General features: G+C 34.1%; 10 protein-coding genes and 1 pseudogene across 12 annotated transcripts; 6 read left to right on the plus strand and 5 right to left on the minus strand.

Annotated features, from left to right (window-relative positions):
- The first annotated feature begins 3,404 nt into the window (after positions 1-3,404).
- On the plus strand, positions 3,405-12,633 carry LOC132556450 (uncharacterized). The gene is made up of 8 exons (XM_060220860.1): positions 3,405-3,428; positions 4,766-4,914; positions 6,381-6,474; positions 9,158-9,279; positions 9,647-9,737; positions 10,230-10,312; positions 11,770-11,896; positions 12,574-12,633. The coding sequence occupies exons 1-8, from the start codon at positions 3,405-3,407 to the stop codon at positions 12,631-12,633; spliced, it is 750 nt and encodes a 249-aa protein (XP_060076843.1).
- A 6,599-nt stretch (positions 12,634-19,232) lies between these two features.
- On the plus strand, positions 19,233-27,107 carry LOC132556418 (aldo-keto reductase family 1 member A1-like). Its single transcript, XM_060220831.1, has 10 exons — positions 19,233-19,307; positions 21,615-21,782; positions 22,167-22,283; positions 23,758-23,841; positions 24,050-24,166; positions 24,402-24,517; positions 25,126-25,213; positions 25,866-25,949; positions 26,282-26,364; positions 27,065-27,107. The coding sequence occupies exons 1-10, from the start codon at positions 19,233-19,235 to the stop codon at positions 27,105-27,107; spliced, it is 975 nt and encodes a 324-aa protein (XP_060076814.1).
- A 1,171-nt stretch (positions 27,108-28,278) lies between these two features.
- Positions 28,279-29,775, minus strand: LOC132556419 (von Willebrand factor C domain-containing protein 2-like). Its single transcript, XM_060220832.1, has 3 exons — positions 29,511-29,775; positions 28,720-29,019; positions 28,279-28,454 (listed from the first exon to the last, which is right to left on the minus strand). Exons 1-3 carry the CDS (start codon positions 29,773-29,775, stop codon positions 28,279-28,281), a joined length of 741 nt encoding a protein of 246 aa, XP_060076815.1.
- A 2,937-nt stretch (positions 29,776-32,712) lies between these two features.
- LOC132556393 (hypoxanthine-guanine phosphoribosyltransferase-like) lies at positions 32,713-51,193 on the plus strand. The gene is made up of 8 exons (XM_060220800.1): positions 32,713-32,845; positions 34,290-34,396; positions 35,222-35,405; positions 35,869-35,934; positions 36,154-36,254; positions 37,882-37,937; positions 41,707-41,783; positions 47,499-51,193. Exons 1-8 carry the CDS (start codon positions 32,786-32,788, stop codon positions 47,550-47,552), a joined length of 705 nt encoding a protein of 234 aa, XP_060076783.1. The 5' UTR covers positions 32,713-32,785; the 3' UTR covers positions 47,553-51,193.
- A 1,411-nt stretch (positions 51,194-52,604) lies between these two features.
- LOC132556401 (insulin-induced gene 2 protein-like) lies at positions 52,605-61,325 on the minus strand. 3 transcript variants are annotated; one of them, XM_060220811.1, is made up of 6 exons: positions 61,276-61,325; positions 59,687-59,932; positions 58,075-58,199; positions 57,588-57,754; positions 56,805-56,904; positions 52,605-56,334 (listed from the first exon to the last, which is right to left on the minus strand). In XM_060220811.1, exons 2-6 carry the CDS (start codon positions 59,871-59,873, stop codon positions 56,290-56,292), a joined length of 624 nt encoding a protein of 207 aa, XP_060076794.1. In that variant the 5' UTR covers positions 59,874-59,932; positions 61,276-61,325; the 3' UTR covers positions 52,605-56,289. The 3 variants fall into 3 exon arrangements, with proteins under 3 accessions (XP_060076794.1, XP_060076795.1, XP_060076796.1); XM_060220812.1 differs by lacking the exon at positions 61,276-61,325 and adding an exon at positions 61,214-61,264; XM_060220813.1 differs by lacking the exon at positions 61,276-61,325 and adding an exon at positions 61,047-61,075.
- Positions 61,326-61,559: 234 nt separating this feature from the next.
- Positions 61,560-88,893, plus strand: LOC132556436 (coiled-coil domain-containing protein 93-like). The gene is made up of 22 exons (XM_060220847.1): positions 61,560-61,652; positions 62,171-62,284; positions 63,016-63,110; positions 63,660-63,771; positions 64,383-64,481; positions 67,597-67,653; positions 68,462-68,559; positions 68,862-68,898; positions 69,204-69,299; positions 69,902-69,952; positions 75,782-75,868; positions 77,447-77,563; positions 78,021-78,083; positions 78,486-78,559; positions 79,113-79,269; positions 82,874-82,945; positions 83,621-83,729; positions 84,320-84,402; positions 84,612-84,649; positions 85,497-85,581; positions 86,407-86,520; positions 88,603-88,893. The coding sequence occupies exons 1-22, from the start codon at positions 61,560-61,562 to the stop codon at positions 88,645-88,647; spliced, it is 1,896 nt and encodes a 631-aa protein (XP_060076830.1). The 3' UTR covers positions 88,648-88,893.
- A 1,442-nt stretch (positions 88,894-90,335) lies between these two features.
- On the minus strand, positions 90,336-91,193 carry LOC132556421 (uncharacterized). The gene has a single exon (XM_060220833.1). The coding sequence runs from the start codon at positions 91,191-91,193 to the stop codon at positions 90,336-90,338; it is 858 nt and encodes a 285-aa protein (XP_060076816.1).
- Positions 91,194-95,653: 4,460 nt separating this feature from the next.
- LOC132556422 (uncharacterized) lies at positions 95,654-96,561 on the plus strand (annotated as a pseudogene).
- A 1,710-nt stretch (positions 96,562-98,271) lies between these two features.
- LOC132556423 (cerebellin-1-like) lies at positions 98,272-99,427 on the plus strand. Its single transcript, XM_060220834.1, is given in 3 exon segments — positions 98,272-98,545; positions 98,947-99,315; positions 99,318-99,427. Coding segments are annotated over 3 exon segments (753 nt in total).
- Positions 99,428-102,634: 3,207 nt separating this feature from the next.
- LOC132556394 (uncharacterized) lies at positions 102,635-111,608 on the minus strand. Its single transcript, XM_060220801.1, has 10 exons — positions 111,521-111,608; positions 110,866-110,925; positions 106,959-107,144; positions 105,748-105,966; positions 105,102-105,389; positions 104,556-104,690; positions 103,752-104,140; positions 103,454-103,574; positions 102,945-103,027; positions 102,635-102,691 (listed from the first exon to the last, which is right to left on the minus strand). Exons 1-10 carry the CDS (start codon positions 111,606-111,608, stop codon positions 102,635-102,637), a joined length of 1,626 nt encoding a protein of 541 aa, XP_060076784.1.
- A 13,071-nt stretch (positions 111,609-124,679) lies between these two features.
- On the minus strand, positions 124,680-127,124 carry LOC132556451 (RING finger protein nhl-1-like). Its single transcript, XM_060220861.1, has one exon. The coding sequence runs from the start codon at positions 127,120-127,122 to the stop codon at positions 124,846-124,848; it is 2,277 nt and encodes a 758-aa protein (XP_060076844.1). The 5' UTR covers positions 127,123-127,124; the 3' UTR covers positions 124,680-124,845.
- Between the last annotated feature and the right edge of the window lie 10,343 nt (positions 127,125-137,467).

Below are 137,467 nucleotides of genomic sequence, written 5' to 3' on the forward strand. Positions count from 1 at the left end.
ACGAGTTGTTTGACCTTCTTTTCTTCTGGGGGGAAAAGTCGCTGGTTGCTTTCTTTTTTATCGGAATGGGGGAGAATGACTGATAATTCCATAATTTCTGATAACTGCTATATTTCATATCAACTATCTTGTAGTATTTTATTTATCAACAAACAAGTCATTTCTTTCTTTCTTTTTTTTATTTTCCTTCTGTGTTTGGCTTATTGGGTCTCTTGTCAAAGATACTCAGTGTGAAACATACAGTGTATCTCAAGCCAAGTTGATGGGTACCGAAATGTTCTTTACTATTGAAAGAAGTGGAAAGGGATTATTCAGTTTGATAATTCAACCCCTTTTATCGTGATGGTGATGCTCGTTTTTTTTTTCATGTGCTGCATGCTAATACACAAACTGTTCCTAACTGTAACTGTGCTTTATTATATACTGTAGGTTTGTTTAACCTTTTTGCAACTTTCTTGTCATTGTCTTTCTCATGAGTCATTGGTTTGTATTATAACATTTTTTTCAGCATTTACTGTTGAACCAGTTTTTCGCCACACTATCAATCAGCATTTAAATGTTCAATGACTACTATCAATAACTAAACTCAAAGCTGTTACAGCAAGCTGAATTGTGACTATGACCCGAATCTCATGAATATTCATAACGATCATCTCATGAATATTCATAACGATCGGATAAAAAAATATGTACTGACTGTACTTCTCTGTGAGTGATACATAATTGACCAGATTAATCTAGGACTACAGACTTGATTCAATGATTCATTGCAATACTGATGTAATTATGGAATGGAAATTATTAAAATGATAGTATACTGTAGTAGTCAGTAAATAACTTCAGGGGTTCTAGATATGCAGGTGAAATTCTTTTGATTGTGATTTTTTTAGAACATGAAAATAAATATTTTTGTATCGAGAATTATTTATTTTGCTTGTTTGTCTATAGAGGTTTTGGGCTTACTGCTGTGTTTACATTGGACATTGACACTGCAAAATGAAGTTATGTTTATACTTCTCTTATCTTCCATAGTCACGTTTTATTTTATCAGTACGATGATACATGTAAAGCCAGACAGCCGGTTATGGTCGTCTGCTGAAAGGCCGAAAGTCTGTAATAGTGGATATTCATTAATTATCAGAGGCCGATAATATGTTTACGCAAGGACAATCGGATGTGTGGAACCGAATGTGTAAAATCGTGCCGGTGGTAAAAATACGGAAGCCTCTTCGAGCAGTGAGTTTTCCCCTACAAGACGCAACGCTAGAAACTAGATTGTAATAGACAAAACTGCCAGATTTTGGAAATAATTTTTCCTCTATATTTTTACCAGAGTTCACTGTGGACCTGAATTACTCACGGCTTCGCCTGTCCACTTTACATTTGTTTGTTGCTCTTGTGACGAAGGTCTGATCGAAAAGTAAAAATTCACCGGAAAAGCAATACTCTATATCCTAGATCACTCCGCTAAGATTTATGATAATAAAAAAACATTAATTGGATAGTTCTCTGCAGAATTCCAACAATATGAAATATGTTTATTCATCTTGGTAGATAAAATGTTTTGAGCTGGAATATGATTAAATATGTATTCGCTGTACATTTTTTCAAGTAGACCCATACATTTACGAATATTCAAATATTAATTTGTAAATGACGTGCTCTTTCGTGGAAAGAAGAGCCCCTTACTTTGAATATTGCGATGACCTACCTCTATACGAGAAAAAAGTGTTATGTTATTTTGTAATTAGAGATGTAATCATTTGCCACTAGGTGAAACAAATACAGAGGAGACAGAATCAAGTACAATGCTAATTATTTAATATTGTTTTTGAACCGTTTCTGTGGATGACGGTGAAAGTGTCGTTTGAACGATTGAAAAGCAAAGATTAAATGAGGGTCTCCGTATATACACCCAACTGATATGACAGAAGTATGGGGAAAAAATGAAAAAGAAAACATTGTCTCCTTAAATAAATATATATATACAACTTATAGAACGACCCGAGAAATTTCAAAGCTGATGAACTTTCAGACCCCGAGGTTTGCAGTAACCTAGAACAGTATGTCAGGGATTTGAATAATGGCAGGATGTAGACGTAACGCAACAAGTGGTTGTTGTACTAGTCATTTCTTTGTATACCGATAGTTGTTGTTTCAAAAGTTGTAAAGTTCAGTCTATTTTTGCTTTACCTCCTATTAACAGCCAAGGTCATTTAATGACGTGCCAGGTTCGGGTAAAAGAAAATCGGAATTCCTAGAGTAAAACCACCTACCTGCGGTCAGTACCTAGGGACTACCACACGATTCCAGCGACCCAGAAGTGGAGAGAAAGTGATAAAGACAGTCATCAGACGCCTTAACCCCTATTTTTTCTCTCTCTCTTTCAAAGCTATAAAACACGTCCGTTTTTGTAAGTTTTCGAAAATTACTACCTCGAGTGAAATAAATTTCATTGAACAACAACCACGAGTTTGTGTGACCTGTCTCGAGCACTAACACGCATGTTTGACATAATAATATGACTTGAAATGAAATGCCGCTATTTCCATTCTTAAAACTGGATATTTCAGAAATAGGAAATATTACGATTTATTAGAAATCCTAACAAGTAAGCAACGGGTTTATTATCTTCAAAACGATGAACATCAAAATCAAATTTGAAGCAAGTGTGAAGCGCTTTGCGATATTCCGCGAAATTCCGCGAGCACGTGAAGCGACCACCGTGTCAGCGAATCAAAACGGCTTTGCAATTTATTCCACGGATGGTATGAATGTTTCTTTATACAACAGTTGCAATGATAAAGAATTTAATCACTCCATCCTGCTTTTCTTGACATATGTAATTGACTTTCAGTCCTTGTGAATTTATCCGATACTTTGAAAAAAAAATAGGGGGAAAATGTAATGAATTGTGGGGCTAGACCCTCGATAATCCATAGTTACATTCACTTTCACTCTCTGCACCCCTGGAACATGTCATGGCAAAATTGAAGGCTCAGGCGAAGTAATTTGATTGGTTCAAGGAGAAAGCAACTGACCAACCACAGGCCGATACGCTCCTTTTGAAGATTACATCCAACGTCAAAGCCATTACAATATACCGTTATGCGACCTCGAGATTCGTTTGATGTACATCAAAGGATCGAACTAGTCTTTTCGTCTTGTCCACAAGGTGTCGCAAATGGAACCTTCAATTTTGTCATGACAAATTCCAGGGAAGGAGAGAGCAAAAGTGATTGTAACCCCTGAAGTACCGAGGGAGATGGGACTGTTGCACATCACCATCTAGTTTTTTACGTTTCTTTTGACCCATTTTGATTTTCCTCTGTCACCCCTAAATTTCTTTAGAATCACGGAGAAAATCTAGAAGGACAGAACAAATGATGATGTTACAGTTCAAAATGTTCAGCTCTGCTGTATCTATTGTTTTGTACCGAAACGTTCTGCATCTTGTGCTTTCTTTAATCAATCGTTACGATAGAAAAGGGTCAAGAGTGGATTAAATGCAAACAGTTAATGGAGGAACACAAGGACATTCGTCAATAGCGCAAACGTTAAAGGGGTCCATACATGAGTTTAATCAATCTTATATGAAACGGAGACAAATGTAAGATTCTGTTTATAACATAACTTGTATACTAAAGAAATTAATTATGAAAATATCATTTGCTAAGTCTGACTCGAAATCTAAACTAGCGACATCATCACGCTATGTCTTTCTGTGGTGACACCACAATGCATGTTACGTTATGAAGCTATGAGGAAGAATTACACGGAGACGCTATAACGACAGGTTATTGGGTATGTCTGTCCATTTATGTAATATGTAGGAGTTTGTTTACCTGATATAGGACAGCTGCTCTGCGGATAGTGGAAATTTTCCTACTTATTTCTATAACTTAAGGATGTATACCTTTCGGACATGCACAACATTATTTTTCATATCAATTATATCGAGCGCTTGACATTGAAATACTATTGTGCATGTCCTAAATGTACCACCGTATTTAACTAAAGATGTACCGGGATATATTAACTATTGAACGTATCTAGGAATATAAGCATGAAAGACTTGATTCTTATGTAACGTACGGTACTTTAAGTTCTAAATTGGGCTAGTAACTTTTTTCAGTGAATATAACTTTTCTTCCCCACGAACAAGTAAGTAATATATGACAGATATCCAAAGGCGAACAGCCCTGATATCGCTAATCTGTTGATATCATTTAACTTGACCGATAGTAGCTAGGTCAATGTTGCAAAGTGATAAATCTTCAACCCATATCTTTTCATATCATCAATATATTAAGTTTTGACATTTGTCATGTCTGCAAGTAGAAAAGTGAAATTTAAAAAATCAATTATTTGTGGGAGGGGGGATATATATTCCCATGGCAATCTAGAATGGATTGTTTATTTGTTTACCTATATCTATATACATGTACCAGCATCTTGTTGTATTGTGACTTATTACCATTTAGACATATTGATATCAAACGGGAAATAATACCTTGTAGCATTTAAATTAGAGATCCAAAATTATAATAAAATCAAATTTAACATGTGATGGAATTTGTTAATAATTTCTTAAACAAACTATTTAAAATGGGTTTCATCGCACATACTAAGCTAACCAATCTTGGTACATCTTATCCAGAGACTTCGGACTAGATAGTTGTATGTTACTATATATAGTCACATGACGGGATGAAAGTTACTACGATAGATGTCAAATCTGTTGACAATGGAATGTAGACGTCAGGTTTCAACCTTGGCAGTTCTTTGTCTTTTCGTCTTGGGAGCTGTAGCACAGAAGCCTACATGTAAAAAGCTGTCGAGTTGTTCCTGCAGAGATGACACAGGATTAGTAATAGATCTAACACCCCTAGCAAACACGGATACGACACCAAGGTACGTATTATACCGGTCAGGTAACATTAAGTCTTAGATACCAATGTGGATCCAAGGTCCATAAACGGTTTCAGACACTCATTTAACGATTGATTCCTTTGCAATTTCTCTAATCTGCTATTAAGTTCTGTTTATGACATTGACCTTTTACGTGGAAAATGTTTGAACGAATAAGACGTGCGTCTATTTGTGGCGTCTCAGCGTATTTTATGGCAATCTACCTCAGTATCATTATACGTGTTAAGGTGAATGAATAGCTCAACCGAAATACGTTTTGTATGAACATTTTAACGTTTCTTATCTTAAAACATATCTGAATGTGTGTTTTACTGTGTATTTGTATGTATTTATCAATTGTATTTGAAAGTTTAAAATACAAATTTAGAACCAAATACAGTAGAACTGTGTAATGAATTATACTGCATCATACAGCTGTTTTGTCGTTCTATAACTCGTCAGTGATAATAAGGGCATACATATAAAAATCTAGACGGTGACTGAGAGGGAAATAAAAAAGTGATAAAACAAAATGTCAAAATCTAAGTGGATAAGTTCACTTGTCCAATAATTTCAATAAAATCCGTTATTTTGTGTTTGTGATAATTTTTAAATGAAAGGTAAATGTGGATATTTCTATTCAAATTCGAATTAAAACGTGGCATGCTTTACCAATTAAGGAACTGTCAACAGCGGAGGGATATTAATACGGAATAGGGATAAATGTGATTAAGCGTTCCATGCTGATTTTATCCATTTGGCATTCATAATGCCCGTACATGCTAACTAAAACAGATGAATTCTGATAACTAGCAATTTCAATTTCTATCTTGTGATTCTGAAGGGGAGGCAACTAGGGTTATTAGTTCATGAATGAATACAGTTTATATGTTCATGTTGTTATTAGTAAGAACTGCATCTGTGTTTGTGTGTATATGTATTCGAATATTTACTCGAATTTATATTTCTATGTGTGTTGTTTTGTAAATGTCAGTCTGTTTCTAAAATAAGCTTGCTTACTTATTTTACATATTCATTCACTCAGTTACAAGCGATTTCATACTTGTTGATAACGTATGCCATATGTTGTCTATGACAACATGCTATATACGTTTTCAGCTTCGGAAGTGTACTTTGAAAAAGCTTTGAAAATTTTGTATAAAATGTTCATAACATCCTGTAAACTTTGAACTGAGATATAGAAATTAGTGTTCTGGATTATTCTATCTTATTATTTAGTTGCATTGATCATTGGATACATAACATAACATAACTTAAGGTATTCGGAAATACGCATGTACTTGTTTTATAGGACGAGTCTCACCATCCTTGCAAAGGGACAGATTAGCACTGAGAATGAATGACTTGCTACTACATATAGAACCAGACAAAAGTGACATACAAACGTTGATATAATTGATAAATAACACTTTTTACAATCTTGCATACAACGCATGTGTAAATTCCAGATTCCAAGATGTCCCAGACTCGAAGGGGAAGACAGATGTCTATTCCTGGAATCCGTGTGAGCAGTTTACAGAAGGCACCTGTGTGAATGAAGCAGTAAGGATATGATATATGCCGGACACAAAACTTCAGAACCCTGATCACAGTTCTGTGTAAATCATACTCAATTTGTCTAATAGGTGACGCCCTTAAATCTGAGAATGCCGGAAGTGCTGACACAAAAGCCAGTGTGATTTACCTTTTGTAAAATGTTTTGGTAATAACTGTGTTAGAGAAATTATTTTCGTTTCTCGAAATTTCAGTATTTGATATTCCTATTGGAATAATCATGAAAAACACAATATTATGCATCGATATGCAGTTCTCTGTAAACATTAACTGTAGGTACACACATTTGTCACTATGTCGTCTTATACCAATTAGACAGATCTATTGTTTTGTGTTCGATTTGGTTTCAGACATGCAGCTGAATTGTATTCACCGTGTCGTCTCTATATTCTTCCGTGATCTTAAAATCAGTGCTAGTATCTCGCGACAATTTCCCTTACAAGACTAACTTAATTGTCACTAACCTATTTCATGAGAATTCGTTATTCCAATTTAGAAATTTCTTGATGATGTTGATTTGCCGTTTTCGCAATGTATAAGGTATCTTTTTGTACCTAGACAAGATGTACCAAATTTTACATCTTGGAAACGAGCCATGATTAATGCACAAGGGATAGAGCCACGCTGATTTGATATCTTATTGATGGTTAACGATTCGTAATTGCTTTGTCTTGAAAGTTAAGGAAGACTGAATGAGTGATAATTATATGGTATGGTATCTTGAAACATTCACGAAGGACGGTGTTCTGAGAAAAGTCTTTCAGCAGTTTATTTGTATCAAATTAGTATAGTTTAAACAACATTAGCACTCATGGAGTAAATTTACTTTGATTTCATTAATACACATTTTCACGAATTCATATTTCCGCGGTATGACTAACAGTTGAAACTGACAGGTGTACTCTTTATCATCGAACGTACGTAACAAAGAAAAAGTACTTAAAAGTACACAAAAGTTTTTATCACGAACAATGTTGGTATCTGTAAGGTTTGGTCAACGTTAGAAGTTCTAGAAATGCAAATTCGTCAGTTTCCAATAACTCTGATATTACTATATGTAATCATATAACTGATACATGCCGCCATTACCAACTACTTTGAACTTCATATATTCTTAGTACATGATCTATTTTACATGTTTTGTTGAATTGAGTGATAGAAGGTCTCATAAATGTAAATGATTTTAACGTTAAGACTGAATGGACTGGATAAGTCTAACACCACAGATCACCACATTATTTACATGCAATTTTGGTAGATCTAATAGGTATGTTATGTTTCCTACGTATCTTTATCTGTATCTGTCTCGGATGTCATATTTTATGATTCTCCACAATCACGGTATCAATCTGTTGAATTGTGTTTTGTTTAATCTTCATTAAATTTTGTAAACATTACTACCGATGAAGGGAAGGTGTGAACGACACACTTACTATAGTATTGAACAAAGTATTGATACTATTGTATTGAAGTATTCAAATAATCGAGTACAACGACCTCTGTGATTGGATAGACAACCTGAATAGTTGATTGACACCCAATTTGTTCCGGTAGGCGGAGTTAATGTACACTACCAGTTACATAACAATTACTAAGTAATTGGAAAAATGTCCGACGACGGCAACAGTAGCAAAAACGAAATTATGTCCGATACGAACATCCTGTTTTTGTACAAGGCGATGTGGTTGTGATGGATAATTGTGGATTCCATCACCATAGACAGGGAGAGCGCATTTTAAGAAATATGCTGAAAGAATATGGCGTGTCCCTGGTTTTTTAGCCGCCTCATTCCCCGTAATACAACGTAACTGAATATGTATTCAATGTCATGAGACAGAGGCTTCGGGCAAATACCCGACTTGTGTCAGAATTTCTGGAACTTGCAGTAGTAAATGCTCTAGATATTCCGCCCAACCAACTTCAAAGTTTTTTCACATGTTGCGGATATGTATAATTTTCGATGGAAAGATAAAAAATAAAATAAAAAATATATGGGACCACAGAATTCCTTTATCTTTTAATGCAGTATGAATTATCGGCATATATCAGGAGGTCCCAGGTAATTCGTAATTCTTTGTTACATATAATAGAGCTTGGGCTTAAACCGAAATATTTTGAGCCAACCCCCCCCCCCCCCCCCCCCCCCCCATTTCAAAAAAATAAATAAATAAAACTAGTACAGAATGACTATATGACTATATTCACTGTTAAGATGTTATGAATTCTCCGGTCCCAGTGATCTAACCTGTTGATATATTTTGTACGTAAATTAGTTTAGTACTGAGTAACTTTCGTTTTCTCGTGGTACCATCGATGGAAAAGCAAGGTATCATTGGGTGTAGAACGAAACAAATGGGGCAACCCAATTAGGTCTGATCTGAAGCCACCAGTGACTTGGACTCTTCCAATTAACCTCTCGCGACAGTCGAGTGTTTGTAAAATGCCGATGTCTGCACAGTATTTTTTCACCTGGCTCCACCCACAATCGATCTAGACTTGGCTCTGCCAATCAGAGAGCTTGTTGCATAAATTTAAGGAATTCGATTGGTGAAGTACTTCAGTACAATACTATCAATACTTTGTTCAGTATTACAGTACTTGAAACGTTCACACCTTCCCTTCATCGGTAGTAAAACAATGTTGACTAACAGACAAGTCTCTCTTTATGTAGGCTTGTAAAGTGAGCCCGTCCGGAATGATAACTCAGTACTTGGGCATTGGTACACAGGATTCAGCCACATTTTCATACGATGACAATGGATTGCTCACCCTACAGTACACTGATAGCAATGTGTAAGTTAACTCCATTCAGTTACCATTGGAAACAGATCACGAAAATAGCTAACGAAGAACAAATGCAAGAAACATATATAGACTTTACTTAATTTACAACAATTGCGAGCAAGTTATTTCAATTTATACTCATCACTCATGTTAGCCCAGATTTAAGTGCGCGAGTGGTGCAAACCGGAGAACCCGGAGACAACCTACGTAGTCGGACAAGTGACCCCTTACCTTTTCACGTCCTTTCAGTGAATTAAACCGCGGGCGGTAAGGTGATAGGCAGATTCATCGCCACTGCGCTACCCAACTACCCAATAACATTGATAAAACAACATTATTGAGCAGTATTAAACCTAATTGTTGTGTCTGTTGACAGAACCACTGCAGTTAACATTATCTGCTCGGAGGATGACGAAGGGTCAGTGACAGCCTATGGGCTTGATGAGGAGGGTGGACAAAAAGAATACGTAAGAGTCATGACTGTCTTTCTTCTATCATTCTATATACGTCATTAGAAAGGTGCCATAATCCATTAAAATCATTATTTTATAATCTCCCTGCTCAAATATGACAATATTATTTGATTAATGGTTCATGGTTGTAGATCAGCTGTCATATATGACGACTTCTGATCGACTTTTGTGAATTCACAGTAAACAATATACAAAGTCATATTATAATTAATAATTTAAATAAACCTTATTTAATTGTTAATTTAAAGTTTACATGTCATTTCAACAATGTCGGTCATTAAAATGATACCTGAACACTGAAATTATTTACTTTTAGTGTTTTGGTTACTTAGGTATCGATACATGTTTAAAGGTTCTTTTAGGTGTGAATATTATATGATCTTTTCTAGTCTAACTGATGGCTGGTTATGCATGTACAATGACCTTCTTAATGATAATTATCCAATGACAATTACATGTATTGTAACAATTTCCCTTCTTTTACAGCATTTTGAATTGAAAACTCAATATGCCTGCCCTCCGAAAATTTCTGGAAATCATTTATCAATCGGGACATTCATTTGTATAGGGTAGGTAAAATATATATCAACTGGTACACCACTGTATATAAGGTAGGTAAATATATGTCAACTTGGACACCACTGTATATAGGGTAGGTAAATATATGTCAACTGGGACATCACTGTATATAGGGTAGGTAAATATATGTCAACTGGGACACCACTGTATAAAGGGTAGGTAAAATATATGTCAACTGGGACACCACTGTATATAGGGTAGGTAAATATAAGGCAGGTAAATATATGTCAACTGGTACACCACTGTATATAGGGTAGGTAAATATACGGCAGGTAAATATATGTCAACTGGTACACCACTGTATATAGGGTAGGTAAATATATATCAACTGGGACACCACTGTATATAGGGTAGGTAAATATATATCAACTGGGACACCACTGTATATGGGGTAGGTAAATATATGTCAACTGGGACATCACTGTATATAGGGTAGGTAAATATATGTCAACTGGGACATCACTGTATATAGGGTAGGTAAATATATGTCAACTGGGACATCACTGTATATAAGGCAGGACACTCCTGTGTATAGGGTTGGTGAAATATAAATCTACCGGGACATTCCTGTGTATAGGGTAGGTGAAACATAAATCTACCGGGACATTCCTGTGTATAGGGTAGGTGAAACATAAATCTACCGGGACACTCCTGTGAGTAGGGTAGGTGAAATATAAATCTACCGGGACACTCCTGTGAATAGTTTTGGTCAAATATAAATCTACTGGGACACTCCTGTGAGTAGGGTTGGTCAAATATAAATCTACCGGGACACTCCTGTGAATTAGGTATCTACAATATATACCATATGGGACATTCCTTTGTATAGAGCAGGTACAACACTAACCTTAGTGGCAAGTGATGGTCTTAAAAACCTGCGAACATTTACTGTGATATAATTATGGATAGTCATAGAATCTTATATCCTTTCTATTTTTACAGACAGTTTATACAGTTAATTATAAATAATGTATTTGATGATGGCTTTCACCTCAATCAGGAGTCTTATTAAACAAATGTATATTTTCAGAGAGGATATGAGTATAGTTATGTTCAAAATATATCATTTATTTACATTGCCGGTGTTTATTCTCTGTTTGGCCTTGCAAATGAAATTGATGCTTACACTTCAGATAAACGCTCCGCTAAAATAGAATTAACTATTTCGTTATTTTTCATGAGTGCGTATAACGTCCAATGAATGAGTTATCTTTATTAAGTAGCATGAAAAATAACTGTCAAGATACATAATACTTTTTATACTGGCGTGTAATCTGCATTTTGTTTACAGATAATTCAACGCACGTCATTCAAAATATCTGCAAATATGCAGTTTACACATCGTGTAAAAACAAAAAAGTGTTTCCAGGTGAATAAAAATCTTAGCTAAATAAATTTCACCAGTCCATTAATTATAGATTATATCATGTTTCTCGTTTTTTTTTAGATTTGGAGCACTCCTTCTTGTGTATTCAGTCGCAGGAGTTTTATTTCAAAGTTTTGTGAGGAAAGAGACTGGAAAGCATAGAATTCCCAACTTAGTCTTATGGTTGGCAATTCCGGCATTAATCAGGGTAAGACATTTAGGATATCACTAACCTTATCATTTCAGCTCGTTCTGACTTAATAGAATGTACAGAAATCATATGTGGTAGACGCTGCTGGTGGACATTTATTCTCCGAGGTTTGTTGTATTATGTATGCCACGTTTTAATTAATTCGAATAGTGACACGATTCACAATACATATGTACTTGATGTTCTTTTGACAATTACGAAATGAATTAGATTTTGGAATACGTTTCTCTCTATATTTGTATATTGACATTTATTCAATCGAGTCTCACAAAGACGAAATAGCTATATGACGTTCAGTTACTTCATTATTGGGTTACACTATGTCTAATTCCAAATGTATTGAAAGGTGCCATATTTAAATGAGTGTTTGGAATGCATTTTATTTACTAAGATATAACAATATGATGATTTAGGATCATTTTAAGGAAATTGCACACATAATTATTGAGAAGCTTATCTAAAGCTATTAGTAGATAATTTATTTTATTAGTTATAACGTTATTCACTAAAGCTACAATGATACGAAAAAATGCCTTCTTATCTTCTCCATATTTACCATTATCGTGTACATTAAGCCATTTGAAAAACAAATATAGAACTGCATGGAAATCAAGAAAAGATAATCTTCAGAGTTGATGATGATATAATTGTTATAAACAATTTAATTGTTTCAGGACGGCGTGATGTTTGTCGTGACGAGAGGGAAAAGAAAGGTGGCGTATGACAAGATATAGGCTTCCATCTAACGGTAACCTGAACATAGGCCAGTGTTTGCTGTTAAAATCATTATGTCTTCGATAACTATCATGGCATTATTGCTTCTAAAGGTCAATTTGGAATGATTTTCAGTGCATGTCATAGTTTGAACTTCAGTTCTGTGAAGAACGTTGGTGCATTCAAATTTCAGCGCAATATCGAATTTTAACAAAAAAATAATTTGTGCCTTTACAACAAAAATTATAGTTGGCGGAATCATATTTTGATGCGTACGTTTATAGTATATATAACGGTTTCGTATTACCTTGGTCTGAACCTTTTCTGATGATTTTTAACATTATATTGTAATAGGACCACAATGTTTCTGTTTACCCGATGTATAATTACTGACACTTTCTTTGTCATAACAATGTTCAAAACTATGCTTTGCCAGTTCGATATCACATAAAATTTAAAATGGATTACCTATAGCTCGTTAGTTTTCTAAGATTTGATTGGAGATTTTAAAAATTATTAGATATTATAATATTTGTTATTTGATCATTTATCTGCCTTCAGTGACTCTATACGTCAACATCAAGTCAAACTCAATGTTATCAAACCCATAAAAAAACCCCTAAATGTAGACTTCTAAAAGAAGAGTGAAAATTCCTCCTCAAAGGTTTTTGAAATTTCATTAAATCTAAATTTATTTGCACAGAAAATAATGCTTTTGTATTCCGTCAAATGATATTGACCTGTTAATTAGACGCTACATATACCGGTACTTTTTTGTCTTTCTTTACTACTGTGGACATTACCTTGTCCTGCCCAAAATTTGTCAGTATATGACGGTTGTCGTCGATGAAGCAAACGACGCTTACCCCTCCGAAACACCTGGTTTTGTTCTACTTGCACCCTGTCATTTTCAAAAATATGGTTTTGTTCCTATTGCCTGGTGCTGCTAAACTTGTGCGGTGTCATATTCTAATTGATATTGACTTGTCCCGTTTGGTTTATGTCATATACATACGTTACATGTCAAATTTAAATTGTCTGATATCAAAGGTGGTTAAGAATACATGATATTCACTGTCGCAAGAAAAATGCTTACCTTTCCGGAATTCCAGGTCTTGTTCGCCTAATACCTCTGAATGGTTTTCATGTAAATTTATCTTTTGTTCAGGTTTAATCTCGTCAATCGATTTTGTATTCAGATTACCTTGTCGATATTTCCATGCTGTTTTCACAGGTAAAGTCAAAGGCAAAATACAAAATGTTTGTTTGAAATTCGCAGATAAATAGCAATAATTCATGCAACTAAATCTAGATAATATTGTCTCCTTTATCATATCTAATTCAAATTTATATTGAAAGAACATAAGTTCTATTGAAAGAACATAAGTTATATTGAAAGAAACATATTCTGTGATAACTCAATGATACTTATAATTTTAATGTAAATAAAAAAGTAGAACAACTTAGGTCATCATACACTTAAAATCGTGGTTTGTTGAAATGCCTACTGCAGATTTGTATTTAACTGAGTACTAAAGGTTCATCTTAATCTCTTTTTTAATGAATAATGGACGTTTATGTAATATTGTGTATGCATGTATTTTTTGTATTTGAATTTTAAACTACATCATATCATAATGGGATATTGCAATTAAATGTTATTAAGAATACTATCAGTGTATTTTTACATGTTTTTACATATCACATTATCGTATATGTCATATAACTTGTTTAATTAAGTATTCTGCTCAGCTGTAGTGTCAGGTAGAACTTATGAGACGTCACAACATCGGTTCATTTGTTAGCTCCTTCAAAACTTTTTGTTGACGACAGAGCTTGATTTAAAACATGCTTGGTCGAGGATTGTATTGTAGATAGATGCAGATTCGGTTGGGAAAATACCGATTTCAGTCTTTAAAAACCCTTCTCTGCCTTCACACTTATGCATTTTTATTTCCATATTTGATAAGCATCATTCTCTCAATAGTTTTCAAAATACCCATTGACTTGAAAGTTGAATTTAACCTGAACATCCTTGGTTTAAAACATAATAAATGGATAGTAATAAATTATAAACAGTTTATTGTTTTCAATGGGCGGTGGGTCAAACGGGGGAATAAGTGATAAAACCTTTCTTCTCCTTAAATTTAAAATACACTTCTATTCAAATATGTCTAACGAAAACTTTGAAGATCGCAATGTGAATTTGTTATTTGATTTTGATGTTTAAACGAGATTGGCAGGGAACTGACCACAAAATATTAGAGTGGTGGCAATGATGTTGGCAAAGGGGGTTGGAGGTGGGGGGGATTAATTTATATAACATCAACCCCCAACCCCCAGCCCCTCCCCATCGTATTTGCAGGTTATAAACTAATGTTCATAAGCATGATTTATGTATTGCCATGTCTTCATAATTAACACCCAGACGTAATATAACTGATTATTAATTTAGCAGAGTGTTTAAGGATAAAAAAAAATCGCATTACCAATTGTGAGCTGATGACATTTAATAAATCAACTACAAATCAATGGGGAAAGAGACGAGGACACTACAATGTGTACCTTTAAAGATTATATTTCTCAATAGGGATTTTTATTTTCAAGTATGCAAATATATATAAGACATTAGCTTCATTGAACAGAGGCATAAGAGTGTCAAGGAGCAGAGTGTCAGAAACATTTCTGCACGATCGAATGGTCGGGCTTTGTTTAACCATACAAAGGAACACTACTCACAAAGAAAACGTCCATTCCATTTGACTTATAATTATAACAATATGAGTTTATACAATTAGTGCAAAACATTCTTATGTCACGTGATAACTATTTGAGTCCTATATTACCATTCGTTCAAATGAAAATTAAAATAAAAGAAATAATTGAAAATACAGGGTGAAAAAATAACAAGAAAGGTTATTCATGGCTTCAGAAGTATCATAGAGTGCCCTAAAAGACTATTTATACGACGGTTGATTTTTCAATCTTTAGATGTGTCAACAATGGCATACACATGAATTTTATTCCTAAAATTCAGCTATGAGATTATGAAGAGAATGATTTATCCATAGATGAAAATAAATGTCTACAATGGTTTGAAAAGTTGTTTGCAGAAGAATTCGATACCCTGAACGTACTACACTACTTGTAGGTTATGAAGAGAATGATTTATACATGAAAATAAATGTGTACAAGGGCTTGAAGAGATGTCTATAGAATAATTCGATACCCTGAACGTGCTACACTACATGTAGATTATTGATATAAGTAAATAGACAATTCATTTGACCAGTCAACAACTAAATGTCAAACTAGCAACAAGTATTCTCCACCAAATCATTTGGTGTAAAAAATGTAATGATTGTGACAAGACTAATCGATCCAAGAAATCAAAGGAATGCAAAACGTGAGCATGTCCGAGTACATATAATTAATACTATTCACCCTAATTAGTATTGTTTCATTAAATTGATAAATATCCCGATTACTATTCATCTCGATTGATATTCTATACTATTATTCTGAATTGTATATTTCCGATCTAGAGCACCCTACACATAAATATGGACAATTCCATTGTGGAGAATTAAGAAACGTTTCAAAATCTGTCTAATAAAACGTCCAAAAGTATCACACGGGAAAACCGGAGAGGAATATGATCCTACTGTTTATTATGTTGAATGTGTATAGACTGGGAAACACAACATTCTTGAGAGCAAACTCGTTGTGCTTTATTACAATAACATTGTTGACATTCAAACAGTTCAAACACTTCTACCCGTTGTCGTCTTGTCAACATTTAGAGATTCAAAATGATATCCGATCGTCAATATTCTGAGCTTTTGTGTTCTGATCTCTACAGTCAATCAATAGGACCCTTCTAGTTGTTTCCATTATAAGTATTTTATTTCATATTTAGTGTTCTGACCTCTGGTTAAACTATCATACAACTGTGGGACAATTCTCGTTGTTTCGATAGCCTGCCTCTGTTTTATGTGCTGATCTCTAGTTAAACTATCATACAACTGAAAGCCAATTCTCGTTGTTTCGATAGCCTGCCTCTGTTTTATGTGCTGATCTCTAATTAGACTATCATACAACTGAAAGCCAATTCTCGTTGTTTCGATAGTCTGCTTCTATTTCGTGTTCTGATCTCTAGTACGATATAGCATACATACCAATCTCATTGTGCTTCTTGTCCTGATCCATTCCGCGTTTGTCCATCTGTAACAGAGTCTGCTGATGGTATTCCTAAGTTTATATTGATTCCCATTCATTCATATCATTCCACTCACTAAAGTGATTATCAAGTCAACTACCTGCTTATATAGTAAATTCTAGAAATAAAATTGACCATCTTGTAACTTTATGAAATTACCCATTTAATAAATATTTATATTTTCTTTTTTTAAATAATTCTGTTTTTTAATCGATACCCTAACGAATTTGGTTCGAAGTTGGTTTATATTCATCTCAGCATAATAATCTCCTACAATGAAAAATCTATTTGAACCCCAAGGCATCTCCCTCTTCCATGGAAGAATCACCTTCATCCTGCCGTAGAAAAATCTCAATGTCATTCAATAACAACTAGAGTTATACTTCTTTGGATGATGATCTATAAATGTTGATACAGACGTGACGTTTCCTATGGCATGTTTCTTCCCATGATACATCATTCAAGATTGACGACATCCATGACAACCATCTTGAATATTACATCTTACGGAAAATATAGGCCAGATAAAATCACATCTCTAGATACATTGATTAATATAGTTACAAATAAATTGTAACTTCGTGACAATATATATGTTATTATTTTGAGTGAATTGTGGTTCATTGACTGATCGCCTCTGCCAAAGTTAATGAAAAAGTTCTAATGATACAGGTGCATTCGTCCACTCAACACTGTGTGCCTTTACAGAAAATTAATGTCCTTCCCTTATGGCCAACACATAGATGACGGAAATTGATATGTTATTTACCAATCGTAGGAAACTACAACATAAAACATACAAAATATATTAACATAATGTAAATAACACTAACAAGACATTACGATTGTTGACCTCAAGGAATGAAAGGATTGCTAAGGGCAGTCACATCCACAAGAGTGAGTGGTCGAGTGGCACAGTGGTAACGCACTCGCCTTTCACCTATCCGTCCGGGGGTTCGATTACTAGAACGGACGTGAAAAGGTAAAAGGTCACCTGTCCGGCCACTTGGGTTTTCCACGGGTACTCCGGTTTCCTCCCACAATAAGACCCCTCGCACGCTTACATCCGAGCCAACAAGAGTGCTTATTATAAGTTGAAATAAGTTGTTTCGCAATTGTTGTAAAATAAATAAAAATTATATTATTGCATCTACAAGAGGAACCTTGTATAGTGATCACTATGTTACTTATGAGTTGGACTTGAATGATTCAGAATTTACACATAAACTACAAACCAACGAGTTATGGGAACACTGAAAAAGATAAAGACACTACAGGTTGTTTGTATATGATAAATTCACAGACACAACTAACTAGTCATAAATTTCATTGAGAAACAAAGATACGTACAACATTTATTTGACAATTATAAATAATCGGCATGTTATTTTTTCACATATTATTATAATGCTAAAAACAACCAATATTTCACTGTATTTACATTTCCGATTTGTATTTTCCATTTGGCCTAATCAGCAAAGTTGATGTTTCAACTTCTGTATACGTCAAATCTTTCCCGGCAAAAATGAAATTAGCTATTTTACAACTCCATCCATGAGTGCGTACAGCGTTTCTAGGTAGTGTAAATATCAAAAAGTTTCGAAATTTAAATATAAGATTTTTTTTTCATTAATGTTAATTTGTGTAAACGGCATTTCGTTAAGATATATTACAATATAATACGCTAACGAGAGTCATTCAAAATATCTGTAAAAAAGATGTGAATCGGAAGAGAAAAATATTTCTTAAATCAACACGAACGCTTCGAGCCAGAAATGAATGACACGTTGACAAATGATTCCATACCATAAGGTTGAACTGTTCCGATGATTAGGTCTGAATCATAAGATGTTTGATTAACTTGTTTACACATAGATGTCTTAACGTAAATCAATAATTCGTAGAAGCATATATATATATATATATAATGTATAAAGGAAAGTGACTTTACATCGTTAAAACCTCAAATTATCATTGCTTTATGAAAACTACTAACAAGTTTGGGCATATTACTAAATTGCACAGTAACCGCATGGTTGCATTTTCGGAGCAGACGACAATCTCTTTATTGAAGGTAAACCTTCTATGTATTATGGGTAAAACTAACAAAGAAATCCACAGATATTCAAGTACAGCAAGTAACTCTACACTGACACAGACGTGTATATCAACGTGGCAGTTTGCTGTGGTTTGACTACATGCACTATCTGTAAATTGAGGTAAAATTCGTGACTCAGGACGACAGACCGATCACAGAGCTTGGGATCAGGTATTTTCTTCTTTAATTTTCATGCAGTGTAAGTTCTACCGTGTATCATACCGCTTAAAAAGAAGCAATCTTTTACTTGTGTGTGTTTTGGTCAATCTTTGCAGAAGTGAATACGTTAAGCCCTGGTCATCATGTCGATTTCTACACAGAATATACCTCTGAACAATGGTATCAAAATGCCAGTGTTTGGCCTGGGAACATGGCAGGTACGTTTTCAAAATCAAAATATGTTGTAAATACCGTATATATATGAAAGACCAAAGGGGTCACAATTCAAACATTGCAACTCTGCTATAGCATTGCAAAATCCAAGTGGTTTCATTGAAGATCATCGTCATACTTTCATCAGATACCAATTACTTAGTAGTCAATCACAGTGAGACTGATAGTAGCGTACATCGTATGAGGGCATATGTCTAAAGCTGAATGTTACATGGTTGATTAGTGATTGTAAAAGTACTATAGCCATACCACTATTCATACCTACTTTCGCTTTGGTCGTGATTTCGAAACGTAATCGATGTCTCATAAAGCAACTTGAGGGCTAACTCTAGGGCCAGTGGTGACCTTTTGCCTTCAAAATGGATGTAGACCTGGGAACTAAACCCAGTTCATGGGTCCATGAGATCTCTTGTAAACTACGCTATCATGGACTCACTTAAACAGGAACATACCTACTCGTAAACGTTGTGATTACTATGTTTCGTCTTAGAGATATTAAAACAAAAATGTTGATCCTTTTATAGATAAATAGCTGGACGTGCAGGCTGTCCTAGAATCTCTAGATACTATGTACGACTAGAGCTTAGTCCCTATAATAGGAAACTGTAATATGTAGGACACCTTTTTTATCAAATGAAATATGACTGTGGTGTAATCTGTAAAATTGTGGTCAGACAAATCGGGTATTGATGTATCATAAAGTATGATGTAAAAAGTGGGTCGAAAGGGTCAGCGGTCTAGCCTCTTACTCTCCGAGACTACGACCAACGCCAATGTTTTCGATATGACGACCAAAATGAAAGTAGCCATATTTCAGGCCCTGATGCAAAAGGATGTTATGGCTTGCATACCCCCCATAGGTTACATGGTAAGCACACTGTATAGTATCGATACATTAAGATATGCGGTACTGTTATTTTTTGGGCCGTTGAAGACCATTGAAAACAACAGGCAAAACTAACCAATGAACTGTCCGTTTATGCTTTCTAACAGCGTTGTCTGTTAATGAGATAAATATAATATGAATCTAGCATAATGAGAGTCAAGGATGTCATGTTTCTAATTTCAGATATCCCGTATTGTAAAATATACTTACGAAACTCCTGTCCAAACTATCGAGTTTACAATATAATATTTTAACATAAGAATGTAATACAAGTTACAAAGCATTTTTTATTTTCGTTACTGCAACAACATTAATTATTTTAAACTCTAATCTGGATATATAGGCTTAATAAGCCTGCGTCCAATATATTATTATTATTCATTATCATTAACATAATTGCATTGTTGGAAGTTTGAGCGTATAACCTACGTTGTACACGTTGTCAAACACAAAACTATTGTAAATCAAGTCACATTTGCTTCATTGAAATATCACAATGTTACAATAATTTTGAGTATCGGGGTGCAATGTAACAAAACTTTCTTTAGTTGTAACAAACCAATGAGTTACAAGGATGTTGACCTCCTTTTGGCATTCAATATATATTCAGAGAATTGTATGATGCAATCAAATTGATTATTTGGCTCCAGTGTACCAATGTGTATTTGATTCCTTTTTTAATTATCTTTAGATTGTGTTATTCACTTGTGTGTAACTTTACAAGCTGTTACATAAATCTGATACGCATTTTCACGTCATTTTGCAGACGATATCAAAGAAAAACCGGTTATTAAGCTTTTGATTCCCTTAGCCTTATCCTTTCGTTTACCAACAAAACGACACTGAGGTCATCAAAGTGTTTTCATTCCGTAGAAATAGAACATACTTTATAAAACATGTTGCAGTAAATGTATCATAATTCCTTATTTAGTATGTTTTATGCATATCACTTTTTAAGGTCATTAGTTCTGTTTATAAATCCATACGTAAAATAACATGTTACAAATTGTTAGTTACAATGAATGATCTCTTTAATCAGACAATAGAGCAATCTGTTCAAAACTCATGAATAGATGTTAGGCGCAGAGGCGTTAGGTTTAACATGTAAAAGTATGTGTAAAAAAACGATAAACGATATTGGTCGCCAAAGACTGAGACTGATGCCGCGTAATCTGTGGTAGCATTGTGGGTAACCTTCAGTAAAGTCACATAATGAACGTAGATAAGGCCTTGTTATCAAAAGAACACACAGCTGATTATCTTTCTGATTAGAAACATTGTTAACGTGCTTAGAAGTAATTCCCTATGATGGTAAAACTTCTCTCATTTGCGTTTTGCAATCTTATTCGATCGCATAATATATATGTATCTGTCTTATTTGAGTTTATTTATCAACTTGTTACAGAGCAAATCCGAGGAGGTTAAAACGGCCGTCAGGACCGCCCTAGATGTTGGTTACCGTCTCATCGACACTGCATTCAACTACCAAAACGAGGATTTAATAGGGGAAGTCCTGGAGGAGTATCTGAAAACAGACAGAGTTAAGAGAGAGGACCTGTTTATAACAACTAAGGTACATAACATTATAATGTGTCTATGAACTGGTAACAGAAAGGTCAATTGGAAGTTGCTAAATAGTGGGGATGTCCCAAAAATACATTGAGGAAAGGGAATGCTTCATTGTTAATTGAGGCGGAAGTGAAGGTGTCTGTTACTAAGTAGTCGGCAGTGAGGGAATCTGTTGTGAAGGAAGTCGGAAGTGATGGGATCTGTTGTTAAGGAAGTCGGACGTGAGGGAATCTGTTGTTAAGTATGACGAAAATGAGAACGCTTGTTGTGTCACGAAGATGAGGATGAACATTAAGAACTTATTCAAGTTATATTACTTAAAGGAATTTCTTTATTCTATGATAAATCTTTGGTTAATCCAAATGATTTAAACGAATTATATTTGCAGTTAGGAAGCATCCTTACTCGACCGACAGATGTTGGATATTCCCTGTCGGAGAGCCTTCGAAAACTACGACTTTCCTACGTCGATTTGTTCCTTATACACATCCCTCTGGTGTTGAAGGTGAGTTATAACGTCATAATGAGCAGCAAATATTGTTCACATACCGATATATCTTCAGAGGTTTTCGTTTCCATATGCAGAGTTTGTTACATTCGTGGATCCAATTTTGTCTCCTAAAAATGATAGCACAAGTTATCACAATCAAATATCAATGCATGATCGTTTATTGGCAAATTTTCAACCAACAAGGATGAATTCGTGAATATATTAATTACTACATAAGCAGCACAGAGAGACTGCAATAAACACTTAAATAAGACTACCACTTAAATACATATGTTTACAGTATATAATCATGGATATGTCAACACACACTGGCGCTATGGCGTGAGAGGGCAGACCGAGGTTCGTCAGATCAGTTAAAACATGGATGTTCTTTGCATTAATGTAAATCATATTTTATTTTTGATAGAAGACAGTTCCATAAAATATGCCGCAAACTTAAACCCACCATTACACAATTAACCATTGTTCTCATTTGGAAACGTCCAACCAAATAAACGTTATCAATCACATTTAACTCAGCCAAAGGTACATACTATGAGGAAATGAGCAGAGCATGTTTTTGGCTTGCTTAGTTTACTTCTGTGACTGTATTTTTACTGTGTTCTCCAACAGTAAAGAAGTCCCTTCACTCTACATTTTTCAAATATTGGATAAGATAGTGTTGCAAGTGATGCTCCATAATATGTGTGGTTTAAAACGTGGCAAAAGGGATGCAATTCATTATTGCAAATCGGTGTTTTAAAACAATTGAAATTAAGAAATGTATAACTGTCATGAGGACAAAACAAGGATGATTAGATATGAGTTCATTGACTTAGATTAGAGAACAGAGTGATTTACCTTTATAACAATGTAAAAGCAATGTAAGAGTGTGCATGTATATGATTAATACTCTTTCAGATCGGATATGTCTCTTTCTCTACTCACACATTGAAATGACGAAATGTGCTCAATATGTGTAATAAACCATGGCATATTCTCAGTAACATCAGGATGTAGCTTAGTCATCTCCAAAACAGCTAAGGTGTTTCATAAAAAGGTTGGAAAATCTAAATTATAGACACTTGAGAAATCGCTCATGAACACTGACACCTTTTTAATAATGTGACAATCTTTCATTAAATGGGTAGGATTTTTGGGGTACGTTTTATATCAACTAGCACACTACACACTTTTCTGTTCTTGGATCCAACAAATTAATAATATTTTAGTTATGATCATCAAGTTTTATTTACCTGCTTTTTTTAAAACAAGGCTGTCTTGTTTTTTGTGGCCAGAACAGGTAAATAGAGAGATCCAACGATCTATGTTTACTTAGCCGCCCTATATTTGACTGTCCAATGAGATAGTCACATAAGACAGTCAGTTACAGTAACATATAAAACAGTTACACGTAACATGCTCAATTAAAGTACATCACGAACCATGGTTGACATCATTGTTATTCATTAGGTAATTCTTTTTAAAGAAAAATGACCCGGGAAATCTTTTTCCCATGAAAGATGGCCAGCTCGATCATGATGGAAATGTTGACTTCGAAGGGGTCTGGAAGGTAAGCAAATAATGTGTTTTTAATTCTTTTTACATATTAATGAGTAAAATAATTTTGTCGTTATAAGAAATAACAATATGTAATAACATTTACTATTGTATGGCTTTGATTACCTATGAATATATTTCACGAAACGTACACAGTCCATTAGTGCAAACAAATCCATCATTACATAACTTCATATTTTTATCCAATTACATGTTGACAGGAGATGGAAAACCTTGTTTTCGAAGGAAAAGCAAAAAGCATCGGCGTATCAAACTTCAATGCTTCTCAAGTAGAACGTATCTTGAAGGTTGCACGTGTTAAGCCAGTGGTAAATCAGGTACAGTTTTCATACCAAAGGAGATTCTCTGATATCTGGATACTTCCTACAATCCCCATCTTCATATCTAGTCCAGACTATCTAATTATGTCAAATGCAGACAGTGACATTTCCGCGTGATCTATTGTTTGTTTACATTTTTCTTAATAGCTTAGGTATATTGATTTATTTGATAGACATATGTATGCAATATTAGGAAAACAAGAGAAAACATGATGATATTGACTTTTAACAGGTTGAGTGTCACGCCTACCTTCAACAGAGAAAGCTAGAGAACGTTTTACAGAAGAATGGTATTGTAATAATGGCTTATGGTCCAATTGGATCCCCTGGTAGTTCAGCAATGCTCACGTGAGTTTGTCTATGATATAGCACAACAACAATAATAAGATGAGTTCCGGCATTAAGAGACAGTATTACGTTAATTGTTATACTTTCCATTTTCACGTCAACAAAACGAAAATCTTCGGTAATAATAAGAAAAAATACAAATTTAAACACGAATTAAGTCAGTCTCGAAACAGGTGGAATTTTATTACAAGTTGAATATTGCAAGCTTGTGAGTATACTGTAAATTGTTTATACATATTTAAAATGAATTCATTGGTTTTGTTTCTCATCAAAATAGTTTCATGTCCATTGTTTCAAATATGTTACAAGATATCATAAGATTTTCCGTAAAATCACATCTTCTGGTTCGAAATTGCTTTAAGACATCGGCAGTCTTAATGATGAACATGTATATATAAGTAATTGTAAAGTAATAGATACAACGAGAAAACAAAATGTCTTAACCTTATACATAAATTTCACACTCATTGAAATGTATTACTTGATTGATTATAATAATTTATATTATAAATAGCGAAAAACGACTAAAATGTTGAACAAATGGTTGATTTTGTCTCCATTGTTAGTGCCATCAATTATAAATGTTTCATGTTAATGGTAATGTACAGGGTACCAGGAGAGGCCCCGCCACCCGTACTATTAGAGGATCCTGTCATAGCAAACTTGGCAACAAAATACAACAAGAGCCCAGCCCAGGTAACGCATGACGTAGACTGAAAGATTGTCATCGTATCAAATTTTAGGACGAACGATGCAACGTTCAATGATTCATATATTAAAGTAGTACCAAATAGACAGAACATAACCATATGAATTTGACTCATATGTCACCCAAGGGAGAAAAGGGAAAAATAAGTTGTATGAAACAATACCTGAATGTTAAAGATGAAATTGAAATTAAGTAAATAGCAATACCTTAACAACTTGGAAATAAGGAATGTCTTATTTGTTATTAATACTAAGGAAATATTTATTTATTTATGAAGGAAACTATAGGCTTGCTTCAGGTTAGGCTTATATTTCTTTTAGGTCGGCTTGTTTCCTAGCTTATAGGGTATATGTCCGGTTGTGAATCCGATAATCAGTCATTGCAAATAAAACTATTTTATAAAAAAAATGACTTGTACGCTTAGATATTTGTGTGCCTGTTAGTTACCATAAATAAGCATGTATTTCTAAATCATGCTATGTACATTTATTTGTGAGAATTGTCTTAAAATTTGATGAAAGTAACGACATATTCATGGCAGATAAAATATCATTAATTAAAATGGATTAAAAGTATAGTCAATAAGAAATGTAAAAAAAATCAATGAAATTGACATTCATCTCTCAAATATCATTTCAGATTTTAATAAGGAATCTACTTCAAAGGAATTTGATAGTTATCCCAAAGAGTGTCACGCCCAGCAGAATACGGGAGAATGGAAACGTAAGGAAAACTGTGAATTTAATCAATTAATTACAGAAATGCCATTGCTTAACGAATATTGAAGAAGATTAAAGTTCTGGTTCATGTATGATTGTGATATGTTATATCATTTATGAATATTAAAATAGTCGACCGTCTATAGGACACATGAAATGACACAATGTTAAATATAATACTTTGTGTAGTTTTTTAATATAATATGAACAACAAACATCTTTATTTTTACGCAGATAATTGTTATCCTTTATGGTGTTCATTGAAACAACGAGCATCAACTTCTCTTTTCGTTATATCATCATGGTTGTTTTATATTAGAATAATACATATTTCAGGTGTTTGATTTCAATCTTTCACCAGAGGACATGCTCACCATTGAAAGAATTGACAAGGACTTGCGAATGTTCAAATTCCATATGTAAGAAGTCTATCAATATATATCAATTATTTTGCTGATATCAAATTTATATATGGCAGAATGACTTTTCTGTATTTCTTAAGACGATGAGCTTTTCTCAGGAGTTAATTCAAAGATGAATGTTTTCATATACTGTATCTTAGCTGTATAGTTATTCGCAAAATGTATGATATCCGTACTGCGGAATTGCTTGCCCATTGGTACCAAATGTAAATATATTCACCATAAGGTATTATCTTCGAACACTACTGTGAGATATAACATGTCAATACAATTGTTTTAAATAATATTTCTGTCCAATAAGGTGGTCTTTTCATGTCATTTTTTATCCTTGAACTAGCAGTGCATAACATTTTAGGTGTTGTTTTGATACCTTTATTTCTGTTCTATGATATCGAACAATCTAGGAGCGATAATTTCTTCAAATGAATTTCACTGATGTTGAAGGTATATGGCAAAAACGGAATTACTACCCCTACCCCCTTTTGTCACCTTGTTATTTATTTCACAAACACTATACAAAGATATAATAAATAAAAGGTGTTTTTATACTTAGTTCACAATTTGCTATTTTTATTTACAACGGTCGTTGTTTGAACAATGATTGATTCAGATTTTTATTTTTTTAATTCCCTTTTTATGACCCTGTAATATGATGCAGTGTTTTATCATACTAATTATTTTCATTTTTATTTTGCAGAATGATCAATGCTCCTGATTTTCCATTCAGTGATCCTGTATAGAAAATGAATTGTTTGATGTTTTACTATGGAATAAGTGATAGAACATTTAATATAACATAACGTTTATTTCGGGGTTATTCCTTGCAATATCGGGTGTGGTTACTTCGAGGTTTTCGGTGTGTATAGCGACAACAGTGAATCATCCGATCGAAGGACAACATAAAAAACGGGTTTTTTGTCAAGTGACCTTGGTAATGAGATCAAAATATATATATTTGTCATTAGATGTTTATAATAGATTTTAGACCGCTGTTTCCTTAACGTTTTCGACATATAGTAGAACATTTCTCGTGTATCGATATTAAGATCTTAAAAATAACAAGTACTCATGCTTTTATGACGTTCCCATTATTGTCTGGACATATTTTCATAAACATTGTCTGCTATGTATTTTGATTGAAATATCATAGATAATACAGAATATATCACTTTGCACATTAACGTGACATAACAGACACGGTCATCACAACAGAATCTAGTTCAGTATGTATGAATTAACAGAGTGTTCAGGTATATTTAAGTCTAACATGGTATCAATCAATCTATCTAACACAGGGGAACAATCTATATTATAATTTAACAAATACATCTAGATCTTTTTATGAATTTTTATCTTGAATTGTACACTCATAGTTTTCAACAACAATACAATCGTTTCTATCCCTTTTATGTAAACAAGACATAAAACACATAAACGTATGTATATATTGGATGTTCTCGTTGTTTGTTATTATTTTGTTTATTTCGTGTTATAATTAATGGACTTTTCCAATGGTTACAACCCCACCGAAAAAAAAAAAAAGAAAAAAAAAGGGAAATTAATCTTCGGGAATAGGATAGAAACGCGACTTGTGAACATCGTATACAATTGGTTTGTATTTCAAGTTGACTCACTTTTGTTAATTCATATTTGTTTGAAATCCCCACATGGAGTTTCTTAACAGATACCATTCAACTTATACATGCTTTTAATTTATTTTTTACATAATCAACTAGTTGAAGTTTTCGCAGAATGTTTATTCAATATCGAAAATTTGCAAATGATGCGTATTTCGAGGCTTTATGAATTAAAGTTAAAATATCTATTTTACAACAGTAAAAAAGGTCAAAATAAGGAAAGTACGCATTTCATTCACCATACCAAGATAGAAGTGTCGGCATTCTCCTATGATTATATAGCACCAGAATGTGGTGGCGCAGGACCAATTAGGCTGCAAACTGCCTGAGGACCACTACTACTGCCAAACAGTAGATTGTGATCTGGATCCGGACATCGACAGATTTGACTACCATCGTTGTAGTCCGTGCCTGCAGAAATTTTCTTGTTTCCAACAAAACAATTCGGCCCTGTAGAAAAAAGAATGTACCCTTCTTACATTAATTTTCTAATATCTAAACTTTACCAGTACTGTTATCAAAATAGAATACGTAATTGTAGTTCACTATAACTAAAATGATTCAGTATCAAAATTAAAGCAAGAATGATGACAGAAACTTTGCCATACATGTACTGGGTAAGCACTTCATAAAAAATGTCAAAGCAATCAGTTACTACATAATTATGGTGACATGAGTTAATATCAACTCCGATGTGGTGATACTGTTCACTCACCATTTGGACAGACATGACAACAGGTTCCTGGTTCAACGACGGCATCCACACACTCGAGTGGTTTTATTATGCAGTTGTTGAGAGAACAATTGCTGATATGTGTAAATACATTGCAATGACATTCCAAGCATGGTGATGGATGAAAGACCTCTTCAAAATACATCTTCCCCATATACGTACAGCCCAAAGGTTTGCATAGAGCAGGTTTCCCTCCTTCCAGACAGCTACACAGAGTTCTTTCGTCTACTCTGTACTGCTGACCAGCAGGAATAGTCACATTACCATATCCACAGTTTGCTCCTGTGGAGGTAGGGCATGATGTATAATTTAGCAAACGCCGGGAGATTATTATACATGTAACTGAAAATTGTGTTAAAACGATGATAGCCCAAGTTTTTACTTGCGAAAAGATCAACCTATAAATGAAAGTATCAGTTAAATTTTGTCATCCAACTTGAAATATCTATCGCGCGTCTTCATCTTCTAAATCTTCCTAATTGTTGAATGGAACATGATTCTGTCCATCGCATTTATTTCACCAATGTACATCGTAGGTTACGACTAGACATTCAAAAATATATTTAGAATCTTGAGCATTGGGCCAACACAGTAATGTGATATAGTGTGAGGAGTTAGATATGAAGAAAAGGCAACTGATCATCATAAATACAATTCTTTTTCATATCAGGGCATATTTGGCTAGTTGCCTTGACAATTAAGAGTACATCCACACATATTTGAATTAATCACCACGATGAAGTTTTGGAAACAGATATATTTTTAATCTTTACCATTAGGACAATGGGGACAGCCGCATTTGGGAGTAACCGGGTCAGCACAAGGAGGGGGCTCAAAAGAGCAGTCCGCATAAATACAAGAAATATGTCCCCTTTGGCATTCACACCGGGCAAAACAAGATTGGCTGAAATGTTCACCATCATGGTATTCTGTTCCGTTCCACCAACACGTCAGTTCAGGAGGTAAGGGAGTTGGTATGATATTAGACGTGGCAGTGTTTAAAACTGTAACTCCGAAGAAGAGTATGACGACGTCCATGTTTAGTACTGCCCAGGACAAGACATGTCCTTATCTCAGTTAAGCGCACGTGTTTTCTCCCACTGACCGTATCCGGGTTTCGTATTATAAAAATATCGAAAGCTGCTAGCGAACAGGTATTACATATCGCGGCAGGAAAGATATGTTCACGTTCTTTGCAAGGCGAATCACGAACTAGAACAATAATTATTTCATAATCTCTTCTGAGAAAAAAAACCAAATCATAGCAGTACAGAATGCATGACATTCAGGTGGTCAAATTGTCTAAGATCTAACTTTAGTATTAGGTATGATTTATCGGAAGCTTTTTTAAAAATAATTTTATATGCGATAGACTATTTTTAATAGGAAATAGCAAAAGTCTTGTTTCGTTAAAATTGTTTAAAGTGATACCAGGATAAGAAGGAAACAGTAACGTGAGAAACGCTAAAAATTTCCTAACACTGACGAGTTCTAAAAGAACGAAACAGCTGTATGATGCCGTTCATTTCATTGTTTGACTCTATGGTATCTAGTTCTAAATTTGTATCAAAAAGTGCTACTCATTTTCTTCGAAATTGCAGGTGGTAGACACCGCTGGTGAATGCGGCATGCCATGCTTTAATCTATTCGAATGATGGCAGATAGACTTAATTATAGTATAAAACTATCAAATATATTAATATGACGAAATTTATTGAATTATGGGCTAGTGCAACTTCTCCATCTAAATTTTTACTTGTCTTTCGATCACTTTGTATTATCCTCAGTAGCCTCCCAGGTTTCAACACGTAGGCCCTTAGTATCACTGACGAGTTCATGAAAGATGATACATCTTAGATGCAGTTTGATTCATCTTAACTGTACTGTATCTAACACAAAATTAGTATGTAACAGTGCTAATCTCTTGTGTCTTTTGAACAGTACTTGTATTGAAACTGCATACAAACCTAATACTTGACCACGTTCTAAAATTAGACTATTTCAGACTTGGTCATTACAAAAGAGGGGATCACCGTGCTTTGTCATTGCATCTTTAGATAAAAAATCCCTTCTCCAACATCTTTTAAGTATTTATCGATTAAAGAATGAATCTGGTATTTTGAACTGATTTCCTATTCTAGACTGTGTAAAGGGGAAAAGGTGTTTAATTCGTGTATGTTATCAGTCACTCATTTACAACTATCTCACAATTCATAGTACAGGATAACTATTCACAGTATCATTTAGCGCCTGATCTATTACAGTAAACTCATTCAGTGTTGAGAATACCTCATTATAATTCCACATCATCAGGTTTCGTGTTTTGACATTAGCCAATAACATCCCGTAGAAGAGGTCAATCGAAATCAGAAAGATCGATAATTTTGATAATTATAAGCAGGTTTAAATGTTTATTGAATTGAAGGGCGTCAGGTAATTAATAATCATTTGTTAAGGTAGCCTAAGAATCCATGGGTGGGGTCACAAGCATGTGGAGTCGGCAGTGGATGAGTGGGCGGGGTTAATTGTTGACAAACTGCTTGATAACCACTAAATCCATATGTAAGTGCGACCAGTCGATATATTCCTGGTTAAACGGAAGTATCTTGTTTCCAACAAAACAATTCTCACCTGTAGATAGAAAACAGATTCACACTCTATATAGGTTTTTATTACAAATACAGAAAAAAATTCGGACATACGTATTTAAACGTGATCACTTTAAATAAATATTATTCACAATACCCACAATATGAAATTTAATATATACACATTACATTTATAGCTAGAACGTGTCACAAAAATATACTAATTTTTCACTGTACATTAATATTACATCAACGACTCGGTGACGGGAACAAGAATCAGACCGAAAGTCAATTTGCATGGAATACAACAAACGCAATATGTCCATACATATTCACCCTCCTTCGCTGAATTGTTATGGATAACAAACAGACAGAAACCTTGTATTAAAGTTTGTTTTTGGAGGATTGGTCCGACAATACAAAAGAGATTATTTTTCAGTCAACATGTGCGCCACCTCTAACTCGAAATCCTCGATCCGCGCCTGCAAAGTAATTCCCAGTGGTCGGTTATGTAACAAATGAACTTTGTTTAGTCAATTACGACTAATATCGTTTGAGAAAGCCAAGATATTTGCTGTGAATGAACTCAAGTCAATGTGTCTGTCCCATTTCAAGTTAGATTGTAGTGTGACGCCAAAGTATTTTGCCAAATCTATGATTAAAAGTATATTACCATGAAGATAATGCGTGAAATTTGGGACGATTAGTAGAAATTTCAAAACCGTACATTTAGTAGGCCAGTATCTTTTTGATGCGACGCCAATGTCTCATTGGAGATTTAGTGCATCTTTCTTAGACGAAATTTGCTTGTAGATGATGCTGTCGTCAGCGGAGAGTCGGAAAGTGTTGTGCTAAATGTAGTCAGAGAGGTCGTTGATATATATCAAGAAGCGAATAGGTCCCTGCACGGCCCCCTGTGAGACACCAGATGTCACTGGGACCGTGCTGGACTTATACCACTGAGAGGGACCTTTGACCTAGGTTTGGAAAAATCCATTAACTTTGGCCATATATATTGCATTATAAGAGGTTTGGTTTTCATATTTGGCATGGATGTTCCTTGTCACGGACAAGAAATTTTCGGTGGTACAAACCTTTTAAAGATATATTTTTCAACTTTTTATCTGCGGTTGGATTTACACCAGAAATACATTCGCTACTAAATATCGACTTTATACACAACAGCATTAAAATTGGTAAATGTTGTTTTACATCCTGACATCAAGCGTCCTCCAGGTATTCGCTTCGTCTGGAATCTATATCTAATCCGTGTACAGTGATCATGTTGTGTGTGATTACAATTCCGTACCTTCGACCTATGTCTCATTTCGGTTTTAGTGTGTAAATGTCATTTCCGTTCAGCGATCACCACTCGTTACGCTAAGAAACCATGTGGTTACCCCAGTGAATTAGGCATATCAGTCAACGTAGTCTAAGGATATCAAGCAGTCAGACATTTTATGTTCAAAATGTCTAAGGAGAGAGAACAGGATGGCGAGAAAACACGGGATTGTATTGTGGTGAGTTATTAAAACACAATTAGACAAAGATTGACTTTCATTAATGTTCAACATATCTTCCTGGTAATTTCATCATGAGATGCATGGTGTGAATCCGTTTGGAATCGTACTGAGAAATCGGGGATTTCTACAAAGAAAATGAATAATTTTAACTTTAATCTTTTTCGTAGTGTCGCAAGCGCATCACTCTTGAGTCATAATTAAGTGTTAAAATATACTTTGAAAAATGATAAATTTTACGTGAACGAAGTTCAAGCTAACAATACTTGAATAATTGTATTTTCTCACAAGTAGAATGACCTGTGGGGTGATGAAGGAATCATGCTTTTCAGTTTATTAAATTCATTCATATAAATTCAATTTGTCATTTCAATTCAGCTTATATACATTATTAATTCTACATAAGCTCACCTCAGAGGTCATGCACTAATGTACATTCAGGTATTGCTGGGATCTTCTTGATAAGGAAGGTCATGGCCATCTTAGCAAGATAAACCAGTTCACTTGAAATCTCATAAGATAGTCAACATAGGTTAAGTTTGGAATTGTTGTGTAATTTGTGACAAAAATGCTAATTAACAGAGCAAATCAAACGTGAAATCTGAAAAGTATGTAACAGTAGTCTTAGTGAGTTATCATTTATATATATTCTATCCATGTAGGGTTTAAGAATTTCTTGGGGAATCTTACCTGGATTTAGATGAAACAATTGTCCCCCTCACATTAGCTAATCTATTTAGCAAGAGAGGAAGAAATATCTGTTGCATTGGTTGATTCACTTTCATGAGAGAAATTTAAACAAACTCTTCGAAAAAATTATTCTTTCCCTTGCCATGATAATCCTATGCATTGGTCCTTAACTTCATATATAAAGTTATTGGTCATATAAATACATGTTAAGAGTTACACCCCTTGCTTTCCAGACCAATACCTGTACTATAATTTGTATTTTATTACATGTATTGGTGCAAGTATGTTATAGTATATATAGGTATTTAGTTTTCTTGAAAATATAACATATATATATTTTCTTTCCAAAGCCAACATCATCAAAATGTAACCCAATGTTTACTAACTTGTAGTATACTGGTACAGTTCCTTTGTAGAAAGTAAAACAGTATAAGTTTCATAGTATTTGTTCAGGCAAGTACAGAATATCAGTTCCAGAATTTGACCAGTCCAATAATTATGATATATAGTGAGTTCTCAAAATTGGAGTAAGTATCACAGTTTAAGTATGAATATGGTGGTTCAATCTCCTCCATCGACCAACCTCCAGCTAACCAACCAAGGAATATTTCTCCCCAAATATGTTATTGTTTGAGAATTCTAATATTAAACCTGAAATCTAAAATCTTTAAAGATGTCTATATCAGTAATTATGAAACTTTTGAATGTCTGATCCTGATCACCTAAATTTGATAAAACACATTTCTGACTGCAGATTGAGGATGGGGCTAGTGGATATCCCCTCGACATGTTCTGTATCCCCAACCACTACCAAGGCACACTGGATCGTATTCTTATACCAGGAGGACTCATCAAGGACAGGTGAGTGTTCTTACTCTGTAAATTCTATTATTTTTTTTTATTTTGATATAGCCTTTTTCAAAGACGCAGCTGATGTGAATTTAGTCATTCGCAGTCACAGTACTAGTACAGATTTGAATTCACCTGTTAATCTTAGGGTGGATGTACAATGTAATGTGATTTCAGTATAAAAGTACATTTAAGGTCTGATGTGTTACATAAGAGTGCAGGTGATTGTTGATTACCTGTAAAAGTAAAGTTCAGGTAAGTCACAATGAGTTACAAATAGAAAAGTACAGGTGAGTGATCACTTTAATGTCAAATTTTGCAAGTTGTCAGCTGAGTTTAAATACTATGTATACCTGTTCAACGTCTAAAAGTGCAAGTGTGTGATAAATTTGTGTGAAAAATCTGGTTAATCTGTAAAGACTGTAAAAAAAGTGCATTTGAGTGATACATTGTTTAAAGTGCTGGCAAGTGATGAATAACATACAAGTTGAGTAATGGGGAAAAAGGGGAAGTTTTGGTCTATTTCGAGAAATTTCAGACAGCTCTTTTGGTCAGAATTCAGAGGAGCAATAGGTTAAAAACATATGACATACATGAAGGGTACATATTGAATAAAACATGACAATGTTGAGGTTATATTGACATTTCTTTTTCATAATGGCATGTTTCAAAAATATGTCATATATCTATATACTGATTAGTTCTGTCTGGGGATTTTTTTCCCTTTTTTAGGAAAATTTCTCCATGTTTTCAGTTTTTTTCTTGATATGGAATATGTTTATTTTCAGAGGGGTAAACCTTGACCTATATTTTGTCACGATAACTTTGACATTGCAGAATTGAACGATTAGCCCAAGATATTGTACGTGACTTTTCATCAGAAGGAATGGTGGCGCTGTGTGTGCTAAAAGGAGGCTACAAATTCTTCACAGACTTACTAGACAGAATAAAACAGATGAACAGCCATATGGAAAAACCTCTCCCTTTAGCTGTCGACTTTATACGCCTTCGGAGCTATGTAGTATGTGTGTTAATTATAAATCATAACTTGTTACAGAATCCAGCTGTGGAATCAGCTCACATCATATGATGTCCAGTTATTTCTTGTATGTATCTCGGGGGCAATTTGAGTCAATTTTAAATCAGACCTTTAGACTAATGTTTTTGGAAGGGATTTGACCACTTGAAAAGGCAATTTTTGGCAGTAGACTGTCCTTCAGGAATTGTGCATGAAAACAGAAAAAAGTTTGTAGAGAATTGAATGCTATCATTTATGCTAAGAAATATTACATCTTGTGGTTGTAATCTTAAGTTTTAGTGAAAACATTTGTGGTAATTAAATATCTGCAATATATTGTTTATACAACAATAGCTTCTCCTCTCTCTACCTAGGGGCTCAGTAACTAGACTAATTGATACCATTTAATTACTTTGATTATATAAGATTCCAGGACATGTTGGATTGTTGTTTGAAATATTATTAGGATGACCAGTCAAGTGGCAAAATAGAAGTGATAGGAGGAGACAGTTTGGAAAACCTCAAAGGAAAGGTACGTATGAATAGAAAATATAAAGTAAATGATCCAATTTACCCTGAAACTACTTACGTTGCAAATTAAACATACGGTATATTTACACGTCATGATTTTGTTTAACAAGAAAAACATCTGATTTAGATTTAATGCCATAAAATATGGATAGTGTTGAATACAACATGATTAAAAGATTAAATACCACTTGTTTTTAATTACATGTGTCTGTTTGTTCAGAATGTACTGATCGTAGAAGACATCGTAGACACAGGACGGACAATGGAACGTCTACTGGAACACCTCAAACAGTTTGAATGTAAAATGGTGAAAGTTGCTAGGTAAGGCTACACTATGATGATTATATATGGGTTTTTTTAGTGTTCAGTCCGATAATTACATTTCCTTAAATGTTGGTGTAACATTAAATTTGGCAATTTAGCTATAGATGGTATTATATCAAAGGTGGAGTGTACATCTATATTGACGCTAGATGGTATTATAACACAGGTGGAGTGTACATCTATATTGACTATAGATGGTATTATAACACAGGTGGAGTGTACATCTATATTGACTATAGATGGTATTATAACAAAGGTGGAGTGTACATCTATATTGACTATAGATGGTATTATAACACAGGTGGAGTGTACATCTATATTGACTATAGATGGTATTATAACACAGGTGGAGTGTACATCTATATTGATTATAGATGGTATTATAACACAGGTGGAGTGTACATCTATATTGACTATAGATGGTATTATAACACAGGTGGAGTGTACATCTATATTGACTATAGATGGTATTATAACACAGGTGGAGTGTACATCTATATTGATTATAGATGGTATTATAACACAGGTGGAGTGTACATCTATATTGACTATAGATGGTATTATAACACAGGTGGAGTGTACATCTATATTGACTCTAGATGGTATTATAACACAGGTGGAGTGTACATCTATATTGACTATAGATGGTATTATAACACAGGTGGAGTGTACATCTATATTGACGCTAGATGGTATTATAACACAGGTTGAGTGTACATCTATATTAACTATAGATGGTATTATAACACAGGTTGAGTGTACATCTATATTAACTATAGATGGTATTATAACAAAGGTGGAGTTTACATCTATTCACTTACTTTTGTATCATTCGTTTGTAAGAATAACATTAAAAAAATCTTGTGAGAATATGATGTGAGATTCTCACACAAACAAATGACATAACAAACAATAATGTAAAATCATTAATTTTTGTTAGGGTTTTATTTTTGCTGATTTCATGGACAATCCTAATCCACAAATTGATATCTCAACAAACAGTTAGATTAATATAAGTGGATTTTGAATTATATTTATCCATGTAATCAAGCGTTTACAAAAGATTCGATTTTTAAAAAAAAAAAGTACAAAAATTGAGCCCCATGAATATGTATGAATACGATTTTACAGAACATGCTAATAAGATCAGATAATTCTGCATTATGAAAAGAAAACCCCAAGAAATTACAAGTGCAAAAAGTTTGATAAAAACCAGATTGCTGACCATGATGACCACTTTATACTGGTCCCCTGGATAGTCACTTTACATTGGGCTGTATGATGTACGATACAAAGTTCAATCATAGTGTAATTTACTCAAATTTCGTATGTGGCATTAATGATCTAAATGTGAAATATTTATAAAAAAGCTAGATATGAATAGACTTTTAGATTTACATGTCAACAAGTTTGAAGCTATGGAATTTTCCTCGTTAAAATAATACAAAAAATTTCTTTGTTTGTCGGCACAGATTTCGATTGACAAAGCAGACAGGATATTTGGTAACATTTTTTGTATCCAAGGCTATATTCATAACTCGTTGACAGGAGTAGCATGTCTAAGTAAAAATCAGAAATCTATAAGTAGGATTTATTCCAGTACAAGTTCATTGTTTTGTTTCAGTCTTTGTGTGAAGAGAACTGCCAGACGATCAGCCATTATTGGTTACAGACCAGACTGTAAGTACCAATATGATGTATAACAAAATCAAAATTAGCACTTCTTACATATGGGCTGTTTGACATGAACAGCTGGTCTGATTATAACAAACACTTTGAATTTACCTGAATCTGAGTGTGGATTTATATTTCTACTGTGATATTAGATATAAATAAATCCGAACCCAATATGAGGCCAACTCTCAGTTTTGTCAACTTAACTGTGTCATTTCCCTTTAAACAACTTCTTCTGAATGACTAAGAAGCCCAGGGTCCAGATATTGAGTCTATAGCACACTGGGATGAAGGGCTACCAACTTGAATGAAGTAATGACCTTAATTCATTTAATTCACTTTCAAAGTCTCAGGGACAAATTTTCAAAATCTTGAAATGTCTTTTTTTCAATTAACAAGAGCCAAAGGGTTGTTATATAAGGTTAGTGGTCAGACTGAGATGGAGAACTAACAAGTTTGTTCACATAAATGATCTTTACCTACTTTGAAGGTCGCTGTGGTTAAGGGTGTCAAAATAACTTCTCAGCACCCAAGAGGCCAATTATTGAAGATGGAATTTGGCCAATAGCACATTGAGTGAAGATGTACCAAAGTTATTCAACTGCATGGACTTGTTCCATTTTTAAGGTCACAAGGGTCAGATGTGTTGAAATCTTTAAAAACATATTTATTACAAAGAGGTCCAAGGTCTTGATATTTATATTGTGCCAGTAGCGTTCTTGGATGGAGGTCTACCAGTTTGCTCAAATGGATCCACTGTCAAGGCCACATTGGTCCATTTTGCTAAAATTTTCAAGCAACCACTTCTCCATAACCAAGAGATTCAGAGTTTTGTTAGTTCATCTGTGACATAAACATGGTGTAAAGAAGGAATATGATGTTTTGAGATGAATCTAAAAGTTTTCAAAATAAACTCTCCCAATCAAGTTGCCTGTGTCTTTATAGATTTCTGATCAATAATACAGGTCCTTTGGGCCTTTTGTTATTGTAGAGATGTAGTTATACTTAAAAGACAGGATGATGAAGGGAATAATTTATTATTTTTTGCTGAGAAAATTACTATGAAAGGGGTTTCTAAACTAGCAGCATGAATTGATTTGGGCAGAAGGAGAAATCAATTTTGAACAACTTATAGTTATTATACAATTTACTTGATAAAAAGTATTAAAATATTCATTTTGGAAAAAATAAATCTAGATACATGTTAATTGAGAATCAGTAGCCCTAAGGCAGTAATGAACAGAATTATTCATTTATGCTGGACTATGAAAAGGGGTATCCCCTTTAATAACAGTTATGTGACCAAACAACGACATTGTAGAACATTTTCCCAGGATACTATGTAGTTGTTTATTATTTCCTGGGTATCAAGGTTTGGGCTAGTCCAGGGATATTAAATTTTTCATCGCAGATTTTTTTTTTGAGAATTTCATTCACTGTAGAATTGTAAGCTGGGTAATGAGTTTCATGCCATCTTTATAAATATAGCGAAATTTATTCCCTTGAAAATATTACCAAATACACAGTATAAAATCCAACATGTTAAGAGAAAAATATTCATAAATCCCTTTGTCAAATAACACTAGGCAAAGCCTTTCGTTGGTCCACTTAAGAATCTTACCCTTCAGGTTGCGATTGTTAGGTTGAGATTTCTCCCTCTGGTCCTCCTAGAGGATGAACGATTCTCTACAGCTATGTTGAGGGATAAAATGCAGGGGTAGGTTTTTGAGTGATTTGAAGAGACTAGAAGCAAGGAAATAATGGGATTTGATAGTGGATAAAGCTCATCACCAAAAGATGGAATCCAGCTGATATGCTGCTCTGTACAGTTATATGTTGAAGACTGAGTTAAACGTCCTGTTTATATATTTATGCTATAGGTGAGAACTTGTGTGCAGTTATTACAGTGACATTGAGTTTTCTTTTTTGTTTTGAGTTGTGTGATACCCTACCAGCATGTAGCTATTCAGAATATGATTACATGTTGTTTTGTTGTCTATTGCTAAACCATTAATTAATTTGTCCAGCAGTTCTACTTTAATCTAATTCTTATGAAATGCTTTACCAGATTTCAAGGTCAAGTGTGTTATGATATGTGGACAACTTCTTTTAATTAACTAAGTGGCATGTGGGCATGACATTTTGCAAGAAGCATGCAAGGATGAAGAGCTAGTAATTTTGTCCATATGAATGACCTTGATACACTTTCAAGGTCACATATGTTAAGTAGGTCAAAGTCTTTAAAGTCTTCAAAACAAGCAAGAGGCGGAAAGCCATAACATTTGGCCAGTTGTATGTGAATGACTGATTTACTTAGAATGAATGTTTTAATCAGCGCAAAATTTCAAGGTCAAATAGCTTGAGTATCAAAAACTTAGGAGTTTTTAAGGTTGGTTGTGATTTATTGGATTTTGATCAACAGGTATTGTGAAGGTGTCAGATTAAAACATGGGTCCAAATCCAGCTGTTTTGTTGTAGTTTTTGTGTTGACATTTGGTATTTAAGGAGATACCATATATTGAGTTTTGATTTGATGTAAAATTAATCTTGTTGACAGTGAACAATGGGATTGTAAAATTTCTATTTGGGTGCATCTCATATGGTTTTGCAGTAGAGCTACAATACAGAAATCTGTTGACTGGTGAGGTACATTTATGTCATTGATCAGTGAACAGCTTGGTGTACATGGATACCAGTGTCTGCTTCTACATGGTATAAATCAATATAGATCTTCCGTTACCATTAGTAATCTTAATTAATAAATGTTTATTACATTTATTGATTTTCTGAGGAAACCTGAGTAAATCAACATTAGTCTGTGCTTGTGAAGTAGTACTCAGTTTACACTTACAATCATCAGATGTCAGACATGACAAAAATGATGACAAAGTTTGAAGGTTTTTTTTTTCATTTATCTAAATTTTACCATATATAAGACTTACTGAAATAAGAATTTTAGGATTAAAGATATAGGATGGTTTTCATATCAGATCTAGTTTTACATTTAATTCTTTTGCTTTTAAAATATGTTTTAATGCTTTTTAATGATCAACAATGTTATTTATGTATTGTTTACTTTAGTAAGTGTTTTATCTCAGAGATTTGATTACAACATTAACATAATATATAGGTATATGTTGAATGTATTTTAAGAATATGCATCTGTGTGATTGACTGGATTTTTAAAAAATATTTGTAGCTGAATATAATTCCAACCTACCTCACCAACTTAAAACCTGCACACATCTCCTGATCTATTCAATTACATAATCTCTCCATATAAATATTAATTGATAGATGTCAGTGTGTTTCTGACTATGAAAGCACTCGCACATGGCCATTTGATTTTCCTAAACTTACACTAGTGTGGTATATCAAGTTAACACCATCCTCATCTTCATTTCTGTTTACAGCTCATTTTTTGTACAAGCTAAAGTAATGGGTTGTATTTTAATGTGTTTGATGTGCCTCTTGATAGAAAATTGAGAAGTTAATTGGAGGTACATCGCAATAACAGTCATAAATAAACAATTCATAAAAAAGGAAAATACATTTGGGATTTCAAATTTGAAATATGTCATTAAGACAAGAAATCAACATTACTGTGATAAAAAGATAACATCAATAGTTTATAGAGCCCACAAATATGTGTGTAACAAAGTTTTCATCCAGTAATACTACCACTGATATTATAAGTAAATTTTTTTCTGCAATGCTTACAACAGCATAGTAAAACTGTATTTTATGTGTTAACGTGCTTCTTGTTGCGTTACAGACACAGGATTTGAGATACCGGATGAATTTATAGTTGGATACGCAATAGACTACAACGAATATTTCCGTGATCTCAATGTGAGTACCATTTATGTGGCGTATCACAATACAAAGAATCATAATCTAAACAGTTTGGCTTTTGTTCTTCATTTCAGACACGGCGTTTGAACTTCCAGATGAATTCATTGTAGGGTATGCTTTGGACTACAATGAAATGTACCGAGACCTTAACGTGAGTAGAGTTATGGGCCCTTGTTTCAGTCTGGTGATTATTACAGACCAATGTCATCAATAACTATTTCTTATGACTTCTCTTTATAGCTATAGAATCTCATTCAGCATTAGATCAGATTTTGTATTGAGAATTTCAGAGTATTACACAAATGTCTGATCTGTTTTGGGAATTTTCCTTATCGGAACTTACTCTGAAATAAGACGTATCATGTCAGATATATGGGGATAGATTTATGTTGTTGAATCAACCTCTGAAATCTTTCAAGGGAGATAACAAGAATTCTTAGTTTTGTATACAAATATATACATTTGATAAGAAAGACGCAGGTATAATTATGTACACATTTAATGATTCAGCAAAATCTAAGATCATCGAATTTCAAAATTACATAGAAATGAAAAGAAAATTTTTTTGTAGAACAATACAACTATTGAATATTCATGAGATTCTAGTCTTGCAATAGAGAAGCTACAAGAAATAATAGGGTATGGTATTTTGGTTATAGTTTTGGTTATGTTAACGTCCAGCTCAGAGTCCCAAATCTCCTGCCTTAGAGCTCAGAAACCTTTATGTGGATTAGTAAATATATCCAATAAGTGTGTTGTATGAGTACTTTTTAAATCAGTTCAGAATATTGCTATGTAAACCTGGCTTAGCCCTTTAATTCACCGTTGGACCCTCTGTCAAAATTGGGATATCCCGGATGTCAAGACTGAAAAAGCCCCACCGGTATAATGCATATAAATGGTACCATCACATTTCTGTGCATATTCTCGACTGATATCAAATGACTAAAGAGAAGTTATACTACTGGTCCCTTAGCTACTTATGAGACAGCAAGGGCCCATTGTTTTTTGAGAGAGATTAATGATCTTAGACAAACACATTGTAGAGCATGGGCTTATCATGTATAAATATACCATTCATCACCGCAATGCTCAAATACACAGTAGAACATTAATGTTATATCCGGAACTCTCCAATTCTGTTTCCTGTTATAGACAGGGTTTTACCCATGTGAAATTGTCAAGTCTTGATTCAGCGTTCAACAGATCCATTATACCATTTCACAATGTGCACTGCGGTATATTATCAGTCATCCAGACTATTTATTTGTTTCTTTTCATTGGGGTTAAAGGGAACTTCTTACGGAAGTCAATGACTGTCTTAATTTATAAGCTGACTTCTTTGTCTTTTACAACTGAGTGTGTCCTATATCATAATAAAAAACAGCAAAATTCTGGAATTCAATTTGAGGGGTTTTTTTTAATGAGTTATTGATTTTTGCACCTCTTTGGTTTTTATAAGCATGTTTTGTTTATTGATAAGGATATTTATTTCTTGAACATTTTCAACAATTTTGTTGTTCAAATTTTCGTTTTTTCTGTGGTTTGAAAACCTCAAAAATGCATCCAAACTCAAACTATTTAAAGAAAAGTTGTTCATGATAACTTAAAGAGATGTAAGTATTGATGAAATATGCTTCACTTGATCCACAATTTTGTTGTGTTACGTGGGATATACACATCCATAAAATACAAACAAGTCTTGACTTTCCAAGAATGTTCCTGACCTGTTAATACGCAGGACAGAAAATAGATAATCTTGATTCAACTTTCACAATTTTTGACAGTGTTTAAAGTTTTAGGATAAACAAGGTTCTACTGTTGTATGTTACTGTCAGTGTGATCTGCGTTGTGACACTTAAATTTCACAGCACATTTTGATAGTTAGCTGAAAGTATAAATGTTGTCCATTGTCAATTGTGCACAATTTATGTAATCATATTAACCATATAAGATTTCTATGAGACAAAAGAAAACAAAACTGATGCTGGGAAACTTCAGTGCTTTAGCGCAGAATCTTACTGCAGCTGTTAAATACTGCTTAAGCATTAAATTTTGCTTGGTGATTGTATCAACTCATGAAGTTTTGTTTTTCATGGTTTCTAATTATTGCGAATATTTCAAAATGTTCAAGTTTATATTCTGGACAATTTGTTTACACCAAAGGTAGAGTGAGAGAGTAGAAATTGAAGAATCATGTGAAATATCAGTTTGAAAGAAATATTGGTAGCACCAGGTTTGCATGTATATTGTTAACTTTATGGTTAGTAAGTTCTTGCAATTTTTCACATCCATAAGTTAGAAGTAAATCCTGATTTTGAAATACATATGATTCAATATAAGTTACATGTATTTTGAACTTGGCGGAAAAAATCAAGTATTTTCAGTCTAACACATTGTGTCTTCATTGGAATTTTTGTATTTAAAAAGAATGTAAGAAAAAAAAATCATTATTTTGTGTTGAGAATATATATATTAAAGCAATATCAATTTTTTAACAAATAAACACAACGATAAATATGCACAATGACAATAATTGCTACTGTCAGTATATACAAAACTGCAATTGTTGGAAAGATATTTTTAGTGTGTTAGATGCTGAAAATACAGTAAGTCTTATAGTCCAATATTTCTAATACCATTCTGGCAGCAATATTATACTTATGTGTTTTAAATGTGTATGTAAATTCTGAGAACCCTTGGAAACAAAAACTGAATCATACTCTTACTCTTCAGGGAACTTTATTCCACTGGTTATCGCTACAGGAAAATTGCCTGATGAGATCTGAATTATCTGCTTAATATGCATTTCAGCAAAATCTGCACAATCATCACTGCTTAACTATAATCTGAATGATGAATGTTTCATTTCAGGATTGATATGTATAACACACTTTCATTTCAATATATCTATAAACCCTCACAATACATTAACAATTTCTAGGTCATCCGACACTTATAACCATTAAGTTTTGTCTGCCGTCCTGTATTTTGTGCTGTGCCATCTGCTGTGCGTAAACTTTTAACATTTAACCCTTCCCAGTTTCCACTGGTGAGATTCAGCACAAACTGAAATGTTTCTATGGTGGTTCTGATCAAGTGACTATTCTTGGGTCAGTATGAAATCAAATGTGGCTGCCAAATTTTAAACTTGGTTTTCTCAAGGTCTCCTGGTACCATGGAACTGAAATCTATGGGGATGTAAACTGACAAAGTGTTTGTTATTTTTTGGCCTCTTCAAAAGTTTTATAAGGCAGACACATTATTATATACTGAGCAACACTTAATTTAAACTTCTTATGTTCTGCCAGAAACTTTCTTTAAACAAACAAACGGTTTTACTTTTTGGGACGATTGAAAATATAATATGGCTGCCATCTTGAAAAACACATTATCACCTGTAGAAATCTATTTCTACTGTTGGCATTCAGCTAAAATTTGAGAGAACTAATTAAAAATCTGAAATTTATTGTTGAAGAGTGTTGTCGATGAAGCTGAAGATACTTACTCTTCGGGAACACCTGATCTTATTCTGGTATTTTTTCAGGAGTTTCCATGTAATTCTTGTTCATATTTTTACCCTGGATTTATTAAATTTGGATTATGATTATATTTGCATGTCAATCATTTAATAATTGTTTCCACTACCATCACTGCTTTTATATATGTAAGTAATAGGTTGATATAATCAGATGACTGCTAAAGCCCATTGACCTCTCAATATTAGAATAATGTTGCTATAATTGGTAAGTATATAAAGGTAGTTTAAAGAATATTTTTATTTTGTAGGTGCATTTGCATTGTTTTGATGTTGACTGATATTTGTTTGAAGAATATATATTCTGAAATCAGGCTGTCCATCTGTCTGTCTGTGAACAGAAAAATGCCAGTATACTTTCTCCTACAGATTTTTTTTTTAAATCATGTGAAACCATGCAGGTTGTCATCACATTTTAGTCTACTATGATCAGATGATTGTGACTGCATGGGATGGATAAATCTTTCTAAAAATTTGATATGTGACAAATGTTCCCAAGCTATCATCACTTGTTGTCAACCTTTATCAGTAAAACAGGATGTTGGAAGGATGGTCATCTTGTATTTTGATAACTGAAGTTTGCTGTACTTCTTGAAGGGTAGATGATGAATCATTTTCAGAATTCATTTACATTGTATGTTCCTCTTCATGTCATGTACTGCACTGTCAAGCTTAAGACTGATGAAAAAAGGCCAACAGGCAGTCGTCTTGTGTTTTGACAGTGATAGTTTGTTTTTCCTATTTATGTCAGAAGTACTGGACGGATCATTCTTGTGTTCTATTTTTAGATCCCACTTGGTTTTTAACCTTAGAGTGTATTTGGCAATTTTTGAACTATAATGATTAAAACAAAATGGCTGACAGGCAGCCATCATTGATTTGACAATTATCACTATTTCTCAAGAGGGATTTGCAAATTACGTATAATGAAGAAACAAATAAGAGGGAAAAAACATAATTTGAATGTATTTCTTTAATTTTGATGACCTTCACAGTGACCATTGACTATAAAAGTAGAATGGTATGATATATTTACAATGACGGTTCTAGTTTCTTTTGTCAAATTCTGAAAAAGTTGGAAGGATAAAAGGATGATAATTACCCTTTTGGTTCACTCCTTTACAGTTCAGAGTAGAATGAATTCATGTAGGTAAAATATGTTCTTAAAAGTAAGTAACACTTACAGTATATTACTCACTTAGTTATCACCATTTGATGGTGTCCAGGAACTGAATCCGACATTGTCACCATTTGATGGTGTCCAGGAACTGGATCGGACATTGTCACCATTTGATGGTGTCCAGGAACTGGATCGGACATTGTCACCATTTGATGGTGTCCAGGAACTGGATCGGACATTGTCACCATTTGATGGTGTCCAGGAACTGGATCGGACATTGTCACCATTTGATGGTGTCCAGGAACTGAATCCGACATTATCACCATTTGATGGTGTCCAGGAACTGAATTGGACATTACACATGGATAATCTGCAAAAAGATATAACAGATGTTTACATTGTTTTGATTAAATTTTAGAAATCCTTTTTACCTGTGAATGCTCATGGTTGCATGATTTTAAATCAGGTGAAAGATTCGGTATAGTTAGTAGTGGCCATCAAGGATTTTTAAGTACCTGTCTGACCTGGTTCTTATCCTCATCATTCAATAACTATACACATTCATTTAGATATTATGATAATAGTACAAGTGACTGCTGCAAATAGATACTGGTAAGCTTTCATATTATTTTTCACAACATTGCTGATCCAAGGACATTAATGTTTAGGCACAAAATTTTGATCAACATGTGTCACATTAAGGGTGTAACAGTGGTCATCATTGAACTTAGAGCAAGTTACCATATCTGTCCTGTAAATTAAATCCCAAGGGGTCAAAGTTATGGTTGTTCTTAGTTCAGAAATGCGTTGATTACAAGCTAAGGCTGTGAAATAATTTCATAACTTTATAAAATATATGGTTGTGATTATTACCAGGGCATGGGCTTATTAGAGGTAAATATTTCCTAAATTTTATGTGAGAAAATGACAGGAAAAATAGAAACCAAATACCATACACAGATGGAGGCCAAGATCCTTGTGAGATTTTTTCATTAAGCTAGTGATTGTTCAAAATAATAAATCTTACATCTTTTTATATTTTATTCTGTTTCAGCATGTATGTGTTGTAAATGAAGTAGGCAAGAAGAAATATGCAGTCCAAAAGTGATGTACTACGTAACATAACAACACTTCATACCTATGGAACTTACGATGCTCCTTAAAAACACATTTTGTCTGTGACTTTAATGTTCAGGAATAAATATTGGTGTCGTCCAGCTTATGATGACATGAACAATCAATGGCATTAGGACATGTTTAGAAAATATTGCGATTATTGACCAGCCATGAACCCTACGCAGAAACTTCCTGTTTTGTATCTGTACATAAAGAATTGTAGTGTGTTCATTGACCTTGAGTACCAAAGATATATGACCTTACAGTTGATTGCATGTTGACCTTGAAAGAAATTGATGGATTTTTGTTAAAAACCACAAGCAGAAGTGTGTGACATTGAGTTTTCACCAAAGGTGTGATTTATATGAACCAAATAGTGTAATTGCAAGGTCAAAATATCATAGAGAGTGTAAGTAAGGATGAGACAGTGTAAGGGGTCAAATGTTGTACATTGTTACTGTTTATAGTTTAACAATATGCCCTCATTTATAAATACAAATTATGGTTGTGTTCTTAAAATACTTTAATTTGATTGCTAGATCAGCTTCTCATAGCACAAACCTGTGACTACAATATGTCGGGCCAAGTAAAACTCTTAAGCCCTTGTCAACTTCTTACCTGTTAAGTTGTAACATCATGACTGGGTCAGACTAGCATGTACCAGGAATCATAACAACAAGCATTATCAATCCAAAATTGTTGTGGTTTGGTGATATAATCTGGTGATAAGGTGTTTTGATATATATGATAAAGGAATATCATAGGAAAATAAATGAAATTCTTTTGTATAATATTGAGTCACTTTGATAGATACATGGATGCCAATTCTCTTAAGAACAGAGTTGCGAAGTGATCTTTTAAGAAAAGTCAAATTTTGTGGGGAAAAAAAGTTGTATAGACAGTTGTTGGGTTTTACTGTGTTTAGAAATAAGTCAACAGAAAATGTGAAAAAAAACATGTTGTTTTTTTCAAATCTGTACTTCTTAGCTGGAGTATTATGAAAAACATTAGTCCCAATATTACAGATAAATCCCTGTCCTTACATAAACTAACTTAATATGTTTTAAGCTACATCCCAAAGCCAATTGCGAAGTGATATATTGTCGTGTCTATATAAAGGAAGATCTTTACAAGAAGTTTTACAATTTTTTTTATCAGAAGAGGTACAAATTTGAATTTGCCAATATTTTTTAGTGTAACAAAATCATCAAAAGTTATCAGGTGTATGCTGACCTATAATTATAGTGATTTTATTATTGAATTTGCCTTGATTATGAAAATACATTAAATGTGAAAGAAAAATGTTTACATTATGTCAAAAACATGATGTGGTGTAATTATTGGGAAACAAAATATTGGAAGGAAAATTAATTTATGTAATAAGAATTGGTTCCTTATCAGCATATTGTGTCTGTTAGTAAACAACAGTAATTAGGAAGATGATTCATTAGTAGAAATATTTCATTGACACTTATCGATAAAGTTGCTGGTAGTTTTTATTTTTTTGTTGAATTATTTTTGGTTTTTTTTTTTCCCATCAATTACTCCTAAATATATGTCAAAATGGACACAGGTAGGATTCAACCATTTGGATAGTTTTGAGAACACACACTTTGGGCATTAGAAAAATAAGTCTTTACTTATTGAGAGAGTACTTTAAGTAATAAGATTGTTTTGTTGTAAGAGTCTGAGTGAATAAGACAAAATGAAAAAAAAAAAAAACTGCATGATCATTCAAGCTGAGACATTTTTAAGCTTGCACATTTGTTAAATACTCTGACTTAATTCACAAATTATCATGCAGGAACTCTTGTAAAATTGTAAATGTTTTAATTTTGATGGTAGTGTATTAGGAAGAACGTTTTTTGATGTCTTAGTTTAAATGTAACTAAAAATTAGACATACTGTTCACTGTGTTGATGTTGAATCTGTTGTTACATGACGATAGAATGTACTTATTGTTGTTGTTGATCTGTCAAGATCAAGTTTTCCCATTATTCTACTTATTCGTTGTTTCTGGTGATTTTATGCATAACTTAAACAGCATATGCCAGTTTAAATCCTTGATGTATAAATCTATTGATTTTATTGTCAGACTCTGCATTGAATTAAAATTAATTTGTGGTATATGTCGTGTATAGTATTACAGGACTATGGTTATATCTGACATTTGATTTACAAAGTACATAAGCAATGTATTTTGCTCTTCTGAGTAAGCTATATTTTTCAGTTATATACATAACGTGTATATATAGAGGATGTTACTTGCATTTCCATTTCTCATAAGAATATTTAACGAGTCAGGTATCAGAACGTTTTTAGCCAGTCTCAGAAAACGTTTTTAGCCAGTCTCAGAAAAAAAAAATACAAATGCTCCAAATCAAAGGATTATAAATAGAATGAACTCCCTTATTTATGCTGAATGTTAAGAGGTACCGAATGTTGAGGTTTTTTCCCCCTTATATTCATGTTCCTGATGCAAACATTTACTTTATATTTTCTACAGATCTGACCAAGGTATACCTCATAGGAAGCTTGAAATGCTTTATGTGTCACCACCTCAGTGAAAGTGTTGATAGGAAAATAGAAATAGCAATGTACTTTTAACTCCACTCTAGAATCTTTAAATACAAATATTTTATATTTACATGTACATATAGCTATATTTATTACATTTGTCGCAGTGAAATATAAGATTTTATGGGGAAATTGTGAGTGATATCTTCAGTAAGTGAAAACATGTTTTTATATTTTCACTCGTTTTTGACCAATCAGATCACAGCATTTGCAGTAAAAAAACCAATCCTCCCAGAGGGCATTTTGTACTTCAGGAACAACAACTCTGGTGTAGATAGGCCTGTTGCTATTTTATTGATCCAGGTGAATTTGATTTTAATCATTAGATTGTTTTGTGTATTATATGATTTGAAGATCTTTGTCTACTAGATGTGAAGCTGCATATCAAGTACTGTATTCATCTTGCAATTTACCAGAAGATCAAGAATGATCCTGACACCAGAGTTTATTTTAAAGTTGACATCAGTTCAGCTACTTCTTTCTGGAGCGTTTTTTGCTAAAAAAGACCATGACATTTACTTCAGTGACACTGGAAATTTACTGTGAACATATCAATATTGCCTTTCCTGTTTACATGCAGTGTTTCTAAAACTAATTGACCAGTCATTTACAGTAAAACATCTTATCAGTGTAAAATACAAAAGAAATCTGAAAATGTGAATGACATGTTATATATATAGTTTTAATATGGTGTCCTCGAGTTGGGAGTTTACTTTTAAAACTGAATATCCTGTAATTGTATAATAAAAAGTGATCGATGTGTTATGTGGAAGGAAATGGCTGGAGTTCTGTACAATATCTCTAGCTGAGTTAAGCTAGCAAGTGGTGTCTATGAAGAGGTAACAGGTAAAATTGTATTGTAAAATATTGAGAGAATGTGAACCAAGCAAGCACATCAGACCACCTATTACACAACTGTGTTCTTTTTATTTGTAAATTTTGTATTGCATTTTCTTGACCTTTCAAATTTACTTATAAATAACTGGCAATGGAATTACAACCTAAGAATGGGAAACTGGCCCCCATTTCTTTAAAATAAATTCACTGAAAGTTTTAGTTGAGTTTGTGATTATTTTGTAGCGAAATATTTAAGCCTGCTGATCCTCAACTGGGACTTTCTTTTGGGTTATTGTCTGTTCTAATGGCCAATCATAAATTTTTTATTGTGTGTGATCTACTTAATGGATCACATTGAAACTCGTTACAATTTGTTACTACGTTGTATAACTGTTTGTCCTGTTCTGATATATATATGCTTGCCACATTTTTAATTTGTGGTCCTATCCTGAAATTATGAGTACCAGTACTATTTTTCAGGCAGCCAATTTTATCAGTAAACACTATGGTCCCTGGTAGCAACGAAATTTTGAAGTGGGACTACTGTGTAAGCCATGTGCTAATTGCATGCAAACTTTGTGAAACACTTACCAGGATATGACTTCTTTGGGTAATGATTTTTTTTCACTTTCAAATGCTGGTCAAAGGTCATGGTTAAGGCCACATGCTCACAAATTTAGGTACCACCAGAGAATTCATGTCATAAGGAGCACACATGCCAAATATGGAAGCCCCACCTCTTACGATGTAATAGTTATGGACAAGGTTAAAGTTGACAGAGTACATGAACAATGCGTCCCTGATCTTTTGATCCAGGGGCATAAAAATCAACCTTGTTAACAATCAATGAAAATTAGTGCTGCTTGGCCACAAGATTATCCTCAGACATTGTGTAGCATAAATTCTCCCTTCAGAACAAATAATTAAAGGTTCAATGAAGTTGTGTGAAGTATCTACATATTCAAACTCGGTTCCATAACATTGTAAGCATTAAAGGAAGAGAAATCTTTGAGTCTAATATGATAGTATTTGTCAAAGTCTTGTAAATAAAAAATAGAGCATTACAATTTATTGCATTAATTACTTGCTAGAAATTAATTTAGTGATATTTTAACTGTAGTTAATTTTTTATATGATTTTTGTCTCTATGTAAAAGTAAACAAGAGTTCCTTGGAACTATATGTGTAGCCTGCATAAAGTGTCATGGTCACCAAGAAATCGAACTGGATATCAAAACTAATCTATACACTTCCAACAAGAAGCCGCATACCAAATTTCATTTCTATAACTCAAAGCATAACCAAAAAAAGTCCAGAAAACAATATTCCCAGAGAATATTCTACGTTCAAAGGGGCATAACTCTGCCAAGAAGGTTTACAGACAGCCAGGAATCGAACTTCATCTGTACCCTTCCAACAAGAAGCCATATACTAAATTTCATTTTGATAACTCAAAGTATAAGCGAAAAAAGTCTGGAAAACTTTCGTACGGACGCCAACGGACAAAGCGATCCCTAAGTGTCCACCAGCTCTGCAGACGACACAACAATATGTAATGAAAAGTACACTTGATCAACAATCATATATACGTTTAACAACAGAAGGAAAAAGCTTAAGTTTATTTCGTTTCACTTTTTTATTGGTCTTTATTTCTGTTTTTTTTTTTTTAATGTTTCTTTTACACCTTAAGATCAGGTGCAACAATATTTGTACACAAAACACAGTATGAAGTTTATATGGCATGTAAAGAGAGTCATAACTCTCATTCCTCATCACCAACATCAGTACCTATGATACAGGATGTGTACACATTCATAACTCTCATTCCTCATCACCGACATCAGTTACCTATGATACAGGATGTGTAAACATTCATAACTCTCATTCCTCATCACCAACATCAGTTACCTATGATACAGGATGTGTACACATTCAATAACTCTCATTCCTCATCACCAACATCAGTACCTATGATACAGGTTGTGTACACATTCATAACTCTCATTCCTCATCACCGACATCAGTTACCTATGATACAGGATGTGTAAACATTCATAACTCTCATTCCTCATCACCAACATCAGTTACCTATGATACAGGATGTGTACACATTCATAACTCTCATTCCTCATCACCAACATCAGTACCTATGATACAGGATGTGTACACATTCAAAACTCTCATTCCTCATTACCAACATCATTACCTATGATATAGGGTGTGTACACATAACTCTCATTCCTCATCACCAACATCAGTTCCTATGATAAGGACACATGTGAACATTCATAACTCATTCTTCACTATCAAAATCAGTTCAATAATGTAAAAGAGACCCTAATGTCACATTGATTCTGACAAATAAAAAATGTGTTTCTTGGATATAAATATATATCAGACTACATTCTCTGATCTGTAATCTTATGATATTGTGGGGATGCAGACTCAGTCTTGTATAAAATTATCACTAGATTAAAATCAAGCATTTGTGATCACAACCAAAAACTTTTTTTTTTCCAATATCAGTGTCATATTTAATGTGGAAAAATGTGAAGAAAAAAAGGTCCATATCACTTTCTACCAGAAGTATACATGATTGTAACACTGTTGCTATTAAGGAACATGATTCACGTAAACACACACACAAAACCAGCAACATTCCATAATAATACATGCCATATACTAGTACTAAGCATACACACATTTACACACAGGTTGTGTGTAAGTATACATTTCACTTTCATTCATATTCAGCATATTTTCTCTTTACACAAGCCTTGACACTTTTAACATTACACATATACACGTAAAATGAATCGCACATCCAACCAAACTCCTTCTGAATGTTTCTCATTCAACTCGCATAATATATTTTCACATAGATACGGTTTATTCCTTACATCTATGTACAATATATATATATATATGTTTGTGTGTGTCTCATATACCACACAAAAATAGCTACCATTCAACCATATCGATCAACTTTCATGATTAAATACTTTTGCCCATGGACTTTCTCATTCAAGGGAGAAAACTCTCCATCACAACAGTTTATCAATAACCATTTATCAATCACATACAACTATGTGCTCCTTTTTTGATACTATTAAGTATTTACCAGTGAGGTATGTAATATCTCTCAAACAAAACCTTCTGATGCAGTACTCAATTGTAACGTCTATAGAAATCAATAGTATTTTTGGTATACCTGCACATTAAAAAAAAAATTCCTGTGTAACACAGTAATTTAATCTACCCATCCATACAGTTCTATTGTCGCTGTTGACCAAGCAGTTATTTACAAAGTAAAAGTAAATAAAAGTTCAAGTAATAGTTTAGTGTCCCGATATTAAAGGAAGATAAAGAGGTTTTTTCTCAATATCAATTCTCTACATTAACCAGGTGTGTGAAATGCGAGACATTTAGCCTTATTGGCATCTATGTTATAAGACTAAAAAATTTTAACAAAAATAAAAAAATCTGAGCCAAAAGAAAAACAATGAATCACAAAACATGGCATTATCCCCTGCACTCAGCTGTTTATAAAGGTATAGCAATTGGTGATGTCACTCAATTATGTACCACTACAACCACCTGAAGAACACGTATACAGTGAAAGTAATAGTGCAAAGTGTAATGTCTTCTTTTGTCTATTATTATATCAATTATATTTCCTTGTATATCCTCAACTTGACCACATCATATATCAACCTTATAGTAAAAGTTTATAACTTGATGTAGGTCCTGTGTGTTTGGTATTGTCCATGAACAAATTTATGCAACACTATAAGTTCTGGAGTAACACAATAAGTCACAAGAAATCAAACATTTGATGGTAACAGATAAAAGATTAATGATATAATGTCCTCCATAACAAAAGTCACAATTAGTGCACTAACCTAATATCTACAGAAAGTTTTGTGGAATTGAGTGGCATGGTTCCAAAGTTGTAGCCCGCAAAGGAAAGACAACAATAATTTGTATTTTTTTTTACTTATGTTTGCTTGGTAGCAGAAAAAATATATGAAAAAAAGAAATGTTGTCAATAACAAAAGGCATAACTAGGGCACTAACTTAATTTACACAGCAAATTTTGAGAAGTTCAGTTGAATGGTTTGGAAGTTATAAGAGTGGAAAATCCCTCAGAACAACGGACGGGCGGACTGACATAGCCCAAATTAATATCCCCGCAAAATGTGTTTGGCAAGGGATAATTATCTCCCTTCGACACCACACTTTATTAAACAGATGAATCAGTATCAATTTTTTTTATATCGATGACAATCAAAGATGTTTAATTTGTGCAACAAGACAATATATTGATGGCACAATACCATGTATAATTACGAGTTGGCATGCACCTGGAATGCTTTTGTCCAATTCAACTTATTTACACCATTAAAAGAATGAGATATTCTTCAACAATTATTTTCATGTTTCAATCTACTTAAAGAAGTACCACCTTGATTCAAGATAAAAATATTTTGAAGAAGACTTTCTGAATTTGCAAATTTGGTGCATCAGGATACTTGGGTAAAAGATGTTTCTCTCATATCTTGTCACAGTTCCTAGTCAAAAATACACCAACTGTTTATCTTAATATTAGAGTAGATAAAATTTGCAATGATTTAATACTGGACATTTAAAAAGGCAAAATCAATGAATATGCAATATAGATTTTACCAAACAAAGTGAGAGGAAACAAATATATAACTGGAATATTTTGCCTGTAAATCAAGACTGAACATCTACAGAAATCTTATTCCTCATTATGCATTACTGTCATACACATATCGATTGAACAAGAGTTTGTACAGAACAATCACTATTGAAGATGGCTGTAATAATGTGCCTTCCCCAAAATGCTTACTCTTCCTGGTACTGGGAAACTGGACTAGTATTTCCAAAAGGAGAGACAAATGTCATTGCACTCTACGATGTACTAGTTCACCAAATGTACATGTCTTAAGACAAGTCACTAATTAGAATCACCAAGCTGTCTCCAGACAAGGTACCAATTAGAATCACTAAGCTGTCTCCAGGCAAGGATCCAATCAGCTGTTTCAAGACAAGGAACCAGTCTCCAAACAAGTAACCAAGGAGACCTTACCTTTCATACAGCCTTTGGTAAGTCAGTGGACCAGTCAGATCTATGCTTACAATCAGCAATTCTGCTGCAATAAAACTTCATTTAGCAGCTGTTGACTGATCAGCAGTGCATATGGCCAACTGTTGAACACAATATGGCAAATACAGTTTTGCTTTTCTTTCTTCTGAAATGTTTTCTTCCCTGCAAGGTTTTGTTGAAGGATTTCAGTCTTTCTTCAATTTGGAGTCGTCAGCTTCATGGCCATCATACTGAATGAAAAAGATAGGATAAAATAAAGCTAACTGGATATTATTCCAAAGAGTTAAATTTCATTCTTTTTTATAGAGGATATTATTTATCTACCAACTAATCTAAAGTCTACCATTTAACATTTCATCGATTAGGGTATAGACAGAGGTTACTTAACTAACCCAAACTGTTCTGTCCATGGCTTCTTAGAAAGTAATCGACATTGTTGCCAATCCTCATCAATTCTTGATACATGTAAATTATATCAAAATAAATGTGTATAACTTTTTTACAAATAGCAATGTATATGACAAATTTAATTATTATAAAAAAGTTACTTTAAAACATTGACATTGAAAGATCAGGTGGGATTAAAACCAAGGAAAAGTTCTCTAAGTCTCGATATTCACCAATAACAAATAGACAACAAGAAAATGTTTCAGCAATAAAAACAAGGAAACTGAATTGATCTGCACAAAATCCTACTTACAATAGCCAGTTGTCTGCCAATGTTTCCCATCGTTACTCCACCAGAAAAAACAATGCATGGCAGCCAGGACCGTACAAAGAGAAATTCTGCTTTGGTGTACCTGTGAAGATTGATGGACGTACATAATTCAAGGGATATTATGCTTGTTTTTATGCATATATGGGAGATAAGATCTTTGTCTAGTGCTAAAATGACAAGATTCATTAGGCACTAAACATTCACTAAACATTAGACAACGCCTTAATATTGTTAGAAAAAAAAATTAGGTTAAACTCTGAAAGACACAAACTACATCCCATTTCCCATCTACTGATGTTTGTCAGAATTAAAAACATAAAAGTTTCTTGTTGTTTGCTTTGCAATTACTTTGTTATACAGGATAGATCATTTTCTCAATTTTTTTCCTTTCTTGTAAATTCCAAGTCAATTTAAATCTCCCTATCAAAGTGTAACAAAAAAACCTACCAGTCACAGGTATTGGAGCTGTCATCTACTTTGTTTTTTTTTTTTTTAATTTTTTTTAAGATCCCACTTTTTTAAAAGGATGTCAATTGTGGGCATCTATGATTGCAAACAATTTCCAGGAGAATCCCCCTGAACCTTCATTGCTAGTTCTTTTCCTGGTTCATGCCTATGTCTGTTGAAAGATGGGCCTTAGGTTTATCACTGTGCATGCAGCGTTATTCGTTAACAGCTGACTGGCAGGGTGAATAACCAACTTTTAATCAAATCTCCTCCAGAAAACAATTTGTAACATGAAACCAGTACTGTTATCAAACTTACCTGTATACTCCATGGTAGACTAGAAGTTGTGTGATGAGGGTAGCAAGGACAGCAATACCAACACCAAGTCCAAATCCACTCTTGGAGCGGTCAAATAACCACCATAGACCAATAGACATGGCAGCCAAGGTTACAGATAGCTGCATATTGTTGGCAAAATCTATTTTCTAAATAAGAGTTAAGGATAATTTTTTTCTTCACTTCATTTAATACACATTTGAAAATGGCAAAAGAACAAAGGACATTTTAAACACTTACAGTAGATATTCCATTCTAAAACAATTTCTAAAGTAAACTATTTTCATATTGATAACAATTCTTGTTGTTTAAATAGTCAAATTTCAATATTTTTAAATGTGGAAGATGGGATTGGGCCAATTTTGATCACATTCTACCAGAGAAGACTGTAAAGGTACAAGTATTTGAAACAATTTAATAGATTAGAAGAATTCTGGCACAGCAACTTGATAATGTAAACAAAGGATACAGCACTGGCATGGTTGATCCCTACAAACACTGCCACACATCGCATGACACTGGACCACTCCCCCTTACACATGTTCGGCTCACCCAGACGCTTGTCCAGTAGTGGATACACCAGCCCTATAAATGCTGTCAACAAAAAGATTCATGTATAATAAATACAATTACAAAAATCATTAGCATTAACTATGGAATGGCCACCATCCCTACAATGAAGTATTTTTTTGTGACCAGTCCAAATCATGAAAAAAAAAAAAAAAAACAAAACTGATCTGAAACGTTGCCAGCTTTGAAAAATAATACAAAATCTGAAATCAGGTTAAATATAATGTTACATTCCCACTACATCACTCAAACCAAGTTTACCATTAAAAACCTTTTAACTGATGAAATAAATCACAAACTTTGATTAAATCTTTCATAAAATTAATGTTGCAAATGGGATATATACAACACTATTGTATTTATACAGATAATGAGATTGTCAATGTGCATCAAAATGTGTTTATTATCCTCATGTACAGATTAACTTTGTACATCTGAGATGTCCTACCTTTTGCATTCAGGTACATACACACTAACAAGATAACCTTATCACATGCCATACTACTCAAACAGGTGTTAGTTGTTGACATCAGACAATATCTTACATCAGTGTCTGACCATGTACATGTATACCTGTGTCATTAAGTAAATATTTGGCAGTGCATTTCGACATAAACAGGTATATCCACATTGATAACCTTCACAACAAAATAGATTTACAGCATGTATACTAACTAAAGTTGCTCAAGACAGGTGTATACTATTGAACTAGGAAACTAGGTTATCTACTTAGATAGGAATATCTAGATCACAAAACAAGCGTTTATATGCATAAATATGTTTGGTACAATATTCCATAATATATGACAATACATTGTTGTGTTTTTTTTCAATCTTACATGGCATGAAGAGCCTATCATGTCTTGCTGCTGTTGTTATATTTCATTCTTCAACTATATTTATTTTTCTGTGGTACTTTCTAAAATTCATTTGAGTCACTCCAGCAATAAATGTGCTGCTAAAGTCAGTCTTTGGCTTGGATATTCATTCTTGCTATGCTTACTAGATTGTATTTCTTAATCCATAATCATTGTTTGACTTTTTCTAAATCCATAATCACCGTTGGACTTTTCTTAATCCATTATCACTGTTTGACTTAAGTGTTAGACACAATTACTGCCGAGGTAATAAGCCAGGGCATTCAATATCTCCAAGCCTCCTTAATCAAGAGGTTTTTTTAACTTCCAAAAATTGGCTCTGACTCAAGTCTGATGCAGGGATGAATCTTTTTCACACCTATTTTGCCCTTTCATATACAGTAATTGTGATTTAATTTCTGATATAGTGAAATTTAGAGTCAACAAAATATTCTGTTACTACTACTGAGAATCAAAGGTGTGCATGCATACATTATACATACATATAAACATGTATTCCTATTTAGGTTCTCAGATGACCATCTGAAACGAACTAACTAATCACATAACAACCAACATATTAGTATGGGAGGAAGACATCTGTGCAGTGAGCAAAATGAAGTCATCCTCAAGTATTTCATTAATAGTAATTACCTGCTGCTAATCCACAACCTAATGGGACCCACCAAGCTGAGGCAAATAGTTGTAAAACTTCATCAGGGAAGGAATGGAGCTCTACTGATGACTCGCTCTGGATTTGCAGAAAGTTCAATACCAGCGCAAAGAACACACCAACAAAAAACAGCACTGACCCCCTTGTGAGCATTGTTGTTACAGCCATGGTTGATTTCTTTTGTATCAGAGACAGATTTCACATTCAAACAATTTCTTCTGTATATGCTGCAAATAAATGTAAACATAAATAGCAAGTTTCAAATTTAAATTTTGCACCAACTTAGTATCTTTGGTTACACGGTGGTGCATATTTACTATATATTCTATAACATGCATATGCAAGCTTATATAAACTACTTAATAACTAAGTTAGACTGTGCCATGATCCTATTCATTAATATCATACAGTGCATTTGGAAAGGGTTCTGACCACATTTGTTCCCATTACCTACGTAGGATTTTTTTGTGTGCCCAAAGTGCTTTAATATTTTGTCAATAATTTCTTCTTTCCCCTGGAATGCAACTTATAAAAAACAATCCAATGTCTGGAAACTCTTTTTTTTCACAAAACCATTTAAGATATCCTGCTGGAAATGGTTTGACTTTCTTTTCATTTGGTATACGATTCCCTATAATTTATGCCTTAAACTGTCACCAGATTTCAATGACAATTTTTCCAAAAATAAGTTTATCACACAGCCATGATCATAGTGGCAGTAAAATAAGAAACACATACCTCTTCATATGACATGTACGCCTTTCAAATATGTAACAGTGCTATTAAATCGTAGAACTCTTCATTAAAGAAAAGTTGTTTAATGCACTTGCCGATGTTGATTTAAATCCTAGAGTAGTAGCACAGACGTATATAACACATTATGTTATATACGTCTCTGGTAGTAGGTAGTATGAGCTACATCATTAAACTGACTCTTACCAAAATTTACTGATTCCTTGAATTACTAGTTCTATTCACCAGCTACCACTAGCCTAACCATTTTCAGATTCTTCCTTGAGACTCATTTATACTTGACGTTTGACAATGTCCGTCGTCTGATATAAAAGTCTCAATTGAAAGGTGTCCCAAAATGGATTAGAAGCTACCACCATAGCTGTGATTCCCACAAATTGTATACATGTAGACATACGTTTACTAAATGTTCACCTCCTTACGTTTCCTCGGGATAAGAAAACTACTTATAGAGTATACGTATGTTTGGGAATTACGTCGAATTATTTTTGGAATAAAGTCCAACTTTTGGTGGATGTGTAGATCCAAAATATCTGTGTAATAGTTTTATGACTTAATCCGTCGAAACATACAAATACTATTCCTTACCAGCAAACAGACGCCTGACTATGAAAACTCTTAAAAAGTTTGTAGTCCAGTTTCAATCAGCTGATTGCGTCTTATTTGTTTGCTACTCTAGGCTAGTTCAGTTAGAGATATGCGCATCTTTGTCGTTATTGTACCCTTAACGTGGATAAAACAAGCGAAAGACTTACCAGAGTAATATGATATCACAGTCCAGTGTTCGTCCCTTGTTATCACACAAATATATACTTACTCAATGCAGATTCACTTGTATTCTTCTGTTCATAATTTTATGGCATTCTATGTCGACTGATATCACACGATACCACACTGTCGGCTGACAAGAATCGACCAATCAAATTTCAGCATTTTCTTAAACTAAAAATAAACCACCAATCAATATATGGGCTGATGCTCCCGCCATTCATGTTAAAGGTCAAAGGTTGAATTCGCCGGCAGAAGAAAAACTTCCGGGTTATATTATCTAAAAATAATTTTCATCATGTGACTATTATTTCTCACAACTAGTGAATCAAAATGGCGGCGACTGGTGGGAGTGTGTTTGCAAGAGCTAGATCTGGTTCATCTAAATTGCAAACACAGTACGATGCAGATGGAAATGAGATAGAGGTAAAGATGTAAACTACAGATTAAACGAACTTTCTTTAAAAGTTACGAAACATATATTCCATGCCCGTTGTTATATACTGACATGATCTGGTCTGAGTGCTGTCATAACATACACATCCTGTACTTTGTACAGTAACTGTGAAATCTGATTAACTTTTTTAAAAATTTATTCTGGTATAAAGGTTATATAATCAATGTTTCTCTAACACATGGGTTAAGATTGACTTCTTATGTTTCTTCAGTTTAGTCATTACTGAACGTCAAGTTACCAACCTCTTGGTAAATACCTATAACATTTCAGTGTAATGTTTTTATATAGTATTTCACTTACCGGTCTAAATGGCCAGTTTGCAGTAACTATCAATAGTAGTGCCCATTAGTCTAGACCATTCAGATAGTATCTGTCTTCTAGATTTTGCATACTACTCCCGTTTAGAGCAAGTTAAGGACAGAGTATGGACATGTATACAAATAGACATGCCTGGCTTCAATGTAACACATTTGTATTATATTTGTAGTTTGACGTACGTGAAGATGAGGAACAGAATGTCAAACTTGGTCAAATCATTGACCTGTTATTGGCAGCTGGATATTTCCGCGCAAGGATCAAAGGGTTATCTCCCTTTGATAAGGTAAAAAATACCCTTTGTGGAAGTTTTTTTTATTATATATGATAATGGAATAAAATCACAAATGATATTAAGCTTGAAATCCAAATCATTCAAAAAACCTTCAGGTCTTTCCTTAACAATGTGAAAATGCAATCTGGCATGTCGCTTCAGTCTTCTGATAAAACTTGTGCACTTGAAAATATCCAATATCCAATTTGTATTCATAGTTCTGTTTATAGTTGTAGTGTAATGACAGACATATTACATAAGGACACTAAATAGATAGTTTGCGACAGGGTAAGGCAATGGAACCACAAATGATTATGTACATGTATATATACAATACATTAAAATGTACTTGTTGCAAAGGATGCAACAAAATCAGAATCTTTAAAAGAACACAAAACAGACTTTAAAATGTTATACAAAATGTACTTATAAATTGTATAGAATTGTATAGAATTATGAAAAATTTAGATATTAATTCAACAACTGACAATTATTGCTTTAAACATTAACTATATTAATTACTTTCCAATTTATGTTTTTTTCAAATATATGATTTTGTTATTGGTTAAAAATGTAGACAGAAGAGCATAGCTTTAATCTTAGTACAAATTGGAACCCAATAAAACAATGCGGATTAGTTGAACGTTATATATAGATTCTGAAACTGTTAAGTTACATATAGTTATAGTTAAACAATATGTATACAATAGACATAATATTATATATCTGTTGTGTAATTACAGGTTGTTGGTGGAATGACATGGTGTATAACAACATGCAGTATAGACATAGATATTGACCTGCTCTTTCAGGAGAACTCAACCATTGGTCAAAAAATGTATGATCATATCAAAGAAATTTCATAATCTGATAAAACAACAAAATAGCTTATCAGTGGATAAGTAATGATTTTCTTAAAAATTCTGTGTTAATGTGTATAAAATATTTGGTTTATGTTATGCCTGTTCACAGATTATATCAATCTCATATGGATATCTCAGTATATTGTGAAATAAAATAAATAGTACTTTTATCAGTCCTCTAAACATTTTACCATAATTAGAAACACATCAAAGTGTCTTATGTTTACTGTAATAGTAAATTATAACAAAAGCTTAATAAGCTTTAAAATGATTTATAATCGTAATTCATATTGATTTGCTGTTTTAAGTGTTGTTGATGGGTTATTGAACTTATAAAAGTTAGAATAATTGTGTACTTTGTTATAACATTAATGGGAAAATCCAAATGTGACAAAAGAAATATTGAATATTGAAGTTAAAGATATTGAAATGAGTATAAAGAATATTATAAAACTTGAACAGCAACAGCTATAATTGTTAACTGTTTACAATTTCGATCACTGATGTTGGTTTGTATCGGACAGAGAACTGACAGAGAAGATCGTTGCAGTCTTACCGAAGATGAGGTGTCCTCACCGAATTGAACCCCATCAGATCCAAGGTCTTGACTTCATACATATTTATCCTGTTGTACAGGTGAGGTTTTTTACTTACAAAGACTACCTTAGACAAGGTAACACTGTTATCATTGTTTTCACTCACCTGGCAATGCTGTTGTCATGGTTTCTACAGACTAGGCAATGCTGTCGTCATGGTTTCCACTGATTAGGCAATGCTGTTGTCATGGTTTCCACTGATTAGGCAATGCTGTTGTCATGGTTTCCACAGTCCAGGTAACAATATCATCTGGTTATCACAGACTTGGCAACACTTTTGTCATGGTTTCCACAGATTAGGCAAGGCTGTCGTCTTGGTTTCCACAGACCAAGCAATGTTGTTGTCATGGTTTCCAGACAGATACATTGTAAATGTGGTATTGTTTGTTAGTGTGTCTATTTTACTGTATAATACACCTGTCCCTATGGGGCTATGAACACACACCCATCTTTCTTCCTGTGGAGGAGGATAGGTGTCAATAAAATTATCTGCATCTGAACTCTTTGCCTCTCTTATATCTCACTCTTAAAGTAAGATCAGAGGATGAGATTATCACACACTGAAGAAATTCAATACACAATACATGATAGGAGTTTCTTGATGGTTTTGTTGTGGAGTTATTCTGCATTTGATTTAATCTTCTTTCTCAGTGGCTGGTGAAGAAGGCAATCGAGACTCGAGAGGAGATGGGTGATTATACCCGAGCCTTTTCTGTATCCCAATTCAACAAAAACCATAAAACACCAGAGGTTAGTATGAAAACTAGGTCAAAGGTCAAAAAGTAGAAAGTGATACCAAATCTTTAAAATAATACAAAATCTTGTTTGATGTATTGCAACTAGGTCTTAAAATGATGGTTTTCAGACTCAGATGTCAATAGAAAATCTCTAAGAACTGTCTGAGGTATCAAAAGTACATCACTGGCCTTAGAAGTTTCTGAAATACAACAAAAAACCCAGATATGAAAAAATTACAAAACTTCAAGAAAAGCAGCAGGAGACTGAAGCAAGTTTCATTGGATCATTTTCAAATTTGTTTGCTTGAATTCTTGTCAGACAGGAGTTTATTGGGTTTCCTGTCCTGACTGAATGATGTCACAGATATGTGGAAAATATACACTGATGTATGATATGTGTAAAAAACACAATCTGATATATGTGATATATGTGAGAAATGCAGACCGATGTGTGAGAAACACAGGCTGATGTGTGATATGTGTTATAAACACAGATTAATGTGTGATACATATTTTAAACACAGGATGATGTGTGATATGTGTTATAAACACAGATTAATGTTTGATATGTGTTATAAACGCTGATTAATATGTGATACATATTTTAAACACAGACTGATGTGTGATATGTGTTATAAACACAGATTAATGTGTGATATGTGTTATAAACACAGGCTGGTGTGTGATATGTGTTATAAACACAGGCTGGTGTGTGATACATATTATAAGCACAGATTAATATGTGATATTTGTTATAAATACAGTCTAATGTGTGCTATGTGTTAAACATGGGCTGATGTGAGATATTTAATTGAATAGGGAAGAAAAGTTTATCATACTCAACAGGAAATGAACATAAACCTACTAATTTGTAGTCGATTGATCTATTTCTCCACAGCAATGAATGTTAGAGTCATCTTTTCCAATCTACAGATGAAATGAACTAATTTTTTCAGCATGAAATACTGTATATCATGGTATAACTATATGTTTATACATGGTAATTTAAAATCATGCTTTGTCTTGTGAACAAAATATAGTGAATGCATCGTTTTGTCAAAATAAAATCTTATTATAACCTTCAACTTGACATTAAGTAAACAAGCAAAGGCAGCTATAACATAAACACATTTACATGTTTATGGTGAACACGGTGATATCATCTCTGAAAAATCTAAACAAGACAACACGTGTTTTGTGATCTCTTTAGCTTGTTATACCATTGTTTATCAGGTGAGAATTACGTCATTTAAATAAAAATGTTATATGAAGGTATGAAGTAGTCTACATTTTACAGCTGACAGAATTGTGTTACCTAATCTTACAGGTAATAAGTCATTTTTATCAGTGTACTATGTACCTGGAACTTTGATCTTGTCTGCGCACTGTTTGTACATATGACCAACATGTAAATATTTTTTTTTTAACATAAAAACATTAAATTAAAAATTTAATGATAAAATATTTTTTTAGACATTAAATGAAGATATGAAATAGTCTAGACTTCACAGCTGACAGAATCATGTTACACATTCACACTATCCGTAATACTTTGTACCTGATACTTTGATCTTGTCTGCCAGGTTAACCTATATATGAACTGCCTAGGAACACGTTTTTTCTGTTTGTAAAACAACCAGAAGAATGATTGACTTATATTTTTAATTTGAATTATGGTATGACAGATTAAGCTTCAGAATTCATAAATTTCTACATTCTAAATTTCATACAAGTCATGTTAACTACAAAACATTGTACTTATATTGAAATTGAAGCATTCTGACATTATGTGATCAGAAGTATTTTGTGATAAGTCAGTGCCTAAACAGATTTAGGGTGGGTAGTGGACAATAATATAGCTGGTATATAGCTGTAGCTTACTCCGGGTGTCACTCCCTTTCTGTATAAAGTAATCAGGGGGCCATCAGAGTAACCACAGTATTAGAATCATGATACTAGTATCATGATATTACTGTTAGCCATAAAAAAGGAAGTGTAATTAGCTAATTTCTTCACTGCTTTACTATAGTTTTTTTTATAGTGAAATGTAAATTTTTCAACATAATTTGTTCATTTTCCCTCAGAATTACTTCAAACTTGGTTAGTATTATTAGTATTAGCTGACAGTTTGATGAGATGTACATATTGACTTCGGCTTAACTCCAAAGGTTGATTGACATAGCCAAAAATGGGTCAAATTTACAGAATTTCAAAGCTGTTCTACTGTTCATGGATGGAAGAGTTTATATAGGAAAATTCACTTTTTGAGTGTAATTTCTTTTAATTCAAACTTGGTTAGAAGCCTTAACATGGAACGGCAATTAATGTTATGCACAATTCACATTTGCATTTTGTGTGCAATGTAATTAAAGTTACATTACGTTTTTTTTAACAAAATCATTTCTATGACATATTACAAGAATTATTGTAACTTGTGTGACCGTTAATGCCCTTGGGCCTCTTGTAAGTTTACATGTTACAGCCAAAATATGATTAACCCTAAAAAAATTTGTGGTTGACAGTTATAGTGATGCATACAAATGCACCATGCATTATATCTTGCACAAAACTGTACGATAGGATTGCATGTTTGGTGCAGTTTGGTGAAAATGGTTGACTGATATTACAGATTGAAAATTAAATGGAAAACTTCCGTAGTTATGTCTAAATAGTCATTATTGAATATTGATTTGTGATTATGAAGATCATTTCTAATTCAACAGTTTTTGAAATATCACTGGACCCTTCATTAATTATATATGTGTGATAAAACAGCACAACCTGTACACAGATGTGCGATATAGCTAATTTCATGTAGATTTCCTATGATCCCTACATTGTCTGTGCATCATATAATGTTGTGCGATCCAACATTGGTAAGTTGACTGACGAGAGGCTTTTCCTCAGGGAATAAATGTATTGTTTGCAAGCTTAAGAGAATAAATTTGTTAAGGGTTCATTTACTGTTCATATGATGTACATGTCCAAATATCTGTATGTAAGGTATATGTACGGATAAAAGTACAAAAATTAATCAGCTGATAGATGTAAACAGTTATCTAATTACAGAAGATTTCAAGTGGTCGTGTGAAATACATTTTTATGATAATTGGTTTATGTTGTTTTAGGATCTAGCTTTTGATTCCAACAAAGACAAAGCCGTAACAACTGTCGCTGGAGTAAAGGTCAGTTAAAGTTAAAGAGGTATGCTACCGCACTCCTCATATTTATCAGTCTGGAAAACAACAGAACTACACATTTTTACCAGTTAAATCTGTTTTAAATTATGCTAGCCCTTAATGCTGTTATATACATTTTAATATTTGTTAATAAATGTATCCCCTTTAACCCTTTCGGCGCCAAATATTTCCCACAATGTACAGCTCAGCGCCAAATATTTTCCAGAAAATATCCGAACACAATGACAAAAATTGTCGACTAAAGTCGCCTACGGCAGCCTGTCTGCATGTCGACTTTAGTCGCCTACGGTGCCAAAAGGGTTAAGAGAAACATTGATGGTGATATGATTCATATAAACCAGGGATTTCATAAACATGTATCTGATAAATAATGATTTGATCAATAGACTGAATATACCTTGTATTCTTATAGCTAAACTTAAACCTATTATGACTCCTTTTTGATTAGATAATGTGCCTTGTCTCTTTGTACAATATAGAGTCTGACGTGTTTGATATTTGTTGGCACACCTTGTGGTTTTGTTATAATTCTCTTTCTCATTGAAAATGTGACACTTAATTACATACATAAATTTGCCGAGATCTTCTGGCAGCGACATCAATGAAGCAGAGGAGGCATGCCATTCTTGAATATCATGTATGCTTGTCAAAAGTATTAACCATAATTTTGTTTGGAGTTTGCCCTTGACTCAATGATTTTGTTAACGTGTTGGTAAAAGACATTGTCTCATTCTTACATATACTTTACAGGGTTTACTTAAATTTATCAGCATTAATTTATTTTTTACCATAGGATGTTTACAAACCTCAGCGTCGATATAGACGTCAGGATGCAGGCAAGCTCAAAGATGAAGAATCTAGGGTTCATTCTACTTTGCTCGAATATGGGAGGTAACTCCTATTTTTATCATACTAGAATTTTGAAAATATTCAGTCATTTAGTGGTCTACCACAAAATCATTGTGTTATGATAGGTTATTTTGATATCTTTATTCTTTTCTTCAAAATGTATCTGTTGGTTTTTAAAGGTGGAATACTAGAGGTCTTAAAAATGTTTATCAAACAAATAATTGATCTTATAGTAAATTGCATGAATACTAGTTAAGATAAACAATAATTTTGGATAAAGATTAGTTTACAGCGTATACGGAGTTTAGTAGTGATTACCATAAGTGACTTATTTTTTGTTTCAGACGATATGGTATCAGTAAATCGGACCATGCTGAACAGGTATGCTCCACATTGGTCATTCGTCTGATGAAGGTGACCATGTAGTAATCGAAACGTCACACTCAAATCTTCTACTGGTTTTGTTATAAGAACTTCTGTTCTACTGACATTACCAACCTGAAGAAAATATTCTGTAGTATTGTAAAAACTGTGTTTAGAAACAGGAGAAGTTTTACATGGTGTTATGTAATAACATGCTAATTTTCTATTGTGCGATGTTTGTCAACAGCCAATTTAAATCATTTTGTAAATGTTTGTTTTGGATGGTTGTACAGGTTAAATTTTTTGTTTTTGATTCATTAAAGGAAGGGGACAAATCTGCCAAGAAAGCGGCAGCTGCTGCAAGCATTGGTGGGCAACAAGCAGAGCCCTCTGAGGAAGAGCTGCAAGAACAAGAGGAGGTAACTCTCTTTCACTCTAATCTTTTATTATCTACCCACCCAAGTAAAGTTTATGTAAGATAAAACAGCCTCATTCTACCAGTGAATTGAACTACCAGTTAATATGCTTCGTCAACATTGTACAAAGTTAACAAAGAAACTGTAGGACTCTCATCAATCTAAAAGCTATGGGCACTAGCTGTGGACCTAGAAGCATATAATGATACTAAATTTTGTTATTTAGTGTTCAATATTTTTCAGATTTTTAAAGCATTAAGTGGGGACTAAGTACTAATAATATAGATATTAATCTGGATGTTTATTTTTAGAACTGATGTAGTTATTTAATTACTGTTTAGGGGAGAGGTTTAGATTCCTGTTTTGAATGCAATGTAGTATGCATGGGTCAACCTCCGTGCTATATATCCTAGAAACATCTTTCTCCACGTACTTAGCTGGTTTCTTTCCAAATGAAGACTGTCTGGTCCATCAGGATAGATAGTTATCAGATAACTTAATTTATAGTTCCTGTAGAATGAATAGAACTAAATTTTGAGTAAATATTGCCTAGTATTTTAACTTTTAAGGAATGTTTCGTCATTGTATACCTTGATCTTTTTCAGAAGCGAATTCAGATGCTGATGTCAGGAATGTCTGCTATGGGAGTACAAGAGGTATGTCTGGTTGTTAGCAAATTTTATCTGATTATGGAAGATTTTAATAAAATGGTACATAGACATCTTTATGTTATGAAAAATATCTGAGTTGGATGTGCTTTCTCCTTCTGCACACAACATCTTTGTTTTTTACAAACAAATGCCATTGTGGAAATGGTACACTTGCACATATATATTTTAACAGAAATATTCATATATCTCTTACATTACATGGTGTTTGTGCACTATTCAAAATTTCAAATAAAAACATGAATACTGTGACATCATTGAATTTCATTAAGGTTTTATCTAAGTTGTTGAAATTTTGTTAAGCCTTACACCTTGACTTAAGTGGAATTTATCATGTATATCAATCAGTAAGTACAAGTGCCTACAAAATAGAGCCTTTTTTGTAACAACAAAAATATTTTACAGTTTTTTTTTTTTTTTTGCCATATATGGTATGAAGTTTTCGTGAAAGACTTAGTAGAGAATTTAGGAAAACATTTCTTCTTAAAGAATGTTTGGGTCTGTACCATATTTCACTGATGATAATATGTCCTGTTCTAACTGTTACACTCTGGAAATCTGATACATTTTCTGCTGTTATAACAAAAAATTTCAACATCAGGTTATTTATTCTAGACCAGACTTTATTTTCATTGCATCTAATGTTATAACAAAGAATTTCAACATCAGGTTATTGATGCTTGTAAAGTTACATGGACAGCAGTTAATATATAAAAATCTAAGTTAGTAACATTGCATTCAGTTCAAAATGGCACAAATTTAAGTTAATAACATTGAATTCAGTTTAAACTGGCACAACGTTAAGTTAATAGCATTGAATTTAGTTCAAACTGGCACAACTTTAAGTTAATATCATTGAATTTAGTTTAAACTTGCACAACTTTAAGTTAATAACATTTAATTTTGTTCAAACTGGCACTTAAAGTTAATAATGTTGAATTTAGCTAAAACTGGTACATTAGTTAATGTGAAACTTTAGCACAAAAAACTCTCAACTAAATTGTATGTATATGAGCAGATGTATAGAATATGACTGTATTATTACACTGTATTTGTATATTCAGTATTTAGGCTGGCATTTTTGTACAGAAAATATGTCATTAAGAAGCTGTCATATTGACTGTGGGGAACTTGAGCATTATGCATCTAATATTACCAACAAAAGAAATATTTGTTTTGAAGACGAATAAAAAGTAGATGTCACTTTGTATGATTTATGAAGACACTGACATATTGTATCACAGTCACTTAAACATAAATATACATATACATGTATACTACAAACTAAAGGACTGAAGTCGAGCTTCTGATTCTTAACTGCATGCTGTGACTGAAATTTGATGTGTGTTGGTGTTTTGTAGAAGGTTGTTGTTTATAATCATTAGATAAAGATGAATGGATTTAAATATTTCACATTTTGTTTTCTGAAAGCATGTTGAATGAACATAGTGGTTTTTTGTTTTTAATTACTGTGAATGTGTGATCATAAGGTTGTTCTATTAAGAGTAAAAATTTAGATACAAGAGCAATCGTATACTACATTATAAAATCAGTACTAGTTGGAGAAAGGTACCAAGCTTAGGATTATTGAAAAAAAGTGCACATACAGGATCAGATGTATTAAAAGGAAAGTGTGCAGATGTGTTTGAACTTCAGAATTCATGTCAAACCTCATGACAGTTCCTTGAAGTCTGAATATAGAGAGGTTGATTTGCAAATAACATAAAAATTGACTTTTATAAATGGTTAACAAAATACACATATAATTACCTGCTGAAGAGTATTCAAGTTCACAAGTATCAAATTTATTAAAACCTTTAAACAAATTCTGCTCATGAACAAATAGACATAGAAGCATGATATTTGGCTGGTATATATATATCAGATGAGTGCTGCAGGCCCATTGGACCTCTTGTTATAATATTTCTTTGTTTGCTGGATCTATCATCTCATCAACAATATTTTTAAGACAGTGACCTTGTACCAGGTGGCTACCACAATGAACAGCATTCAATAGGCCTGTTTTATATTGCTATTCAGAGCTATTTGGGTAAAAAATCTTGCATGAGGACAAAAAATTGACAGTATAGGATAGTCCATTTCTAAGCTTCATGAGGAACACCAACCACCCTGATTAGACATATACAATAAAACAGTATCAAATCTACGGAAATCAGAATTTTTTTTTTTCATTTTCACAAAAAAATAAGAAAATTGACCTCAAGTTCATGCTCTACTCATGGATATATCAGTGGTTCCTGAGATAGAAATAGTTGTGATCCCAACTCTGTGGACATTTATCAGATATATAATTACAGAAAATATGGATAAATACACACATTTACTAACAGGGCTGAAGAGATAAAAACACGTGTGTACTACCAGGACTGAAGAGATAAAAACACATGTGTACTACCAGGATTGAAGAGATAAAAACACATGTGTACTACTAAGACTGAAGAGATAAAAACACATGTGTGCTACCAAGATTGAAGAGATAAAAACACATGTGTGCTACCAGGATTGAAGATATTAATACACACGTTTTATCAGGATTGAAGATATAAATACACACATGTACTACCAGAATTGAAGATATAAATACACACATGTACTACCAGGATTGGTCCTTTGGAATAATCCACAGACCTCAGTATCAAACCATATCCTCTCTATAACTTATGCACTATAAACATACTTAATTTGATGCAATCAAATTCTAGTGTGTTATAACATTTTAGCAGATTAGGGTAATGATGAATTTATGCATCCACGTAACAACATACAGAAACTACAAGTAGTTGGCACAGCACGTCCAGTGCAAATAGGGAATACAATAGCTACATTTACTACATTGGTTTATTATGACTGTATATATAAATTTAGGTGAGTAGTCCTTCCTGGACTATTCTGAGGGGAAACAGGGTTACACATCACATTGTACATGTACATCTGAACTGACATGAGGTGCCAAACTGCCTGTGCTTTCACATGAACCAAACCCAGTTTTCCACACATTTGCTACATCAACCAAATCCATATCATTCCTGTAGTATCTTGCTTCATTAGTGAAACCTGTTCTGAGGAGATGGCCATCCTGTGGCACATGTGATTTTGTACGATAATAATGGATGATGGCATGTTGCTGAACCACGCTTGGGCTGTACTCACTCACTCGTGTCACAAATGTTGTCAACGGCGTCAGACATGTTCCATTTTCTTCCATTTTACAATTGAACTTGATATCCCCAAATATCAAGTTTGGAATTTCCCTTTCTTGAAATTCAAATTTGAAAATCATACTCATCTTGGATCCTGGAATAAAATTAGCGCAATTTGTTTCCAAAGTTACAGATTTTCTAACGTGGTCAACAGTATAACATTCTTTGACTTTTAGAGTTCTATTGGCATTTGTCTGCCATATAACCATCTTTGATTTAGTCGCCTCATCAAAATCAATCTTGAAAATCTCCTCTTTCTTCTCACGAACATCATATATGGTGATAAGTCGAATCCATCCAAGGCTATGCTGGTGTGGTATCAGACCATCTTCAAAGTTAATCAGTGGATGATGTAGGTACATGCTGACATTTTGGAAATATCTTTCATCATCAAATTTCCCTTCAAATATTGATTTTGGTACAGTAAATTGAATACCACCATCTTCTTTTCTCTCAAATTGTGTGAAGAAGAAAAGTGTGAGAGAACAGCAGAATACCAGAAGCAGTCCCAGGATGATTAAGATTCGGTATATAACATTCACACGGTTATTCCCCGTAGACTTCCTTATTTCTGTTAGACTCTCATTGTTACAGCACAAAACAAGGCAAAATGAAATTCGAATTATCACACCGATGATGATGACCGTGGCCTTGACCAATTGGAAATAGCTAAAGGCCTCTTCACGACAGACCATGATTCGTAAACTGACCACTAACTGTGGGATATCTTCTGCCCAGATACAGATAGCAGAGACAAGGTCAGGGTTGATCCAAGAATTTCGATTAAAAACTTCCTTTGCCAGATTCACAACCTCAAAGGTGAAAGTCAATGTACCAATCACAGAAAAGGTGAAAAGGGCATAGGTCAGTGACTGCGCGGGTGGGCCATATACTAGACCCTCTTTTATCGAGTATACATCACGAAACAGCAGCCAATCAGCGAACAGATCTGCCACATCCAACATAAAGACAAAAATAAGAAGAATTGTTCGGAAACACTTGTTATTTTGAACGGTGTCTGTACCATGAGCTGCTTCATTCTCATCCTTGTCAATCAAAATCATTTTCTCCAGCTTGGATTTTCTCCTGCCACTCATGTTTCACTCCTAAATTACAGAATTTCAATTTCAGTTGAATTTTTTCTGACTGCTTTATGTTATGATTTCATAACTTCCAAGCAAATCCGACTGAACTGAATCTTCATATATAGTTCAACAATTTGAATGGTTTGAACTCCTGAACTTAAGATTTGTTTTTTTGCAGTACGAATCTAAATTTAAGATTTGTGTAGTACAGCTTCCTGAAACAGTTTGAAAGATTATTAAATGGCCATTTTTGCTAGTCTGGTTTTAGATTTAAAACTGTTTACAATAGAAGACTGTTTATCATATCCACAGTGATGCTGTGCATGTTCTGTAAGCAAGGTTGCGACAGATTGTCTCACGTTATGTCAGGTCTGTTTATACCTGTGTGAATTGTGATAATAGCAGTCATAGCATTCATCTGGTGGTTTTAAAATTTGACAGATGGTGGTAAGCTGGCTTTTGTATTTATACTGTATCTCAGGTAATTTTTATTACATGTGATTACACATTGATTGTAGCAGAGTATTATATTCGAAAATGGAAATCACTTATGAAAGAATTTTTTTTTTTTTAAACATGGAATAAATGTTCTTAACTCTAAATTAAAAGTAATGAGATAATAAAAACAATGTCAAATTGAAGCTGAGCATTTAAAATGCAATACTTATTATTTTATTGCAGAATTTGCTCAGAATTTCAGCTACAAGTTTAATATTTTTTTTATTATGCTTTTAAATCTGATCCCAATGCATAGATGTCTTGGTCTAACTATTGACATACACATGATACAAGTCATCGCTCAGATGTACAAAGGAGGTTGTGATTTGCCTTGATCTTATTTCACATAAAATATCATATTTAAAGCGTTTGTGGATTAGTGTGTGATGTACACTTTCACTACATATGGGTTGTTGTGGATTGTATCAACAGTCCGCAATTAATTCAAACTTGATGAAATAAATTGAGTAGTCTGTAGCGACCACCATGGCCTTACTGCTATCAACAGTATGATATTCTTAAGGTATCTTAAATTGTTCTTTTTTAACATCGTTTTCTCCGGAAAAATGTTTTCCATACAATCTATACTTTACTTATATACTAGTAGATTGTCAAATTAAATACATAAGATTCTAATTCACTTAATGTTATTGTTAGGGAGTGTTGGCTGGAAGTGGTTGATATGAAGGGGATGTGTAAACTAGTTCTGATGCACCAGACATCTGTTGCTGTGCATAACATGAACAGTGTAGTTGTATTTCTTTAGTCTCTCTCCAGTGATCTGGTTTTTTTTTATTAGTTAACATTAGCTTATTATTGAGTTTGCTTTCTAAAAGCATGCATCGTTGTGTGATTTGTAACATTTCTGGTTGATGTCTTATTTCAGAGATAAAATAAAATCATTTCATTGCAATACCTATGTAGTAATAGATCTGTCATCTAAATCATCCATTTATCTCAAAGGTCATCTTCATCACTTGGATGTTTGAATGGAATGCTTTTGTTGTATTAAGGGCAAATTAACTGCGAGTGCGGTTGGTTCCATCGTTGGCATGCAGTCAGCAGAAATTCAGCAGATCGCGTCAGAGTATGCAGAAAAAGTAAGTTATGGGGGAAATAAAAAGAAACTATTTGATACAAAATTTTGATAGAAGACAACTTCAAGTTCAGCAGTTATAACAGGGTCTGTTTCAGAAATTTATGTTAAAAATACGGAAAAAATCATTTGACAGGATAAAGAAATAAAAAATAGAAACACGTTTTTATGTTTTATAGATTACCTATGTACATAACATTTAGTGTGTGATTCAGTTCACAACTTAATATTTTGTAAAATCCATTTTTCAATTTAGTGAATATACGTATATTACTCACAAATTCTTATACACTTGTTGTATCATTAGTATGAAAATAGCCCTTTTAGTCAAAGACCCTCATCCAGTTTAAGTTATCAAGGAACTGCTGTCACAGGAAACTAAATCTTTCTCTTGAAGGAAATGAATTGCTTTTATTGATTAGCAGAAAAGCTTTTAGAAGAGATTTTGTTGTATGAATAACAAGTATAAATTTTACCAACGTTGAGTTTATATGTATTGAATTTAAAGCATGGAACATTTGCTGGGTCATTCACATTTGCTTAATTTTATATTGGAATGTGTTGATTTATTTTCTTATTGTAGTTTATTTTTGTGCATGACTTGATTAATTGTCTTGTCCCCAGGAAAACAATGATTCAAAGGGAACAGGACAATCAGAATTTGTGTATTTCATCTTGTTACATACATGCATGGCATTGATTACCATACATGTATGGAGTTAAAGTGTTTGTTCTATATGTTAATGTGTTTATCTTACTGAGAGATACTTTGTTAACAGGAAATTTTCATCCTTTGCTTTGTACCTACCAGTATTGTACAGAATTCCTTACTGAAGGAGAAGCATTTTAACTTCTTGGTCAAATTGAACTATCTACTGTATGAAGTTGTATAATCAAAACATTTAATTGTATGAACGGTGTTCAATCAAATCTATCTATAAAGGCTTAACTCAAGTACACACAGGAAAGTGACCCTTATAGACAGGTGGCCTTTTTAAAATATGTTCATTTGTTATGAATTGTTTTACATTGGAAACCCAAACAAACAGTGGCCTTGTAATATACAGGTATTCTTTATAGACAGGTGGCCATTTGATATAGATGTGACTTTTATAGACAGGCGATGATTTGATATAAATGTGGTCTTTATAGACAGGTGGTAATTTAGACATAGATGTGACCTTTATAGACAGGTGGCCATTTAGACATAGATATGACCTTTATAGACAGGTGGCTATTTGATATTGATGTGACCTTTATAGACAAATGACCATTTGATATAGATATGGCCTTCATATACAGGTGGCCATTTGATATAGAGCTGGCCTAATATGAAGATGGTCTTTATGCTTCATTTTCAACTTCTACTTTAAGCTTTAATAAATTGAACCAAAGTAGTATGTCTTCAAAATGAACAATTTGAGAATTAAACAATTATTTAACATTAAAAGGCAGTAGCCATGAAATTGACCAATAAATCATTATACATTGTATAACTGATCAACTCATGATTGGAAGAACTTGGGTTCTACATGCTGCAAAACATGTCACTGGGTTTAAAACAAACACTACAATGTTTCAGCAAGCAGAGATAGAACAGATTGAGAAAACTGAAAGAGTGGGCGGGGCACAGCAACACAAACGGGTCACAGGTGCACTGACTAAACAGATACAGCAGCAGAAATCACGTATGGAGGAGGTGAGAAATGTGTATCAGATTATATTGTGACATTTAGGTTATAAATTGTGTACACTTGAAATAAATCTTGCACATTGAGGTGTTGATTGTCTTAATAAATTTTTCTTAACGCTTTGCATTTAAAACTTTTTAATGGTGTATTACTAAAATGACTTTGGAGACAAGTTCAGAAATTTTTAATATAGTAATGAAGTTAATGTTGAAAAATTCAAAAGAAGGAGAATACTCTTTCATTTCAAATTTTTGCGCAGATTTAATATGAATATAACCATAATCACTTGACATATACTTATATAATATAAAAAAGAATTTAATTCTGTGCAAAAAGCATCTGTTGGTAAAGTCCTGAAAACTGAGTCTAAACTTTTTGTATGGACATATGAAAAGGCTATAAACTGAATTCTACTATTGTGGTTCACAGTTGGTGAAGTTTCTGTTCTTTATGTGAACATTTTAGGTGATGGCTAAACATGCTGAGCTGCACAAGGTATACCTGGAAACACAGGAAAAGCTCAAACAGGTAAATATTGGATTATTTGTCTGGATTGAGGTAAATCTGTTTGTGATCTATAAGTTGTATGTATCAGAGAAAGGACAAATTTTTACTGGTTCTACTTTGGGCTGGTGAATATGAACTGGGCTATTCTTAGAGCTATTTTACTCCTGGATGACATGTTCATATCAACAAATATATGACAAATGTCTTGTAGACTTTATAAAAAAAAATCAATAAATCAATAAAAATCCTTTTTGTGATACTGATTAATTGTAGAAGATTTCCATTGACAAAGATCTGATTTGGTGGGAGGGCAGGGTGTTCAAACTTAAGTGTGTTAATCTCATTCATAATCCCTTGTTGAATCTTAATACCACATAGCATACAAAATAGCTGCATTTCTTAGCATATCTGTATTGTTACCAGGCCCAATCTCGCAGTGAGAAGATTGATACAGAAATGGAGAAACTCAACGAAACAGAAACAGATGAAAATCAAAGGTTTGTAATCAGTCTTTGCCTGTGTAATGCCCTAGAAACTTGTGTTCTGCTACAAACTGCTTCCAACAAAACACCATGATATATCTGTTGGTCTTTGATAAAATATTATTCTGTACTAACCTCACACTAAATCCAATTTATGAATCAGGCCAATTTATTTGAATGAATTTCTTTCTCTTCTATCTGACAAAACATAATTTGGCCATAAATTTAGGTTACCTCCCTTCTTACTACTACCAGTTATGATTTTCAAAATGTTGATTCTGCATCAAATTTACAGAAACATAAAAGCATTCAAGCATATCTCAAGGAATAAGTTACAGCTATCTTATCACTTCAGATTCACACTATGAGATCATATTTATTACTGTACTGTTTTTATCTTAAAATGTGATACCAATCAGTAACACAAACAATAGAAGTTCTTATTCTCCATCACCTATAATGTCTTTAAGAAGATCTCCGGTAATACTCTCCCATGTTAAGACAATTATGAAATATCAGAAGTGATATATGAGGAGCATTATTCAGAGTCTTTCCTCTGTGTTCTCAGTATTTTACAAAAGCTGAGGTCACTTGTAGCTTTAAATGAGAACCTGAAGAAACAGGAGCAGGATTTCAAGGCCCATTGTAAAGAGGAGATGACTCGTTTGAAAGGGCAGATTGAAGAGTTGAGAGAACAGACCTCGGAGGATGATAGCGGGGATAAGGTAACTAGTGAAAGAGTGCTGACATTGATATCTGACTTGAACATTGTCATGATTTATTTGAGGAGTACTGGATGAATTGTTCTCATATTTCATATATACACTCTCCATAGTGTTTAGTTTTGCATGATTAGTTTTGGAAACAATCAAAGTAACAGATTGGCCAACAGGTAGTCATATTAAATTTTGAAAATTGAAATTTTTTATGATGGATTTTTTTTGTTTTTTTGAAGTACTTGATGTTTATTAAATTTCATATATGAAGACTCATTTCAATCAGTCTCTAATTGGGAACTTTAAAGACAGCCATCTTGACATTTTGACATTTGCATACAATTATTGCTATATCTGTGTAGAAGTCTTGGATGGATCATTGATAGATTTGATAGGTCCTTAGTTGTCCATGTTTGATTTGTGGAAGGATGGGGCAGAGGAGAAAAACAGGCAAATGACCCAAGTGATAAAATGCCATGAATAAAATTTACACAATGGTGGATGCCATGATCCCTAAGAGATTCCTTGTTAATATGGAATTTACAGTTTCTATGGGGAATTTGTGACTATCACCTAGCCTTTTCTATACATTTGGATTTGATGATGTTTTATCTTTACAGGAGAAAGCCTTAACCTCTTATATTCAGTTAGATTTGATGATTTATCTTTACAGGAGAGAGCCAGCCTGATAGACAAGCCTTAACCTTTTGTATTCAGTTAGATTTGATGATTTATCTTTACAGGAGAGAGCCAGCCTGATAGACAAGCCTTAACCTTTTGTATTCAGTTAGATTTGATGATTTATCTTTACAGGAGAGAGCCAGCCTGATAGACAAGCCTTAACCTTTTGTATTCAGTTAGATTTGATGATTTATCTTTACAGGAGAGAGCCAGCCTGATAGACAAGCCTTAACCTTTTGTATTCAGTTAGATTTGATGATTTATCTTTACAGGAGAGAGCCAGCCTGATAGACAAGCCTTAACCTTTTGTATTCAGTTAGATTTGATGATTTATCTTTACAGGAGAGAGCCAGCCTGATAGACAAGCCTTAACCTTTTGTATTCAGTTAGATTTGATGATTTATCTTTACAGGAGAGAGCCAGCCTGATAGACAAGCCTTAACCTTTTGTATTCAGTTAGATTTGATGATTTATCTTTACAGGAGAGAGCCAGCCTGATAGACAAGCCTTAACCTTTTGTATTCAGTTAGATTTGATGATTTATCTTTACAGGAGAGAGCCAGCCTGATAGACAAGCCTTAACCTTTTGTATTCAGTTAGATTTGATGATTTATCTTTACAGGAGAGAGCCAGCCTGATAGACAAGCCTTAACCTTTTGTATTCAGTTAGATTTGATGATTTATCTTTACAGGAGAGAGCCAGCCTGATAGACAAGCCTTAACCTTTTGTATTCAGTTAGATTTGATGATTTATCTTTACAGGAGAGAGCCAGCCTGATAGACAAGCCTTAACCTTTTGTATTCAGTTAGATTTGATGATTTATCTTTACAGGAGAGAGCCAGCCTGATAGACAAGCCTTAACCTTTTGTATTCAGTTAGATTTGATGATTTATCTTTACAGGAGAGACCCAGCCTGATAGACAAGCCTTAACCTTTTGTATTCAGTTAGATTTGATGATTTATCTTTACAGGAGAGAGCCAGCCTGATAGACAAGCCTTAACCTTTTGTATTCTGTTAGATTTGATGATTTATCTTTACAGGAGAGAGCCAGCCTGATATACAAGCCTTAACCTTTTGTATTCAGTTAGATTTGATGATTTATCTTTACAGGAGAGACCCAGCCTGATAGACAAGCCTTAACCTTTTGTATTCAGATAGATTTGATGATTTATCTTTACAGGAGAGAGCCAGCCTGATAGACAAGCCTTAACCTTTTGTATTCAGATAGATTTGATGATTTATCTTTACAGGAGAGAGCCAGCCTGATAGACAAGCCTTAACCTTTTGTATTCAGTTAGATTTGATGATTTATCTTTACAGGAGAGACCCAGCCTGATAGACAAGCCTTAACCTTTTGTATTCAGATAGATTTGATGATTTATCTTTACAGGAGAGAGCCAGCCTGATAGACAAGCCTTAACCTTTTGTATTCAGATAGATTTGATGATTTATCTTTACAGGAGAGACCCAGCCTGATAGACAAGCCTTAACCTTTTGTATTCAGATAGATTTGATGATTTATCTTTACAGGAGAGAGCCAGCCTGATAGACAAGCCTTAACCTTTTGTATTCAGATAGATTTGATGATTTATCTTTACAGGAGAGAGCCAGCCTGATAGACAAGCCTTAACCTTTTGTATTCAGTTAGATTTGATGATTTATCTTTACAGGAGAGAGCCAGCCTGATAGACAAGCCTTAACCTTTTGTATTCTGTTAGATTTGATGATTTATCTTTACAGGAGAGAGCCAGCCTGATAGACAAGCCTTAACCTTTTGTATTCTGTTAGATTTGATGATTTATCTTTACAGGAGAGAGCCAGCCTGATAGACAAGCCTTAACCTTTTGTATTCAGTTAGATTTGATGATTTATCTTTACAGGAGAGAGCCAGCCTGATAGACAAGCCTTAACCTTTTGTATTCAGATAGATTTGATGATTTATCTTTACAGGAGAGAGCCAGCCTGATATACAAGCCTTAACCTTTTGTATTCAGTTAGATTTGATGATTTATCTTTACAGGAGAGACCCAGCCTGATAGACAAGCCTTAACCTTTTGTATTCAGTTAGATTTGATGATTTATCTTTACAGGAGAGAGCCAGCCTGATAGACAAGCCTTAACCTTTTGTATTCAGTTAGATTTGATGATTTATCTTTACAGGAGAGACCCAGCCTGATAGACAAGCCTTAACCTTTTGTATTCAGTTAGATTTGATGATTTATCTTTACAGGAGAGACCCAGCCTGATAGACAAGCCTTAACCTTTTGTATTCAGTTAGATTTGATGATTTATCTTTACAGGAGAGAGCCAGCCTGATAGACAAGCCTTAACCTTTTGTATTCAGTTAGATTTGATGATTTATCTTTACAGGAGAGAGCCAGCCTGATAGACAAGCCTTAACCTTTTGTATTCTGTTAGATTTGATGATTTATCTTTACAGGAGAGAGCCAGCCTGATATACAAGCCTTAACCTTTTGTATTCAGATAGATTTGATGATTTATCTTTACAGGAGAGACCCAGCCTGATAGACAAGCCTTAACCTTTTGTATTCAGATAGATTTGATGATTTATCTTTACAGGAGAGAGCCAGCCTGATATACAAGCCTTAACCTTTTGTATTCAGTTAGATTTGATGATTTATCTTTACAGGAGAGACCCAGCCTGATAGACAAGCCTTAACCTTTTGTATTCAGTTAGATTTGATGATATATCTTTACAGGAGAGAGCCAGCCTGATAGACAAGCCTTAACCTTTTGTATTCAGTTAGATTTGATGATTTATCTTTACAGGAGAGAGCCAGCCTGATAGACAAGCCTTAACCTTTTGTATTCTGTTAGATTTGATGATTTATCTTTACAGGAGAGAGCCAGCCTGATAGACAAGCCTTAACCTTTTGTATTCAGATAGATTTGATGATTTATCTTTACAGGAGAGAGCCAGCCTGATAGACAAACAGTACACAGCAGACAAAGAGAAACTTCACAAGATTCGACTTCTACTTGTATGTATTAAAGATACTGTATGATTTTACCTTCATATACTGCATCATTGGGTGGAAAACATTCAGTGATACATGATGCTGTATGATGACATAATATTGGTGTGATGGCATAATGCATTTATAGCATAATAAACAGTATCACTTCCCAGGTTCCATCACTTTCTTACTTTAACATCCCAACTTCAGTAAGAGGGGAGTACATTGTAAATAGTAATTGCTGATCTGAGCATCAATACAGGAGTGCATGCTTGGGTGAGTGTGTTTACGATAGCCTTGTGTACAAAATATCTCATGAACATCACAAGAGATTTGGTTCATATCAACACTACTGTATTATACCACTAAGGACTACACCCACTTAGACTGTGTTGGTCATTGATCAAGGTTAAAGGTCAAAAGTCATCCTTGACCAGTTTTGAAATTGAAAGCTTGCGTACAAGATATCTCATGAACCCTTGACAAATTTAGTTCAGATTCACAACATAGCATCTTAACACAAAGGTCTACACCTGGTCAGATTTTGGAGGTCATTGGTCAAGTAAGATTGAAGGTCAAAGGTCACCATCAACTACTTTGCAAAGTAGGGGTATATCTATGGCAGCTCCTGCTGACTTAAATTTGATTTCCGATGTGTCAATTTCGTTTGACACTAATGCTTGCAAGTCGTACTTTCAGGCAAGGAAGACCCGAGAGATTGCTGTGCTTCAGAGGAAGATTGATGAGGTGCCCTCTCGGGCAGAAATGAGTCAGTACCAGAGACGATTTGTCGAGCTTTATCATCAAAGTATGTCAGACTTCTTAATGTTACATTTCAGTATCTTAAAATATTCATATCATGCAAATATGTTAAATTTCAGCCCACTGTCGTTGGATGGTTGGCTGTCAGATCACCTTTCTTCTTTAGTTTGTCTGTCTTTTGTGTGTCCCTTGTATTGTGTGTCTGTCTTTAGTCCTGAAATAATTCTTGGTATGGCAATTTTCTGAACAGTTATTGATAAATCCTCAAATTGTATTAATTTGGTCTGTTTTAAATGTTCAGGCAGATCAGAAAAAGAACAAACAGTCATCACAGATGCTGAATATGAAAGTTTGGTATCACTATAGCTTTAAAATTTGTTTCTGGATCTTTCACAATTTTCGTATGAAGGTCCCCTTGGTCCCTTGTATTGCATTGCCAATTTTTAGTCTCTGAAAAAAAAGCTGGCCAATGGGCAGCCTCCTTGGAAATTGAAATCCTTTTCATGTCCAGTTATAAGAGATAACAATTATAGTTTCCTGCAATTTTTTATTTTTTTTTACAATTCTGTTAAAATTTCTACTATAGAAAGTTATAATTGAAGTCCCATGATATAATTTGTATACCCACTGTTTCAGTTTCCTCTACCCACAAGGAGACAAAACAGTTTTACACTCTGTACAATACACTGGATGATACAAAACTTTACCTCAATAAGGAGGTAAGTATATTCTTAGTTATTGATAATTCATTAGTCAATTAATGCTCCCTGCAGTCATGTTACACATGAGATATAACTAAAAACAGGAGTAATTATTACTCTAATGATATGGTGATTATGTGAAAAATCTATTTAACATGTTTCCTTACAGCTTCATCATATCTTGAATTAATGATTTTGCTCTCTGATTTTGTTTACTCCATTTTCAGGTGAATTTACTGAATTCAATTCATGATAGTTTTGCACAGTAAGTATAGTATGTTATTGTTTACTACACAGCCATGTATTTTGTAGCACAAATCTGTATTTTCTTTGTACATTAAACTTCCCCTTACCAGATCCCTTGATGTTATCCGGTAGGTTTGGTGTTACTGATATGCCAACAGAATGTTAATTCAAGCTCAAATGAACAAAAAAAGTATCATTGTACAGAAATGCCTTTCACTTTTTTCTTATTATAAACATGTACTAAATTTTCACATATGTACACTCTGTTTTAGTTAAATTGAATTAAAAGAAATTGTGAAAGAACATTTCAAAGCATGAAATGTGTTAATAATATATATATGTGTTGGTATTTCACAGCATGTCTAGCTTTGTTATGAATTTACATTTCGTTATTAATATTGAAATGGCAAATTTAAATTGAGAAAAATTAATGTAGTTTTTAGTTTTTGCTTTTCAATGGCAAATATGTGAGAGGTTTAGAGAAAAAGGTTTTCAAGTTTTCTTACAAAATTGTGAAATTGGTGCATGGTAAACCATGCTTTTTGTAATGAAGGTTAAAGACACTTTGCATCAATATTGGTCAGGATGTTCTACTTGTTCAAGTATGTTTCATTTCTAACAGAGTGTGCTTATCATATGTCAGGTCTGAGAGTGAGGAATTTAGTTGTCGCTGTTACATAAACCTACAGTTAAGATCAGCAGACAATACTTTTACCGGTTTAGTAAGTCAATGACAATTCAGTGATTGGCCTGTTTTCAAAACAGAAAATATTCAGGTTTCATTTACAGTTAACTACATGTGAATTGTGTCACACATTACACAATATGTAAGTTTGTTTAGAGAGTGATATTCCTGTCTTCTTTAGGGCTATGTCCTCTCCAGGGGCAAAGGAACAATTTCTGAAACAATTTGAGCAGATTGTTGATGGTGTTAAAGCAAACAAAGCAAAGGTGAGTTCAAGCCGTAAATGTTGAAAGTGAACATAAATTTTAAAAGGATCAGTACATACAAATATGACCTCACAAATTAACATATCCTTTAATGCCATTCATCAGACATAAGGACAACAATGAAAAGTTTTTGTATAGTGTATGGTAATGTATATTTAGTCCTTGTATCTTATTTATCATTTACATAAAGCAAAATCATTGTCAGGTAATGAAATCCCCATGAATGTTACTCTAACTCTATGACCTGCTTTTCATGTATCGCGGTAAAAGTTTGCAATAGGTTTTCTCATCAACATTTTTTAGATCAAAATTGTGAAGGATTTTCTCATCAACGTTTTATATATCAAAATTGTTAAGGATTTTCTCATCAACTTTTCATATATCAAAATTGTTAAGGATTTTCTCATCAACGTTTTATATATCAAAATTTTTAAGGATTTTCTCATCAACTTTTCATATATCAAAATTGTTAAGGATTTTCTCATCAACGTTTTATATATCAAAATTTTTAAGGATTTTCTCATCAACTTTTCATATATCAAAATTGTTAAGGATTTTCTCATCAACGATTTATATATCAAAATTTTTAAGGATTTTCTCATCAACTTTTAATAGATCAACATTGTAAAGGATTTTCATATCAACAGTTTATTGATCAACATTGGAAAGGATTTTCTCATCAACTTTTTATCAATCAACATTGATTCTACATAAATCTTTACAGAAAGCACAACATCTTGGCGACAGGCCTTAGGAATGGTTCTTTTTCGTTAATGTGTTACTGGATAATTAATTTCAATTGTGTTATTTTCCGTGTTATTTCAGGTAGAAAAACGTAAACAGGAAGAGAAAATGAAAAGAGACCGACTGAATGATTCCTACCTTGACTTGATAGAGAAACAGCGTTTATACTTCCAAACTGTCAAAGACTTTAAAGAGGTACCTAATGTTATCTATAGAACAGAAAACGAAATACTTTCGTGTTGTCCCTGAATGTAGTCTACTATGTTCGATATTTGATATCAGTCACAAGTCCACAGAGGTCTAACAATTTTTTATTTAGTTGCAACAATTGTCATTGCTTTGGTCAACACTAGCAAGCATAGGCTAGAAGAAAGCTATTTGCTTACACTTTGCCTGTAAAATATGTGAATTTATCAATTTAATAAAAAAAAAACTTAATCAGAGATGATATAACTTTTCCAGTAATGATAAAAGTTTGGTGGTGTTGACAAAATGTGTTTGCTAGTCAGTGATGATATAACTTTTCTAGTAATGATAAAAGTTTGGTGGTGTTGACAAAAGGTGTTTGCTAGTCAGTGATGATATAACTTTTCTAGTAATGATAAAAGTTTGGTGGTGTTGACAAAATGTGTTTGCTAGTCAGTGATGATATAACTTTTCTAGTAATGATAAAAGTTTGGTGGTGTTGACAAAATGTGTTTGCTAGTCAGTGATGATATAACTTTTCCTGTAATGATAAAAGTTTGGTGGTGTTGACAAAATGTGTTTGCTAGTCAGTGATGATATAACTTTTCCTGTAATGATAAAAGTTTGGTGGTGTTGACAAAAGGTGTTTGCTAGTCAGTGATGATATAACTTTTCCTGTAATGATAAAAGTTTGGTGGTGTTGACAAAATGTGTTTGCTAGTCAGTGATGATATAACTTTTCCTGTAATGATAAAAGTTTGGTGGTGTTGACAAAATGTGTTTGCTAGTCAGTGATGATATAACTTTTCCTGTAATGATAAAAGTTTGGTGGTGTTGACAAAAGGTGTTTGCTAGTCAGTGATGATATAATTTTCTAGTAATGATAAAAGTTTGGTGGTGTTGACAAAAGGTGTTTGCTAGTCAGTGATGATATAATTTTCTAGTAATGATAAAAGTTTGGTGGTGTTGACAAAAGGTGTTTGCTAGTCACCGGATTCAAATTTGTCAATTTTCGTATTTGGAAGCAAATGAAGCAAAGGTTGAATAAGTTGGTTTTCCAGCAAATTATTCCCATGTACACCTCTGGTTTGCTCTAAGTTGATATATAGGAATAGTATTATAGGTTATCAAACCAGATAACCACACACAGGCTTGTTGTCAGACATAATGTCCTACTATCTGACGTCAAAGATCGTGCCATTATTTCTGGAACTTTTTTTTAAAAACGGCCTTTTTATGTTTCGATTGACTTTCTATTTGTTTTTCCAATGAAAATGTTATAAAGATAAATTGAATGTTTTCTTCTTTAATGTATATCTTTCACTTATATTACAGAAATATATCTATATATTTCTCTCGTACTTCGCACCCGTGGAAAATATACATGTGGATACATTTTCATACTCATTAAACAAGAAACCATTAAATGTCCTCTAAAAATCTTGAGACAAAAATTATATTACGTCATTACTAGTAATGATATAATCATTTTTCCAGTGATGGTATAGTGAATACCAATGGTAATGGCGTTTTGTTGTCTCTGCACTGAAATTTGCCCAATTGAAAATCAAAGACATGATATACTTTTCTACATAATTTGCTTATCTTGATATTTTTCTACAACAAAACCAACATGTACAGCTTTCCACCGAGCTGTAGGATGAACATGATTATTTCAGTTTCCCTTTTGTGAATTTTCCATTTTTGGAAAGCAATAACCGTACATCCCGAACCTATAGTGTTAACATGTCACCGGTGAATCAATAATCTTTGTCCAGTGTGGAACTGGACATGTTTGATGCTCGTTAGTTTGCCTGTTGGTTCCATTGTTGTATTCTTTGTTCTCTTTTGGGAACATGACATTAATTCCATGTATTGACAGAGGTTTACATGGTGTTGATGAAGCAGAAGACGATTTTTCTTACGGAACACCTGGTCTAATTGTCCTTGTAAATCTTTCTTTTGTTCATGTTTTGCCTTTTTTGTATTGGATGATCATTATGTTATCATGTTGGTATTTCCTTTTTGTTTTATATACAAAAATGTTATGCTAATATTTTTGTAAAGATATAAAAATTCTTTCTCATACAGGAATGTCGCAGAAACGAAATGTTGTTAGCAAAGCAGAGGAAGTGACACAAAACCCTGTCTGGTTCAGTTGTATAGTGAGGGCTAGCTTGACGTTCGTCAAAATGAAGGAAGTGATACAAGACAGTGCCAGGTTTAGTTGTGCAATGAGGCTAGCTGGACGTTTATTGGAACGAAGGGAGAGACAAAAGACAATGTCTGGTTCAGTTTTGTTATGAAGATAACTGGACGTTTATCAACATATATCTATAGGAACTATTTACAAAATCAAAGAAATAAAACATCATAATTTGATTTTATTGTTTTTTATTTAAGACAAAAAGACACGTGATACAACAAAGTTATATACAAAACACAAATATATATACAATGTTTGTTTGGTATATGAAATGTGTCTGTAGTTATCAGTTCTACTGATAATGATGTAAGCTTTCATATGAAGATGCACATTATAATGCTCTCTGTTGAGTATAACAATCCTTTTTCAGTCAGCTTGAGTAATGGTACCAAGACAAGTGAATATTATCTCTAAATGTAAATTACGGTACAGTAAGATACAGTTTACATGCGCTATACAGCTGTTTAGCCTGACACCTCGTCAGTGTAGACGTGCGCCATACAGCAGTTTAGCCTGACACCTCGTCAGTGTATGCGTGCGCCATACAGCTGTTTAAACAGCCTGACACCTCGTCAGTGTATACGTGCGCCATACAGCAGTTTAGCCAGACACCTCGTCAGTGTATACATGCGTCATACAGTTGTTTAGTCCGACACCTCGTCAGTGTATACGTGCGCCATAACAGCAGTTTAGCCTGACACCTCGTCAGTGTATGCGTGCGCCATACAGCTGTTTAGCCTGACACCTCGTCAGTGTATACGTGCGCCATACAGCAGTTTAGCCTGACACCTCGTCAGTGTATGCGTGCGCCATACAGCTGTTTAGCCTGACACCTCGTCAGTGTATACTTAAAACAAATTAAACTATGATGTATATGTTATGTATGGTGAAATCCATATAAAGCATCATATTAAAAACAATCACATTATGTCTTTTAATGATTCCAATACTACTTGATTAACTTTCGTGAGAATGACGTGTAGAAAAATGTGATTGGAATTTCATCATACCATAATATTGATATTTACAGTGTAATATCTTTTCATCTGCTAAATGAAATTGCAAAGTATATCAATTTAACATTACAACTACTAACAAAATAAAGCAAACGCAGATCAATGAAAACATTGGTTAATGAAACTTTGTATGTAAATGTAAAACTAATTAACACTTATTTTAATTACACAACAATAAAATACACAACAATATTCCAAGCTACAAGTACAAATAGTAAAAACAGATACCTTCAAAATGAAAAACGGCGAAGAAAATTAAGGCTTAATCTATACTCATTGAAGCTACACGCTCTGGGTTTAGTTTAAAATAAATAGCACGAACACATCTGTTAATAGCTCAATGGTTATGTTAACAAATGAATGAATTTTCTTATTTTGTAAGTATAATAAAACAAAGCTGGAAAATCACTCATTGCCCATATCAAACATGGCAAACAAATTAGGAAATTACAAAACTGTTTCACGTAGCAATCTATATTTCAGATATACAGGCTCTAATTCACATAACTTTTTTTCCCTCTCCTTGGTCTCGCGACACAAGATCGACTTTCAATGATTGGTCAGGTATTCATCGCGTTCCTCCAAAAACTAGTTTTCTGTCATTATCGAGCATTCTTTTCCTCTCCGTGGTCTCGCGACACAAGCTCGGATTTCAATGATTGGATCTCGGTGAGGTATTCATCGCGTTCCTCCAAAAACTGTTTTCTGTCATTATCGATTGTTTCTTGAAGGATTCTAATCTCTTCATCCTTGACATATATTTTGCAATCAAAAGCGGAAATACTTGTTTCGATGACGTTTTCCATGCGTTTTCTTTCACTAATCATCATTTCAAAACCTTTTGTAAGATTTTTTACCTCGTCTATCAGTTTTTGTCTTTGTTGGAGAACCATCTCAACTTCAACCTTTGTTCGTTCACTGTCTATCTTCTCTCGTCGAACGTGTTCGTGAATTTCGATAAGACTTTCATTCATTTTCTTGTTGTCGCTAACAATTTTTAAAAAGGCTTCGTCATGTTTTTCTTGTATTTCTGTCTTTTCTTTTTCGGCCTGTTCAAGTCTGTTTTTCAGCACCAGAATTTCCATTTCCAGCTCACTCTTCTGCAATTCATTCGCGTCTTCCGTTTCTTTCGAAGCAATTTTCAACTTACCTGAAATCGCTGGAAAATGATCCTGTTTAGGTGCCACCAAGCTCTTCTGGGGCCTTTCAACTTCGACACAGGAGATGTTTTCTCTGTCAATGCCATTTTTATCTACACTTGATTCATCCTTTCCACGCTCAAGTTTGCATGTTTCTTTCCTTTCGATTTGACTTTGATCACATTGTACACCGACATCTCTGGTCTTTCGAACCTCGGTCCACAGTGACTGCATTACTTGGGGTTCTTGATGGCTTTCTCCTGTTTTCGCCAATACGAAGTCTTGTATATTTTCACACGTTGAATCGTCAGTGTTTGCCATTTTTCGATTGAAGTGTGATGTCGACTTAGTTATGCGGGACCGCGGTACGTCTGGAATTATCAGTTCTGTTTTTGTTTCGTGGAATTCAGACATGTTTTTTTTGTTACGTGTTCTTATCGCGCTTCCTGTGTTGTACCTGATGGGTGTTACGGGTTCATTCAACTCGGAAAACGCTTCATTAATCATCAGAGTACGCCTGTTGACTTCATTTATGCAACAACCGTATGCTGGATGGCTCATTTCAGAATCACCGTAAACCTCCCGATTGAACACGAACAAAATCTTTTTTCTTTCTGAAATGATAAAAGCATAAACATTTTCATACATTCCATCGAGTTGTATCGCCCTGATTTCACTCAATCTAATATCCCCAAATGTCGTATCTCTTTAACGTCAAAGTCAAATATACCAAATGTCACAGTCTGATATTCTCAATGTTGGAGACCCTTTAGTGTAGGAGTTAGGATGAAATATCGTGTATATCGCAATGTTTCAGATTGTGTCCTTATTGCGTCTCTCTACATAACGAGAATCTGTCGAGACATGTTAAACAGGGATATAGTCAAATTATTCTTTAGAGATGTCTTAAATTAATTTGTAAAATGACATTGACAGAACATTATCCGTAATTATTAAAAGACAAATAAGTTATCAAGGAAAACAAAGCCATAAAAATCAATAGCATCTGCTCATCACATATAACAAACTACTTCAGATTCACAGTAGAATTGATTAACTATTGCAGTTGTATTGATTAGCATTTTAAAAAAACACCAATAAGAAAATCAATCATCTATACTTTGATTTATATTGCAACAAAATTGAGTATTAATTTCAAATAAATGTTTTAATGAAAATTGAGCTCTGATGCACCGGGCAGTACATCTACATGTTGACGCTGAGCTGTCAAACTTACCACTACTGAGCACTGCGCAAAGGGACTGGATAATGGATATCAATAGTTGAGAGAATAAATGAGATAGAGGGGACAGACCAATCTTGCTGCGGTAGCGGCCACTGGGGCTACAGCCCAACCGGCACAGTTCCAGTGCCCAGCCACAGCAACTCCGGAGAAAGTAAGGTGTAGGAAGTTCGAGAAAGTAAGGTTTAGGAAGTTTGAGAATGTAAGGTTTAGAATATTCGAGAAAGTAACGTTTAGGAAGTTTGAGAAAGTAAGGTTTAGGAAGTTTGAGAAAGTAAGGTTTAGGAAGTTTGAGAAAGTAAGGTTTAGGGAGGTTGAGAAAGTAAGGTTTAGGAAGTTTGAGAAAGTAGGGTTTAGGAGGTTTGAGAAAGTAAGGTTTAGGAAGTTTGAGAAAGTAAGGTTTAGGAAGTTTGAGAAAGTAAGGTTTAGGGAGGTTGAGAAAGTAAGGTTTAGGAAGTTTGAGAAAGTAGGGTTTAGGAGGTTTGAGAAAGTAAGGTTTAGGGAGGTTGAGAAAGTAAGGTTTAAGAAGTTCGAGAAAGTAAGGTTTAGGAAGTTTGAGAAAGTAGGGTTTAGAAAGTTTGAGAAAGTAAGGTTTAGGAAGTTTGAGAAAGTAGGGTCTAGGAAGTTTGAAAAAGTAAGGTTTAGGAAGTATGAGAAAGTAAGGTTTAGGAAGTTTGAGAAAGTAAGGTAACAAACCTTGAAAGAGTGATTTCGCCGTGTTGATTAAGTAGGTTGACTGATGAAGTGGTCTGCTCTGATGCTATTTGTGAAAGTAAAGTAACATATATATAGGACTTGTGCGAATGAACATATCATTTGCAATTATCATCAAGTAAACGCTTAATTCAAGAGTAGATACTATCAATACTTTCATTTCTGAGAACAATCTAATTTAAGACGAGGAAATCCCCACGGGGTTTAAGGAGTGCTTTCATTTTAATATGCCTTATCGAAAATGAATGAAATATTTCAAAGTTACAATTTTATCCTATTTCAATTACACTAAATGTCTTCATCAAATTTCACGATTTATCAATATTCTTCATATCAGCTACATCTACGCTGACAGTACCATTGGATTGTTATAATATTAAGTCATTAAAGTACAGGCACTGCCAAACACTGTCCTTTCACACTTCTACTATTTCCTATGTGAACATTGTAAAAATTGAATATTTCCGTGAAATGACTATTACAAAATACGGAAATTTTTCCATGACATGTGAGTCTATAAATACACCCAACACACTTTGTGACTCTAAAACATTTTCACACTTTTAACACTGAAATACAACTAAAATGTGAAAGTTAACCAGTCTATCTACCACTGTAAGATGTATGTTGTATGTACCAATACTTGCCTGTTCGACGGGTCTTCTTAATGATGTCCAAAATAATAAATAATGCTATCACCCTTATACAGCTAAATACGTCTGTTGTCGAAGTAGTTCTAATAATAGAACCAGGTAACTCCGGGAAAAACCACGTATGTACACTGTATGTTTGTACTTCCTGTTTGACACTCGTATCAGCTACGAGGTCTGTTGGGCCTAGTTATTCGAGAACAACATAGACGTCGCCGTATCGGTGGGGATTGATACTCATTTATTACGAAATTCATTATATCGACGGAAACTGAAACTGGCTTGAACATTCAATTACCCAAAAGGTACATGTATACCACATCGTCTGCCGTCGCTATGGACGCTTTCATAAACTGTCATACTTAATTGTCACCAGGGAGTTAATTGAAGTTAATTTTAAATAGTATTTCCCTTAAAATAATTAGGTTGTATATGTATATATATATCTCATGATATGGAAAGGTAACACGTAGTTACTTGTCTAAAACTATCAATATATTGCACACAAAAAAAGGATCGATAATTTGAGATCACCGAGACGGATTATTTAAATCATTTCCATTCTGTTATGGCGTATATATAATACCTTTGAATACTACAAACATAAACAAGCCATGTACGGCCCTCCATAGGGTTTACAACAGTTATCGTTTGATACTGAAGGTACCGATTATGTATATTAATAGTATAATTGATAGTCTTGAATCACTCTACAATAACATTACAACTCTATATTCGTATATCTTTAGTAGTCGTGAAGTTCACAATCATTTTGGTGTACTTTAAACGATATTGTATTCAATACGAGACTTTATTCAGTCGCCCCATAAGGTAAATATGCTAATATATAATTTTAATGTAGTAGGATTGCACGTTACGCATGATTAAGGGATTCCTGTCAGTTCTTTTGATGATATAGAATTTCCTCCAATATGTTTACATCAAGTTAAACGATGTTTTTATTATTATTTAGAATCTTATTAATTGTAGTTCATATCTATGTAAATTAAAAAATGAATATAATGTATTATTCAAAATTGTACCATTTATTAAAACGTAAAAAACTCAAGATGCATAATAAATAATTTAATTTTGACTTGAATTTGAAAGTTTGTATTCGAAAATATATATATATATATATCATATATAACAGAAATACATACAATTGGTAGGTAGTACCACACAGAAATACATAAAATACAAACAATCGGTAGTTATGACTAAGTACCACACAGAAATACATACAATTGGTAGTTATGACTAAGTACCACACAGAAATACAAACAATCGGTAGTTATGACTAAGTACCACACAGAAATACATACAATTGGTAGGTATGACTAAGTACCACACAGAAATACATACAATTGGTAGGTATGACTATGTACCACACAGAAATACAAACAATCGGTAGTTATGACAAAATACCACACAGAAATACATACAATTGGTAGGTAAGACTATGTACCACACAGAAATACATACAATTGGTAGGTGTGACTATGTACCACACAGAATACATACAATTGGTAGTTATGACAAAGTACCACACAGAAATACATACAATTGGTAGGTATGACTATGTACCACACAGAAATACATACAATTGGTAGGTATGACTAAGTACCACACAGAAATACATACAATTGGTAGGTATGACTATGTACCACACAGAAATACATAGAACTAAGTATCACACAGAAATAACAATTGGTAGGTATGACTATGTACCACACAGAAATACAAACACACACACAGAAATACAAACAATTGGTAAATACCACACAGAAATACATACAATTGGTAGTTATGTACCACACACAAAATACCACACAGAAATACATACAATTGGTAGGTATGACTATGTACCACACAGAAATACATATCAATTGGTAGGTATGACTATGTACCACACAGAAATACATACAATTGGTAGGTATGACTATGTACCACACAGAAATACATACAATTGGTAGTTATGACTAAGTTAGTTCTCAGACTCATGAATCCGAAACATTAAGCGAGTACGTTCGATCAATAATGACATAGAAAATGTTGAATATAAAAGTGAGAAAAAATTATACAGCATTTATTAAACGTACGTATCTTTGTTAGTTTCAAACAACATGGTAACCAAATCTTTACTCGATGATTCATTTTGTTGCAGTGGTAAAATGGCGGCTTCACTGCATGAAAGTGATAAAGTTTTAGGATTCCTGGGAAATACCTCTTCACAGGAGAACCAAAAGGACGCTAAAAGTGTCAGGTCTAAACCTCTCAAAGCTGTATATAGTTTACAGTTCTCAACTAAGATTCCTTTCGACTTCCATCAAGGGATGTCCGAGGTTCAAAAAATTGTAGCTTTACCAGGTGATTCGGTGATAGCGCTGGATCGCGCCAACAGGAAACTGAAGCTTTTCAGTGCTGATTTGCAGTTTTTGCATTACATTGATGTCGGTGTTGCTCCGGCAGGTTTGACTGTGGTAAACAATTCTACAGTGGCGGTATCCTCTGGTGACATTAAAAACCACCTCACACTCTTTAAGGTATATGATGGTACCCTACACCAGGTCAAAGATATAGAATGGGAGAATGAGAACCATGCTGTTTGTGATATCACTTACATTGATGGTCATTTTGTATGTCTAACATCGAAATATGACACTACTGGAGTCAGCGAGATATCTGTAGAACGAATTGATATGGACGGTAAAAAATGTACCGTTTTCACGGAGAAAGGAAATGCTCACTTAGGCTACAACCTTATATCGGGAGATGGAAACCGCTTCTATGTATGTGTAAGAATAAAGTAAGATGTATGTCCAATGAAGGAAAAATATTGTGGGAAGTTACAACATCCAGAGGTCCTCTCGGAATAGCCTTGGTGAAGGGAAACATTTGCGTGTCATCATTTGCAGAAGGCTTGGTATGTCAGATATCCCTAGATGGACATTTACATAGCCGTCCCGTCATACAGGAGTTAACTAAACCTGGCAGTATATGTTATCAAAAAAAGCGTAAGAGACTTCTAGTGTCACGATCCGACACGGGTAATCCAATCAGGGTCTATAATATTGACTGATATGTTCCGGAATTTAGGATGATACTTAATTAAAAACAGAAGAAATGTGCAATAAATAGTCGATTGACAGTTTGTATGTTACTATTCTTTTATTGACCTTGCCTTTTATACAGGTCTCGTTAGCACAACGCGGTTATTGAAAATGTTACATAAAACAGATGTAGTATTATCAAGCATTGTCCTGTCTCCAGTTGGCAGTCATAGACATATAAAAGTCAACAGGAAAAGTGAAAATACTTTGTTGCATACTAGCTGCTGAATTTGCCTTTATGCAGATTGCATTTATAATGTCCAGGGTTGCCAACTAAAAACTGTTCAATAATTACATTTGTCATTTCCAAACTTTACGTTATAAGGGGAGGAAACTCTCAATATTCTTACGCCGTCAGCAGCTCATGTGCTGATAATACATCACTTTGGCAAAGTTGACAGCAACGTATCACAAGCAATCGCGTATTTCTGGAAACCGATCGACAAACATCACAATAAGTAGGTACATAGAATCATTTGGTGAAGACAAAATGTTTGAAGTTGTTTACTTGGAGCGCGAAACATTCTAGAAACCATCGGTTGCATAATTATCAACAGAAATTATAGCTTAAGATGGTATTTGTGATGGAATCAACTTTATTTGTTTTTGGTTGAAAAACTGCAAAATACAGAATAATACAATGTGTCAAAAATGTAAATATAAAAATGGAATTTAACATTTTATACTCATCACACTAATCACATCTATTAACTTGGAGTGGTTTCATATACATGCATATAAATATACTATGTAACCCCGTTACCGTAATCGGGGGCAAATAAATTTAGCATCTATGTCAAACTAATCTAAATTGTTAAACTAAATCCACTATTTGGAATTACACTTTGTTGAAAGAAACGAAATTATGATTAAATTTTCCAAGCATGTTATAAAAAATAAATGAGCAGTGTATGACGGACATACCGGATGGATTTGACCTGAAGATCTATTTTTAAATCTAGGTATCAATTATCACATTACAGTGTATTACTAATAAATTGAATTAAACTGGAATCAAATAGTTGAGTATAAACCGATATCAGATAGGAATGATATAATAAACTTACACGATAGTTGCCTTAAGATGTTTTGATTATCATGAAGCATGCACGGTGCAACTATTTAACAAAAGAGTGGTAAAAAGGGAGATATCTCTTAATACAAACTGAAAGGGAAGGTATCAAGACAGCGCAGTATTGGACTTGGTCAAACTCCCTCTCTAAGTCAATCGTTACTTTGATGTACCTGTACTGTATCGTGTTACCATTTGTTATTGTAATTAAGATTCGGTTAACTGTTGGTTTTGAAATAAAATTTATTTCTTAATTATTGTTTTCAAATATCAACACGCATTTGAAAATATTCATGGAAAATTAAGTCACGAAGTTTTGTTTTAACACAAAAAAGAGTAATAAGTATCATATTGTGGAAATTAACATTTTTGTTATGTACATATCATGTCGGTATTTTGAAGACTCGTCAGTATTTGTAACATGCTAGTAGTATCATACATACAGATGATAGGTGATAAGCAATAAATATAAAGAGAATCCTGACACTTACCTGTTCTGCAGACAAACGATTTCTCTTATCAGTTGTCAAGTAATCACGAGATTGTTCCTTGTACTTGCTTCCTATTTAGTTACTCGAGTTGGGTTCGGTACTTACAGTGATCATTAATGGAGTTGCCTTCTTTGTTTATGCTGGTTTTGTTGTGTAGGATAGAATTATGCACAGGAGAAAATAAGGATGGATATGACGAATTAATTACTGTCGCGGACATGAAGAAGTTCATGGTGGAGACTTCAGCTTCTCTTCGTTATTACCAACAGAAGACAGAGTCTTTACAAAATATTGTAACAAAACAGGAACGTGAAATACAGGTCCTGAAAACAGACCTCTCGAGACTGACATCGGGAAAATGTGACGACATGAGAAATATTGATAAAGGAGGTAAGAGGTACACAACATGACACACACGTATATATATAAATAGATAATTATTGATTCTTGATGGGACTTTCTGACTCAAAATCACGGGACGATATGTACCAGAATGTGCTGCGGTACAGAATATGTTTGCTATATGTGTTTAATATATCTCTTTAATAATAGTTATTTCAATCGAACTCCGCTGTTTCATATAATGACGTTTAAACTACTCATTGACTGGGAAACAAACAAAATAAATTCATACCATTATGAACTTAAAAACATCTTGTTTATAAATTATCACTACCTACCGAGTTGGTGAACTATCAGTCCTTACATTCATTCTCTGAAGCGTGGATATTTTGATTATATACTGCGTATCGAATACACCTTTGTTCATCATTGCTGTTCTCACTTTAAAGGTATCAAACGAGTTGCAGAGTTGAATAATCAAACTGTGGGTGTTGCGTTCTACGCCCAGCTATCCACCGACCAGTCCACTTTTGGTACTCACCAGACCGTCATATTTGACCAAGTACGGACCAACATCGGGAATGCCTTTAACCACGATGATGGAGTGTTCACGGCGCCATCTGCCGGAGTATATGTTTTCTTCTGGACAACAACAAATCGAGATAGAACACACATGCAGACGGAGCTGGTTATCAATGGGGTACAGTATGGAAGAGCATGGGCCGACTCGGGGAATCATGATGACGTTTCAATGGCTTCTAATACAGTGGTCGTATCGCTTGTGCAAGGGGACACCGTTTGGATCCGATCTGATACTATACATTCCGGTTTCACAAATGGACAGAACTTTGCAACGTTCTCTGGCTGGTTGTTACATTAAATAATAAAGGAATAAAACAGATACAACCAGCATTATTTTTCTGGTACTGATTGGTGTCATGTCTTTGATAGATTTGAAACCTCACACAAAAAACATTATCTTTGGTTGAGATATAAGCTCAAATTATAAATATACGTTACTTAACTGAGGAGTGGTATTATACCATTATTTTATATCCCGATATTGTTCTTACCATTATTACTGAAAAGAATAATAAATAAGAATAAGAAAAAATAGCCAAACCCTGTATACAAGATATCGCACGAACTCTTAATAGATTTGATTTATATTCACACACACCATATTGCATTATGCTACTGAGGTGAACAAGTTATTAAATTAAGGTAGTCGTCGGTCAAGGTGAAAGTTCACGGATCCTTCTTGACCATTTCTAACCAGGAGTGGGGTATATATTAACCTCTGTTCACTTTGGTTTTATTAAAACTTTTCAAGTTGATGAAACAACAGTGAATATGAAAAAAATGCCAAGATGGCCGTATAATCATAATTCAAACTCAAATACCATAAAGCGAGGGCAAATAAGAACAAAAGATTTACAATGAGACTCCTGAAAATAAGCCTTTTCTACTTCATCGACGACACCCGCCATGCAAAAGCTTGGTCAGTCCAACAAAAAAAAAGAAGAAAAAAAAAAAGGGGTGGGGGGGGGGGGGGGGGGGGGGGGGGGGGGGGGGGGGTATACAGCAACGGAACCAACAGTCAAACCAATGATTATCAAATACATCCAGCTTCCAGGCCCTTGAATATCGAATCGACTGTGATATGTAAATACCATAGTTTGGTTATGCAAGGATAATGCTATTCAGAAATGGAAAAAAGGGAAATTGAAATCATCATATTTATCATACATATCATCGAAAGCTGTCCATGTCGGTTTCGTTGAAGGAAAAGATCGAGATAAGCAGCTGATGTAGAAGAGTCTGTCGTATCTTTAATTTCCAGTTCTGTGTATATCAGCGATGGACGTATTCAATAAATTTCTTGTTTTACTTAAAGACACGACATCATCAATATATCTGGAGGTGAAAGTAAACGACTTTGCAAGGTCTTTGTGACCTGTTTTAATACGCTCTTCAATAAATTAAAAATTGTATGAAACAAGTCAACCAACAGAGAAGCGCAGCTAGTATGCCAATAGTCTATAGGATCTTGCCACCAAACTCGACGAAGATGTTGTCAAGCAAATACACGATCATTTTTATTATTTCATCCTCTGTATGTTTCTTCTGTTGTTTGGACGTAAATTTTACTTTACGAAAAATGCTTCAGTATAGTTCACAACCTTTTATTTATACCGCTCTTTACCGTTTTTGAAGAAGAAAGCTCTAATGACAAGAGAACGAAGGCATATGGTGTTGTACATGGTGGAAGATTTACACGAATACCCTTGTAGGCATTTCCTACCACAATAGGTAGATGGTATTCAATTCCCAAGGCATTAATTAATCATTTCCACTGTTGTTTTATGTTAATCATCCAATAAGAAGTTCATGATTGATTTTGTAATAATTTCATCTATATTTGGATTTCTATTTATTTTGTATTTCGAAGATAACAAACCAATTTCCTTCTAGTTTTAAATTGTAAGAATGTAGTTCTGATTTCTGGAATCGGCAGTTTTTTTTATAATTGTTAGCGGTATTTCTCTAAATGTCATGCACGTAATAGTAGGTGGCATGGCACTACATACGATGTTGTTACAAATGCATGCATACAAAAAATATGAAATTGTATATCTTTACTGAAGAATTTGACAGCGATATATGTTATACCTTGATATTTTAGATGTTTAGACATTCTTCCAGCTTGAAAATCTGGTATATCCCATTACAAATTACAATTGAGATCGTCATAACTTTAATATTGTTATTGCTTTTTTATACGTCCAGCTATGTCTATACGGCATCCCGATATTCACAGTTGATTTCAAATGTCCAGCTCGACCACTAGTTTGGTTCGGGAAACCCCTCTTACAGTTAGAGCTGATATAAGTTATAGTTTTTAAAACGAGGAAATTAATTTTGTAAACGCAAGCACATTGACGGCATTTGTGGCAAATGTTATTTGCTAATTCTAAGTCAGAACTCAGATTCAGAATTACGAATTGAGTGACATTCATTGTTGTGACTGATTCAGGGGGATAGTCATTTTTGTTTCCTGTCAACGGTGTTTGCGCGCTTGCGTTATCGTATATCAAAAATATATATCCAGACTATTGATCAACATATTTCTTTTTCATGATTGTCAATTAACCTCTTTTAGAACAAATTTCAGTGAAAACGAACAGTCGTTGTTTATGAGGTGATACATTTGATATATGTGGAAAATCTCTTAAGGAAATCAGTAAAATATCGTTTCACCATGATGTCGTCACTGTGGTTGTATCTATTATTTCCAGCACTAACGATAAGAAGATTGATATGAAATACTACATCAAAATACTTCATCAATAAAATGTATTGTTGGACAAGGCGAAATAATCATCATTTCTCGTTTACATGTTTAGATGACTAGGATGTTGGATGTTCTAATGTGTAAATCTCTTTACTTTTACGTAAGTTTGTTCTTTACATTTGTTTTTCTTTGTAATATGTATTAATGTTAGCCATCTCGCTTACAAACCCATGCTGTCTGCCGACCATGTTTCATTATGAAGGATGATATTGGACCTGGCAACTTGAAAAGAGAAAATCTTCTAATACTGTCTTGTTTAAATATAATTTATTTTCTCAAATTCTTCACAAAATCTATTTCTTGATTCATTTTTAAGAGTATTTCGGTTAATGGTAACTTTCGAGAATGCCAAGTCCTACAAAGTTACATGTTCTTCCAATCTGTCCGATCCCTGTACACAACCAAGTACATAATGTGCTAAAGCTTTAACAATGGACGACACTTGATAGACCACGAAGTATGAGTAATTAAATTTCGCGCCATTTGATGATGGCCGAAGATGAACATCTATTATGCCATTAGTATTTGAAGTACTATACATATTATATATTTCATTTTATAACTAGTTCCTGAAATACCAGAGTAGTCTCCTCATTATATCGAACATTATACCGGAATATTTTGGCGGTACTCAGCTTGGAACACTACATGATATTAGCTAATCTCAGAACAAAGAAATGAGAATAGTTTAATATTTGCATTTTCCATAACAAAAATATTATTATTAAATGACAGTACATATTGATGTTTAACACGAAATGGATTATTTCGATAGTGCTCTTCTATGGAGTACCAGCGCCTCTCATTGGTAACGCCACCTTGCAAAAGGATATTTGAATCTGCAAATAGGAGAGTATTTATGTGTGTGTACAAAAAGACATATACACATTAGAAACAAAAATGATCTTATTTGCATGATGATTCATAAATTTAAATAGCTACAACTGCAGACCAAATGTGGCGTATTTTCAAGAATTATTTTCAATACAGAATTGACTCCCGTTTAAAACATGTTAAGTATTATGCAAACAATAGAAAAAAACGTATTTTAAGACGTATTGATAAATTTGAATTTGTCGTAAGACAACTTACCTCATCAATGAAAGCATAGAGTCCATCGACGAAATCTGTACAAGACCCAATCCTCAACGGGCCAACACTGGTCATCATGTTTCCTGTAAAACAACTCGGACTTTCAAATGTAACCTTCATTTTAAACATTATTCGAAGTGGGTCATCGAATTCATTAAACTTGGTTAAACAGATTGTCATTAATTCTTGTTCCGCTTCATCATTACTTTACTATTTAGCATCGCATAATATTGTTTATTTTATGAAGAGATAGTTCATAGGACATAAAAGTGAATAACTCCGAAGGAATAAGGCATTGATTTGTAAATGACGCTTAGGACAATCATTGTTGAAACTACAAATCATATATTTTCATGGGACACAGATTTCGTAATTTCGGACAAGATAAAGTGCGGACGGACGGAGGGACGGACTGAAACAATGGGGAATCGCGAGACATTCCTGATATATGTCAAAATATACTTAGTCCACTTGGTAGTGAGTTGACACCAGAGTTGAGGACGCTTTACCTGAGAAAGCCACTTTTCCTTTATCCTCCTGAACTTTTCCTGTACCCTTGTTGATATGTTGCAACGTCCCGTGTAGGAATGACCCGTCAAATCGGAACAGCACGTTGGTCCATTCTTGGATCTGGAAGAATCAGACCATACCGCGATTAACTATAGATTTTGGCAAATAATAAATATTTAACAGAGACAACGGGAAGCTGTTGTGTTTCATTGTTCTTACATTTTCTTATCAATTGCCCAATAAAAGAATTTATTTTTTGACAACAACGGCAAATCATAAATTTTGCAAAGGACTTACTTTTATCGGAAGAGCTAAAGTTGTGACAGTATTATCATTGTTTACTATTCGGATGTGGATGCCGGACCCTGAAGTCGTCCTATTGATGTAAATTTCGAGTGAAGATGCATCCGGATATCTCGAAGTATCTCTATCGCAATTTGTCAGCAATATTTGTTTGGACGGTCCCTGTGCCATTACGTAAATCCTAATTTGGATTCCAAACTTCCGGGAAAGATTATCATTTCCACTGTAAAAAGGAATGGTAACAGAACTGTTTCCCCGGAACTGACCGTAACCTTTGATCTTATCGATTGATTTTGTGTATATCCACACCGGGGATTCGGCTTCGTTTTTCACTATCTTGCTCTTAATATCATTGAAGGTAATATGAACTTCCAACTGACACACTGGAAACAGGAAAAAATGATTGTGAAAACACAAACTACGAGAGAAATGAGATAGTATTTATACGCGTCTTCTCCAATGCTCTTTTGACACAGTTGAAGAATACATATGGTCATCGGCAACCGTGAAACGTCAAAACAAGTAAACTTTCACGTTTTTGAAGACTTCACGCTAGAAGCTGGAATATATGTTTCTTGTAAATCATTCTAGACACATTATCATTTCGATTCTTTTGTAAAATCATTGCAAAAACTGCGGCGCGTTAACGTTAGAAATTATCAAATTTTATCTGCTTTATTATGGTAGACTTTTGGTGCTGAATTTGTATTTTCCACTTACGACTTAACTAGATTCCAAGAAAAAAGCAAAATGTTTAAACGAAGTGAATACATTTAACCTTATTTAATTGTTACTTACATGGTGCAACACTTCCAGATCGTACGCACGTGCATAGCTCGGCATCAAATCTGGTGCCGTGACCACACTTTTGTATCTCGGCGACGTTTGCCTCGTTGTAGAACGTCTTGCCATCCTTGCTTTTAAGGTTACACCCTGGCAATAATGATTTAAATTCTTTCATTAAAAGTATAATACTTCCCCGTAATGTATTGATGTGGACTTAATTGTTTTATTCTGAACCTGTATAGAGTTTATGACGACTAATTGTAATAATTGTTGCACCTAATTGATAGCCCTCGTGGTTGGTTAAGTGGTAATTACACAATGCAAATGTGCATATATTCTTAATATATAACTTTTACAAAAAAAGGAAAAAACATCATTTTCAATACATGAGAATGAAACCTAACATGATCCACTGGACAGGAGGTAACAATGAAATGATGAGATAAGGCATCAACTAATGCATAACAAAAGCTGCTGCAAAAGTATAAATACTTTTAAATATTGATTTAATTTAATGTTCCTAGATCAAGATAAAAAGGTTTGCAAGTTTAACCTTACCTGGTTTACAAGTGTATTCGACCTGCAAATATTTATCTATTCCTGGACAGGGATCAGTATAGAGAGAGGGGTCAGCTGTCACAGAACAGGATTGCTTTCCTGCACATTGGCTTCTTAGTGCTGTGAGAGCGGACCGCGTGGAGCACGGTTTAGTGACGGGTGGAGACGGGCCGCAGGTTTTAGCATTAACACGCCCATAAAACACTTCATTGATGCGAACTTCCATACGAAGGGGACATTTTAGCGTCTTGACATTACCGTTACACACTGTCACTTGACTGTCTGTATCTGTAAGTTTAACTTCAGATTATTACAATTTGTATTGACAAATTATATCTGCTGTATGATTATGAGAATAAAGCGATGAAGTATATGTGAAGTCAACCAGCAGACTTGATAGTGTGTATTGATTGCGTGCCTGAATGCAATAGTAGATACGAGATGTTAGTATGATATCATGTCCTTATTCCTAATGGATAAAGGCACTTAACTAAACATGTATGTCTATTATCATTCCTTCACATAGAAACAAAATTAGCTAAGCATTCCATTTTCTGGAAGGTCTAAGAGTCCGTACATACCAGACTGTATTGCTTAACTGTAACACAAATCAGCTAAAAATCATATAAATTGAAAAAGTCCATACCTTTATCAACCTGAGTATCTTGATTTCTTGGACAGGAAGCATTACATGCTTTATCCTTTACGCATGCGCCGTCTTTTCCGCTGTAGGCAGTCCCTTCCGGACAACATTCTGCAGCAGAATAATTGCCGTTACACCTCCAGTAGTAGCGACAGTTGGGCTCCTTGATCCTGAAGTCTTGGTACGACACCAGATTGGGATATCGGGGATCAGAGCACGGATCTGTAAGAAAACATAACAGCTGAATAATGTAGCCATTGCTGATTTTGGTCACTTCCATTTTTGGTTTTCTTTTTCGAGCGGAGTTAGCGAAAAATACTGGTAAATTATATAAAGGTCTTGTTTACAATTTAAAAAAAAGTATTGTCATGATAATGCAAATTTCAAACACTGGACAAAAAAAGATAAAATAACCGGATGAGATAGAAAAATGTTATGTAAATGTGTAGCCCTTGTAAATACTGAACGCAATATACCGCTCGGCTAGAGAGAACATTTCTTTAGCTCGATCGGTTGAGTGTCAGACTAGTAAGCCAGAGATAACGAGTTCGAATATCTGCGGAGGCATTATAATAAATGGTGACTTCTGTTTCAATTGACCAAACATTTTTTTCTGTGTTGGTTGGTATCTGTAGAGTTAGATACTAAATCATAGCGAGTTTACACGTGACGCTCGTCCACATTGTGCTCTGGTCCTGTAGATCTACTACATTGTGCACTGGCTAAAAGTAAATCAGGTACCACAGGCTGAGACCTGACCACTCCAATGTGTAAGTAAAGCCTTGTATAGTGATAACGACAAAATAGGACTACCGTCGAGGTGACCAATGAGGAAGCAGTTGAAGGTGTTATTTCTTTTACAGATGGACTCTTTTTCCTTTATATTCTTTTCATTTGGAGACAAAGTAAATGTCATAATGCGTTTAATCATTTGATATATATTAAAGAGATCACTGAAAGGGAGCCGTGTACAGCTAGGCTCTTTTTCATGACGAATGTCATCTTCGCGGGCCAAGAGTGTTCAGTGCGATAGGAAATGATTGTAAGCCCTGGTTGATAGAGGATGGGGAATTGTTAACAATGCCAACCATTACGATAGTTCATCATACAATAGATACCTTAGACATACTTATTGTGGTGTCTAACACACAGTTATTAAATATATAACACATACACATCAAAATCAAGTAAACAGCAAGTAACAACCACCTCACCTCTTGCGCATTTGATGATAGAGGGGAAATCACATCGGTTTTCTTTCTCGTTGTAGAAGGTTCCGAACGGACACCTGAGTTGTGTTGGTTGTCGTCCGGACTCGCAAACAACATACGCGCCACAGTCGTTTGGAATACCAAGTGTACACACAACAGACTTACAACTGCTACATAAAGCCTTCAGACCTGTATAGGAGAGTAATCGTTTTCAGGGTGTGACATGCCCTGCTTCCACAACAATAAAAGTAAATATTACTTAGCACTTATGATGACAGAAAAGAATTGTATTTTGTACTGGGGAAATGATGTGACAAGTTCCTTGTATCTGACGTAGAAATACGTCTTTTTTGTGACGGTCTGATGAATATATCTGAATATACATTGCCCTGGCACCGACCGTAAACATTCTTCTGTAGATTAATATCTCTTGAACATTTCTGAATATTCATTGGCCCGGTTTCTACCGTAAAATTCTGTGGGAGAACATCTTTTTTTTAAATACTTCAATGGGTGAAGATCTTTTGAACATTTATTTCACAACAATAAACGTTTACATTAAATGTATCAGTATATGCAAAACGTGCATGTCATAGTATATCTAATACGTTCATTATATATTGTATAACATCTTTTAATGATCAATTATTACAAAAAATTATTATTTCCCGCACGAAACATTAATTAACAAAGAATAATTAAAAATTTCGGTAACGTTTTTGCTATAGTGCATATACTAAACAACTGTTACTCTTGTAAACTAGGTGGATTAAAAGTTCTAATCGTGGATACTGAAAGAAAAGTTTCAGTTATGAATCCAAAAGGTAAATTGAATTAAAGCATGTATTCCGTTCCACTAGAACAATAAAGATAGCTCTTTGTATCACAAAAATAAACAAACCTGCTATAAATTTATACAAATAATATCTTAATAAACACTCCTATTACACATTGGCTGTATACATGTCTTGGTATTTTAGAACAGACATATAATTGCAGCAGGCGATGGAATTTCAAAAGTCTTTTAGCACAATGATATTCAGATAATTGATGAGACTTTGCGTTCTTTTACTGTAAATGTAAACAAATGTTACGGTTCATTTTCAGCTTCACACCAGGTAAGTTCAAGCAGTTGATACTTCTGATGAGACGGAGTAGATTACCTGTCAGGAGGCAAACCACAGTACTGGAGATCTGTTTGCTGATGAATCACCTCACAGCGATGGCCCTGGTTGGAGTGGGGATGATGGAGCCCAGGAAACAGAAGCCACGGAGACTATAACACTACGGAAAGCGAGGGTCAACTGGCCCAGAATGTCATATGGGAAGGAATGGAAGGCATTTTATGAAGAGTATTAGAGATAACGATGCAGGGAAGTGTTGATGACAAGAAGCTATATATCCTTGTAACCAGAATACACGAAAGACGCAGCAGAGAGAGAATAAAAGGGAAAGGGAAATTAGAAGCATATGGAGAGAAAAACCCTGAAACGCAGATTGCGAACAGCATCACAGGAAGAAGGTACCACCAGAGACAAACGTAAGAAACTAAGAAAGGCTGAGAGAATACGAGCTGGTAGTAAGACAAGGACGCAGTTTATCAAGGATCTTTTGCTAAAATAAAAGTTGGAAGAAGACCGTTCAGGTCAGCTGGAAAGCTCCAGGATAGAGATAGAACACCATTGTGAGCTAGACAAGGCTACACCGCTGGGAGACTGTCCTGTGGTAATAGAAGATCAACCACCAAGTACTCTTGAGGCAGAAAGTACAGGAAGTGGTGAGGTAAGAAGCGCTGTAGTATATTCACGATCAGCACTTGGTCCAAGTGGACTGCCACATTCTGTTCAGAAATGCCCAAGGGTGTTGCGACGGCTGTGGATGCTCCTGATGAAGATGTGGAAGACAGGAACGATTCCCGACATTTGGAAGAAGGCAAAAGGTTGATTGGCCCGACATAGGACTCGACATCTGTGGAGCAGTTCAGAATTATCCCCTTGCTCAGTATCGAATGTAGATCTTCACTGTGATGGCTACGCGGCAAACACATCAGCTCAGAAGGAAGCAACACATGGGTTCCTTGAATGCGTAGAGCACACTAGCGTTCAGAGCCAGACGATTCGCGAGGATAAAGCGATTTGGCAGTGGTTTGGTTTGACATAGCCAATGCATATTGAAGAATCCCTCCCAAGCTCATTTAGGGAGCGATGCAATGTTATCTCATTCCAGAACATGTCATCAGCGTGAAGAAGTGTAACGTATGCTGTTCGGGATTGTTGCACCACACGAGGAGACTATTCTATTTACATTTTTGTTACAATATTTAAAAAGACTTTACCCTGCATTTACTTACAGATACCTCACACACCGATCATTTTACCTCACACACAACTATCCCTTACGCACATGTAGATATGAAATATGAATATGTATGACCGCACTATAAAATGTCACTGTGAGGCCACCGAAGCTCTTCACACAATGTCGCAGTCAACTGATATTCCAGTATGATTCCTCGGCTCCATGCTTGTCGACGAAATAACTGGTCATTTATTACGTCATAAGTCACTCAACATGGTGCGGCACCCAGGATGTAACGAACTATGATCTTCGCAACGATCACTGTCCCACACGTAGTGTTCATTTCATGTACAACAAAAGAAACATCATATAGAACGGAAACTCTACGTCAGCTGTGATGTTCCCAAGAAGAAGTGTAAATACTGTGACGTCATATCACTACACTGTACGCTATATATGCTGATGGTAGACAGCTCAGGTTCACCACAAATAGCTTCACCAAAGCCTTTCAGGATTTAAGAAGGGAATAGTGACAGGTTGGTCTTGTCGCCTATCCTGTTTGTGATGGGTATGAACATCAACATAAAAGCTGTTGAAAGAGAGACTGGAGGGCAAAGAATGAACGCAAGAATCTACCAACCTTCGAATAGATGATTCATGGATTACAACAACAACCCATGTTCGAGCACGGTGGATACTATATGCACCTGATGGTGTCGTGGGCTCGGAAGAAGTTTGAGCCGAAGAAACACGGTGTATGATCATCAGGAAGAGGCGGTTGACAAATCCCTGTAAAATGCTAAGGGAATAGGTATGACGGCACCCTGTTGGAGGTTGGAGAGAATGTAGAAGAATGGCTGAATAGGATTGATAAATCAGAACTGCTCAAGATGATGTTCTTCCTAGGTTATCTTGGACCCTTATGCTGTACGAATTACCACTGACAGCGGTTAAACCCCTTATGACAGCAGGAAGCTTTGATCGTGGCCTGGAGTTCCTACAAGTCGTAGAGGTATGACTATACAACAAGGTCACAGGGACAGGCAGGAAATGGTCAACTGGTGTGGTGTGCAGAAAGCAAATCCAAGATACACTGGAGCTCCAGGACATTGTAGGAAACAGCTTTGTTGGCAGACGAAGACTGAGAGTCGATTGTCAGACATATGGAGAATGGAACTAAATACCAGGAGTTAGCAGAGCAATGCAGACAGAGGGATGGAACACCTGGCTGTTCCCAGTAGAGGTAGGTACCAGAGGGTTCCCTGCACAGTCAGTATGGAAATGGATCCAGAAAGTGGAACTGACAGGCGAAAGGCAGCTATTAAGACCATAGCCAAGAAGGCTGGTTATGGTGCAGACGAGATGGGCCAAAATGTCAAATATATTAAATATTTCTCATTGTTTTCGGATAGGATTTTGCGGAATGCAGCAGTAAAAGCCAATAGATTTGCAGAATATCGTGGATGTCAGTTTACAAATGACCTCCAATCGGGAACTGATATTTCTTCCCAGACCAAGCATGGTACATAATGAAAAAGCCCACCACAAATTAATATTAGACTGACATTTACAAATATTTGCATATATGTTATTACTTAATGGCAATACCTACTCCCCAATCCCTGGTTCTGTCGGGCAACATCCCCCGGGGGTGGGTCCACAACTGTTAGAACTGTCAAAAAAGAAGGAACAGCATGCTGCAGTGTACACGGGATTGTGAAGCAATATGTGCATGCATGTGAATCAGGGAAATAGGTATAGTAGTACTAGTAATTGATTATCTGATTCGAGATGGTATGGTGGTAGGAATTTCATATGTGTAAGGAAATATATAGTGCAACTGTATCACACAACCGCAAGGGTCTTTCAAAACTAGCAGGGTCAAACAAATCCAGTTCGATAAATAACTTAAATATGGTATAATAGAAATATAGTCACACAGGAATCATTGCCAGTGTACATCAGTTCATAAAAGCTTAAAAACAAATAGAATCAGCTATTATGAGGAAAATAGTTTTTTTATATACAAATTTATTAAAATTATTTCTATTGTGAGTATTTGGACATACTTTTAAATGATTGCACAGTGCGCGGCGTAGTAGGAATTTAAAACAACTTGCCTTAGTATAAAAAATTCAAACCCGCACATTTTTAATACATGATGTAAACAAGAGAATGCACATAATTAGCTATTTAACAGGTTAAAGTCGATGGGGCATTTAGATGTTTACTTTACCGGAGATGATTAATATCGCTTACAGACTTACCTCCCCCTGTCGACAGAGTTTCCTGAGATAAAATACACCAACAACACGCGGACAACAATAATAAATGGATTTCTGTGGTCAGCTTCATCTATGATATAAAGTAATAATAAGTTAATAGTTATTATTGTGATTTAATGGTTATTTGGTTTCAATATTGAAGTAATCATCGATGATTACTGAAACGTTCATAATGAGGATTGAAATCTTAACAGAAATAGCAGACAAAAACAAATCGAAATGCCAAACAGCAATAAAAAAACACACAAACAAAAACAAAAAAAAAAAAAAAAAAAGGGGGGGGGGGGGGGGGGGGGGGGGGGGGGGGGGGGGGAGATAACGAGTACTGCAAGAAAGTTTTTTTCTTCTTCTCAATTTTCCTAACTAGATTTATGTTCTAGTTTAGTTACAAATAAAACACAACACACACGTAGAGCACGTGTTTGGCCTGATTGAAACGATCGATCCATAGAAAAAGCTTGTATGGTCAGTACACATCATCAAATATAATTATATCCATGATACATTATTACAATATACCTGTGTATATATTGTCACCAATAGTTTGCGAAATATTAATTATGCTTTCACTTATAGCGACCTACAGGCCTCAGCTTATACGACGAAGTAGACTCAGTAAAGACCGACAAGAAAATTGTGACGTCACAATACATTGGGGTATTACGTTGGTCGTACTGATGTAATACATGGGAGCGGACAAATGTTGATATACAACGATAATTAGTACAAATTATGGAGCACAGATGACAGCTTCCACACGTTATAAACATACTACCATAATACAACGCATTCTGCCAAACAATAAAGATGTTTGTTAAACACAAAACAATATTTCGGAATATTACAGTTTTAATCTGGTTAAATCGAACAGTGTTCGGTACGCTGTATACCTTGTTCATACGTTGAAGGCCAGCACGTGTTAAGGATGTACTCCTTTAAGAAATAAAAACGTTCCATTATTAATGTTTTTTTCTGATGATGGTTTTGTGGAAGTTTTGATCTTAGAGAGAAGATTAAAAGCAAAACAACAATATGTTTCTGTGGTTCAGAATAACAAGAAATAATTCATTGTCCAAAAATGATCCATTTTTTTTTATTTGACTATCTTCTAGTATTAAACTTTTTTTTTAAACACTTAATACTTTGATAGAGAAATTTTCGATGATGTTTTTCATGATTAAAAAAGAGTGTGTCACTGTGCTTTATGTTTGGAAATTTCATCCAAATAGTCATTTTTTCCTATATCAAGAAACAAACTGAATTAATTTTTTCCTGGTCCTAAAAATCCGAGAAAGTGATCCGCCAAGTTGGATTTTACACAATTGAAATCTGTGATTTGTGGTGATCACTAGTGCAGAATTTCGTTGAAATCTACCAAAGATTTCAAGGGTTAAGCACAAGAGAAGGACCTTAACAACAAGAAAACGTTGAAATTGTTGATGGTAATAACCGAATCACGCTGTCAAATATGCCGTCAAAAAAGTAGTCCATAGGTGAAATTTCTCCAAAACATCATAAAATAACTCTTTTTATGTTTATAAGTACATATATCAAAGTGTATAAGGCTACCAAAGTCCAAGATATTATGCTGGAATTCATTTAATATTGAATTATGTCTTACTTCCGGTCGAAACTTGAAAGCAGTACATCGTTAAACCATATCATTATTTGCTTATTCAATCATAGGCTAAATGATATACATACATATTTGAATTTTAAGGATATTATGTAAACGTATAAATACCGCGGAAACAATGACATGTCCGCATTCTTGTTACTGTAGGAGGAAATGTCAACCAAACCCTACACACCAAAGTGATACAACACTAAAACCAGCTGTTAGGAATTTTACTATAACAGCCTGTTACATGTTAGGGATACACTGACGACGAAATTTACGAGCAAAAAAGATCCAGGTATTTAACATAAATTAGTATAAATGCCACTTTTCCGACACCATGTATTTCTCTTAGATTTTTAACTGAAACGAAAGTTACATACGCTGTAGTGAATATTCATTTGTCATCACGGTTCGTATTGTTTACAACGGAATTACATCCGACTCAGAATTACATGACAATTATTGTGTTTTATCTTGTTTCATACCTGTCCGTCGATATGTAATGATGTTTAATTTGTTCCCTAAGTTTTAATAACAGCATATTGTGACGGACGCATCATACATCTAAAAAAAACGTTTAACATGGCCTAACCATACATGTCTAGCTTTTTTTTATATCCACATTGTGGAAACATCTCATATTAATGAAACTGTATCATACAGCTGTTTCATCCTTCTAATACTCGCTAATGAAACTGCATCATACAGCTGTTTCATCCTTCTAATACTCGTTAATGATGCTAAGGGCCAAAATGTGAAACCCAGGAGAGGACCGGGTTGAATCCAAAGTGAATGACAGAAATGTCAGAATCTAGACGGAGAGGTAAAGTCAGTAAATTTCGTAATATTCGTGTATCTGATAATTTAAGAAAAACGTCATGTACATGTTTTTTTTTTAATTGTTAACCGTGCCACTTTTCGACTGAATTTAAACTATGATCGGGACAAGCTCCTTCAGAGATATGTATTATATAATAATATAAATATATATACTCTTTATGTCGTCATTTGAGAAAACAAAACTCATATTAACCGAACAGAAGCTGTCGATGTAATTGGAATTTTTAAAAATGTTGTGTTGAATTGAATATACAATAATATTTTTTAACACCTACGCTGATGTGATGTTGTCATTCCGCCCATCTATTTCACGGCTGATGAATTAAATGCATTAGGTGTTAAGGAAATCAGCGTTTCAACAATCTCTTTCGTTCATCCACAGTGTTGGATTAAGTGATCGATTTGTTTATTGATGTGAATTCTGTACATTAACCCGTGACATCCATTACCTGATGTCGTTAATCGTCAATGTCGTTAATCGTTAGACGACAGTAAGATATATCTGTGGTTTATGATGACGTGTATCAAACAGACAACGGAACATTGTAGGCATGTTTTACACCACAAAACCAGTCACTTACAGTACATACATTGATAAATAATTCATGGATACTTGGCATTGTTTTTGTCTCTGAAACGCTGCATAGGTAGAATGATAAGCGTCTCCGACTTACATATCGTGCACCACACCCAGGGTGTATGATTCATCCAAACGCTTACCAGAATACTCTATGCCTTCTATACACCTTGCGATAGAATAGCTTGATGTGTGTGCGATTAGCGAAGGTCCCAGTGGCCAACATTTCTTATCTTTAACCTTTGTTTTATGATTTCTGAAAGGTTAGATTTTCATTGAAAGGTACTTAAAAAGCAAAATATTACTTATATAGCTGCGCTTTATTTTCCAATACCGGAATATACAACAAAGTACTATTATTTTTTGCATCTTATTATTAGGTTTTTCCTGAACAACGAACTTCATTTGTTATTTTCCGAGCGATCTTTTCTATCAATGAATTAATCATTTCATTAACATGCTAGAAAATGATTGGATGTTAAGGAAAAAAGAATGTTAAATTGTGACCAAATAAAAATAAACGCAAACTGACACGATTTTTGTGGGTCCTATATAAAAGAAAGTGGTCCACCAAGTCATTCAACGTTTGTTTCTTATAAACGTAAACTGATCACAAGTACTTTTTAGCAACGGAAAATGCCGACAATTACATCATCAAAACGTTCCTTAGCAACGGAAAAACGCCGACAACTAAATCATCAAAACGTTCCTTAGCAACGGGAAAGTGCCGACAACTACATCAACACGTTCCTTAGCAACGGAAAAACGCCGACAACTACATCATCAAAACAATCAATAGTTTTTGTATTTTTGTCTTCTTCTCGTGTCTAAACCAAATTCAACATCCAATCTACAGTACATGCATAAAGTCAATCATAGCCACTTTAATTCATGTATCATGATAGATATTTCGTTTATATGACAGACCAACAACATCTTCAAGCCGACACATTCATGGTTTTACAGAAAAGATTAAATAATCCCGTTTTGAAAGTCCTTACATTCAGTCAAAAGTCCACTTCTGGTCTTTAAAGACACGAGACAAAAATGAGTCATCATGATATTTCTGAAGTCATGAAAGTATATTAAATTGTACTACGACCTGATTTTAGTGATAGGACTAAACTTTAGAGAAACATGTTTGTAAATGTTCTAGACAGGTACTTGTCGCCCAAAGACATCTGAACGTGATGTGATTGGCTTAGTTTTACATAGCCGGTTCATGTCGATGTAGCAGAAGACAATTACTCTTAAGTTTTCTCAAATGTATCCATGTTAACCTTTATTTAACTCTCGTGCAATCATTTTTGTTAAATTTGACATACGCCTCTTGTTTAAAAAAGTCGATATTAGCTTTCTATTTTTTTTTTTTTTTTTTGTCGAACAGAATATTTTAATTCATTGTTGTGGCACTTGAGCATTCATTTGATGTTCACTTAAGTTAAAACGAGTGAAATGATAAGCATCACATCTTACTTTACCGAATCATCCTGTGTCAACAGTCTTTTTATTTATCCGTTTTTCATTGATTAATTTATCATCGTGTTTATTGACGTCATTTCAGTGTTTGTCTGTGTAAATATACGTGTATTCATATAATCCCTCGTTGTTTAAATCTTTAAGGAAACATTGCATAGTTCTGGTAGATGCACATGCATCCTTCTGTCGACCTTGACCTCTCCGTACATTCTTAGCTTCCTGTTCAGACATTGCACGTCAATGACCTTTTTTTGTCCGTGCATGTACATAAACATACAATAAACGTATACATATAGCTAATTGATATGTACATCGCGCCAGGAGTTTCCTCGGAAGAGGGTCGTCTCCGAAGGAATGTCTGTTTGGTCTAGCTTAGGGTTAAGTGGTTGACAAGCCATCACATAGGTCATAAATATGTCCCTGGACAAGAAATCTCAATATGTAGTCTGCCCATGGTCAATATAGCGCCTCTTGCGTTTGTTGAGAGGGAATTTTACAATATGCCTTCTAAATTACACTAACAAAGTATATTCATCAATAAAGATGTGTTGAATCTTTCCTATGACTAAAACATGAAAACATTTATAATATTTGCACTGACAATTTTTATAGTGTTACACCATTCTACCCTTCGCCATCCAATGGACATGTATACATTTCCCACTATGTTTTCGTGTTGATTGAAAAAGAAAAATATTTTCCTTATAATATTCAAAATAGTCAGATGTTGTCAAATTTAAAAAGGTGTTAATATTTGAAGTGTCGTCTTATCTTTAAAGCTTGTTAAATAATATTGATTTTCGTTATTAGCCATTAGCCTATGTCCTTAGCTTCAATGACGAGTCATTGAAGGCCAAAACAGTTGTATAAACACTATCTTATTTCTTATTTGAACTGAATGTTCTGTTCACTTGCGTGTCTTTTGAACATTCTCCTTGAAAGTTTGATACATCAATATCACCCACATTTTGTAATATTTCTTAACCCCCGTTTAAGCGAAGTGGCGTCATAGCGCCTTTCATTTACTGAAATACATGTATTGTCGGAGAAACAAGATAATTCCTCTTCGAATTTTATACGTTCTTTTCATTTTACTGGTAATCTACAGGTAGAATAACACAAATTGTAATGTAGTTATTGATATTTATTCTTTCAGACTAATATTGATTACTTTCTATGATTAGTAAAATTATAATTACAAACATCGTAAAACAGTAAGTAGATTACATATATACCGGTCTAAGGTACACGGAACAAGATATATGTTCATACAGCATTTTTACACCAATCATAATGGTAAGACCTCAGTTCAGATATGCATGGGCGTCTAGAACAACGGTGATAAAAATAAAAAAAAATAATGCCATTAAATAATTAAAAGATAAAGAGTAATAAAAAAAATAACAGCGATTGGGTAAAAAAATCACGGTGATTAAGTAGAAAAGTATTAGGACAAGGCCGGTATATATCCTTAAAACATCGATCCATTCACTGATTTTCTAGCTAGTGACTTCAATGAAACAACCAAAATCAACTTACCATCACTTTGATGATCCCAGATAGAACGAATTTACAACCAACTCTCTTAATATAATAAAAGCGGTTTCTTAAAAATTGGTAGAACTACACACAATTATACGAGTTCCTTCCTCACACAAGTATGTGTTTTTGCATAGCGCACTTGGTCCCATATAATTGACGGTACACAAATATATCATATAGACATACTAGCCGGGGGCAGATGATGTTAGTCTGACAATGATCTGTCCGATTGTCTCCGCCTAAACCCTCTGGCAAAAAACATATTTGTCACCTTGGTTTATTAATGGGACAAAGATTTAATGGTAATTAAAACAACAATAATAAATATTAATTAATTATCATATCTACATCATTAGGCGTTTAATTGCCCTCGCGTGTTATCCGGTGTTAAGCATACTTCGTAAAACTAAGTGTGTGTATTGTGGACGGGGTTGTGGGGGTGTCATATGCATGTACACATCTTAAACAATGTGAGGCCACAGCTATCACTTAAACAACGTAGGGCCACAGCTATCACTTAAACAATGTATGGCCACAGTTATCACTTAAACAACGTATGGCCACAGCTATCACTTAAACAATGTATGGCCACAGCTATCACTTAAACAATGTATGGCCACAGCTATCACTTAAACAATGTATGGCCACAGCTATCACTTAAACAATGTATGGCCACAGTTATTACTAAAACAACGTATAGCCACAGCTATCACTTAAACAATGTATGGCCACAGTTATTACTTAAACAACGTATAGCCACAGCTATCACTTAAACAACGTATGGCCACAGCTATCACTTAAACAACGTATAGCCACAACTATCACTTAAACAATGTATGGTCACAGCTATCACTTAAACAATGTATGGTCACAGCTATCACTTAAACAATGTATGGCCACAGCTATCACTTAAACAACGTATGGACACAGCTATCACTTAAACAATGTATGGCCACAGCTATCACTTAAACAATGTATGGACACAGCTATCACTTAAACAACGTATGGACACAGCTATCACTTAAACAACGTATGGCCACAGCTATCACTTAACCAATGTATGGACACAGCTATCACTTAAACAACGTATGGCCACAGCTATCACTTACACAACGTATGGCCACAGCTATCACTTAACCAATGTATGGCCACAGTTATTACTAAAAAACGTATGGCCACAGCTATCACTTAAACAATGTATGGCCACAGCTATCACTTAAACAATGTATGGACACAGTTATTACTTAAACAACGTATGGCCACAGCTATCACTTAAACAATGTATGGCCACAGCTATCACTTTAACAATGTATGGCCACAGTTATTACTTAAACAACGTATGGCCACAGCTATCACTTAACCAATGTATGGCCACAGTTATTACTTAAACAACGTATGGCCACAGCTATCACTTAAACAATGTATGGCCACAGTTATTACTAAAACAATGTATGGCTACAGCTATCACTTAAACAATGTATGACCACAGCTATCACTTAAACAATGTATGGCCACAGCTATAACTTAAATAATGTATGGCCACAGCTATAACTTAAATAATGTATAGTTACACCTATTACTTTAATACAATGTATTACTTATCTGGTTAATTAAGCTATTCTGCCATTTAATAAAGAATTTCAAATATGACAAATGATTTCTGATATAAGTTAGGGATTGGGTACCACCCTCCCACCCTTGTGGTCGAAAAGAGGTCACTATTCATGAAAATTTATTCAGACCAAACCTGGACAATATCCTTGTATGGAAGGATTTTAAAGAACTTACAACTCCCCAATGGGGTCCACATCTCCAACTCAAAGGGGCCTGGATACATCGTTTATACAGAGATTCGTCCTCTTCACCCAAGAATACTTTAGACCAACATTGGGCAATAAGCTTTTATTCTTACAGGAGGAGTTATATGCTTAAGAACATGTAAAATGTCACCTTTTGGGCCCCGCCCTGAAGGCCCCATGGGAACTGAAAACCAATACTTACACAAACTTTGTTTCTCTTCACCCTAGGCTACTTCTGACTAAATGTGGGCGATATCTTATCATTTCTAATGGAGAAGAAGGATTTAAATAATTTACCCTATATCCCCATTGGGCCCCACCCCTCCCGCTAAAGGGGGCGAGACCCCCTTTTGTATAAAACTGATTTCCCTTCATCCAATAATGCTTCAACCAGATTTGGGCAAAATGTAGGATTTGTTAGATGAATGCCTTGTTATATTCAGCTTATCGTAGTAAGAATAGTTACATACATAATATAGTAGAATTCTTCAATGCATCGTTTTCTCCTAAAAAAAAAAGAACAAATTACATCTACTGTAAATCTAAGAAGAGCAGAGTTACTTCCCTTGAAAAGATATCCGATGACCACTCGTATTTGAAGAAAACGGAATTTCCTACACCATTGAGAAACACAGCAATTTTCATGGGTTTTGTGTTCAAACAAATGAAAGATATTTTCAAATTCAGATAACTTACCATTGGAGAAAAACGTAAATTTTTACTATTTATATAATAAGATACGAAATCAACGACCTGAGCGAACTGTTTTTCATGACCCTTGACAAATGCAATCACTGCCAGGATTATCCATAATATGTTTTACTTATTTGTTTTAGGGACTGTACATCAACATCTAATAATTTCTTAAAATAACTGAAATACGTCGGAACAATATATCACATGCTGTCAACTTTTATTTAACGCAGGTACAATGAGGTTTTGAATATGTTATAATGCATAAAAGAAAAAAAGGAAAACAAAGTGAAAAGATACTTCGCCCATGGCCGATAGAATACATACTTAAACTGATGATAAGTGCTGTTAAACCTTTCGGAACACTAGGCCCAAATTGCTAAAATCTTGGTTGGAGTTAACTAGCGGTTTGAGATTTTTAAAAATATGATTAAACAAATGTGAGGACCTTTTCGTCGTTTCATATCAAAACATTTTGAGATATGACAATTTGATATTTTTTTATTGTCAATTATGCTTTTGAAGTATTTTGTGTTTTCAGTGGCAACAATATTTTTTTTCACTAACCGCTGGCTTACATCTCTTACCAAGTTTAGAGCAACTGGGAGCTGACCTTATTCTCCTTGTCCTTTTGCAGGTGTCTACATGTAAATCTTTCTATGTTCATATCGAGAATATATTTTGAATTTATATTCTGTTGATATGTTAGTATTTTCTTTGTTTTCATTAATTAACTAAAGAATTAATTAATTAACACATATGGTTATTAATGCTTTGATAAACGGTATCTTCATCAATCAATTCATCAATTGTGAATTCAAAGGGAAATAAGTGTTCTTTTTAAAAAAATTATTTCAAAATAGAATATTATCTATACACATGCATAACACAAATATATGTAGACGTATGAGTGATCTTTAGCTTCGTTCTGAAAAATATACCTCTTTACCAATTATAGTCACAACTCATTCATGTAAATGGAAACAAATAAAAAGTTCATTTTAAAATAAAATATTAGGCATAACACAATGTTGTATTAAAAAGTTCAATGTTATATTAAAAAGTTCATTTTAAAATAAAATATTAGCTATACACATGCATAACACAAATATATGAAGATGCATGTTATATTAAAAAGTTCATTTTAAAATAAAATATCTGCATTAGCTTCATTCTTAAAAAATACCTCTTTACCAATTATAGTCACAACTCATTCATGTAAATGGAAACAATGGGAAACAATGTTGTATTAAAAAGTTCATTTTAAAATAAAATATTAGCTATACACATGCATAACACAAATATATGAAGATGCATGAATGATCTTTAGCTTCATTCTTAAAAAATACCTCTTTACCAATTATAGTCATAACTCATTAATGCATATGCAGTTTGATAAAACATTTTTTTTATCATTATGGCAAGGAGGTGGCTACATTTTCAATAAGGTGCTCTGTTACTTGTCCTCTTTTTGTGTCAAAGATTGTACAAGAACCATAAATGTGAAAAGCACCTTTAAATAATGTAAAGTTAGCTACAGCAGAGCCAAACAATGAAGTAAGTTGTTTCATCCTTCTAGAATTTTGAAGCCTATTGAGGCAGTTGAGGAAAATCCAAAATGTTAGAAAGTCAAAATATAGCCCAGTAGTTTTATAAATTATTTTCAGATATTTTTGACGGCATCAATAGGCATGAATATGCTGAACCGTGCCAATATTCGAATGAATTAGTGTGGCATGTAGGTTACAGCAAACCTCGAGGACTTGAAGTCCACCAGCAGTATTTGCAAGCAGTACGAAATATTTTCACAAGCAATATGGGTACATGTTGTAAACAAATACTACTGATGAAACCTAGGAATTTTGAGCTGATCTGAACAAAATATAAGTATGCATACATTGAAATATCAAGAAAAATAGATCTATTAACAAGGACACAGACTTTGCAAATCTGACTAATTTTGCACTAGTAAATCTTTATGATACAATATATATGAATATATATTATTGAAAAGCAACAGTGTATATGGGTTTTTTTTTTTTCTCAGACAGAATGTCACCAATGTGCATCATCAATGTAAGGATTGGTGATTCATAAGGACTACAGAATATAGTATTTCTTTATCTATAAATATCTCAGTGGTCCACTGCGATCCACTATTCCTATCAGGGGTTTCATAAAGAAGTCTCAAGTGTAGAGATTGCCCTTAGCATTAAACCAAACAGAAATTAAGCTGAGGTGTGAAGAACACATTATCTTTGTAATAAAGGTGGAATGACAACAACTTCACAAATCTTTGTTCCTGAATGTTCATCCCCCCATGATCCATTAAATAAACCCTATATATAGTGCATGGGCAAGCTTCCCAACCAAATATACTTTCTGGACAAATTCCGGTCTCTTACATTTTCTCTATATCTATCACTGAATCCTTTGTCTAAATATATTACTTTCATCCAAAATCCTGACATTTTCCTTTCCTATTCTATCTTTATCCTTCTGTCAAAGAGTCTAGTCCCTACACTTAAAATACTAGTAATTTTTCCTCCAGATGGAATCCAAAAATCAAAACTGTACATTTTATGTCTGGTCTACTCAGCATGTCTCATGCCCATGTACTAGAACCAGCCTATGAACACAGTTCAGTGATGCAATATAGTACAATGCTATTAACTATAGTTCTGCCTAACCTGTACATATATTATTCTACTTAACTGACACACACATATTCCTAATTAATAAATAACTAATTAATTAATAATTAAATATTTATATATTAAACACATTCAAAGTACATTATTAAATAAATAACATTAATCTGACCCATGTCAGTAATATAAAATGAACATTCTTTGTTCTTCAGAAGTTGGATGTTTTTCTTTCTTTTTTATCATTTCCTATGCTCTTGCCCTCGTTTATATGAATTTTGAAAATTTCTTCAGAAATAGCATTTTAACCGTCAAATCCAAGATGGTTTCCTGTAGTCTGTTTCGATTTTATGATTAAGTTGATGAAGACATAACCAGTATTTCGCAAGAAATAGCTAAGACCGTGAATGTTTCATTGCCAAAACCCATGATGGCATCAAGTGAAAAGGGCACGACTCCAGACCAATTGGAACCTAGGCAGGTAATTTGGGACAGATCTAACCATAACGTCCCAAGAAATACTCTTCCATTGTCGAAATCCAAGATAGCCGCCTTTCAGCCATTTTTGTTCTGATCAGTCCAAAGATCATAAGGTCACAAAAATATATTACCACAACATTTCTATCCTGAAACATGAAATGGCTAAAGATGTTCACATATTCTGCTACTGTGTTCATTGTGATCGATATTCATTACACGTTAAATACTGATGGATTCACAGCAATTACATTTTATTTAACTGCCCCCCCCCCTTGCCCCGAAATGCTCCTAGTTCATAACAAATGTATGGCTCGCCTAACTACAAATGTATTTTCTAATACCTAAGAAAAACGCGATAATGGATAACTATATGAATAGGTTTCGCTAAGGTCATAAACAAGAAGATTGGAAAACTTGACATAGCTTTAGTGAATTGACAAGTACAAACTAAACAATTCTTGATAATCCTTTCAGATACAATGATATATATAATCAGTTACGTGTACACTATAACAAAACTCTACATGCAGTGGAATGCTATCCACGTTACTGAGAGTGATGAGGTATCCGTTGTTCGAAGGCACACAGCATTATAATATCCAGTGGTAAGTGAGACAAGAAAGAAAACAGACTTGGTAACAGAATATTAATACACACATAAATTGGATACTATGGTAAAATAAGAGCTGCATATATATTTACACAGAGACCCCTGAGACTAGTTTTTTCGAAAGGTTGAGTGCCTTCTACTTTGTCAACGACATCTGCCATGTAAATCTAGGTATTTCCAAGTTATCAGTATTCACATTCCCAAATTAAAACAATGTAAATATGAACGAAACCATCAGACAAACTGATGATCATCGTACAGTTCAAGTTTCAATGAGATTATTAAAACTACCATAAAACTTCACCATCTCTCAAAACCTTGTATTATCAAATTGTCAGTTGCTGCCTTCTTGCATGAGAATGGTGGTAATGGGAACAGGTCCTACACTATCAAATCAGCTGCCACATGTAAACAGGTAAATAGTTAGAGTTGCATGAATGTTAAACTGTTCACAGATAAATGGAACAACATTCTTTACTATACTATACAGCTGGATACATATTGAAACAGGTCAGATTGATATATTTTGGGTATTGAATTTGCCTTATATGCAATTTGAATTCTTCACCAACCACTTGTTTGAAAAACTGGGGCATGGTTTCCAAGTTTTAGAAGCCACCAGAACATTCCGACCCCTATTCATTTAGTCAAAGATTGGTTTGATTTTTGAGTTTGCGAAAAAGTGATATTGTTGCCACTGAAAAAGACTTTGACTTTAAAGCAAAAATGGCATTAAAAACCCAAGCAAATCTGCAACTGTGAAATATTCCAAGTTTGCTTAAATTTACATCTTGTTTTCCTAACCACTGGTTACTTCTAAATAGTATTTAAGCAACCAAAGTAAGGCCTTAACGTCTGTTCCTAAAAAATAACTTTTAGGGCAAAAGCTGTTTGTAGCCTTTATAAATATTCTGATGTCAAATTATGTTTGGACTGTAGATAAGTATGTGGTATAGAAAGCCATTGAACAAGACACACAAGTAATAACACCTTTAAAAGAATCTCAGTTTCACCAGTTTTACATGTATCTGATTTCATAGAACGAGATTTTGCCCTTGTAGTGGGCCACTGCAAGGATTTTCTGGTCGTTACTAACACTGATGGTATACTGCACCTCGTGACCACCTAGTCGTTCCCTTTTAATATCTCCATGCACAACCTTGCGTGCATGACCTGAATAAGATGTTATAAACACATTGCCGGATGAAGCGTCTAGTATGAGAATACTTTTCAGTACAGGCAGTAAAGCGATTCCTTGTGGATCTTTTAGTGAATCATGCCCATAACGCCGCACAACTTCAGGAGAGTTTTTGCTATTTTTTATGTCATAGACCTCCACTTCATTTTTACGCACATCACAAAACACAAGAAATGTGGTTGTAGACATAAGAAGACTCCTCGGAACTGTCATTGAGAACATAAGGTCAATTTTCTGTACGATATCTCCACGCATAGTTAAAATATCAATCCTTGCAGCAGAGAATGGTGGTCCTCTTCCACAAATGAGTCTGTCTTTGTCTCTACAGTAACCTATACTAATGTACTTTCCAGTTTCCATCACAAACTCTAGCTTAGCTGGTGTTTCACCAGGTGTATCTGCAAAGGATACAAAGAGTATATCACCTTCTTCCGGAGCAGTCACAACACAGAGAGTGTCTGATATACCAGCGACATCCCATGGCTCCGATGCACAGTAGAATTGGTCAACTAAGGAACCAAACCCATCACTTCTGAAGCGTTTAAGGCACTTGTTTTTTTTGTCTGCCACGACAAAGAATTCTCCTAAAGACACAATGCCCATCAAGGAAGGATTAAACTCGTCTTTGTCTGTTACTGTATCAATCTTTGTTAGATACTTAAACATGGTGACCGTTTGTGCATTTAGAGGAATTGGTGTAAAAGTGGATTCCTGTGGGGAATCAAATGGTTCAGACGATGCACTCAGGGACAGCGGGGGCGCAGATGGTTGCACAGTGGAGCGACCGTCAGCAGAAGGGTAATGGACTTGTGTGGAGGGACTATAATGAAGACGGGAAGAGGGTCCAGGCATATCATCAAGGGCCGACAATGGTGGGGCAGATGCTGAAGGCTGGCGTCGAATAACCGATGAGTTCAAAGGACGCCGTCTTTGTATGAAGGATTGTCGAGCTACACTATTATAAGTCGGTGGTGGTTCCTCAGGTGGAAGGGGGGGCGACATTTCTTCATGTTGTGTGGTCATTAACGAAGACCTATCAGGAGTTGACAATGCAGAATCCAGTTCGGCGCGTACCTGCTGGTCAACAACAGCATCTTCCTGGAAAGTAACAGCACAAGCATCCATATGACAGCAATCAACAATTTCGATCTTCACGATGTCCGTGTCGGCCAATTTGTCCTCCAACTCTGTGTTGACAATGAATCGTACATTATATTCTGTGTCGATATCTGATTGTAGTTGTGAAAACATCGTTTTAAATCTTTCCAAATTTTTCCTTAAATGGTTCGTTACAACTAAATTTTGCGGTGCATGTGTAGTAATTTGTTTTTGTACAGCAAGTGCAAGTTCCTGTTGTAATTTTACAGATGACGCCATCTTATCACAAACCACAGCGTCGCGCTCTAAGTATGCTATCTCATTCTCTCGAAGTTCTTTTGCTTTCTCTAGTACTTTCCTCTCTTGCTCTGCCAGGTACTGAACAACTTTTTCTCGTAATTCTGAATAATACAACTTGATTGTTTCATCATGTGTTGCAGGGTCAGGGACGATGTTTCCTATTTTTGTGTTAAGAATGTTGTGTAATTCTTCAGTTTCAGACAGAAAGTTAGTTAGTTGTTCTGCGACTTCCTTGCTATTGTTGAATGCTTTCATATGCATACCCTTGTCAATCTTGTGTAGCTCACAACGTACATGCATCTCTCGTCTGCATTTATGGCAAGCAAGCATGTTGCAATTCACACAGAAGTAATCGTACATATATTCATCGTGAAGATTACATGATACTGGAATCATATTATTCACACTATACATCGCTTCAGGTTCTTCGCCATTTTTGAAAAACTGCTGGACATCCTTCATAAGAGTATCTTCCTCTAGTATCAGTAATGTATCCTGTGAAACAACCGATTCTTGTTCCTCGGGCAAATGTTTATATCCGCATACTGGACAAGGAAACGAAGCTTTGCCATAGAATTCAGTGATGTAAAGTACCAAACATTCATGGCAAAAAACGTGCTGACATCTGAGTTTCTTCGGGTAGGTAATAGGTTCATCACAAATCCTACATCGGTAAAATTCCTTGAGTACCTCTTCCATGTTGTAGGAGTTAAATCAAGTAGCTCTGAGCCTTTCGTTTTATATGGTCATTTCCCCCATGTCTATATTTATGACATCTGTAAAATAAAAGAGTAAATCTAATAAGAATTTTGACTACATCATTTTACATTGTACAAAAGGAATTTATCATGATAGTTTCCAATACCGTCAGGCTGAAAAAGGACTATATTTAAATGTTAGTTTTAATACAAAAGTATAATAAATTAAATAGAACTTTTACCAAAGTACACTGAGTGCAATCTTTCGATGAAAAAAGTAATAGATGCATGTCGACTTATTTAAACAAGTGATCACATCAAGAAATTGTTTTTTTCTTGGTCTATTTATTCCCAAGAAATAGCATTTATAAAATGTTAAAATTCATATCTATGATGGTCAACTTGCAGCTATTTCTTCCCAGTCTCAAAGTTAACAGATTGAGAAATATCCTCCAGTACTTCTCTAGAAATAGCAATAACAGAGACTGTTTGGTGTATATATGAACAATGTACTTAGTACTCCGGCTGGTATCAGATGTCACAAGACCTTAAAAGTCATATACTTTTTGTAACAACTACTTGGCATTTTGTGTACACAAAACATTCCATATTTGCATTTTTTTTTAAATGTCTGAGGTTTTTATTTCTTTTTGTCTTCCAGTAATGCCAAGTTCACACATACTTTATGACAACAATACCAAAACACATCAGTTGATTTATAAAACTAAATTAACATTTATTCTAAAATGGTTTTCTTAATTTAACAAAAGTGTCCAGGCATTTGTACTATTTCACTGATCTGTTTTAACATTAATTTTTAATAATGATAATAAATAAACCTTTTATCTATCCAGGGCTACATATTTAGGCATGTCCAATTTACAATATGGCCCTGCAGTAACATATATACAGATATCACAGTAAGCTTTCAGATACATATTATATAAAAAAAATAACATATGAAGTTTAAGATTCAGTAAACCTACAATACATAGAAGATGAAAATATCACATATGAATTTATACTTACTAAGATATATAATGACCTATACACTTCTAATCAAAGTAGCATAATACATCAGATATATTTGGTACAAATCTAAAAAAATTTTGGGGGAAAAATCCTTGACATATTTATGTTTCAAAGCAATTACACTATCAGCAATTTTCTAATATTTTCACTTATAAGATTTATCAAAACTGAACATTAAAAATAGTTAGTTCTAGCTGAAGGAATATACAATTTTATTTGTTGGAAACAGAAGACCTACTATTGAACTAAAGGTAAAATTTCAACTATATCTTCCAATATTTGATATAAAATATTAAATCAAAACTGCCATTCAAGACACGTTTTGTCAGAATGACAATTACAAATGACAGGTAATGATGGTATTCCTTATAAAATCTATAATATGGAATTATCATAGAATCTCAGTTTTATGTACAACTTATATTATTTATTTGTACACATGCATTAAATCCTAAAATCTTTGTGTTGTGACATTCAAAGAAAGCAAACTGTCATCTGAATGAAGCATGGATAATATCTTATTCAATGATGCAACCCCTTCACACAATGTATACAGTAGAATGACAATACAAACGTTGTTCATACAAAGCAATAAAACGAATCCTGAAAAACACTTGTAAAAGAAAGATATACCCTCACATACACACGGTAAACAACACCAAAATGAATTGAGGGTCATTATATTCATACACAACACTAAAACCAGAGATGTACATAACACATATATATGTTTCTGCTAAAACAAATCATGAAAATCAATTGAACAAGAAATAATAATACATGTACCAATAACATTCATTACAGTGTTTTATTATACAACAAACTGGACATACAAGTCTCTACAATATGTGTAGATCGAAACAACTGCCTATAGGAAAGCGGAGGTCAAAGCTATGTTGGTCATGATGCAATAATTTAAGAATTCACAGAGTACAGCAGAACAGATATTAGATCAATAATTTACAACAAAATATATAGATGATTTAATAATACCCAAAATCAAATGGGCCCGACTAGGGACCAAGGGGAACCTACATATGAAATTTATGAAAGATCCATAAAATACTTCTCAAGAAATAGTGATAACAAAACTTTCAAAGTAAAAACCCAAGATGGCCACCTTTTGGCCATTTTTTGTTTTTCTGATCAGTCCCAAAATTACATGGGCACAACTAGAGACCAGGGGGAACCTACATGTGAAATTTAAGAGAGATCCATCTGTTACTTTTCATGAAATAGCGATAACTTTATTGAAAAAATCAAAGATGCCTACCTGTCTGCCATTTTGCTTTTCTGATCAGGCCCAAAATCAAATGGGCACAACTAGGTACCAAGGGCCACGGACGCAGAGCAATTTAAACCCACCATCTCATGATGGTGGGCTAAAAATCTCAATTAATGAAATGCTGAGCAACTGAAAACCTTGCAGGACACTCACTCCTACATGGTAGGTCATTATTTTGTTAGTTGTGCATGCTCTGCGTCAAGTACAGCAGTGTAATTCAATATTTTTCAGTCTGTCAATCAGAACCATTTCTTGCATGTTGGTAGACATTGGTGTAAAGTATATAATACAAAATGAATTATTAAAAAGTCTTTATTAATGAAATGCCCGGCATGTGAGAGTCTCAAAGGACACTTACTCCTACTAGGTAGTTCAGTATAGTGTTAGTTGTGCACACTCCGCATCAACTTCGGCAGTGTATTTCAATACTTTTCTGTCGGTTAATCAGAACAATTTTTTGCATGTTGATAGACGTTGGTGAAAAGTGAATAATCAGGGCTCTCTCACCCCATTTTGGGACTGGGGCCCGGGGCCCTTAGAAGTGGGAAAAATAATGGTGTTTTCCTTAGAATTGGGAGAACTTGGGGTCTAAATTGGGAAAAAAAAGATACTATTTTGCATTGGGAATGGGGCCAAATATCGCCCCAAATCTGGCAGATCGAGAGCCCTGATAATACCAAAAAAAGAAAAAAAAAACACAAAATGATCTTTATTAATGAACTGGTGGGTGCTAAATATGTCACAGGACACTCCCAAGACACTCATTCCTCCCAGGACACTCATTAGGACCTCTCATTTTCATGGGGTCGGGTCCAGGGACCAAGTGTAAACAAATGGCCCATGTTCATAGTAAATGTAAGGCTTTATGTGAATCATGCCTCTTTTTGGGGTAAAACTGATGTATTCAAAATCAAATAAGTATAATTATTGTTTGGAATTTTTAAAATTCTGAAATCAAACCATATGATAGCTGTAATTTGCAAAACCTTAAAAAATTTCACAGTTGAGAATGGCGTACACAATTCATCTCCATCCAAGTTGTTACCTGTAACCTCTGTTACCTCTTCATAGACACAACTTGTTAGCTTATCTCAGCCAATTGAGGCGCATTTAGAGTTGTAGCTATTTTAAGAATGTATAAAGACAAAAAAAAATTCCCGTATTAAACTTTTTTATGAGTTTTTGAAAGGTTTTGATCTTAGAAAGTTGATTAAAAGTAAAAAATCAATATGTTGCTGCACCACTTTTTCCAGCGCAGACGTCAGAATATATATTAGAACAGGTAATTATTCAATTCCACATATAATTCTTGTTTCTTCGCTGAATAACAGACATACTTTGTTATTTCCGAAGTAACCATTTTTTGAATAATTTTTTTTCCTTTATTACAAAGTAAGGGATATTAAGGAGAAAAAAGTTCTGTGAAAATGCTAAGTTTTCACCTAATTTAAAGAGCTTTAATCTCCATAGCAACCAAAAAAAAAAAAACAAAGAAAATGCTCCAAAATTACATCTATCTTATATTTGACCATTTTCTAATATCAAACTTTTAATGACATAAGGCTTTGATAGAGAAATTTTTGAGGATACTTTTCGTGTTAAAAAAGGAAAGGTCTCTGTGCTTAATTTTCTGTAATTTTCACCTAAACATAAAGTTTTTCAAGATCAAGAAACAATCACAAATGTTTATTTTTCTTTGCAAAAAAAACCTGGGAAAGTGATCCAACCATGTCGGAACTCAGGAATTCGAAACCTGTAATTCGTGTAATAATTCATGCAAATTTTAGTTGTATCCTATCCAAGATTTCCAGAGTTATCCTCAAGAGAAATATCTTGATAACAGGGAAATGCTGAAAATGTCGAAGCTATTAACCGAATTACTTATCTTGGTATCCCTAAGTTGACCGCATATCTGGGCAATATCAACACTACATGCAAAGTTATTGCAGAAATTTTGGCTATATTTGCAATAGTGCCATCGATTTATATATATAAAAGTAACTTTACCCATATCGTGTAAATTCGGCAAAGTCAACGAGTGTCCTGTGTGCGTCAGCTATAAAGAGAACCAAAGGCGTGAACTGTTAAAGTTACAATTGCAGGGCGTCCTACTAATGTCAGGAATTCCTGCCAATGAATGGCAGGAAAGTCAGGAAATGACAGGAATGCATGTTAGTGGATTAAGTTTGTGTTTTATGAATTAAAATAAACAATTCTAAGTTAATTAAAGTATTTTACATGTTATTTTAATGTTTTACAGATTTCATTATATTTTAGATTGCGCTTTGAGAACTAATGTGCAAGTCGTGATAAGTAGGCCTACTACTATAGTAAGTAATGGCGGCCGTCGATATTCATGGTAATATCGACACTTTATTGAAATGATTTTTGATGATCAAATATTTGAATTGATGTCAATGCAGGTGATCCTATGAAGATGATATGGGGTTTATATAGATCTATTTGAATTTAATTATGTTTTCGTGTGTCCCAGAGGAGGCATACCAATATCATTGTCACATTATTTGGCATTAATTCTTAATCATATTGCATAAGCATCATTATTGCCAAATATCAATGTTCTAGGATATTTCTAAGTTGTCTTTTCAAAGACCACTGAAATTTCAGGACAAAACATTTTGAGACAAACTATAGTGAATTTTTATCAGTAATCAAATTTGGTAATTTTAAAGTATAAAGTTTTTGTTATTTCTATTAGAACACAGAATAAATTATTATTTATAAAAAAAACAATATGGACTCTTGGTAGAACTACGTAGAACACCCCGTCGTTGAGTCTGGTAACATTTGAAGAAAAAATTCAAATGGCTAAATGTTCTACACAGCAATAATCAAAATGTGCAGGTCATAAGTATGTAGACCTGTCCGAGTTATGTCCCTTCCTGCCACTAGCGTGAGATAAACAAAGTCAGATATTCGAAGCCTGGTTCGTAAAAATAACAATAATTTCAATTATTATATTTCACAAATTTGTGAACAAAACACTCACTTTTCACATATTTCTCACAAACAAACAGAATGCCTGAATAAAACAAACGACTTGTGATGTTTGAGGTTGCCCACTCGCTGTCGCAGGGCCCTATCATGGCCTATGCCGCGGTGTACATATGTGTTAGTAAACACGTTAAAAAATTTCTTTAAATGCTTAAAATACACCAAAAACATTACAAAAATGTATTATTTGAAGTAATTTTAAGGTTTGAATACGATACGAAATATTGTTAGCTTAAACACGGAGCAATGTAAGTTTCCTGCCATTTCCTGACTTTCCTGCCATTCATTGGCAGGAATTCCTGACATTGCAATGCAGGCGCATTCGATCATTTTAGACTTACACAAGTCCCCTTTTCACAATATTACAACTTGTAGGTACAAAGGTTGAAGTAATTAGTTTTTTTTATATAGCTTAAGTTCTAATTGCAGAAAGTCATGTTACTGTAACGTAATTGCGATAGTAATGTTACATCAGGGATGTAAAAAGCGTCCCTGGTGATTTACATACATGTCACCTATAAGTAATTTTACTCCTCCGGAACACTTCTAGCACTTTTTCATGAGTCTCCCTGCAAATCTTTCTTTTGTTCATTTTTTTTTTATTGAATTCGAGTTTCGATTATGATTATGAACTGAAATTTACAGTTTATTCATAGTTTGCCCCGTTTAAATCCATTTAGATAATCTATTCGCTATTCACAACTGGAACATTGCATTTGTAGATGAATTAAACACCAACTAATATTACTCACTCCTAGTCCTCTTTCTCCTTTCCTAATCCATGTAATGTGTTTATATTGAAAAATTTATAGCAAACTATGTTCGAAGAATTAATGCACTGAGACATCTTTAAAATGTAATTTTGTTTTGAGGGGGGATGTTGTATATATATATATATATAATGGGTGAAGTGATGGGAAATAATTGTTTGGTCTTATCGCTCCATCGCTCATTGGATTAGGTACGATTCAGCATTTAGTTTTATTGATATTGGAACTCTTTGGTATAAAAAGTTGCGAAAAGGAATAAAAATAAATTGAAAAGAGGGACTCAGCACTCTGGACAGGTTTGTTTATTGTCATTTGTTACCCTACCGAATTCCCCGACCACATTAGATATGCCTCTGAAAGATGATGTATCGAAACACTTAACAAACGGATAAAATCTACAATTTAACTATATACTACATGTCTTCAAGTTCAACTGAAACATTGAAGAAATTTGAATTATTTTTGCCAGTCCTTTAACAACCAAGATACTTATAAATGTACCAAGTTGACACTTTATTCCCAAACTTTTGGACGGTTAGGGTGGGTGAGAGATAACTTTGACTCCATTTGGACATCGCTTGATATTCAGTGTCCTATATCTATTCAGAAAAAAAAACTGTATATAACGTCAATCCTTCGTGTATCTTAAACGTTGAGCGGAAACTAAAGTTAGGCAGGTATTTTGTATTACCGTTCACACGTATGATGTTTACATGTCACAGGCGAATCGATGTGCGAGGGATTATTCCCAATACCACAATTTTCTTCTAGATGTCGACATGTTCATTACTCTCCATGTGATTTTTTTTCTTTAATACTTTGTCCTTATTTTAATCAGGGACGTAGATAACAAAATTTTCGCTTCAGTTAATATATATTACTATTCCCGGAGTCAGTAATGTTGTATACATTAGCCTATGGAAATAATTCTTTTGAAACGAAATATGAAGTGTTTGATAGATTAAAAAGTGGAAATGGGACCATTAAATGTACACGAGATGGCCAATTTGCTGGAATATGTTATCAATGTATTATTCGATCGTGAGAGTTATTTCCACTGATGTAATTTTCTGGATATTAATAAACGTTTTCGTTTTCATTTTATTACTATTTACCTGGTTCAGGCTATAATGTTCATAAATGATTGTTATGTAATAGCGATAATGTGCTTAGAGTTACTTAAAGTTTGTTTCCAGTACAGAAACTCACTGTTCCTCTTCACTGGTCTCGATACTTTGTTCGGATTCTAGGGTGGGTCTGTCACTTCCTGATGTCACTGCTTTTATTTTTGCCCTATAGTTGTACAGCAGCCCTTGGTTTTTCTATATAACTTATCCAGTCTGTTTTTGAAGGTATTTGAATTTGGTGCCGTGACCACCTCTTCTGCAAGGTTGTTCCATATTCTACGCACTCTCAACGAGAATAAAGTTTTGTCTTGAGCTTGTTCTTGCCCTCTCTGGAAATAACTTCTTGGACCTACCTCTGGAGCTGTTCCTGGCAGTGACACAGTCCCAAGGTTTAAGAATATTATCACTTTCTCTGTCATATACATGTTGACAACCTTGTAGGATTCTATCACCTTGCAGGCACCAGTAAGCTAATGTGGGTAGCCACAACTTCCTCCGTCTTTCCTCATACATGAGATCCTTCAACCCTGGGATTTGCTTTGTAGCACTTCTCGGTACCCCTTCCACCGTTTAAGTGTATTGTTAAGGAGACCAGACGGAGCTGGCAAAATCTAGACGATCCCATACTAACGTTTTATTTACTTTTCACTAAAAAGGTTTTGGAAGGCAAGATTTGAGTCCACCAATATGCCTACACATGGAGTTTGCTTTATTTACTTTTCACTAATATGGTCTTGGAAGGTGAGATTTTGAGTCCAATATGCCTACATATGGAGTTTGCTTTATTTAATTTTCACTAATATGGTCTTGGAATGTGAGATTTGAGTCCACCAATATGCCTACACACAGAGTTTGCTTTATTTACTTTTCACTAATATGGTCTAGGAAGGTGAAATTTGAGTCCACCAATATGCCTACATATGGAGTTTGCTTTATTTAATTTTCACTAATATGGTCGTGGAAGGTGAGATTCGAGTCCACCAATATGCCTATATCCTTTTTGCTGTGTGGGCAAGCACTTGGTTACATATAGTTTTCCTCGATACACTTGTGCTTACATTTTTCGAATGCTTGGGAAATATTACTGAAATCATGACAGGTAGAGTTTTCTTTCTATTTTGTTTCTCAAATTTTCTTATATTTTATAATCATAAGACTGGTATTTACAAAGAAGTGAGTTTTTTAGCAAACAGTATTGTAAATATTAACAATTAGTCATTTAAAAGTGTACCAATTGTAAAATGTAATGCAATTAATTGGTTTATAGTTGAAGGGAGCTTATTTATCGCCCCTCTTAAAAACTGGCATCACTACAGTATGTTTCCATCATGAAGGAAAAGATGTCTCCAAAGAAGGATCTAAAATAAAAGGCAAGGAGAGGCTTTAAAGCATAATGTAATTACTGGTAATTTATTATTTCTTCAACGTGTGTATAGGAGATTGGAAATGGAGAAGTTTACTGTCCCATCTGGAGTACCACAATCTTTACAGACTTCTAACCATCTAGGAATATTGTCAGCTATTGATATATTGAGATAAGTCTATAAAATACAGCCTACATCAAACTACAAAACTACATGCTCTTGGTAAGACAACTAACTTCTAAGACTACAAATATTTGAATAAAAATAATATCTTTAGAATGACCACTGGGACCTGGGTTTGGACGAATGTCTTAACTAGGAAACAGTAGATGCAAAATTAAAAAAAAAAAAAAATTCAACAATGCTAGACAAGAACAACTGAGCAGTACATGCTAATTTTACTGTAGTATTCATCATACAAGACCTGAACCTGCATAATAATTCAGGGAGATTAACATGAACTTACTGTTGAATATCAAATATAAAAAAAGTTATCATTACACAACGTACAATGAAAATCCTTTGAACAGGGAGGAAGAAATTGTCACCTGTAAAGCAGATTGTGACATTTCGAAGTGTTTAATAGGGTGTGGCTATCAGGATTATGAATGTAATCAAATTCAAGGAAATATTATCTAGGTTACAGAGGTTGATGATGACATACAATTCTTGATAGTTGGACAATCAGAAAATAATTTTATCTATTAGAATAGACAACAGAACATATAATTAGCTTATATTTTAATAGCAGTAATTCAAGTTTGTACATTTATACCCTTTCCGATACCCCGAACCTGCAGTGTACATTTTATCATACGATACATATGATACAGTTATAACAAAGGTAGATATCTTACGCAGGTTAATAGGTTAAATGATAACACTTCCATACAATAAAGCAGTTCCATTTAGAAATTTCTTTGAATTACCCAAGATTAACAAGTTAAGCTCTCAACATCCATATTTCCAATCGCCATAATTTTTTTTTTTACACAAAGTTAAAAGTTCTACAAAAAATACTTAGAAATCCGTTTAAGTCATGAAGGCATTATTTTACTATCTTGTCTCGTGATAGGTCGAAGTTTAGACTTGACACAAAATTAACTATTTCATAGGCTTTTCACAACATCTTACCTCAAGTTCAATAATTCAAGCAGTTTATATATTACATATTTAGACTCTAGACTGTACAACTCCAGATCATTTATTTGTATTACCTGAAGAAAACCTTTCTAAACATGACCCCTTCTTAAACCCAGAAGAGGACATTTGATACTATTTTCTTACTACTACCAAAAGCAAATGTATGCAATATGCAAATGATGAAATATCATCACAGTTACTGAAAAAAAAGTCATTTCAAATAACTTAACAAAAATGACCCATGTAACCTTAAAAACAAGTCAAAATCATTCATATTATCCAAACTGCAGGCTAACGACCAGATGGTCTTACATGTGAAATCCGAAAAAGCCATTTTAAACTTTGACCCCTATCAAGAACTGGAAGTTGAAATTATACAAAAAATGTTTCCCGAGAAATGTTATTTATTTGTTATTTTACGTCACATAAGATGAATCCAATATGTTCATTTGTTATTGCAACTTGAGGCAAAATCTGATATGATGCCATTTTGTTTTTTGATGAAGTTGAAAACGTCACTAAATGGTAGACAATGACATCTTGGTAAACCTTTCCCATAATAATTAAACAAAATAAAAGTATTTGATATAGGTCTAAAACAAGTTTTACC

This window comes from Ylistrum balloti, unplaced genomic scaffold, assembly GCF_031769215.1.
Source record: "Ylistrum balloti isolate Yb309-2 unplaced genomic scaffold, AGI_CSIRO_Ybal_v1 Utg370568, whole genome shotgun sequence".
Classification (NCBI taxonomy): Eukaryota; Metazoa; Mollusca; class Bivalvia; order Pectinida; family Pectinidae; genus Ylistrum; species Ylistrum balloti.

What these genes read in the sequence shown, in the direction of transcription:
- LOC132556450 (XM_060220860.1), top strand. Translation starts at nt 3,405, where the DNA reads ATGTTCAGCTCTGCTGTATCTATT. An exon ending in TCAGCTCTGCTGTATCTATT is followed by an intron (nt 3,429 to 4,765) that starts GTTTTGTACCGA and finishes TGTAGACGTCAG; the next exon opens with GTTTCAACCTTGGCAGTTCT. An exon ending in GCACCTGTGTGAATGAAGCA is followed by an intron (nt 6,475 to 9,157) that starts GTAAGGATATGA and finishes CTCTTTATGTAG; the next exon opens with GCTTGTAAAGTGAGCCCGTC.
- LOC132556418 (XM_060220831.1), top strand. Translation starts at nt 19,233, where the DNA reads ATGTCGATTTCTACACAGAATATACCTCTGAACAATGGTATCAAAATG. An exon ending in ACATCCCTCTGGTGTTGAAG is followed by an intron (nt 22,284 to 23,757) that starts GTGAGTTATAAC and finishes TTCTTTTTAAAG; the next exon opens with AAAAATGACCCGGGAAATCT. An exon ending in ACTTCGAAGGGGTCTGGAAG is followed by an intron (nt 23,842 to 24,049) that starts GTAAGCAAATAA and finishes ACATGTTGACAG; the next exon opens with GAGATGGAAAACCTTGTTTT.
- LOC132556419 (XM_060220832.1), bottom strand. Translation starts at nt 29,775, where the DNA reads ATGGACGTCGTCATACTCTTCTTCGGAGTTACAGTTTTAAACACTGCC. An exon ending in CTGTCCCCATTGTCCTAATG is followed by an intron (nt 29,020 to 29,510) that starts GTAAAGATTAAA and finishes CTACCTCCACAG; the next exon opens with GAGCAAACTGTGGATATGGT. An exon ending in TTGTCATGTCTGTCCAAATG is followed by an intron (nt 28,455 to 28,719) that starts GTGAGTGAACAG and finishes TTTTTTCTACAG; the next exon opens with GGCCGAATTGTTTTGTTGGA.
- LOC132556393 (XM_060220800.1), top strand. Translation starts at nt 32,786, where the DNA reads ATGTTCAAAATGTCTAAGGAGAGAGAACAGGATGGCGAGAAAACACGG. An exon ending in TATTGGTTACAGACCAGACT is followed by an intron (nt 37,938 to 41,706) that starts GTAAGTACCAAT and finishes GTTGCGTTACAG; the next exon opens with ACACAGGATTTGAGATACCG. An exon ending in AATATTTCCGTGATCTCAAT is followed by an intron (nt 41,784 to 47,498) that starts GTGAGTACCATT and finishes ATTCTGTTTCAG; the next exon opens with CATGTATGTGTTGTAAATGA.
- LOC132556401 (XM_060220811.1), bottom strand. Translation starts at nt 59,873, where the DNA reads ATGGCTGTAACAACAATGCTCACAAGGGGGTCAGTGCTGTTTTTTGTT. An exon ending in AGGTTGTGGATTAGCAGCAG is followed by an intron (nt 58,200 to 59,686) that starts GTAATTACTATT and finishes TTTTGTTGACAG; the next exon opens with CATTTATAGGGCTGGTGTAT. An exon ending in GTCTACCATGGAGTATACAG is followed by an intron (nt 56,905 to 57,587) that starts GTAAGTTTGATA and finishes CAATCTTCACAG; the next exon opens with GTACACCAAAGCAGAATTTC.
- LOC132556436 (XM_060220847.1), top strand. Translation starts at nt 61,560, where the DNA reads ATGGCGGCGACTGGTGGGAGTGTGTTTGCAAGAGCTAGATCTGGTTCA. An exon ending in AAAACCATAAAACACCAGAG is followed by an intron (nt 64,482 to 67,596) that starts GTTAGTATGAAA and finishes ATGTTGTTTTAG; the next exon opens with GATCTAGCTTTTGATTCCAA. An exon ending in CACAGGAAAAGCTCAAACAG is followed by an intron (nt 78,084 to 78,485) that starts GTAAATATTGGA and finishes TATTGTTACCAG; the next exon opens with GCCCAATCTCGCAGTGAGAA.
- LOC132556421 (XM_060220833.1), bottom strand. Translation starts at nt 91,193, where the DNA reads ATGGCAAACACTGACGATTCAACGTGTGAAAATATACAAGACTTCGTA.
- LOC132556394 (XM_060220801.1), bottom strand. Translation starts at nt 111,608, where the DNA reads ATGAAGCTGACCACAGAAATCCATTTATTATTGTTGTCCGCGTGTTGT. An exon ending in TATCATCAAATGCGCAAGAG is followed by an intron (nt 105,967 to 106,958) that starts GTGAGGTGGTTG and finishes GTTTTCTTACAG; the next exon opens with ATCCGTGCTCTGATCCCCGA. An exon ending in AGGAAAAGTGGCTTTCTCAG is followed by an intron (nt 103,028 to 103,453) that starts GTAAAGCGTCCT and finishes GTTGTTTTACAG; the next exon opens with GAAACATGATGACCAGTGTT.
- LOC132556451 (XM_060220861.1), bottom strand. Translation starts at nt 127,122, where the DNA reads ATGGAAGAGGTACTCAAGGAATTTTACCGATGTAGGATTTGTGATGAA.